The sequence below is a fragment of the Aotus nancymaae genome, unplaced genomic scaffold, assembly GCF_030222135.1.
Source record: "Aotus nancymaae isolate 86718 unplaced genomic scaffold, 86718_ANA_hifiasm-v0.15.2.pri h1tg000014l, whole genome shotgun sequence".
NCBI lineage: Eukaryota > Metazoa > Chordata > Mammalia > Primates > Aotidae > Aotus > Aotus nancymaae.
The window spans coordinates 43,165,298-43,309,476 of NW_026988425.1; the positions used below are offsets into that span (position 1 = coordinate 43,165,298).

The 144,179-nt window shown below is 35.6% G+C and overlaps 1 protein-coding gene and 1 pseudogene across 2 annotated transcripts; one reads left to right on the plus strand and one right to left on the minus strand.

Moving 5' to 3' along the window:
- Positions 1 to 29,247: 29,247 nt before the first annotated feature.
- On the minus strand, positions 29,248 to 115,130 carry FGF10 (fibroblast growth factor 10). Of its 2 annotated transcripts, XM_012449551.2 has the most exons (4): positions 114,868 to 115,107; positions 114,084 to 114,776; positions 39,084 to 39,187; positions 29,248 to 34,173 (listed from the first exon to the last, which is right to left on the minus strand). In XM_012449551.2, exons 2-4 carry the CDS (start codon positions 114,403 to 114,405, stop codon positions 33,976 to 33,978), a joined length of 624 nt encoding a protein of 207 aa, XP_012304974.2. In that variant the 5' UTR covers positions 114,406 to 114,776; positions 114,868 to 115,107; the 3' UTR covers positions 29,248 to 33,975. The 2 variants fall into 2 exon arrangements, with proteins under 2 accessions (XP_012304974.2, XP_064232031.1); XM_064375961.1 differs by having other exon boundaries at positions 114,084 to 115,130.
- On the plus strand, positions 42,181 to 42,922 carry LOC110568127 (small ribosomal subunit protein eS6-like; annotated as a pseudogene).
- Positions 115,131 to 144,179: the final 29,049 nt, after the last annotated feature.

Genomic DNA, 144,179 nt, shown 5'->3' on the forward strand with positions numbered 1-144,179 from the left:
GAGTACTTGCTTGTTCACAAAGGATTTTATTTTTCCTTCACTTATGAAGCTTAGTTTGGCTGGATATGAAATTCTGGGTTGAAAGTTCTTTTCTTTAGGGATGTTGAATATCGGCCCCCACTCTCTTCTGACCTGTAGGGTGGGGTTTCTGCTGAGAGATCTGCTGTGAGTCTAATGGGCTTCCCTTTGTGGGTAACCCGACCTTTCTCTCTGGCTGCCCTTAGTATTTTCTCCTTCATTTCAACCCTGGTGAATCTGATGATTATGTGACTTGGGGTTGCTCTTCTAGAGGAATATCTTTGTGGTGTTCTCTGTATTTCCTGGACTTGAATATTGGCCTGCCTTGCTAGGATGGGGAAGTTTCCCTGGATAATATCCTGGAGAGTATTTTCCAGCTTGGATGCATTCTCTTCGTCACATTCAGGTACCCCTATCAAACGTAGATTAGGTCTTTTCACATAGTCCCATATTTCTTGTTGACTTTGTTCATTCCTTTTTACCCTGTTTTCTCTAATCTTGCCTTCTCTTTTTATTTCATTGAGTTGATCTTCGACCTCTGATATCCTTTCTTCTGCATAGTCAATTCAGCTGTTGAAACTTGTGCATGCTTCGCGAAGTTCTCGTGTTGTGTTTTACAGCTCCATCAATTTACTCATATTCCTCTCTAAGTTGTCCATTCTCGTTAGCATTTCGTCAAGTCTTTTTTCAAGGTTCTTAGTTTCTTTGCATTGGTTTAGAACATGTTCTTTTAGCTCACGAAAGTTTCTTATTATCCACTTTCTGAAAGCTGATTCTGTCATTTCATCACACTCATTCTCCATCCAGTCTTGTTTCCTTGCTGGTGGGGCGTTGTGCTCCCTTGTAGGAGGAGAAGTGTTCTCATTTTGGGTGTTTTCATCCTTTTTGCACTGGTTTCTTCCCATCTTTGTGGATTTATCTGCCTATCGACTTTGTAGTTGCTGTCTTTCTGATTTTGGTAATTTTAAGTCTGCAGCAGCAGAACTCATAAACCCCCTTTTCTTCCCCCCAGGTGTTCTGTCCCAGGGAGTTCGGGCTTTATGATTTTCCGCTGTCTTGCTGTTGTTTTCCCTGCCCACAAGGTGGCAGCCTAGTCACACTCAGCCTGCAGAGGCTTCGCTGAGCTGCTGTGGGCTCTGCCCAGCTTCCTTGTGAACTTCCCTGCAGTCCTGTTTATATGGGTGTAATTAGAACTGCTTCCGCTATGTTGGTCCGCCCCTGTAGTGACGGAGTGTCTGTAGTGGCGGGTTGCCTTGGTTACGGCAAATTGCCCTGGGAACTGCAGGGTGTGTCCTAATGCAGGACACCCCTCCTCCACAGGGCTGGACCGACCCGGGTTCAGTTGTGTTTCCTGTGGCGCTTTCTTGCCCAGGAATCTCCTGGCTTGACTCCCTGTTTCAGCTCCCCTTGCTGGCTTACAGGAAACTCAATCTCACTCACTCTGCAGAAGGAGCCGCTGCCCCCTGCCTCAAGGCGCAGGCCAAGCGGCCGCGCCGGTCAAACCAGCGGCACTGGTGACCCATGGGGCTCTTCCACCTGTGAATCTCCTGTTCTGTGGGCAGTAAAAATCCGCTGCCCTGTGAGCCGTTGCGTCAGCTGAAGCGGTGGCTCTGAGATTCATGGCGTGTTTTTGCCTGGGAATCTCCTGGCTTGACTCCCTGTTTCAGCTCCCATTGCTGGCTTACAGGGGACTCAGTCTCACTCACTCTGCATAAGGAGCCGCTGCCCCCTGCCTCAGGGCGCAGGCCGAGTGGCCGCGCCGATCAAACCAGCGGCGCTGGCGACCTGTGGTGCTCTTCCGCCTGTGAATCTCCTGGTCTGTGGGCAGTAAAAATCCGTCTGGAAATGCGGCGTCCACTCACCCTCTGCACTTTCTCTTGGAGCTGCAATACCGAGTTCCTCCTAACCGGCCATCTTGGATCTGAGTCCTCTGGTTCTTTATTTCAACTGTATAAATCTTGTCTCCACTTTTTCAAATTCCCAACAAAAAAATAGCTCCATGAAAATAGAAAATTGTCATATCCTTCTTCCATAGCATGAACCCTTTTTAGGAATAAATGCTAAAAAACAAGCAAAATAAAAAAACCGAGCAGCTGGAAAGACACACTAAGGTCTCAATTTGCTGCTCTCAGTCCCACCATTTCACCTTGATGTCACTTGGATAGATTGATGGTTAGGCGATAGAGATGGGTTACTTAGGCATATTCCTAAATAGGAATGGTTGAAGAAACTTTAAAAGAGAGAAGTGGCTAAGAATCAAAATAAAATACTTAAAGTATCAAGTCCACAGTGGGTACTCAATTGACGTATCTTCCAAAATAGTGGGTTGTCTTAATTATTGGTCATACTCTTCATCACATATCACAATGTGATAGAGGTTACAAAAAAAATTTTAAATTCTAGCTTGTCAATGAAATTGATCCAGTGAAATTCCAAAACCTACGTGTTCCTTATTATTCTACAAACTATTGAGATGCAGCTGAATTCTTTTTATCCCCTTGGATCCACTGGGCATAGTTATGATGTAACATAGTTGAGAGATTTTCAAATTCATTTTACAGGGTACTCATCTATGTTATGAGTATTATCCAGTACAAAACAAAAACATAAAATTATTTAAAAGGTATTCAACACCTTGAAACAAAAAAAAATTATAAAATTTCCCTGTTCTCATTTAAGAAAAAAAAAAGTGCAGCTCACTGAAAGCACTTATTTAATTTTACATAAGCATGCTCTTTAAGGCTAAAGCAAATATGACTGATATTCAATGTGAAAATACAATATAAAAACTGTTATTGTAGTTATTTCTAAACAGAACTACCATTAGAATCCTCTATTTTGGAAAAATCAGATTCCTCAAATGAATCTTCAGTCAACACTTGTTTGAGAGTGATGCTGTTAACATCATGCATAAGAGTGCTACATTTTCTAGGATGTGACATTTTCAGTGATTGAGAATTACTATATTTTGTAAATGGAAATACCACTACTAAAAATAGAATGTTATAAATAGAATAATTTCTTTTGTTCCCAAAGTTAGTATACTAGAGCAATGCAAAAATAATAATAAAAGTGAGATGTTTCATGGCAAATTCATCTTGGGATAGATGCCGCAACCACAAGCGCTGCTGGGGAGTATACTCAGGACAAATAGGAAGGTGGTTAATGAAATAGAAAAATGATAGGAAAATAAAAATTTTAAACTCCAATAAATAATTAAAAGGTAATTAAATTACTCAAAATAGAATTATATCATTATTTAACATGCAGAGATTAGGTTATGCTAAAGCAATAGTATCTATGAGTAGTAATTTTCACACACACAAAAGGTCAAATGAAATAACAGAACACTTTGTCTAACAAAATATATTGACATAATTAAGGTAAAAAATTATAGAAAAGATTGTTCCTTCCTCAATATCTAGCTTTGTATTTCCAAACATAAAATAAAATCATGAATAATTCCACATCTAGCTTTAATTGGTAGTGCTTAATAATTTAAGGTAAAACACAAAACATCAGAAATTTTTAAAAAATCGAATCTATTAAAATATGCTAAAATTAGACTAAAAGTTTTGTTTCACTGGATTAAACCCAAGGAAGATATCAAATAGGTTAAAAGTTTGAAAGGTAATATGAGAATGGTAAACAAAGAAATCATCAATGCAGTATAGCAGCACCTCACATTAAGAACTCTGGGTAAGGCAAAATTATATCTCTCATCTCTGTTTCCTTTTAACTGTTCCGTATGATAAACTATTGCAATGTGTTTTGAAAATAACCTGAGTTAACCATTATGGAAGAAACTCAGGGTGAGGGTGAACCTTGGTATTTGTGAAACAGAGTTGAAGCCGTAGTTGCAACTTCTTACATAGAATAGGTAGTATCTTAGAAGGGGCAGTCATTATTGAAGTGATGGTAAACATGCTCTCCTAAATTAGGCAGTTGATGAAAATACCAAGATGTTTTTCAGGTTCCTGTATGGTTGAGAGCAACAGGATGAAAATGAGACATTTTTGCCTCCAGTGGGAAGAACTGATCTTTCTGTTATGCGTAGAAATGTGCTCAGAGAGTAAAGTTGAAAATAACATACAAATACAAGCAACTTCAAAACATAATTATATTGAATATTAAAATTTATAAATACTATGCAAAAACATTTCTAAAACATGGAAATAGCATGATTTCAAAGTAAGTTCAGGGAAACCAAACAAATAGGGAGGTTCTAAGAAACACTTTCACACTCTGAGTTTTATGAAGGGTAACAGCTCATTTCCCAAGAAAACCTCTTACATCTCAGAAGAAAAGTTTCATTTGCTTGTGAAAAATGACATGATCATACTTGGATAATAATTTTTTGATATGTAGAATCTAAGGAAATCATAGGCTCAAAATCTGTAAGATGTATTGGGTGGAGGAATTAATAAGAGAAGGAGTTGCACATTTAAAGACCTGGAGTCAACAAAGGTCACAGCACATTCAAAAACCTGAAGTAAATTCAGGATGGCTGGACTTATGTTTGGTTCAACGAAACACTAGGGGCATTTCTATAGTGGGTATAGAGCAGGTAATCACAATGAATCTGTGGTCATGATTTGTGAATATTCATGTGATCTTTAACTACATATATGCTAAATAATGATTAGTAAATCTAATCTTATGTTGCCTATAGAATAGTTTACAAAATTTAAGGGCTAATTCTATCTTAGCATTACTGTAATTAGAAGCAAACGTTCTTGTGTATCCAGAGCAAATAAGAAGAAAGATTACAGCTTAATAAGAAACATACCATTCTACTTTATTTTTACTGAATGAATTACAGCCCTAAAAGGTATTATACACCAACATTTTCCAAATAAGATAAGCTTGGTTCTGAAAATCCTTTGCACTCTAAGATTAGTAGGATCTTGTTATAACACTATTTGTGATTCAACAGAATTCATATAATACTGTTTGATAGTTCATTTAATTCAGGAAATAGTTATTGAAAACCTACCTTGTGCCACAAATGAACCTTAAGCATATGAAATGCTCATCTTTTTAAAACTGATATTAATACTTTATTTATTTATTATACTTTAAGTTCCGGGGTACATGTGCAGAAAGTGCAGGTTACATAAGTATACACGTTCCATGGTGGTTTGCTGAATCCATCACCCTGTCATCTACATTAGATATTTCTCATTAATGATATCCCCCCACAATCCCCTCACCCTCTGCTATCCTTCCCCAACCCTCCACCCCTCGACAGGCCCTAATGTGTGCTGTCTCCCTCCCTCTGTCCATATGTTCTCATTGTTCAACACCCACTTATGAGTGAAAACATGCAGTCTTTGGTTTTCTGTTCTTGTGTCAGTTTGCTGAGAACTATGGTTTCCAGATTCATCCATGTCCCTGCAAAGGACATGAACTCATCCTATTTATAGCTGCATGGTATTCCATGGTGTATATGTGCCACATTTTCTTTATCCAGTCTATCCTTGGTGGGCATTTGGTTGGTTCCAGGTCTTTGCTATTGTGAACAGTGCCACAGTAAACATACATGAGCATGTGTCTTTATAATAGAATGATTTATAATCCTTTGGGTATATCCAGTAATGGAATTGCTGGGTCAAATGGTATTTCTAGTTCTAGATCCTTGAGGAATTGCCACACTGTCTTCCAGAATGGTTGTACTAATTTACACTCCCACCAACCGTGTAAAAGCATTCCTGTTTCTCCACATCCTCTCCAGCATCTGTTGTCTCCGTATTTGTTAATGATCACCATTCCAACTGGCATGAGATAGTATCTCACTGTGGTTTTGATTTGCAGTTCTCTAGTGACCAGTGATTTGCATTTTTTCATATGTTTGTTGGCTATATAAATGTCTTCTTTTGAAAAGTGTCTGTTCATATCCTTTGTCCACTTTAGAATGGGGTTGATTATTTCTTGTAAATTTATTTAAGTTCTCCATAGATTCTGGATATTAGCCCTTTGTCAGATGCGTAGATTACAAAAATTTTTTCCCATTCTGTTGGTTGTCAGTTCACTCTAATGATAGTTTCCTTTGCTGTGCGGAAGCTCTTAAGTTTAATTAGATCCCATTTGTATATTTTGGCTTTTGTTGCCATTGCTTTAGGTGTTTTAGTCATGAAGTCCTTGCCTATGCCTATGTCCTGAATGGTATTGCCTAGGTTTTCTTCTAGGGTTTTTAAGGTGTTAGGTCTTCTGTTTAAATATTTAACCCACCTGGAATTAACTTTTGTATAAGGTGTAAGGAAGGGATCCAGTTTCAGCTTTCTGAATATGGCTAGCCAGTTTTCCCAACACCATTTATTAAATAGAGAATACTTTCCCCATTGCTTGTTTTTGTCAGGATTGTCAAAGATCAGATGTTTGTAGATGTGTGGCATTGCTTCTGAGACCTCTGTTCTGTTCCATTGGTCTATATCTCTGGTTTTTTTTTTTTTTAAGCTTAGGATTGTCTTGGCTATGCAGGCTCTTTTTTTGGTTCCATATGATGCTTAAGGTGGTTTTTTATAGTTCTTTGAAGAAGGTCAGTGGTAGCTTGATGGGGATAGCATTGAATCTATAAATTACTTTGGGCAGTACGACCATTTCCACAATATTAATTCTTCCTAACCATGAGCATGGAATGTTTTTCCATCTGTTTGTGTCTTCTCTCATTTCCTTGAGCAGTGTTTTGTAGTTTTCCTTAAAGAGGTCCTTCACATCCCTTGTTAGTTGTATTCCTAGGCATTTTATTCTCTTTGTAGCCATTGTGAATGGTAGTTCACTCATGATTTGTCTCTCTGTCTGTTATTGGTGTATAGGATGCTTGTGATTTTGGCACGTTGATTGTGTATCCTGAGACTTTGCTGACATTGCTTATCAGCTTAAGGAGATTTTTGGACTGAGATGATGGGGTCTTCTAAATACATAATCATGTCATCTTCAAATAGAGACAATTTGACTTCCTCTTTTCCTAATTGAATACCCTTTATTTCTTTCTCTTGCCTGATTGCCCTGGCCAGAACTTCCAATAGTATGTTGAATAGGAGTGGTGAGAGATGGCATCCTTGTCTTGTGTCAAATTTCAAAGGGAATGCTTCCAGTTTTTCCCTATGCAGTATGATATTGGCTGTGGATTTGTCATAAATAGCTCTTAATATTTTGAAATATGTTCCAATGATACTTAGTTTATTGAGAGTTTTTAGCATGAAGGGCTGTTGAATTTTGTCAATGGCCTTCTCTGCATCTATTGAGATAATCATGTAGCTTTTGTCTTTGGTTCTGTTTATGTGTTGGATTACATTTATAGATTTGCCTTGTATCCCAGGGATGAAGCCAACTTGATTGGGTTGGATAAGCTTTTTGATGAGCTGTTGGATTCAGTTTGCCAGTATTTTATTGAGGACTTTTACATCAATGTTCATCATGGTTATTGGCCTGAAATTTTCTTTTTTAGTTGTGTCTCTGCCAGGTTTTGGTATCGGGATGATGTTGGTCTCATAAAATGAGTTAGCGAGGATTCCCTCTTTTTGTATTGTTTGGAATAGTTTCAGAAGGAATGGTACGAACTCCTCTTTGCACCTCTGGTAGAATTTGGCTGTGTGAACCCGTCTTGTCTTGGACTTTTTTTGATTGGTAAGCTATTAATTGCTGCCTCATTTTCAGACCTTGTCATTGGTCTATTCAGAGATTCAACTTCATCCTGGTTTAGTCTTGGGAGGGTATAAGTGCCCAGGAATTTATCCATTTCTTCTAGATTTACTGGTTTATTTTCATGGAGGTGTTTGTAGTAATTGCTGATGGTGGTTTGTGTTTCCGTGGGATTGGTAGTGATATCCCCTTTATCATTTTTTATTGCACTATTTGATTCTTCTCTGTTTTCTTTTTTATTAGTCTGGCTAGTGGTCTATCTATTTTGTTGATCGTTTCAAAAAACCACCTTCTGGATTTATTGATTTTTTTGAAGGGTTTTTGTGTCTGTATCTCCTTCAGTTCTGCTCTGATCTTAGTTATTTCTTGTCTTCTGCTAACTGTTGAATTTGTTTGCTCTTGCTCCGCTAATTCTTTTACCATGCCATTATGGCGTCAATCTTAGATCTTTGCTCACTTCTCTTGTGGTTATTTAGTGCTATAAATTTCCCTGTAGACACTGTTTTAAATGTGTCCCAAATTCTTGTACATCGTGTCTTCGTTCTCACTGGTTTCAAAGAACATCTTTATCTCTGCCTTCATTTCATTATTTATCTAGTAGTAGTCATTTAGGAGCAGGTTGTTCAGTTTCTATGTAAATGTGTAGCTTTGAGTAAGTTTCTTAATCCTGAGTTCTACTTTGATTGCACTGTGGTCTGAGAGACTGTTTGTTATGGTTTCCTTTTTTTTTTCTTTTAACATCATATCTATATCTATAGATATAGATATAGATATATATTATTGTGTTTTAGGTTTTGGGGTACATGTGAAGAACATGCAAGATTGTTGCATAGGTACATACATGGCAATGAAGTTTGCTACCTCTATCCCCATCACCTGTATCTGGCATTTCTCCCCATGTTATCCCTCCCAAACTCCCCACCCTCCACTGTCCCTCCCCTAGTTCCCCCCGACAGACCCCAGTGTGTGATGCCCCCCTCCCTGAGTCCATGTGTTCTCATTGTTCAACACCCACCTATGAGTGAGAACATGCAGTGTTTGGTTTTCCGTTCTGTGTCAGTTTGCTGAGAATGATGGTTTCCAGGTTCATCCATGTCCCTACAAAGGACATGAACTCATCGTTTTTTATGGCTGTATAGTATTCTATGGTGTATATGTGCCACATTTTCCCTGTCCAGTCTATCATCGATGGACATTTGGGTTGGTTCCAAGTCTTTACTATTGTAAACAGTGCTGCAGTGAACATTCGTGTGCATGTGTCCTTATAACAGACCAATTTATAATCCTTTGGATATATAACCAGTAATGGGATTGCTGAGTCAAATGGAATTTCTGTTTCTAGGTTCTTGAGGAATCACCGCACTGTCTTCCACAATGGTTGAACTAATTTACACTCCCACGAACAGTGTAAAAGTGTTCCTATTTCTCCACATCCTCTCCAGTATCTGTTGTCTCCAGATTTTTTAATGATTGCCATTCAAACTGGCATGAGATGGTATTTCAATGTAGTTTTGATTTGCATTTCTCTAATGACCAGTGATGATGAGCATTTTTTCATATGTTTGTTGGCCTCATATATGTCTTTTTTTGAAAAGTGTCTGTTCATATCCTTCACCCACTTTTGAATAGGCTTGTTTGTTTTTTTCCTGTAAATCTGTTTTAGTTCTTTGTAGATTCTGGATATTAGCCCTTTGTCAGATGGGTAAGCTGCAAAAATTTTTTCCTGTTCTTTTGGTTGCTGCCTCACTCTAATGATTGTTTCTTATGCTGTGCAGAAGCTCTGGAGTTTAATTAGGTCCCATTTGTCTATTTTGTCTATTTTGTGATGCCTCCTGCTTTGTTTTTTTTTTTCTCAGAATTGACTTAGTTATGTGGGCTCTCTTTTGGTTCCATATGAAGTTTAAGGTGGTTTTTCCAGTTCTGTGAAGAAGGTCATTGGTAGCTTGATGGGGATAGCGTTGAATCTGTAAATTACTTTGGGCAGTATGGCCATTTTCACAATATTGATTCTTCCTAACCATGAACATGGAATGTTCCTCCATCTATTTGTGTCCTCTCTTATTTCGTTGAGCAGTGCTTTGTAGTTCTCCTTGAAGAGGTCCTTTACATTCTTTGTTAGTTGTATTCCTAGGTATTGATTTTCATTCTTTTACATTTGTTGAGGAGTGTTTTACTTTCAATTATGTGGTCAATTTTAGAATAAGTGTGATTTTATGCTGAGAAAAATGTATCTTCTGTTGGTTTGGAGTGGAAAGTTCTGTAGATGTCTATTAGGTCTGCTTGGACCAGATCTGAGTTCAAGTCCTGGATATCCTTTTTAATTTTCTGTTTCATTGATCTGTCTAATATTGACAATGGGGTGTTAAAGTCTCCCATTATGATTTTCGTGGAGTCCACATCTCTTTGTAGGTTGGTAAGAACTTGGTTTATGTGTCTGTGTGCTCCTGTATTGGGTGCATGTATATTTAGGATGGTTAGCTCTTCTTGTTGCATCGATCCCTTTACCATTATGTAATGCCTTTATTTGTCTCTTGATCTTTACTGGTTTAAAGTCTGTTTTATCAGAGACTAGGATTGCAACTCCTGCTTTATTTTATTTTATTTTTTTTTTGCTCTCTGTTTGCTTGAGAAATCTTCCTCCATCCCTTTATTTTGAGCCTACATGTGTCTTTGCATGTGAGATGGGTCTCCTGAATACAGCACACTGATGAGTCTTGACTCTTTATTCAGTTTGCCAGTCTGTGTCTTTTGATTGAGACATTTAACCCATTTACATTCAAGGTTAATATTGTTATGTGTGAATTTGATCGTTCCATTTTGATGCTAGCTAGTTGTTTTGCCTATTCATTGATGCAGTTTCTTCATAGTGTTGATGGTCTTTACAATTTGGTATGATTTTGCAGTGGTTGGCACTGGTTGTTTCTTTCCATGTTTAGTGCTTCCTTCGGGAGCTCTGGTAAGGCAGGCCTGGTGGTGATGAAATTTCTCAGCAGTTGCTTGTTTGTAAAGGATTTTATTTCTCCTTCACTTATGAAGCTTAGTTTGGCTGGATATGAAATTCTGGGTTGAATGTTCTTTTCTTTAAGGATGTTTAATATTGGCCCCACTCTCTTCTGGTTTATAGCATTTTGGCCAAGAGATTCACTGTGAGTCTGATGGGATCCTTTTTGTGGGTAACATGACGTTTCTCTCTGGCTGTCTTTAGCATTTTTTCCTTCATTTCAACCCTGGTGAATCAGATGATTATGTGCCTTGCGGTTGCTCTTCTTGAGGAATATCTTTATGATGTTCTCTGTATTTCCTGAATTTGAATGTTGGCCTGCCTTGCTAGGTTGGGGAAGTTCTCCTGGATAATATCCTGAAGAGTGTTTTCCACCTTGGTTTCTTTCTCCGCATCACTCTCAGGTACACCTATCAAATGTAGATTTGTTCTTTTCATATAATCCCGTATTTCTTGAAGGCTTTGTTTATTTCTTTTCACTTTTTTTCTCTAATATTGCCTTCTGGCTTTATTTCATTGAATTGATCTTCAATCTCTGATATCCTTTATTCGGTTTGATTGATTCGGCTATTGAAACTTGTGTATGCTTCACAAAGTTCTCAGGCTGTGTTTTTCAGCTCCATCAAGTTGTGTATGTTCTTTTCTATGCTGGTTATTCTACTTAGCATTTCGTCTAACCCGTTTTCAAGGTTCTTAGTTTCCTTGCCTTGAGTTAGAACATGCTCCTTTAGCTTGGAGAAGATTGTTATTACCCACCTTCTGAACTGTGCTTCTGTCAATTCATCAAACTAATTCTCCATCCAGTTTTGTTCCCTTGCTGGTGAGAAGTTGTGATACCTTAGAGGAGAAGAGACATTCTGGTTTCTGGCAATTTCAGCCTTTTTGCACTGGATTCTTTCCATCTTCATGGATTTATCTACCTTTGGTCTTTGAAGTTGGTGACTTTCGGATGGGGTCTCTGAGTGGACGTCCTTTCTGTTCATGTAGAAGCTGTTTCTTTCTGTTCATTAGTTTTCCTTCCAGCACTCAGGCCCCTCTGCTTCGGGTCTGCTGGAGTTTGCTGGAGGTCCATTCCAGACCCTGCTTGCCTGAAAATCACCCACAGGGGCTGCAAAACAGCAAAAACTGCTTCCTGTTCCTTCCTCTGGTAGCTTTGTCCCAGACAGTACCTGCCAGACATCAGCCAGAGCTCTCCTGTATGAGGTGTCTCCCAGTCAGGATACATGAGGGTGATGGAGCCACTTGAGGAGGCAGTCTGTCCCTTATCAGAGCTCAAGTGCTGTGCTGGGAGATCCATTGCTCCCTTCAGAGCTGCCAGGCAGGGATGTTTAAGTCTGCTGAAGCAGAAGTCACAACTGCATCTTTTTCCATGTGCTCAGTCTGTCCTAGGAAGGTGAGAGCTTTATTTATAAGTTCCTGACAGGCTGCTGCCTTTTTTCAGAGATGCCCTGCCCAGAAAGAAGGGAGTCTAGTTGACAATCTGCCTGCAGAGACCTTGTTGAGCTACTGTGGGCTCCACCCAGGTGACTTTGTTTACACAGCAAGATTAAAACCACCTACCCGAGCCTTAGCAATGGCATACGCCCCTCTTCCCACCAAGCTTGAATGCCCCAGGTTGAGCTCAGACTGCTGTGCTGGCTGCAAGAATTTCAAGCCAGTGGATTATAGCTTGCTGGTGTTCTTCCCACCAAGCCAGATCACTTGGCTCCCTGGCTTCAGCCCCCTTTTTCAGTGAAATGAGTGGTTCTGTCTCACTGGCATTCCAGGCACCACTGGGGTATGAGAACAAAAAAATACTGTTGTGGCTAAAACAGCTACCCAGTTTTGTGCTGGAAACCTGAGGTGCTGGTATTGTAGGCACTGGAGGGAATCTTTTGGTCTGCGAGTTGTAAAGACCATGGGAAAAGTACAGCGTCTGAGCTAGAGTGCGGGAGTGTCGGAAATGTCCCTAATGGCTTCTCTTGGCTAGGAGAGGGAGTTCTCTGGCCCCTTGCTCTTCCTGGGTGAGATGACTCCCCACCCTGCTTTGGATTGCCGTCCTTGGGCTGCATCCACTGTCTAACGAGTCCCAGTGAGATGAACCTGGTACCTAGGTTGGAACTGCAAATGCAGAGATCACTTGCGTTCTGGATCACTCTCACTGGCAACTGTAGACCAGAGGTGTTCCTGTTTGGCCGTCTTCTCATCTTTATTAATACTCATGGAAATAAAAGGTAAAACATGAAGACAGGTTGATGAATGGGTACAAATAGACAGCTAATATAGAAGAAATAAGACCTAGTATTTTATTGATCAGTAGGGTGACTATAGTTAACAATAATCTACTATAATTTTTTAAAAGTGCTAAAAGAGAGTAATTCAAATGTTCTTAGCATAAATAAAAAATATTTAAGGTAATAAATATCTTAATTATCCTGATTTGATCTTTCTGCATGATATTTATCAATCAAATTGTCATGTGCACATTTATGGGTCAATTTTAAAATCTGGAAAGAAAACACTATCAATTGTAGAACGAAATAGTTAAAGTAAAACCGAGTTATCTGTTCACATTATTATGTTGCTAAAAATATTTTTTTTTAGTTCTGAAAATACATTGTTGGTGAAGATGTGTTGTAATAGGAACACCATAGGAATATAGCTATTATCGCTATGAAAACTCATTTTATATCATCTTGTAAGTAGAAAATGCATACACCCCAACAGTTCTACTCCTAAATGTATGAGTACTAGATGTGTTCACAATAGCAAAATGAAAAACAAAACAAAACAAAAGTAAGCAAACAAACAAAATTTAGCTTCATAAGTAATTTTTCATATTACTTATCACATTATATCTTTACAAGATTATCTACTTGTCTGTTATTAATTTTATATTGCAACCATCTCAAAGACAGAGATTATAGGCCTTTATTTTTACAGTCTTACAACTTTTAGCAGTGTTTAGCATATACTACAAACACATACACGTTTGTCTGAATTCTATTTAGACTTAAAGTCAGTTTGTTGTAAAAACCTTTAGCAAGCTTCATAATGAGATTTTAGGGTAGAGGAACAGTTTGCTGAGTGTTTGTAAGGTCTAAATCAAAAGTAAAGTGAGAAATCATTTTAGATGGAAAGCTATGCAAGTAAACATAGTGAAAATGGAATTAGGAAAAAAGGATTCACTGTATGGATATGTATGTGTGCATAAGTAACAAATGTATATCATTTTCAGCATAAAATCATATAACAATATAAGCATTTCCAAACACTTTATTTTCAAATTATTCTCACTACAAAATTAATATATATATATTTAAAAGCTTTACTTTCAACCTTATTGATAAAACTACTTTGAAGAAATAGTGTTACTTTTTCAAAACTTTTGTAAAATTATTTTTATTGTTTTCAACCTTGTAGTACAGCTAAGAACTTATTCTAGGAGTAAAAGTGCCAGTTCTACAACTTTTTTGATGTTTTCTTTTGCTTCTATTAGTAATGTAATTTTTTATTGTGGCTATTAATAGAAATCTTTTAAAGCCATCTTGTTAGGATTTGTTTAATTAAAAATAGATATTATAACTTATAAATCTACTTAATTGGCTATATGTAAACTCCACCATATAGTAATCTGCTAAAAGCAAAGAAATCTGAAAACAGTCACCCTCCTCTTCCCTTGAGATGCCTCACCTACTACGATTGCTCTTGACGATCAGACAAAAGTTGACAATGTCTATGTGTTTGTTAGATATTAGGAAAACTTAGTTTCTGTATTGTGTTTTCATTAAAATATATAACAAAATTTTTCTTGTGGCACACAAATTATGTGGCTTTGTACACCCCACTTTTGAGCCCCTATGAATTTATCTCGTGACTGTCAATGGAGGGTGGGGAAATGAAGGCTCAACAAGAAATTTTTTGCCTCTTCACTACCCCTGGTTAAGGACCATCATATTAGGTTATAGCGGTCTTTTACTCTAATTAAAGAAAAAGAAAATTCCAGTGAAATGAGCATAAATGTGAAGACAAATGACTGGCCAGAGTTTAAGGCTATCAAACAACAGTAGTTCCCCAAACAGGATTTTTTAAATGTGTTTTCTTCTACTCCATCTCTCCTTCCCTCATGTCTTAATTCATAGTGTTAAAAAAGAAATATTATAAAATTATGTGTAGGCTATAATCCCAACACATGGGAAAAAGTATCAAGTGAGAAGAGATGGGAGGGAAAACACCAGGAAAATGAAAGCTATTGATCATAGAACTATGAATTTCATTTTAATGAACTTTTGATTATTACTGTTAATTTAAAAAAATTAGAAACTACAGTGTATCAAATTAAACATGAGTTTATGCTTAACTCCCTGTAGGAAATAGAAAAATTCATAAGAAACTTTCATAAAAATCTATTTCATCAGATTTTATATTAAAACAAGAGTAAATATACTCATGCAGGTGTATATAACACACCAGTGGAGGAGAAAGGAGAATTTCTGGGCTTTCTGCAAGAGCGGAACATTTGAAGCCAGGCTGTCCAAGACATGTCCTTTCCATCACTTAACTTCTCAGGACCTCGGTTTCATTGTGTCTAAAATGAGTGAGTTGAAGTAGTTAATCTCTAAAATCTCTTCCAATGCTAACATTATATGAGGTGTATGTGTCTGGAAGATTTGCAGGGCAATTCAATTTTTCATTTGAAACAATTATTAGTAGGAAACTTTTTATATTTTTCTTCTTCAAGTACAAATGGTTTCACAGTTATTGAACATTTTCCACAGGCCAGAAACTGTGATAGGAACTTTACATGTATCATTTCAAATTTTTATAAAAACCTTCAAGGATGAATTATAATCTCTATTTTGTCATAAGTAAACTGACCATCAATGCAGCTAACAAATGACAGCGACGATTTGAATGTAGGTATGTCTGACCCCAGTGTTTATATTCTGTTTACCACAGTGAGATTTCTTGTTGAAATAAATTATGAAAAAAAAAGTATTAATATTATTTTACCTTGGAGGTGAGGACAATAATTAAAAGAAATGAGAACTGCTAATGATTTTCATTATTGGAAGGTATACTCTTATATTACTGGAAGGAATGGAGAACAGCCCTCTTTCTCAAACTCAGCCACAAAGTTTGGTTTGGTTTATAAAATATTTTCTACATGTGTTTATTTTTTATTTTCCTGGATGTTTGAAAACTGTCATGTGTGTAGATACAGCATCATGTATATTTATTGTTGAATCTGAAATTCCATCTAGGTGGCAACAAATCTGTTACATATTTTATGCTCAATTAAAAAGAAATCTTACGAGATTTTTATGTATTACAGAAAGATCACCATCTGTCCCCTATTTAATTAGGTCCATCCTGATTATGTTAAATGTATTCTGGCTCCCTTTAAGAAAATTTTCTACATATACATGAAGGAGAAGCTTGTTAAAAATGAATTATCAGCAAGAAACAGAAGATATTTAATCAAAGAAACTCCAAGAAAACCTTAGCAAAGAGAAATATCTCAAACCTGAATGTTTAGATTCAATAAAATAATAACCCTTCGCCTTCACCTCTCATGACTTCCACACCAAAACACAAGTGCAACTTGAAACCAATCATTTCAGAAGATTCAGGAGTTTAGTTAATTTTTCCTTCCTGTTACTTTTCACTTTGGAACACCTTTAGGCTTTTAAAACACTTTTAGCCAGGAGGGGAAATGCCAAAATACTATAGGGAAGGCTTGTTCTTAGGGTAATTTAGACTTGATTTGAGGAAGCAAATGTTGCTATAAATTTTATGTTAAAAAACAAACAAACAAAAAAAACTCTGCCCCTGAAATTTCCAGTGGGTTTAACAAATGCAAGAATTTCAGTTAATAAACAAAATATAGATTATCATGCGAAAGTAGGGAATTGTTAGAGGCTTCAAGGGGATAAAGGATAACGTATTAAGCTCTGGGTCCTGAGGCTTGGGTCTTCTCCTTTGCTTTGTCATTAATTCTCCGATGTTTTCAAACATTTACTCTGAGTTTTCCTACTTTAAAAATATGTAGCAACAAAATCTCACCATGCCCAGTCACTAGAAATATATAAGCATTGTAAGGATGTGAAAATTCCCTTTTTCATTCATTTACTCATTTATTTGCCAACTACACTCCAGGAGTCTAAGTTCTAGAGGTATAACAATAAACAAAAAATGTCTTCTCTTATGGATCTTAAATTCATTCATTTATACATTTGCTTGCCAAGTATACTCCAGGAGTCTAAGTTCTAGAGATATAACAATACATAAAAGGTATCTGCTCTTGTGGATCAACAAATAAATATGTAGTATGTTAGATTGTATTAAGTAACATACAGAAAACTGAATCCATGTAAGAAATATTTTTATAGAATGTTTAGGAAAAGCCTTTCTGAAAAGTGTTATTGAAGTAGGTACCTGATGAATGAGTGAGCCATACAGATGTCCTGGGGAAGAGTGCTCTAAAGTAGGAACAGCATGTATGAAAATCCTGAGGTGCCCCACATACGTGGGTTTTGGAAGCAGTCAGTGTATTGGAGAGGAGTGAGCGTGGTAAAGTGAATGGGAAAGGAACTATTCAGAGTATTAGCAAGAAACAAACAGAATTCCTAAGTCTAGAGTACATGCTTGTGAAAGAAACAGTAAACAGCAAATTCACTAAAAAGTTGCTATTCTATTACAACACAGGACCATAGCTGAAAGGACTTTGATACTTGATTTTAGAGCTGCTGAGTTTACTCTACACCAAATTGGTCAAGGCAATTGTTAGGAATGTAATGAAAATGGAGGAAATGTGATGAGGCAACTGGCAAAAATTTCCCCTAATTACACTCCGCATTTTGAATAATTAAATCTACCTCCCCAAATGGTGCGGTGTATTCCTCTTCTTTCTTTTCCAAGCCTTGTGTCGCCTTCCCTTCCTTTTCATCCTCTTTTCTTGGTTCTCCTTCCCACCCATCCTCTTGCTTTTCTTTGCATCCCTTTGCTTCCCCTCCCAAAAGGTAGCGTGCTGTATGATTTCATTTATATAACGTCTTTGACATGTAAAAATTATAGAAATGGAGAACAGATTAGTGGTTGCAGTTGTTAAGGAGGGGGAGGAAATGGGCAAGAAACAAGTGCTATAAAAGGGCAAAGTGGAGGATTCTAGGGCAATGAAAACATTCCCGTACCTTTATTAATTCTAATACCCTGTTCTGATGTCATACTGCAGTTTTTCAAGATGTCACCATTGGGGAGAATTAGATAAATTCTGTATTATTTCTCTTGTGAATTTACAAATATCTTAGAATAAAAGTTTAATTTTAAATAATGAGCATCATGATACTAGAAGACATTTTGAGGCACCTGAACTCCCTCACTCACAACATACTTCCCCTATCATATTCTGCTAATGCTGCCTTGGCACCAAATATTTTCTGGTATGTTTATCCCTAGTGTAGTAAACTATCATTGCCAATAATTTAAATTGATGAATCTACTCTCCTAAGCAAGCAAGCTCTGAACTGTGATGGATGATTTTTATATATTGAGGCTTATGAGTATAGCCAGTTGAAAGCAGAAAAAACACTCAGATGAACAAAAAAGTTTTTAAAGGAGCCAGATAAGCTGATCCAAAACTCTTATAGGATAGTAAAGAATGAAACATTTGGAACATTTTGGTGAAGAAGAAGAAGAAATTAATTTGACTGTCCTCTTCACCTCTTTCTACCAAGACAATGGCAGTGCATGAGTTTTTCCACTTCACCAAATCTTCTCCAATACTTGATGTTATCAGAATTTCTGATTTTTTTCTAACGTGTTGGGTAAAAAGTAGTCTTTGATGTTGTTTTATTTTTTAGGAATTTGTAGAACTTCTTGGTATATTCTGAATACTAATCTTTCTCACTGAAATGTGCTGCAAATACTATTTCCCATTCTAAAATGTATATGAGTTTCTATACTATGTGGTTTTGTCTTTTTTAGAAAATGTTTTGCTAAAGCTTATCTGTAACTATTAAAACCTTTAGTCGCTCAAACTGTGTGTACAGCAGTAGAAATAGACAAAAATTTTAATAGAAGAGGCTAAAGTTTCAAAAAATAGACTCATATATATGTATATGTATGTATATCTATATCTATCTATCTATCTATATGAATCTGATTTATAAGTAAAATGGCTATATGTCCCAGCTTGCTGGTGATACTTCCCACTTATGCCAGCTGTCCAACCATAATTATTAATAATGTCCCCATTCAATTTCAGAAACTTCAGTTTGTATGAAATAATATATATGGTCATTCTATGTATGACAGAAGTAGTCTTTAAAATAAATAGGGGTACTATGGTTATCCATATCAAAAAGAATAAAATTTTATCCATAACTTACACTGTAACAAAAATAAATTGCACATGAATTGAAAATATAAATGTGAAAATATAGCTTCAAACTTCCAAAAATGATTATGAGAAAACATTTACAACTTTAAGATGGGGAAGAATTTTTCTTTATTTATAGGAAAACACAAACCATGTAAAATTTAACATTTAAATCTTCCCTTTTGGAGACACTTTGGAGAGCAATGTGACAACCTGTGTACAAGCTCAAATATACTCAAACCCTTGAGTCCACCTTTTGTTACACACTAAAGAGGCTTTCTGCCCTTGTACACAAAGGGCCTTCTGCAAGACAGTTTACTACATCAATGTTTATAAATATTTAGAAATGACCTATATATGTATCAGTTTGAAGAAAGATAAATACATTATGGTATCTCATAAATTGGAATGCATTGCATCAGATAAAGCAAATGAACCAAAGAAAAATTTGCACAAAATCATAGGGGCAGGTCTTGACCCTTTACTCTCCAAACTGACTGGGTCACCTGTTTGCTGTCTTCTGTATACAGGGAGTGGTGAAGGCAAATGCACTTTTTATCAAAGGCTATTTCTGTAAAAGTGGGGAAAAAAGGAACAGCAGATTTGTTTTTTTATAGCTTATAATTTCTTAGCAAACAGATTTTTTTTTGTAAAGCCTGTCTATAGAACATTGTGTGTTAGCCACCAAGTGATGTCTTAGATATAATGAAAAGTGTGATCTTAGAAAAAAGTTCAAGGATACATTTTAGAACTTAAAACACTTCCAAAATTGCTGTCCTATCCTATATTAAACAAATGAATATCTCATATTAGTTCATACAAAACTTTGGAGCTCCCAGAAAAAAAATACACATGGAAGATAAATTAAATATATATTATTTTCACTTTTCTTGGGTCATTCTGTTTTTACACCATATGATTACCTCTAAAACTTATTTTAATCTAAGATTATTTTTACTTTAAAGAGGCTTTTTAATTTCTATCTATATTTCTGACTTTTGGCTGTTGAAGTGTTTTCTCTAATCCATTAAACTAATATTTGCCATTGCCTCATGGAGCTTTGGTTATCTCCATTGGGGTTGAAGAGTATTTCTGTTTTTCAACTTTGGTTTCACTACTGGCCATCAGCTTAGCATGGTGTTAAAACTGAATATCAGGATGCAATAGAGGTATCAGTCCTGAAAAAAGTCATCTGCTCTCTGAGATTGGCGATTTGTCATTGACGATAAGGAACCCCTCCATGAACTAAGACTCAGATCTATGTCATAAATAGTATTGAAGGTGCAGGGTGGTGGTGCAATAGTTCCTTTGTCAGTTTTAATTTTGCTTCTTCATCTCTAAGCTGAAAATCTCTCATATTTCTCATTTTTCTTCTAAAAAGCCTTGTCAGATGTATCACAGATGACAAAGTTGTTAATGTGAGTATTTGGGGCAGGAACAATGACAAGGAGGTTTTAGTAGAATAATCAAAAACCTGTTTTTCTCTACTTCGTATTTTGATTAGAAGTTGGGTTATATTGTTGATAATATGAATTATCCCATTTAGGAACTATTAAAATATACTTTAAAAACCATCTTTCATAAAAATAACCATACTTTGCATTTTATTCTGTGTTTCTTCAGCAACATCCAGGGTACGCTCATCAGAACATAAACTGGCAAATACCAACATGCTTAATGACAATGTTGCATGCCATTTGACTTGTGAGAAATGCTGTATCTCATTTCTTTGACTGGCTTTGGCTGTTTGGTAATTGTTAGGGAAACATCTGGTTATTGTCACATACTTTAGCATCCAATCTCATTGCATGCATTTTGTTCTGTGATGTTTAGGTCCCACTTGGGACTAGGAATTGGAAACCTAAAATTAAGTTCCATTTCCAACATAATAATAGGGAATTGTCCTGAATAATGATGTTTGAGGTTCCCAGTAATGAAATTTCAACACAGCACATTGGAAACATTGGGAAAAAAATTAGTAAATTGTTATCAGTAATTTTCTTTACAAAAATACAAATATATAATTAGGTCTCAGAAACTGTTTGAAGAGGCTACTCTGGAACTTTTCTTAGTTTTGAAAATATTACCTTTTGGTTTTTGGACTCACGATAAATTCTGATGAACTCTCTTACAGTGAAGTTGTATACCTACATACCTTTCATTTTCCCTTTGTAGAACTTTTTATTTTCTGTAAAGAAACATTTAGGAATGTTCCTTTTAGAATATCTGAGTATATTTTTCTAACCTTTAGGTTTTCTGCACCATAACTTACATATTCATAGGTTCTCTTTGCTGTTTCTCCAGTAAAATAAAGTAGGAAAGAACTTAGAGAATTACCATTTTGCCTCTGCCTAACTTGGCACATAGCTCAGTGCCCATCAGCCTCTAATTCATATTCTGGAACCGGATTGTAAATGCACTTTTACTATCCAATACTGTTGCATCTGTCCAAGCTAGTCCTAAAACTTGCTGCTTTCCTCATCTGTTTGCTCCTAGAAAGAGTTGTGTGATTTCACATTTCTCCAGGAGACTTATTAAATTCACATGCTATTAAGCTAAAACTGAGGCAACCATGATTCAGAGGAAGAGGTAAGCTATTTGCTACAGTTTTCTCAAATAACCCTTTTGCTAAAAACAAAATACACTTATAGAATGTCTTAGAACTAATTCTAGAGGAAGTTGATTTTTGTGAAGATTTTCATGTAGGAAGTTTATTGAGGAGTGTCTTGGGAGTATGTGAGAGGGAGTGAAAAAATAGGATTAAGAAAAGGAAAGATCTGACATGAGACCAAGACACAACAAATGTCTTAGCTGATCACTCGGGGGATGACTTTATAGAATCATCCCCAACTGAGCAAGGGGGGCACGATTTACGAGCCTTCAATGGATGTCACTGTCCTGCTGGGGACACGCAACTTGCTTTTAGCAGTCGGTGAATAATGCCTCGTGTCTAGGATCTGGGTAGTGCTCTACCCATGTACCACCCAGGATTCTAAAATTTGAATTGTTTACTTAGAGATGATAGGCATGCTTGTCCTCATTTCCCAATTTATTTATGTAAGGATTAAAAATGTAACAGAAGACAGGTGGCTATACAGAGCATAATATTCAAGGTAGATTTGTCCATTTTCTTGTGCCCCTTATTCCCTGAGGGTTAGACAGTTATTATATAGGGTTAGATTAGTTATCACTTTCACTTTCTATAAAAGTGATGCTTTGTGTTGGGGTAAAAAACTGCATTATTGTTAACCCATTGTTTTACTAAGACATGTAACTTTTCTAGAACCATTCATGCGAGTAGGGCTCATCCTTCCTTTGAAAAGAACATTATGAAATACCAGTTTCTCTTGATCTTTAGACCAATCATCTAACAGACATTGTCCCTTCCTTGCCACCTCCTGTGGTAAGAAAGCCTTGTTCATGCTTTGGTTCTTTTCACGTTATCTTTGCTTCTTGTATTCTGTTGCTTTAGAAAGGCCATCTTCCCAAGAGGAAAAATTGTGATTCAGGAACAAACTACCACCTCATCAGCTGGCCCTGTGCCCAATAATCCACAGTGCTGAGAGAGACATGATTTTAAATATAAAATGATGATCTAGTCAATAGTCAGAAAAAGATTTTCTGAAAAAGAAATACTACACAAATCAAACTTGAAATCTGTGAATAAAGTAATCCCTTGAGAAAATGTGGAGCGTTGAGGGTGACCCAGTCATTACTTTAGCACATAAGGAAACTTTAATAAATGTTCACAATTGACCAGAAAAGGGAGAAAATCAACATGTGCTAAGCACTTAATTCTGGCCAGGTGTTATATAAAACAATTAACAAATAGGATAATATTCAGTCTATATGACTGTCCCAAGTGTTAGGAATGATTATCCAAGATCTTTGTTTATTTTTTACCTTAAATGAGGTACCTTTTCTAAGTTTACTTCTAGAAATTGGCAGAATTGGGACTAAAAGTTATGTTTTTCTAATTCAAAAGTATGTGCTATTCCTCCCTCAAAGTATCCACAATGTAAGATGTGTCATTAAAATGAAACACCTTCATTACCCTTAGAATTGCATTTCTGAAAATTGAACATTGGGCATTAAAGAATATAGTTCTTATTTGTTTTATATTTTGGAAAGTGCATACATAATGGAAAGAAGAATGATTTTAGTCGGATACCAACTTCATTATTTAGCAGTAAGCTATAGGAAATAAAATGAACGTCAGTTTTCTTATTTATAAGATTAATATATTAAAGCAAAAGGATAGGACAGGTGCAGTGGCTCATGTCTGTAATCCCAGCACTTTGGGAGGCTGAGGCGGACAGATCACAAGGTCAGGAGTTCAAGACCAGCCTGGCCAACATAGTGAAACTTCTCTCTACTAAAAACACAAAAATTAGTAAGGCATGGTGGCACACGACTGTAACCCCAGCTGCTCAGGAGGCTGAGATAGAATTGCTTGAACCTGGGAGGCAGAGGTTGCAGTGAGCCAAGACTGTGCCACTATACTCCAGCCTGGGGGACAGAGCAAGACTTAGTCTCCAAAAAAAATAATAAAATAAAATAAAATAAATAAAGTAGAAGGAGAGCGATCAACATTTCAGCTAATTTGCTGCATTTGATACAGCACCCAAATTTTAAACAAGTTTTCTGGTAATAAAACTGTGTTGTGTCTTAAAGTCTATTTACAATATTTTGAATGCTGAGTCCTCCTGTAATCATTTAGCTTTGGGTTATCCTACCATAATTTTATTTCCTTTGCAGAGGTCTAATTTGTTGAAAGTCTGATATCTCTTTGCTTATCTAACTACTAACAGTTCAATGGAGATGGAATTTCACATGGTGAAGATAGGAGAATAAGATACAAAGCACTGTCAGCATTTTAGATATTTTTGGCTTCACCAGTAGGTTATCAATGAAAGATGGATTTTTGCCCCAAATATCCACTAGACAATACATCGTCCCATGTGAACTTAAAATTACAAACTCATGGTTAGTCAAAATATGTAATGAACAAAGATCACCACCAAAACAGAAATCAAAATGGTAAAAATTATCAAATACTTAGCAATAAACCTAATGAGAAATGTGCAGATCATATAACAAGGCTTGAGGAAATGAAAAATTAAGTATGTGGTTGGTGAAAACTCAATATTGCAATGAACATTCGTGCATGTATCCTTATAGTAGAACGATTTATAATCCTTTGGATATATACCCAGTAACAGGATTGCTGGGTCAAATGGGATTTCTATTTCTAGGTCCTTGAGGAATCGCCACACTGTCTTCCACAATGGTTGAACTAATTTACACTCCCACCAACAGTGTAAAAGTGTTCCTATTTCTCCACATCCTCTTCAGCATCTGTTGTCTCCAGATTTTTTAATGATCGCCATTCTAACTGGAGTGAGATGGTATCTCAATGTAGTTTTGATTTGCATTTCTCTAATGACCAGGGATGATGAGCATTTTTTCATGTTTGTTGGCCTCATGTATGTCTTCTTTGGTAAAGTATCTGTTCATATCCTTCGCCCACTTTTTAATGGGCTTGTTTGTTTTTTCTTATAAATCTGTTTTAGTTCTTTGTAAATTCTGGATATCAGCCCTTTGTCAGATAAGGGCAAGCTGCAAAATTTTTTTCCCATTCTGTTGATTGCCGCAATAGCAAAGACCTGGAACCAACCCAAATGCCCATCGATGATAGACTGGACAGGGAAAATGTGGCACATATACACCATGGAATATTATGCAGACATCAAAAACGATGAGTTTGCATCCTTTGTAGGGACATGGATGAACCTGGAAACCATCATTCTCAGCAAACTGACACAAGAACACAATATCAAACACCGCATGTTCTCACTCATAGATGGATGTTGAACAATGGGAACACCTGGACACAGGGAGGGGAGCACTACACACTGGGGTCTGTTGAGGGGAAATAGGGGAGAGACAGCAGGGGGTGGGGAGTTGGGGAGAGATAGCATCGGGAGAAATGCCAGATATAGGTGAAGGGGAGGAAGGCAGCAAATCACACTGCCACGTATGCACCTATGCAACAATCTTGCATATTCTTCACATGTACCCCAAAACCTAAAATGCAATAAAAAAAAAAGAAAACTCAATATTATAAAAATGTTTATTTACCCCAAGTTAATGACATTTTTAGCTGTCACAACTGGTAGAGCATTACTGGCATCTAGTTAGTAGAGGCCAGGGATGCTGTTAAATGTTCTACAAGATACAGGGCAGTCCAGCATAAAATATCAATAGCACAGAGGTTGTGAAATCCTTGCCTTGAACAGTGTCTTTAACAGAGAAAATCATTAAGATAGAATCTCTCATGGGTCTAGTATAATTTGAAAACAAAGGTTCTTGGCCCAATAAGTTAGATTTTTAGTCAAAATATTAAATTCAGGAAACTGACAAAAGAACAGAAAATCAAATACCACATGTTCTCACTCATAGGCAAGTATTAAACAATGAGAACACATGGACACAGGGAGGGGAGCATCACACATCTGCTTGGGGGAGCTAGGGGAGGAACAGCGGGAGGTGGGGAGGTTGGGGAGGAATAACATGGGGAGAAATGCCAGATATAGGTGATGGGGGATGGAGGCAACAAACCACATTGCTGTGTATGTACCTATGCAACAATCCTGCATGATCTGCACATGTACCCCAGAACCTAAAGGACAATTAAAAAACCAAAAACAAAAAAAAAAAGAAAAAAGTAAAATAATAATTTTAAAAAGATATTAAATTTACTTTTACTTTCCTATAACATTAAAGGACAGTTTGAGATTTTTGTGTTTATGAAAGAGGAATGATAGATTAGAAAGTCTGTGAAACATTAGGTAGTGATTAAGGAATTATGGTGCTTAAACCTGGGTAGGTGTTAATAGATCAATAATATTTTTAAGAAATAAGATAATTGGCCACGTACGGTGGCTTATGCCTGTAATCCCCGCACTTGAGAAGGCTGAGGCGGGCAGATCACGAGGTCAGGAATTCAAGACCAGCCTGACCAACATGGTGAAACCCCATTTCTACAAAAAGTAAAAAAAATTAGTGGGGCATGGTGGCATGTTGGGAGACTGAGGTAGGAGAATTGCTTGAACTGGGACCCAGGAGGCAGAGGTTGCAGTGAGCTGAGATTACGCCACTGCACTCCAGCTGGGCTACAAAGTCCATCTCAAAAAAAAAGGAAAGAAATAAAAGAAATAAGATTATTAGGAGAGAAGGTTTGGCAAACGTAACTGTACTTACAAAAGTCCTTGTAGTTTTGGGCTACATAACACAAGCATTCCTTTGTTTTATTTATTGTTTGTTCCAGATGAATTTACTAAAGTGTTCAGAGAAGGAGACCCTTATTATTTACCTATCTTGTAGTTGCACACAGTAGGAACACAGGAAAGGAACCAGTTTAGTAATGCATTTAGACTCAGAAGTTAATTCTGCAATTCTTTTGGGAAAAGGAAGACTGAAAAAGACAGAAGCTAGGACTGTAAATGATTGTGGGACCAGGTATCTATCCCTGGTATAAACTTCCATGGATAGGATGCAAGCCACTGGGATCAAACACATGCATTGGCAGGATGTAAGAGTTGGTTAAAAGAGCATCTAATTTCTAAGATGAAGACTAATAATATCAATAGTCTTCTAATGTTCTAATCTGAAGTGGGCAGTATTTATTTGAATGTATAAATTTTGATATGTTGGCCAGTGTAATTATTTTGTAGTCATGTCTCCTTGATTGTGTAATTTCAAACATTTTTCTGTAAAAAAATCATTAAGAGATATGTTACTATGTAGAAACTATTATAAATTATCAGAAGTTAATGGAGGCTGCCATGAATAGATTTATATTGTGTATAATGGTTTGATTATATTTTTTCTTGTTTCTCTAGTAAACAGATAAGGTCAAGAATTTTAAAAAATCAGACCCGCAATAGCATATCTATTCCACACTCAATTTTCTGGCCTACACCAAACTTACCTAATTTGCATATTGAGATATAGGTCAAATGTAGTTATTCAAACCTATTATGTGTAGGGCCATTGGGACAAGCATACAAAAACTTTGAGGGAAAAGTGTACCATGGTTATATGTCATCCCCATGACTATGGGGATATTACCAAAAAAAAAAAAAAAAAAAACCAAAACTATGAGTAGATTAAAGATTTACTGAGCAGAGCTGTACCTGTATGCCTTAGGAAGTTCACATTAACAACAAAAGCATTTTTTTGTTAATATGAAGGTTAGAGCAAACAATTCCTGCACTGACTGAAAGCCTTATGATTCCAGGTGTGTCAGACCACTTCCCAACTATGAGTTCTGTGGTCCTAAGTTACAGGCCATGTATTAGTTTCCTAGGATTTCCATAACAAAGTATCACAAACTGGATGGATTGAATAATAGAAATTCATTATTTCACAATTCTGAGGGCTAGATGTCCAAAATCAAGGCATTGGCAGAGTTGTTTTTTCCTGAGGGAGAATCCGTACCACACCTCTCTCCCAGTTTCTGGTGGTTTACTGGTAAGCTTTGGTGTTTCTGGGCTTGAAGACTCACCACCCCTGTCTTTGCCTTCATGTTCATCTGTTGTTCTTGCTATAGACTGAATGCTTGTCTCCCCAAAATTTCTATGTTGAGACTGAATCCCCAATGCGATGGTAGTAAGAGGTGGATGGGGCCTTTGGGAGGTGATTAGGTAATGAGGGAGAGCCCTCTTAAATGGGATTAGTGCCTTTATAAAGGAGATCCTGGAAGCTTCTTCCTCCCTTCTGTCTTGTGAGGATACAGTGAGAAGGCAGTCATCTATGAACCAGGAAGCAGGCTCTTACTGAAGTAGATGATTGGTCCAAATAAAGTCTATCACTTTCTTGTGAGTCTAATAGAGGAATACATATCACATAGTTATTTAATATCACCTGGCACTGAAAATGAAGAGAAAGAGAAAGATAAGCTAATTGCTGCATTTGAAGTATACCAATTTGACTATTTCTTAGGAGATCTTGGAGAATGAAATGCAGAACTTTATAAGATGAGGAAAAATGATTGCTGACACTGACTTGAAAATCGCATTTAGTTTCATGGTTTGCTGCATGACAGTAAACACAAATTGTAAAATGCGTTTCATGCCCAGAATCTAATTTGTCAGGAAAGCAAATAAGATATTGTTTGTATCTTTATTTACATGCATGCCATCTTTCAGTGTTTCTCTTTTGTTTTCCTCAGTGGGAAAGCTCCCTAAAACAGATATTTTTCTCATAACATTTTATAGATATTGACTTAAATGCAATTGATATCTGAACATATTTATATGTCACTGAAAAAAATGGCTATCAAGACATTTAGCGTTTATATACCTGATGTTAAAATATTTTTAATGCTGATTTGATTTGATTAGTGACCCCAGCTTTAATACTTCTTGTAACCATAAAAAGCAGTCTTTTAAAAATTGTAATACCTCATGAAACACTGGTTTTAATTTGCTTCTCCTTGAAAGACCACACTAAGAATATTTGCATTGTCAGCAGCTTAAATTGACCACAGAGATAATAACTAAATAATTTAGAAAACTGTAAGATGATTTAGTCATTTAAGATGTGTATAAGGTAATTAAAACCAAACTTTAGGAGGGCTAAGGCCGCACTGCAATTGGTTATTCTATATCTAGGGTCACTGCCTAAGTTGTATGAAGGCATATGTTCAATTTACAGTTGTAATGAGGAACATGGGGTGTTTTGATTCTTCATTTGTTGTGCTCATCTCTAGAGGATGCAGTTGCCTGAATTAAACAATGAACATGCGCTCTTTTGTGGCGAATAATAAAAATGTGTAAGATAATACATGCCACATGCATGTATGGTTGGCATATGGCCTTTCTCTGTGTATGAAATTGTTGCCTTTAGTTGCTATCATGGAACAGGCTCATGGAAAACTGTAAGATGATTTAGGCATTTAGGATGTGTATAAGATGTGTATCATTATTAGCCACGTAGGAACAAGACCAATTCCTTTGACGTCATTAGCTAGATCATGATTAACTAATTCATTTTAACTAATACATGGTATTTATGAAGGTGTTTTTCATAGATTATTCACTTGTAAGTGTATTTTGCGGTTTAATTTTTACTCTTCTGCAAAAGGATAGATAAACTTTAGGTGATAAATTTTTCTTTTGTCACGTGTTGAATGTAGTAAAAGACATGAAGCAGGTTTTGTCTTTTTTCTTTTTTTTATTTTACAAATGAATGACATCAGGTTTTCACATTTTTTCTATATGTTCATAGACTTGAAAATACTAGCACATACTCTTGGGGTAAACTGAAAGAAACATTTATAACATCATGTTGTGATACAGGCTAAAGTAGAAGGACCAGATTTTTATTCAGTGAAAACTTGCATTCTATCCCAATATAAAGTTTGCAAAACCCCAGTGAGCCTAGTTATATCCAGGGCCCCACTCTTGGCTTAAAACAAAGCAAAGCAAATATAATCTTTCAATGGTAAAGAACATATGGAAGAGAAAGATCTTGAAACCTCTCTAATTTGGACAAATAGGTGAAGAATAATTGAGATTGGTGGGGAATAATTGGAATTGGTGGGAAATAGAAAATGTGCTTATGTTAATAGTCTCGTTTAATAAGATGTAGCAAACAACCATTTGGTTTTTCACCTGCCCAGCACTGCTGTCTCCTTGATGTACTATTCTTCACTAGTTGCAGTTGTGTGGGCTGCCAGAATCTGCACCTTGCCTCTCTGTGGTCATGTCACTGAAGATTGGCCAATCACAATGCCCAAATCTCTTATACTGATCGGTCTAGAGGTTGTTATGTTATTCAAACCTGGCCAATAAGAATTACAACTAGGATGTTTACCTTTTGGATCTTGTAATAAAGGAGTTTGGGGTTTTCAGTTTGGAGTAGGAAAGAAGTAGACTAGAAGCAATCAGTAGCCAACTAAATAAAACCAATAAAGGGTAAGTAAGAAAAAATGAAGTCTGAGAGGAAGGAGATCTTTGTTGCTTGATTTCTAAGTACTTATGAACTCAGTTCCGTTTTCTCCTGAGAATCCTTCAAAGATACTTCTTTTCCTTTTATATATATTTTTTTGTTTAAGTTGTAAAAGTCCTGCTTCATGAAATAAATAAGAACTCTTAATCAATATGGTATCTGTTTGCATGTTTATGTCCTACTTCTAATGTACTAGACAACTTCTCGTAAATATTTTGAGCTTCCTATGTATATCTTTATTTAGACAAAGTTTGGGCCAGCTAAACCCTTCACTAATATGAAAAAGTTAAATTTTACTTTGCTGAATAATTATAAGCCTTGAATTAGCAACATTGAAATTATTAGAACTGTGCAGTATTAATGCTGATCTATGTAAATTGGGTTCATAAACTTGCTTGGGTCCTGGAAACAACTTGCATTATTATGTATTTTTTCTCTCTAATTTTTAAATCAAATTCATTGGTCAATCATCCCTTGAAATCAGATTCTGCAACCACCTGGCTTTCCTCCAGAAGTCTTCCATTGTTTCACGAGCCATCCTCGTTTCCAATTCATTTTTCTTTATCCACTGTGTAAATTAGGTGGACCTGAATACTCAGAAAAGTTTGAGAGCATTTGGTTGTTATTAGAGTAAGGATAGCTAACTCACACATGTGAAACATTAAAGAAACCTTACAAATGTTTGAGTAATTTTTTTTTCTGTTATTGTTTGGGGCTGTGGGGCATTTAACCACATCCTGCCATGCACACAACAGTTGAGCTTCTCTCTTTATTACCAGGTAGAGTTTCTCACTAATAAAACAAACAAGGACAATATTTAAATTTTATTTTCCAAGCATTTTTATTGTTTTTATTTAAATGTAACATACTATACACTGTGCAGCCTTTTGGGAGGTAGGAGGAGGGAGTGATTCTATATCTTTATGAGGAGTATTCTCAGAACCAAAACTCAAATGGACACATATTTGTGGCTAATATACCTTAACTGTGTGGGCTAGGAGCCATACTCCTGCAGCGGCAGAGCTCTCAAAATCTCCCTTTTTTTTTTTTAAACCTACAACATTCAGGGCTGAAACTTTTTTTTTTCAGTAGTTGCAATAGGAACCAGAATTCTATTTCAATATCAAGCAAATATGACACTTTTTAATGCGAAATAATGTCATTACTCCTTACCAATCTTTCTTTCTCATCTCTTTTTCCTTCCTTCCTTCCTTGCTTCCTTCCTTCCTTCCTTCCTTCCTTCCTTCCCTCTCTTTCCTATCTTTCCTATCTTTCCTGTCTTTTCTCTCTTTCCTTTCTTTCTGGCTCTTTTTCACCCAGGCTGGAGTGCAGTGGCAAGATTATGACTCACTGCAGCCTCAAGCTCCTGGGCTCAAGAGATCCTTCTGCTTCAGCCTCCTGAGTAGTTGGGACCACAGGTACATGCCACCACACATGACTACATTTGTTTTATTTTAACAGAAGTATGTCTCACTAGGTTTCTCAGGCCAATCTAGAACTCCTGGTCAAGCCATCTTCCCACCTCAGCTTCCCAAACTGCTGGGATTACAGGTGTGAGCCACCGTACCAGGCCAGTTTTTTGTCTTTCTATAAGTGGGGGCGGCAAGGCAGAGGGTTGGTGTGGGAGAGACAGGGAAATGTTTTCTATTTTTGGCCTCTGCAACCTTTAATACATTTTTCAAGAAGCGTTTCAGTGTCTTGAGTACTATAATGATGACTGTTTACACATAGTCTCTTTGGTAATCTAAATGGCTATGTAAAATAAAAATCCAGTCTTTGCCCTATTTGCTGTCACTGTGGTTATCCAACGTGTATTCCTCTCACCAAACATTTAATTTTGGTTGTGGGTGGTCTATGTTCATGTGTCAGGTGCAATTATTGTTTTAAAATAAAGGAAAAAAAGATACCTAGTTTTGATAGGAATGCATTACATTATAGCTCACAGACTCAGTTACCAATTAAATATTAACATCCAGATTCCAACCACAAAAATTAAACATTTTAGAATCTCATTTGTCAAAAAGCAAGTTGGAAGCAAAGTACGATGAAATGCAATTTAAGCTATGAGCCAAAACACAGTGCCTCAAATATGTTTCTTCTGAAATACAATTTTTTTTGAAGAATAGGACAAATAACAACCTTTTATGGGATTACTTTATGCAAAAAATTTCTTAATAAAGTAATTTTTAAAATAACAGATTACCTGGAAGGACTGGTTAAGCATTAACACAAATAAGTTTGTAAGAGAATCACAGAACATCAGCCTTTCCAGAGGTTAAACTTTAGTAAAAAGACACATTTAGTGAGTCTTTTTTTGGTACCAAAATACTGTGTCCAAACAATAAAAATAAACATTTTTCAAAACAAGAAATATGAAGATAAAACTGCAGCATCAATATACTCTTATAGTTATTGCTTAAAAGTATTTAGAACAAATAACATTTTTCTACATTTTTAAAATCACTACAGACACTGCAAATAAGGCTTATGTATTTATTTAGTGGAATACAATGTGATGATGATTGGTAAACTCTTATGTACTGTTTTCTACACCTGCTCTAACAAAATGAATTTTGATATGATTACATTATAGAACCTTGTAAAGCTCTTCAAATTTATAGAAAACAAGTTTTATTTGGTTTTGTAAAGACTAGATCATACAGCTTGAACAGGTTTTTGTATATGGTTACACATATACCAGTATATATTTAATTTGCTCAGTTTAAGCCCCTGGGAGAGTTGCACGTCATACAAAATTCTTTGATAGTTTCTTTGGGAAAGAGGCATCATGTGGGACTTACAGAGATTTTTTACAAATGGGACAGCCTCTTTACCACCATGACATATGGCAAAAAATCATGAGTAAATAATGAGGTTAGGCTACTTAAATGTATTTAGCAATTAATTTTCCTTTTTTTAGTATATTCTTGGAGACAAACTGATGTATTGAAAGGGAAGAATTTGGCCTTCTGGTCTATTTCTTGAGACAGGAAGCCTCCGGAGTAATATATGCTTTCAAATGATAGCAGACATCTCTCACTCAAGCCATGGCACAGCATTGCCATATTTATTGTTGATGGTTATTACTGCAAAAGTGCAAATTAAGTCAACTGATAGCACACAGGCACTCACACTGCTTCCCTAATCTCAACTCCTATTTTTGAAGTGTTGGCCAAGTTTTAAAAACACTTTGTCATGAACATGCATATGGTGTGCTGAAGAAAAGGAAAAGATAAATCAGAATGCAGCTGCTGAGGATACTCTTTAAAACCCCAAAAGATATTTAACATCCTATTAAATAAATAACTTAGAAATAGAAAGGGATGAAGGCAGAATGCACAAGCATACCATACTATTTGTATTGTTAGAACAGTTTCACACTAACATGTTTATATTTTTAAATTCTATTCAATTCTTCCATGAGACCACATCCAAAACTCCTTTGGTTGTGCATATGATTTGACCCAAGTGCTTTCCAGTAAATGCTTGCATGTATTACTGCTCATTGATTCATTAAGCTTGAATGATCAATGAAGTCTTTGATATGAGTTCTTATTCCATAAATAACTTTCCCGAAGATCATTCATTCAACAGATTTTTCAATGTCCTTTAAGTTCTATCTCAGAGGTTTAAAAACAAAAAACTTAACTACAACAACAACAACAACAAAAACCTGGCCACAGTGTTTTTCACTTGGGAATAACTTCTATCCCATTCGATCTGCCTATATCTTGATTATAAGACATGACACAGAACTAATTAAAAGAACATCATATGTCAGCAGTGAGTACAAAAATCTTCAAAGGCTGGCTTTCTTTTAAGCAAGCAGACATCTGCAATGTGTCTTTGCCTTTCAAGCTACTGTCTTCATGAAGAATACCACTATTGCTGGCAAAAGAGCCATTGGTTCTAATGCATCCACAAACATTGCCTTCCTCTATGAGTGTACCACCATTGGAAGAAAGTGAGCAGAGGTGTTTTTCCTTCGTGTTTTCTGTCCTCTCCTTGGAGCTCCTTTTCCATTCAATGCCACATACATTTGCCTCCCATTATGCTGCCAGTTAAAGGATGCATAGGTATTGTATCCATTTTCCTCTATCCTCTCCTTCAGCTTACAGTCATTGTTAAATTCTTTCTGCAAAGAAAAAACAGACTCTTTTATTCCTATGGTGATTGTACTTGATTTCATTTGATACAAACCATCCGGAGAACTCCAGTCCAAGGGTTCTGTTTGTAGTTGCCATTTGTACCTAAGTTGTGCACTTAATACATAATGTCAACAATAGAAGAGTAAATCTCAGAACCACAAAACACATTCTGTTTGAAAGCACATGATACATTTTAATTGATCATCATAGCCACTTTTTGAAAGCCATTTTAAAAGCTGATGTACTTTGGATATGAGGTGGTTTAAGTGCGTAGAATGATTGTTAAGAAGTAGACATTCCACTAACAGTATTTGTGATGAGTCAGTAATAAAGAATAGTGTTATAGTGCTTCTTTTATAGTAATAACCAGGGGCCCCATGTGAAAAAAAATAGAACTAAAGGAAAACTGTGGGCTTATCACATTTGCAAACTTTACCTACAAATCTATAATAAATACACAGATTCATAAGAAAGCAGATCTTATAGTAAAACTACAATAGTTCTACATAACCAAAAAGGGGGGTTATCTTTCTTTCTTCCAAATATCAAATTTCTTAATTTCAGTAAATTATTTGCAATGTTCTATAGCTTGGAATTTTGACAGATTTTGCTCTGAACTCTAGGAATGATTGAAAACTAGGACATGGAATTCCTCGTTTTGTGAACTAGTATGTTAAAAAATTATGAGCATGGTGAATAGCAATGCCTAAATTGTATAAGCCTAAGGTCTTTGATCCTGGGAAGTTTCATTCTATAGCCATAAAGCTTTGGTTTTGTTCAGGTGGCCAGTTGGATTTAAGGAGATATGCCTGGATAAGTCTTCACTAACACTCACTCCACAAATCCAGGATATTACTCTGGAGTTAATAACAAAGAGGAGGTACCTCAATGATCTCAAGACTCTGGCTTTAGAAGTAACCCTCTTTTCTTATTCTCAAAGTAATTAAGAAGCTAAGGAATTGGAGTACTTGACTTCTGGTTCTACCTTCTTCATCCAAAGCAAGGGCTCCGTGGAGATAGTTCAGTTGAGGCCTCTACTTGGCAGTTTTTCTCACCTTGAGACTTTTTGAAATTTCGGCAAGATTCCAAATTCCTGAAAATGTATATGTTTATATACCTAGGTGTCTGTAGGATTGATCATAATTTTGAACATTATCAGAACCATAGAAGCAGATATATTTTATGTTAATGTTACCAGCTTAAGTTACCTATCCTGCAATGTATTAGTCTTAAATGCTTCTCTTCTATAAAGTAATATTTAAATAACCAAATGATGACTTAACTGGCTCAAAATAAGAAGGAAAGGTAAATTATTTAAGGTAGGGGTTTCGATAAAACAAAAATAATTCTGCATTTGAAAGGAATATAAATCCTTAGTATGGATTTACTTTTATTCTCTTTATTTATCTCAGTTTGTCTAAAACTATAGTTTTCAAAGCAGAGATGATTTTTAAAATATGCATAATTATATTCATTTCAATAAATGGGGTGGAGTTAGAGGCTGATGAAGGACTGAGATTATTTGAAGTGATTTCATATTTGAGATGAAACTATGTATAGAAAAGTGGGAGTATATGCTTAATTAATTTTTGTCCCCAAAATTAATTTATAGAGTAATGTTTCTTAAAGTGCACAAGTATTGGCCTTTTTATTTCAGGTATTTTTAATATGTGGGACATAGTTCAAAGGTACTAAAATCTCTAGAGAAGGGGCCTAGAAATATGTTATTTACAGGATCTAAGCAAATCATAAACAGTAATGTATAAAAAGAAAATTCAGGTCTAGAGCAAGGTTTCCAAAGCAGGGTTTGGGGAGTTTTTTAAAAGAAGTTTAGATTTTTTCCAGCTACCTGAAAAATTTCTTTGGTCCTTAAATCATGCTCTATGAAGGTGTATTCCATTTAATTCAGTTTTATAATTCATTCACAGAATCCTATCAGTCAGGAGAAAACTCAAAATACCGTAGATACATTGCTCAGAGAATGAATAATGAAAGTATAAGAAAGGTACACAGTTTCCAAAAAGGAATAGAGGAAAATAATTCAAGAGAATATATATAAAAGTGGTTTAATCAGTCAATATGCATGTTTGCCCACATCAGTTTTTAGGAGGGCTTATGGAATAGATGGATACTATATAAAAAAAAATGAAGGTAGGAATTGTAAGAGTTGTCACCTAATATACAGAAGTATATTAGATATGTACTCATAAATTTTGATGTTAGTCCTGTTGCACTCTGAGCAGAACATTGAACTTTAGTACATTTTTTGTTTAATTTGAACACATCATAATTTTTCATTATTCCTAGTAGAAATGTAAAGTCACACACACACAGAAAAAGAATGTTGTGGTTAGAGAATGAGTTTCTTTCTGAGACAGGCTGGAAGTAGAAGCATGTTCTGTAATTGGCTGAGCTACTAGGAGTGGTTAGGTTTGTGCAGTGTACAACTGTGCATAAATGCACTTATAACATGGTTCTAAGTGCTGAACAAATAGTGAGAGACAAGACTGACCTCACCCTCTCCAAGGTCACAATCTGTTGGGAAAAGACAGTGAACAACAAACACATTAATGAGAGAAATCTTACATAAGTGCCACTGCAGATAATTAAAATAGGGTGATGTGATAGAAATCAACTGGACTCTACTTTAGATAAAGAATTTGAGTGAAATAATTCACAGAGCTTAAAGCTCAAGATGAAGCATAAGCACAGTCCATGAGCTATGTTGGGACAGAAGAAAAAAGAGAAATGTAAGGAAAAGTATTAAATATTTTTGTGTCAGAGTTTATTTGAAAGTTATCTATTTCTCCTTGATGTCGGGTTTTTAAATAGGTGTATTTTATCAATTAAAATTATTTAAAATCTTTTATATCAATTAACATTTTCTTTCTTCATCTAAATTAGTGTTAGCTGGCTTTAAGACGGTGGATCTAGACTAAGTATGTGTGTTGATATCTCTTCAAAGAATATGTACCTGGTTCTCTTCCCCAGTAATTCTAATATAATAGCTCAAGGAAGAACCTGGCCATGTTTAGTGAAAACATTAAATGTGCCTCAAAAGTGATTATGATGTGAACCCCTAAATGGAACCACTTTTTATAATTGTCTGTTATTCCTCTGGGCTCATTAGGGGAGCAATGGTAATGGAAAAATTTTAGTAAAATTTCTCTGACCCTCATGCAAAAAAGTATTTATGCTAGTCCCAGGGACCAACTCAAAGCATGCCTGACTCCCCAGTTAAAAATGGACCTGATATTAGTAAAATGCAAGGCTAATCTATGTCCAGACCAGTGGTTCTCAAAGTGTGGTTACTACACCAGCAGCATCAGGAACACCTAGGACCATGTCAGAAACTGAAATTCTTGAACCCTACCACAGACTTACTGAATCAGAAATATGGCTGTGGGTCCCATTATTCTGTCTTTTTATAAGACCTTCCACTGATTCTGATGCATACTCAAGTTTGAGAGCTGCTAGCTCTAAATGGTCACTACCATCAGCCTTATGCTAATTAACACAGTATGTTTATTTACAAATTTAAAGTGAAATTGCTTTTTGATTACATAAAAGTGTAAAAATGACAGGATCTGTTTAGAAAAGATATAAAATTATTTAAGAGATTTGTGTCACAGGTTTATTTCTGGCCATATATATTATTGCATGTCTTCCAAAAAATGCAACTGAAATTTTTCCAAGTTTATAGCTGCCTTCAATATACTCCCCTGGAGTAGAATCCAGAGGAAAAAAATGAAATTCAGTTAGCATTCCCTTGATCTACCTCTGGGAGGGACATAATGAGAAGTATCCATGCACAAACTAATATACTCTTGTCATCATTCAAATGACAGCTAAGAGATTGAAACTTTGTTCCCAGCTTTATCATAAAGCTACTTTACTATACCTGATCTTTTCTTACGTGTAACAAGCAATCATGCTATAATTATTTCATATTTGTTAACATTTTCCCCTAAATATAAATTATTTGAAGTCAAGGCCCATTTCTATACTTCTTTCTTGTGCATCTTTGATATGCCAAACAGTATCTGGCATATAGTAGATTTTAATATGATTGACTGTTGTGTTTTTTTCTAAGGACCTGAACAATATAAATTGTCTCACTGCTTGTAATTTAATTATTATTACAATTGCAATTATAAAACAACTGTTTGTTATTTTAAGTGAGATCTTAAATTTCTAAGAAATTGGTTTAAATGAGCTTGATCCAAGATTTCAGAAGTGGTATTCCAAATTCTTAACACTTGTTATGGAATACAGGTGTCGATGTGTCCAAAATACTGCAGGGATACCTGCTCCACAAGGACCCTATTGCAAGGAATATTTCCACATATATATATATATATGTGATTTTGAGGCATAATTTGAATTAATGGTTATTGTCTAGGTAAATAAAATTCTAGAGTTGATTGAACAACATGCAAAATAGTGTTTCTGATACATTTCCCCATTTCAGATTTTAACAAAATGCAAAACATCTGAGCCCTTGTTTTATCTTCAGCCATAACACTCACATAATACATGGGTTTCTACTCAACTCAAGATCTTTGTTTTTATTACTTTTTTCTCCAAGTTGTCTGCAATTTCCGTGCCAATCTGACCAGATGCTTCCGTGAGAGCCTGAGTTGGTTAGCAGTTTAGAACATTCACATACAAATGCCAGGAGCAGCCTGTGTGGTAGACTAATGGGTGAACAACAGAGGAGATTACAGAATTGGAAGAGATGCTTTGCCAGCCCTTGAAACGGTGGTGATGGAACCACGGTGGGTCTATTTACTAGCTATAGAAGGATAACAAAGCTATTCAATGTCTGGAGGAAACATTCCAAAACTGTGGTAATAATGTTCTGCAGTGGATTTGAAAACAAAAGCAGAATACTTACTGAGCCATAGAGTTTCCCCTTCTTGTTCATGGCTAAGTAATAGTTGCTGTTAATGGCTTTCACGGCAACAACTCCGATTTCTACTGATGTTATCTCCAGGATGCCTAAAACATACAATTTTAAAAGGGTAAATATAAAGAACCCTAAATACATTTGGAAAAAAAATGTAAAATCAAAAGAACTATCAAGGTTTTGTTTTGTTTTTGTTTTTGTTTTTGGTGGTTCTAAAATCAAAAGGCTTAAAACATTGGGAAATAAACAAGCGAACCTTTTTTCAATGTGTCTTAAAACCCGGCAAAAGTATTTCCAGCAAATATGTGGAAAAAAGTAATAAGGCTTTAAAAGAATTCCCCTTCATTTTACTCTGAGCATACATAGAAAAATATTGTTTTAATTAAAATGCTTCCTTTGCTAACTCTGCATTTTCAACCCTATAAATATTGAAACAACTCTACTCATCTTAGCCTAGATTTCAAAATAACTTATCAGAGCCCATATCTGTACTATGGTATTAAATTAAATCTATAGCACATGTCAATAATATGCCAGATTACCTCAATCTGTAAAAAACAGTGGTAAACTATTTCTTCTTTGTAGTACATAGATGAACTAAATCTCTTGACTGCATTTAACTGATAAATTCATTTTTGGCAAATGTGTTGACATTCCGAGATACAGAGAGACTAATCCCAATATCTACACTGTCTCTGAAATAGCGGAATCACTGCTCTGTGTTAGAGGAAAATCCACCAACGTAGATTTTTAAAGTTTTTTTCCCTAGGAAAAATGAAATTCGAGGGAAGTAGTAAGAGATAGACAAGAGTTCCTTTTCCCCTTATACACAAGTTTTGACTGCTGCATCTAAAGATAATTTTCTTGGAAAAGTTTGTAGATCACTATAGGGAAGGCAGTTTATAGTCTGCTCAAAGTGCTTACTCATTTTACTTTAAGAAGACCTAAGGAACTAAAACTACTTATTTTGTAACTCTCAGCAAAGTTTGTTCAGGGTAGAGAAGTAGCACTGTGATTAGCATGTGGCCTCTGGAGCCAAAATGTCCGGTTTTAACTCCTGGCTCTACATTTATTAGTGAATTACCACAGGAGAAGTCACTGAACTCTCCCATGACTCAATTTTATTTGTAAAATGGGCAACATAATAGTACCTCCCTCATAATTTTGTTGTGAATATTAAATGATATAATACCTTTAAAATTATTAGAATTTGCCTGGTGCTTAGTATCTTCTTAATTATCATTAGAGGGGAGTTTTCTCCAACAGTTCTAGATTTTGGAAATTCTTCAGTGGGCTATGTAAATCCTGAACAATATATACAAATTCACATTGGCTTAGTACATAAAATATGAAAGTTGAGCCTGTTATCATTTGTCATGTATCATGAGAAACACCATCCTAAATGTAGTCTACAGATTATATGTTTACACTCTGCCCATAGACATAGAGTAGCTTAGCTTATTCTCAAGAGATGCATACCTTTGCGCCTATTCCTTCACAGGTTAGACTTGTGGAGGCTAAAAGAAATGCTTGAGTTTCCCTATTGCAAAGTTGACATGACCAGAGACTGCCAAGACTAAATGTCAGAGAACCTTCTGTCCATGTATCTGTAGGAAGTCTTTGTCCTAACACAGCACTCCTTTTCATCGAAAGAGATATATCTCACTCCATTTGCAAGCCAAAACCAAGGAAAGATTGTGAAGGATGAAGGAGATGTATTTATTTTTTAACATCCATTTCCCTTATGCTGGTAGTTGCCCTAAGGTGCACACACACACACACAAACACACACACACACACACATTTGCATATTCTGAGAAGTATTTTCTTAATTCACACAATAGCACTCTAAGGAGGTATTGTTAGTCTTGATTACAAATTAAAAAAAATGGAAGATACTTAGGTTATTTAACTCATATACACATACAGGTGGTAAATTGATAAAGGTCAGTGATAATGGACGTTAACACTTGAGCCTCTGACTTTTAGATGCTATTGCTCTCATCTCTGACTGCTTTGCCTCTCCATCACATCTTCCCCCTCTCCCCCATTCCTACAAGGGAATCCTGTTGCAAACCATCTGACAAAATGACTCATCAATATAATTTTCTTTAATGACTTAATGTGCTGTTCCTCCCAAGGATGATGGCATGCCACAGAGGATAATGTCTGAATTTTAGAGAACAAAATCTAATATACTTTATTTATGTCACAAGCAGAAGATACAAAGCAGAGCAGGAGGTGGAATTCGGGGGCAAAAGATTAGGCAACTGCTTACTTTGGCCAAAAGACAAGTGAGTACTGTTAGTAAACTGCAAAATATTCCCTAATGTATACTTTTAAAACTGAAAAGTAATAGAGCAAAGAGGAATGAAGGATGATTTTAGGCAAAAAATAAACCATTATTTTTGAAGGTGCATGTAACGTGGGATTAAACTATAGTAACAGACTGAGCTATAGTAATAGTATAATATCTATTCCTGAATTTTCGATCAATTATTTCTAGGAATGCACTGCATGTGGTATTATAGCTTACATTTAGCTTAGATACCCCTTGGTTTCTTTCTGCTTTATCTGAAATGGGAACTCAATATTCAAATATTAAATCAACCATTTTTTCCCACTCTGCAACTAGTTTAGGCAAGCTTAAAAAGTTTTAGTTATTATTTTTACATTATTTAGTTATCGTTGTTTTAAAATAGAAAGAGGGAAAACATAGGTGATTTAAGGTCCTTTCGAATTTTGAAAATAATTTTTTGGATGCAGCATATGGTCAAGTAAGTTATAATTTGATCATCTTGTGGGTAATGGACAATGACTACACCTATTATAAACATCTGTGAATGTGAAAGGAGAGTTCTGCCAGACTGAAGCCTAGAGGGCTTTTTTGCATTTCATGAGGAATCACTCCAGTTTTTCTGTTCTTTGGTGAGGATGATCAAGTTTGCTTATCAAATTATTTTTGGGAAGAAGCTCCAGAATTTTGTTTGGGGCTTATTGAATCAGTAGCTTATAGTTCTATATGTGTATATTTTGAAGGAAAATTAAATGCCAATTCAAAGATCCTCCTGGCAGCTGCTTCAAGATGAAGCTGTACATCTCTTTCTCAGCCACTGGCTGCCAGAAACTCATTGAAGTGGACGATGAACACAAACTTCGTACTTTTTATGAGAAGTGTATGGCCACAGAAGTTGCTGCTGACGCTCTGGGTGAAGAATGGAACGGTTATGTGGTCCAAATCAGTGGTGGGAATGACAAACAAGGTTTCCCCATGAAGCTTGACCCATGACCGTGTCCGCCTGCTACTGAGTAAGGGACATTCCTGTTACAGATCAAGGAGAACTGGAGAAAGAAAGAGAAAATCAGTTCATGGTTGCATTGTGGATGCCAATCTGAGCATTCTCAACTTGGTTATTCTAAAAAAAGGAGAGAATGATATTCTAGGACTGACCGATACCATGGTGCCTCGTCGCCTAGGGCACAAAAGAGCTAGCAGAATCCGCAAACTTTTTAAAGAAGATGATGTCTGCCAGTATGTTGTAAGAAAGCCCTTAAACAAAGAAGGTAAGAAACCTAGAACCAAAGCACCCAATATTCAGCATCTTGTTACGCCACATGCCCTGCAGCAGAAACGGTGGCGTATTGCTCTGAAGAAGCAGCATACTAAGAAAAACAAGGAAGAGGCTGCAGAATATGCTAAACTTTCATCCAAGAGAATGAAGATGGCTAAAGAGAAGTGCCAGGAACAAATTGCGAAGAGATGCAGACTTTCCTCTCTGCGAGCTTCTACTTCTAGTCTGAATCCAGTCAGAAATAACATTTTTTGAGTAACAAATAAATTAGATCAGACTCTTTTCTTAAGAGCCTCCTGAAAGAAAGTGAGTGAAGGGCATACTGGGTCTCCCTGTGTTTCTTAAAACTTTATGACTCCACTATTATCTCAGTATTAAAAGTTATTTTTAAAAAGGTGGGTTTTTTAAATTCAAACACCTGAAAATTATATTATTAATGAAAGGACACATGAATTATATTTCCCATTCATGTAAATAAGATATTTTGTAAATTTATAGGCATATTCTTGTAGTGAAATTCTATTATATATATTAAGTGGTAACTCTATTAATTTTTATGTATCTTAAATAATGAATAGCCCAAATAGTATTGTAAATCTATTTATGGGTCTTTGCACAATTTAGTTCAATCACTTAGGAAGACTTAGCAGGAAAAGGGTACTCTTTTAGAAAAACGAAAATATAAAGTCAAATACATAATGGCTTTTCTCTTGAAAGTCTATGTACTATTGGGAATAAAAGACAAATACACAGAGAATTACAATGAAACATGTTACATGACAGTAAGTGATGACTTAAGATGATGACAAGGGGACTATGGCACAAAGACAAAGGCAGGTCATACTGACTGGGGCTCCATGATCAACTTACTGCTGAAGATGAGACCTGAACTGAGTCATGAAGGTTGAGTGAGAAGTGTCCAGGGGAAGGATGAGAAGGCAAGAGCAAAATCATTAAAGTGAAACAGTGTATTTTCAATATCCTAAGAGATTTGATTTACCAACTGGAGTACAAGGAACAAGGCAGGAAGTTAGGAAAAGCAAAGCTGGGAGATAATGAGACTCAGTTTAGTAAACATCTTGTGCAGATTATAAGAATTTTGACAACTGGGAAAGATTTTGTCTACAAATGTGAAAATTCTTTAAATAATACACTAAAAAAGTAATATTTAGCAAATTTCTTCAAGTAAATAGTAGCAATCTTTAAAGCTTATTTTAGATTATATTTAAAATCTTACAAAATAAAGTTTGATGGTATATATTACAAAAGTGATTATGACAAAAATCAGTTCATGTTACTTTGCAGATGTTCCCTAATCAGCATCACCTTAGTAATGGAGAAAATTTTGCGACCTGATAATCTCTGAGTGGAATAACTTTGAGGTCACAATGTTCGTGTAAATGCATTTTTTCTTTTAATACCCATGTATGTAATTGTTTGGGCTGGTTATGTTTTGATGAGTGACTAGTTAATCTGAGAAGGTGGCCATTCACAGGCATCTTTCCCAGCTGCTGCTTCTCATTCTTCTCCAGAAGAGGAGCATTTAACCTATTGTCCCCCTAGCAATCATGTTGGTCAAAGGCTACTTCTGTTTTGGTGCTATTAGAATAGACAAGCTATTGTCTGGATGGTAACTTTCTCATTAAATATTTTTTCATAAACACAAAAGGAGAAAGTAAATGGCAAATAAAACTTTTATTTAATAGAATGGATATAGACAAGGAAAACTAGATATGAAAAATTATGCAAAATCCTCCTATCCATTCCTAGATAAATGGAACCAAATATATAATGGAATCCTATAGACTAAGTAAATTAATTTGGCTAATGTGTATTAAGCACTAATAGGCAGGGTAGGTATTAGCTCTCATACTGAAGGTTACAAAGGCAAATAAGATATGGTCTTTGCCTCAAGGAGTTTTAAAGCTCCATAAGATAAGGACATAAATAAGTAATGACAAAACAAAAAAAAAATGACAATGAAAATATATTAAGTGTGATATGAGATAAAATATGTTATACATGACTTTAAATAAGGAAGTTATCCTAAAGAAGACAGGTAGTGTTTGAGGTGACCTTTCAAGAGTAGGGTTTTAATAAGGGGGATTTAGAAAGTTGAGAGGGAACATTCCAGGGAGAGAAAGTGCATACATAAAGACAGGCATGGAGAGAGAAAGAGCTCAAGTGCTTGAGCCACATTTCTCCTCACCTCCCCCAATGGACTTTGCACTTTGAGGTGGCTGCTGGCTAAAACTTAGGGTTCTGCTTCATTGAGTGGTAGTGGTGCTTTTCTGGGTGAGGAATGTAGTTTCCGGAAACAATTATTGTGAAACGTGGAAAGTCTCATTAATCCAGGATCAGTCACATCTACTGTTTTTCTCTAAACATTTAAACTCAGAATTGATTATAATGCTATATAGTTTTATAGTTTTAGTCAATGTGCTGAAACATATCATGGTTAGCACAATGTAAGATATAAATACTAACCTCTCTAAATGAAATCTCTCTCTTTCTCTCAAGAATTCTTGTCACGATCCTAAGCTGATCTATTACATTCTAGCATAGAAGGACCTAGGGAGCTCGTTGGGGTTGTTATATTTTCACTAATACCTCTGGGATTATATGGCCATATCATCGTGTGAGTCCAAATGGCTCTAAATGTGGTTTTACCTCTCTTTAAAAATGAAACAAAGTTAAATTAAGTGAGGCCTCAAAGCATGGGAACTGCAATCTCATGGACCAATACTGGAACTGGACCACACAGCAGGAGGCAAGCCATAGGTGAGCGAGAGTGAGGTTTCATCTGTATTTAGCCACTCTCCATCACTAGCTTTACTGCCCGAGCACTGCCTTCTATGAGATCAGCAGTAGCATTAGATTCTCATAGGAGTGTGAACCCTGTTGTGAACCATGCAAGCAAGGGATCTGCGTTGCATGCTCCTTATGAGAATCTAATACCTGATGATATGAGGTGGAATAATTTCATCCACAAATAATCCCTCCCATCCCCATTCGTGGAAAAAATTGTCTTCTACAAAACCAGTTTCTGCTACCAAAAAGGTTGGGAATCACTGGCCAATAGCTCATAGGGTTGCAAAGAGTCTCAGAGAGTGGTTGCTAAATATATTTACTGTCTGCTCAATCAGAATAGTGGCAAATTAACCAATCTTCTATACCAATGATTCTCAAATATGAACCTTCATTGGAATCATTTGAAAGACTTGCTTAAAGACAGATTGCTGGGATTTTTGACTTAGTAATTCTAGATTGGAGTTAGAAAATTCGAATTTCTGGCATATTTCCAAACAACGCTGATTCTGCTTGTCCAAGGACCACACACTGTTCTATATGCTATGATTCAGGGACGGAGCGGAGCTTTGATGCAAAAAAGTATTGACAGAACATGTGCATAGAAGCAGAACCACAAACAGGAATAGACACAAGTAATAGCAGCAGCTTAACAACAATAAAAATTTCAAACAATGTGGAAAATGAGTAACCTTATTTTTGAACAGGTATGGGATTCTTAACATCTACATAACTATGATATTGTGAATTTGGAATCTGTGTAAAGATATGCTGTCTTGTTGATAGTCAGGTTTTTAAAGACTTAAACGATGATCAGAATCTTTATTTTCTTCTCCTTTTTAAAGTGTGGAAATGTTGGTGGAAACTTAAGTGCCTTCAACTAATAAGAATTTATAGGTTTTTTTCAAAGGGCTAATTGTGTTAACATCAAGAATTAAAGGACTGTATGGCCCCCTTAAAGATATGCACATGGTCAAGAAATTGTGTCAAAGCAATAGGGCTTCACTTTATCCCTCACACTACACACAGAGTTGATGACATATATTAATACTTGGTCTAGAATGATCTCATTGCCATTAAAAGGAGGGTATCAGACTGGGCTAATCAGTAATCTAGGTCTAGTCCACCTTGTACTATTATAACCTCTGGCTGCCTTTTCAGTATAATGTATTTGAGTTAGTTTCTCTATCTGTCACAATTCTGTCAATACACTTGACATGCATTTTAGAATTACAAATAGAAATGAGATCTGAATTAGCAGGAAATCCTTTCCATTTCTAGGTAACATATTATATCTTTCCCAGCATGCTAAACACCAAAATGACCTTTTACCTTCTCTCCTGATAATTCAAGTCATAGGATAAATACAGTGCTTAGCTTAGCCTTATTGATGAGCACAGTGGCAAATCCTAAAACACTTGTCAATTTAAGGCTATATTTAATTAACCTGTATTGTCATTTAAACATTGTCATTGACCTAACATTAAAAGTATCAGAAACTTTCAATGCAATATAGGGACAATATTCTGAAGTGGTAAATTAATTGTTAAAGTGAGTGAAAGATCAATTTCTTACTGCATTTTTATTACAAATGAAATGTGACTCCAGATCATTCACACTGATCATAAGTAAACAAATATTTGCAGATAGTCATCTAATACATTTCTTCACAACACTGTGCTAGATCAATAGATTTGGTAAACTTGACATTTTCCTAATTTTTTCCTCAAAATGTATTCAACATTATGGAAATACTTTAGGAAATAATAACTTATCAATATTGTAATAATGTCACGTTTTCAAACATTAGCTTCTCTGTTCTTAGGATATATTCACAGTGAGACATAAATGACATGTGTCTAGGACAGAAATGGATTTGTAATTCTTGAGAATTGTCCATAATATGTACCGATATAAATTTAACTAACTCACAAAGTGAGAAATTATTCTATAGCTAGTTTTGGGTGAAATAAAGATCTAGAAAAGCTTGTGTGCCTCTAGAGATAGAAACTCTACCCTTATTCCAAACTACCAGCAATCCAGCAAACAAACAAAAAAACATCTACTACTGGAAACACTTATATGTTTGAGTCATTTGCTATGACCCAAGATAACTGACATTTGATCCCGTTTTGCAATGGGATGAATTGCGGGAAAGGGTAAAAAACAGAAGAGTTAAGAAAGGAAGGCTGAGGGCAGGCGCGGTGGCTCAAGCCTGTAATCCCAACTACTCAGGAGACTGAGGCAGGAGAATTGCCTGAACCCAGGAGGCGGAGGTTGCGGTGAGCCGAGATTGCGCCATTGCACTCCAGCCTGGGTAACAAGAGCGAAACTCCATCTCAAAAAAAAAAAAAAAAGAAAGGAAGGCTGAAGATTGCCTTAGAAAAGCCCAGCACAATTCATCTGAATGAGAAATGTTAACAAAGCCATGAGCAAGGCCAAGAGTAATTACTGAAAATATTTCTTCCCGATAGGTAAACATTTCTGTATCAGAAAATATATTTCTATATAAAGTTTTATGTAGCAATTTTTTGGTTTTGCCTTCCCCTCATTTCCTTTAGTAGATAATTCAACCCTTCCACAATTCTGAAAAGTTAAAAGATTCTGGCTTTTTGCCCAGGCATGACGGCCACATCCCACTTTTGTCCCTATTCTTATCTCCTGCATTTCACATTTTAGGGAAAATCCCAAGGGAATCTTTGTGCGGCTTATGTCTTCTCACTGATCATTAGAAGGACAGAAAGTCTGCCATTCTGTATAGAAACAGTTTCATATACTGACCGTGCAAAAATAAGGGACAATCACTGCATGTTATCACTTCTGGAAAAATCTATACAGAATGCAAAATAATATTATTAACATTTTATGCATCAGTAGAAGCCAACCGACTGCCTAGATTAGATGTATTATGTTACAGAAGCTTTGGCAAGCATCTCAACTGTCATACCTTTCCCCAAACTACTAAGTTATTATATATATTTTGAGATATCCTCTATGTTCATTTAAAACCTCTGATCAATCTAATTTAAAGCATGGATTTCAGAGCCTCAAAATGAGCCCAAAAATGAGCTATTTACATTTAAAAATAGTAGTTATTATTTTAGTGAGAAAAGTTCAGATCGTTTAAGGCTATGTCCTAGCAAATTGTAGAGTCAGAGAAGAGTTTGAAGAAATCTAGAGATTGTCTGTTTCATACTCAATTCTCTTTCATAATAGATTACATTGGGAAATTCAGAGAGATTGAGGGACTTATCTGTAAAGGTTACTTAAAGCATTAAGTAAATACTTAGTCTGCCACACCATGAGGCTCCTGCTAACATGTAAAAACAATTGTCAGCCAGGCAGGTATCTTATGTCTTGTTCATTACACAAAAACAATTCATTCGATTTGGGCTTGACCACTGCATTTTATTTATAAAGAGAGAGAAAAAAAATAAGCCAACATAGAGGGTTAGAAGAATTACTGAAGGGCATATTTTAATAAATGATCAACCTGTTAATAGAGACATTTGCCCTAAAGACATTGCTATAAACTGTCTACCACATTTACTCAAGATTTTATGAATTTCTTTAATATAACTAATTATGATATAGAGTATCTTTTCTCCTCAATTTAAGGAAAAGAATAAAATGTGTCAGTAGAGCATATCTTGATATTGGGTTTCCTGTAAGAAAGAGTCTTACTTGATGCATTAAAGTGTTCACAAATTAGCTAATAATGAACAGCCCTAAGTAATTTAATATGGAACAAGTTTGAGGGGTTCAAGCTGTAGGCTCACTTTGAACATGTGTATTGTAAATTTGACAAGTTTCCAACATGGTATGGAATAATATATAATTGGCCTCTTTACTCCTTCAAAAATTGTTTCCATAATTACTTAGATAGTGGGTAATCATAATACTTATAAGAAATACATATTCCACTGTGTGATATGTGAATTTTGATTTGATTGTACAGAAAGACAATTTATTTATGTATACTTGACAAATGACAACATTGATTTATTTGCCATATATAACTACATATTTTTGTAACTCAGGGGTCCCCAGCCACTGGGCCATGGACTGATAGTGGTGCATGGCCTGTTTGAAACCAGGATGCACAGCAGGAAGTGGCCAGTGGTAAGTGAGCAAAGCTCCATCTGTATTTACAGCCACTCCCCAGCTATTCCCCATCACTCCTTACTGCCTGAGCTCTGCCTCCTGTCAGATCAGCAGCAGCATTAAATTCTCATAGGAGGAGCTCGAACCCTATTGTGAACTGCTTAATCGAGGGATCTGGGTTGCACGCTCCTTATGAGAATCTAATACCTGATGATCTGAGTTGAAGCTGCGGTGGTGATGCTAGTGCTGAGGAGCAGTTGCAAATATAGATGAACTGTAGCAGAGATATTTGACTGCACAAAGACAAATATCAGTTGCTTGCAGACTCATATGAAAACCCTATCAGTGAGTGGCAAGTGACAATTTAAGCTTTATAGTGGCAAGTGAGTTGCTGTACTTCGACTGTACAGCTGCATCTGGTGGCAGACTTTAAGTCAGAATCTAGCACTTAATTTAGTCCATACATGGCCCATCCATTATTGTATTTACCATTTCTGTCCATGCTTCTTTCCTGTCCTTTGCACTTGTCTCAGTCACAGTTTTGGTAAACCCACAAGCTAACCTGGCCAAAATGAGTAAAAAACAAACATCACTGGAGAGCTTCTTTGAAGGAGGGAAAGACTCAGTGATAAAACAGCAAAAGACTCTAAGAGTGCCTATAAATATAAAGCTTCATTTAAAAGAAAATAACAAGAGTTCTAGTTAAATTATGGGTTCATTGCAACAGGTGATTCACATTCTGCAAGCCCACTTTATATAATATGTGGTGACCGGCTATCCAACAAAGCCATAAAACCTTCAAAACTGCTTCACCACATGGAGATTAAGCACGCTGCATCAAAAGACTGTTACCCAGGCTGGCATGCAGTGGCACAATCTCAGCTCACTGCAACCTCAGTCTCCTCCTAGGTTCAAGCGATTCTCCTGCCTCAGCCTCCCAAGTAGCTGGGATTACAGATGCATGTGCATGCCACTGCACCCGGCTACCTTTTTATATTTTTAGTAGAGACGGGGTTTCACTGTGTTAGCCAGGATGGTTTCAATCTCCGGACCTCATGATCTGCTGCCTCGGCCTCCCAAAGTGCTGGGATTACAGGCATGAGCCACTGCACCCAGCCCAGAGATTTCTTTTAGAAAAATAATCTCCACTAGCAGCACATTTCAGTTACACAGAATGGGTCCCAAAACTTGCCTACTTGGGTGACATATTGAGTCAGTGAACTCAATCTGTCACTTCAGGGGAGAATGAGAACTGTGTTCAGGTCAGCAGATAAAGTGTCTGCATTCAAAGCCACACTAAAATTATGGGGCAGATGAGTGAACACTGGGATTTCTGATATGTTTTAAACACCAGTGATTTAGTAAGAGACTGAGCCCATACCTTCTTTCTCCCAGCTGGTGCATGATCACCTATCTCGGCTTTCAAAAGAGTTTGAGCATTATTTCCCAACCACAAAAGACCCCCAAACTGGGAAGGAATGGATCCATGACCCATCCAGGTGAACAGACTTTGTCCATGCTAGAAGAGGATCAACTGCTTGAGATCACAAATTATGGTGTTAAAAATAGTATTTCAAGAAAGTAATAAAACAAATATTAGAACTCAGAATAAAAATCTGACACTCTCGTACAGAGAACATGGGAAAAGAAACATTGGGCTAGAGATGGTCTAAGAACAGATACTATTACCTTAAGCACATGTGGGGATCCCGGGAGCATTACTCATTCTTTAGTGAGATGCAACTAAGAATTGATATTAGAATCCAACATATACCTATTACTGTTTTTTGTAATTATATATGGGAAATGGATTGTTAGGTAAGATTTTATTTCTAAAGCTCATTAAATACTTGTGTTAAGTCTTGAGTTAACAAACTATGTATAAGGAAATTCCTAGAGGATGAGTACAACCAGACACATTATGATCTGTTTCCTTATGATAGAAAAGACCAGCAATTATACTGTTATCCCATTTTGCTTTTTGGAAATGCTTACATTGTTTTAAAATAGTTAAGAAAAAATACGATCTATCTGATCCAATTTGCAAATAAAAACTGATGGGTAAAGGAAACATTTTATGTGGGAATTGGTGTCACATAATCAACAGAAAAAATTAAGAGAGTTTTAAAAATGTAAAGAGAATAATAAGTGTAGAAAAATAATGTATATCTCGATCTATCTACCTGTCTACACACAAACAAGTGTTTTTTCATACTTCTCTTGGTGTCTTAGTAAACAAGCTTCCACAGTGACAATATGTGGTTAAAACCCTTAACCACATTCCTGAATGGAATATGTTGCAATTTCATTATTTAAGACTAGAAGATAGATTAAAACTGCTATGTACTTGAGTTCTTGTGCACATAAAATATTGCTAGGATCCAGATTAAAGGACAAGGGAGATAAAGGGGAAGGTAAAATCTAAAAGTTAAGAGAAGAAATGCTTAAAAAAAGAAAATTATTGAACTGACTTGACTTTGTATATATTACATTATTAAATGCATTATTAAAATATATATCCAAGCCGTGCTAACTGTAAATGTCTAATTTTCCTCAAGTCAAATTTTATCTAAAACTGTAAAACTTTTAAAACTTAGAAGTATGATATTCAGAAAAATGTTATCTTAAACTTCTTTGTGATGTACCTGGGTTCAGCTAGATAAAAGCTCACAATATCATATCTTGAAGAAATATTTCCATTTCCATTTCCATTTATTTGTCAAAATCTGAAGGCAATCCTTCCAGAAGAAAGACTCTCTTAATATTATTTATTGCATATAATGAGTTGTAAGAAGGACTTTAAATTGATTTTCTCACATTTGACTAGCTTCTAAAGTATTGTCAGATAATTATTAAATTCAACTGAAGTAAAATAACTAATTTACAATAATGCGTGATGGTCAAAATGCTGGTACATAAAAATGGGATGGGGAAAAGAGAAGCTGGAAAAAACTGGACAAATATGAAAACAACTTTTCAAATTGCCACCAAAATGGCAAAACATAATTCTAGGTAAAGTGGTTGACTTTTTAGCAAGTCAGATTAATAAATTAATGGAAACATCTATAATTATATTATAGACAGGGGTCTCACTATTTTGCCTAAGCTGGTCTTAATCTCCTGGGATCAAGCAATCCTCCCATCTCAGCCTCCCAAAGTCTTGAGACCACCTTTAGTTTACTGAAAGAATGCTTCTTCTTTCTTCACAGGGGTCTCATCTACTCTCTTACTTGATGCTGTACTACCAGCTCCTGGCTCATATTTCATATGTGCACATATATATAAATAAATTAATAAATTTATTTGAAGACACTAATGTGAAAAGTGCTTATTTCAACTTGGCAAACTCATTTTTTTCCTAGAAAGAGGAAAGAAGAAAGAAGTGCTGGGTGTTCTTTCTGTTCACCTTGGTTCAATTCTCAAGTTGAAAAGGGACACTATAGGAAAAGGGAAGCTGCTCTTCTGTTGGCAGGTATTCCCTATTTAACTGTGTCTCAACTCTGCCCAGGGTACTCAGTGGGGTAAAGTCAGAAGTCCTTCCAGGGCAGGCAGGACTGTAGAGCAGCATTGCCTACCCCACTGCCCCAGTTTTTCTTCAGTCTTTAGTGTGGTTTCCAGCCTGAGGCTGAATCCTCACATTATTTTACATATGCATTCTCAGCTCAAAATAATGAACAAGTACCCTGAGGGACTGATTGCTAAATGTAACCCTGTGAAAATCACACTGACAGTATTTGATGTCTACTGCATGTAAAAGCCATCTACCAAGCATAAAAAGGATTTCTTGTGACTTGTATGCTACAGGAAGAGAACAAGTAAGAGTCCTAAGCCTAAATCAGAATTATCCTGCTCAGTCTTTTTCTTCTAAATTTACTTGCTTCAACCACAACAAAAGCCAAGGACCACTTTGTTCTCTTTTCTTACACAAGTTTGCAGTCATAATAACCTTTTAAAACAGTTTTTAAAAAGACTCCTTTAACCACAAAGTCCAATATCTCAGTCCACACCGTAGATATTCTTTGTCTCAGAAACTTGGTCAAGGATGTTAAGGTAATAAGGTCTGCTGCAAACATCCAAATATAAACAACGGCTTGTTGACTCTAAACCCTGATGAGTGTTTTCATCTTGAGTGTTTAACAGCTTTTTGACATTGTAGGAGATCCTATCTTCTTCCTCTAGACAATAAACAGCTTTCTCATCCCTCTTTGCCTTCTCAGTCATTCAACACTTTAACTACAGGGAGGAGGACAAATTCTTTTCTGTGTGTGGAGACTTGAAGACTACTAGGAAGCATACACCCAATTCACACCCTTCCTCTTTCATCATCACCGGCTCCTCTTTTTATTGTTTCTCCAGCTTCCCTGTTGACAAAGACAGCTGCTAACAATTGCATTTGTGGTACTAGGATAAGAAATCCAATTGCACAGGCTTGTGGCCAGAGATCTTGTCCAGTTAAGCTTGATTTCCAAAAGGAGAGCTACAGAGACTTTCCCTTAGATGTCTTTCCATTCACAAACTTCAAGGGAAGTACATACTATACTGTTAAATGGCTGCACTTGAAAATTTTTTTCATGTTTTTTTTCTTTCACCTTTATTTAACCCCTCCAAAAATACTAGCATAGATGTTGAGCGAGGAGTGTACTGCTCATTGGAATCAATAGTTTTCTTTTTTCAGTTGCCCTTGCTGGCTAACTACTGTGCAAGGTAATCACATTGTAAAGTCAGAAATATTTTTGACTTTGAAACTGAAGCAAAATAGTGGCACACAAATTCATTAGGTAGCAAATTTGCTGGCAAATTTATTACAGGCAGAAAAACCTAGAACTAGTTGTTTTCTTTACAACATACTTAATTTCTCAGATTCTGTACATTTCCCTTAACGCTTGCAATTGTCTATGGGATCTTAACCCATACTGACAATCTCATGTATATTCATAAAATACTTTTTAAAAGTCTAATGGTCAGGCATGGTGGCTCACTCTTGTAATCCCAGCACTTTGGAAAGCCAAGGCAGGAGGATAACTGAGCCTAGGAATTTGAGACCAGCCTGGGCACCATAGTGAGACCTCATCACTACAAAAAAACTGAACAATTAGCTGGGCATGGTGGTGCATGCCTGTGGTCCCAGATACTCGGGGGGGCTGAGACAGGAAAATCACTTGAGCCAAGGAGGTTGAGGCTGCAGTGAGCTGTGATTGCACTACTGCACTCGAGCCTGGGTGTCTTTTGCAGCAACATGGATGGAACAGGAAGCTGTTATTTTAAGTGAAAAAAGTCAGACGCAGAAAGACAAATAAGTATTCTCACTCATAAGTGGGGACTAATAATAATAAAAATTATCTGGGCATGGTGGCGCACACCTGTAGTACCAGCTACTCAGGAGGCTGAGTTGGGAGGATGCTTGAGCCCAGGAGTTTGAAGCTGCAGTGAGCCATGATTGTGCCATTACACTCCAGCTTGGGTGGCAGAGTGTCTCTAAATAAGTAAATAAGTCTAAGAAGAAAATCATGTAAGAAAGTGGATTACAACCTAGAATAACTACTTGACATATTTGAAGAATTACTAATGTAGATTTGCTCTTATTGTTAGTAAAGAGGTACTTTTCATTGATTTCTTTTGGTTTTATGAAGTACAGTCTTTTCTATATTGTAGAAGTAGATCTGTCATTGGCTGGCATAGACTGGTCATAGTTTCTTAACTTGGAATCACTATCTGCTACTTCATCAATGCCTCCAAGCTAAACTAAAACTCATATTCACATGAAAATTTAAATGAAAAAAATCATAAAAATGAGCATGTACCCAATATAAGAAACATTTGCTTTGAAATTGATGACTCCGACCTTTTAAGTAGTTTTGGCAAAATTACCATCTAGTCTCCAACACAAAGCAGTTGTTTTAGGTGGCAAAATCTTGTCAAGCTGAAGCACCCAACCCTTAAGAATGGGTAATTAGCAAGACCTTGTTCCAATTTATCTTTAGTGTCTACTGAATCTGGGCAAACAACTGAATTTGCGCTAAATTCCTCTTCCTATGATAGGCAGCCTGGCTTCCCATGGAGACAGAGTTTTCAGAGCCTTAGTATCTTCAGGGTATCTGCCAGTACAAAGCTGGTCTAGGATAAGCCACATTACTAGCGGTTTCCTCTTGTCATTCTTAAGCTGTCCTTTTATATTTATGAGCTCATTCTTGTGAGTTAAATATTTTGGATATATTTCTGTTACTTTAATATTTATCCAATACTTATTCAAAAACTGTAAGTTGTTTAATCCTTTAGTAGTTTTTCAACATTTCCAAAAGTACTGCATTTTGAAATGAAAGTTAAAGGAGCATTATAAACAAGGTGCAAGAAGACAGTGGCAGTCGAGACTTCTCTTTCTCAACATATGGCTTATGTTACAACTGAGCAAGCCCCCAGCTTTTATCTCTGAGAGCTGTGAAGTTGACTGCTCATAAGGTCTCAATGTCTAATTAATCCTTACTTAAAATTCACCTAAGTAAGTATAACAGGGATAGGAAGTTGGTTTCTGTTAGCAGTTCCACCTTTCACCCTACCAAACATCTGGGAAATATTCCGTTTAAGATCAGATCCAAGCCTTTTGGCATTAACTACCTTAAAACATTAAAATATCACCAGCAATTTGCCTCTGTTTCAGAAAATTAAAAGCATATTTGAGATATAAACATGAGTGTGCCACTAATATTACTGGCAATAATTGAGAGTTGTTCTTTTATTATAATGAGGGGAAAACAGAGGATATTCTCAGAAGAAATAGGTAGAGTAAGTCCAAATGGTAATATTACTCTCCTAAAATAACTGTGTATCTAATGAATGCTAAAAATAAAGCATATTAAATGCTACTGTTTTCCTTCATGGTTATTGTACTATTTGTTATGGTAGACAGCATACATAGCCTGTATACGCAATATAAAGCCTCGTCTGTCTCTTTGAAAAATATCAAAGTTAACAATTTAAACTGTTCAAAATATAAACTAAGGATTATCAGCTTAATTGATCAGACATCATTTTTTTTATGAGATTATTGACTGTTTACTTAAAAAAAACACATGGATGTTTTCTTCAGACTTTGTCTCAGAGGCAGTATTTTGCATTCATATTATTAATAATTAAAGGTGAGATCATGGGGAAAAGACATTATAAATAGTGACTCCTGGTAAAATTTTGACAGTTGGTTATGACTGCATTTATATACTAAAGTTAACGTAAAAGGAGAGATAGGTAAATGAGAAGTGCTTTTCTATGGTTTAAAGACATAGTTCTGAAAAATTTCCTTGGGAGCTAAATTTAAATTTCTGACAAGCCTCTTCCATTTGTCAGGTTACGAATTAAGCCAGACTAGATAGTCCTTAAAATTTTTGCCTACTTATTTTAGGAGCTCCTCACCAAGACTTTGCTTATTATATTTTTCATTTTGGAGCTTTCCTTAACATTTCAGACTCTTTCTTAGAAACTGCTTGCAAAACATCTATCAGTATCCAAATTCTTATGCCTATAAACTTCATGTGACTTTAGGCTTTATTAAATAATTCCATTGATAATAAGGGAAAGAGGAAAAGGAAACTGGAAATGTAACCATGCCTTTAATTGGAGGTTCCAAAATTTTTCTCAAGCAATTTTCATGTTTGGTTCAATGTTTTCTAAAAAAGCATTGACATTTAAAACATTCTTTAAAAGGTCATTTTGAAGACATGTGAGCAAGTTGTACTGAGGGTGCTGTATGTGCAATTAGGGTTCTTTTCTCTGTAAAGCCTTGCCAGTTCCTTAGATGAATGAGAATCCACCAGCTCAGTTTTCATCACCTTTTATGTCTCTGAGTCTGACACAATGTTGTTGATCCTATTTTGCATGCAAAAAACATGTGGGATTCAAAATTAAAAGCAGTTACCAGCCAGGCTGTTAATAACACATAACCAAAGATCATCGAGAGCAGAAATCATGGTAGCATCATGCTAAAAGGAATGTTGAACAGTGCCATGAATATTGTGGTTACTCAATACTTACTGATTGGTTGATATTTACATGTGGACACTTTTGGGCTTGAGATGGAGACATCCAAGCTGTGTTCTGATGGTAGTGTAGCTGAATATAAATAACTTGAAGGAAAAAAAAAAACCTACCAATTCCTCCCTCTCTCTCTACCTCTTCAGAAACAGCTAATACTATTAAACCTAATAGAAGTGTAAAGCACAAGTATGAACCCCATTTTTCCATTTAAATAATACAAAGAGGTGTTTAGCATCATGTTAAAGTCTCTCTCTCTCTCTCTCAATCTTTGGGTAGGAATTTTGTTGGTAGTAGTTCCAGCTTTGGCTTGGCAAGTTGGAAGCTATGAATTTGAAACAGCCAGTTAATGTCTAGGAGTTTCCTTCCTTATCTGTAAAATAAGTCAGTTTCCCCAGAGGTGATTATCAAAGCCTTTTCCAGCTTTATAATTCTATGATCTATGAACAAGAGCCAAAATCACGATTTAGGATTTGGCACCTGATGTTATACTATGCTAGTGCCATGGAACTGCTTATTTCATTAATCTCACATGTTGAATTTCTCTGTGTAACCTGGTTTGACTTTGTTGTTTTTTCCTTTAAAGAAACCAAGCATACTATCCATTTGGCAACTGAGAGTGGTTCTTAAAAGAGCTTTTAATTATACTTGGGAAATAAATGCAATGCCAGTGGCACATATGTACTACTGCCCTCTAGTGGGTAAAACCATATCTTCGCCGGAAAAGTTACAAGTTTGGTTAAGATAGCACTTCTCAAACTACAAATCACCTGGGGTGACCTTAGTTTGTGCATTACAAACTCCCAGTTTATTTCAGTGCTGCTGGTCCTAGGACCACACTTTGAGTAGCATGAGTTTAAGTGATTTTCTTTGGTACATAATTAAGGAAAGAAACATATTTGGCACATGATATGAAAGTTGGCACATATGATATGAAAGAAGTTTCTAGTTAGAAGATGCAGAGGAAGAAAAAGAAACAGAAAGGGAAGGAGAAGGAGGAAGAGGAGGAGGAGAGATAAGAGCAGGAGGAGAGATAAGAGCAAGAGAAGGAGAAGGGGAAGACTATGAAGAAGGAATTAAATCCACCAGATTGAAAGGGCTCATGTAGCAAAACTACATAGTTCTTCACCACTGGCAATCTCTAGAAAGTTTCTATGTCTAGGTTTAATATGACAGTATATGCATTAGGACTTACGTTGTGTCCCTCTTATATTTTATTATATTTTAGTAAATTTTAATTAAAATATAGGCCTGACCAAAAAAAAAAAAAAATTACTACTAGTTGAACTGAAGTTAAGATTTTACAATTCTATAATTGTGTAAAAATATACATTAAAATCAGTCTAGACAGAAAATACTCACTACTTCCGTGTATTTTATTACAGAAGTAAGCTGTGTTGATGGAACACTGAATATATATAACTCTTGCATATTGAGATTTCTTACCAGACAGTAGAATGCTCAAAGTTAAGCAACAAAAACTTGTATGTTCAAAGGACCGTTCTGAGTACTGAGAATATAGACCAAAGCAAGGAAGCCAACCCAGCAGTGATATTTTGTCATGAGTTCATTCCACAGAGAAGAAGAGAAAAACAACTATGTTAAAGTATAACAAAATTTATAGAAGGTTAATAATAGTCCCATTTATGGGGCATCACTATGTCCTTGACCCTGTGCTAAGCAAACATTGGTCATTATGTTGATGGCCCCATTATATTCTCCATTATAAGCATGAGGAAGCTGAAACTAAAAGAGGTTAGAGTCAAGGTCCAAACTCATGTATGACATCAAACCTTAGCCACTAGATTGTGTTGCATTTTGTTAATTTTCAAAATGTTAACTCCATCTAATCAACAGATGAATGGGAATCCTTCCCCTCTGTGTTCCATATTTTCAATAGCTACCTCATTAGTACAATGGAAGATGATGTGAGGTTGCCAGTTTGAATAATAAATAATGTGTTAGTATCTCAGCATCTCATCATTTATATTCAATGTGTGAGGAGTGTAGCTTCTAGGAAGAGACAGGAGGAGGGAAAGCAGAGACTGAAACTAGTATCTCTGTTTTAACTCTGGTTCCCTACTCTACCCCTTCATTAGCTTTCATCCTATTCCACTAAATCTTCTGGCCCACACCCTCTTTCTTTTCAGAAACAAATGGGCACGTGAGGTAAAAGGTGATTCTCTTTTGCTGCTACAACTAGGAGGAGTACCGTTTCCTTAGAATAATGGTAAATATTACTCCAAATTTACCTTCCCAGTTTTCTGTTTCCAGGCAAGCCTCAGTTACTTGTCTTAAAACTTTGTTATGCCCCCTTCTGAATAAGGATATAGTGCCCTATCCTATGTCTACAACTTTAGGCCTTGTATCTGTTCCTGTTTTACCATATTATCCTGTACTTCAGAGTGAGAATCCATTTGAAAATACTGCTTCTTCTAGTTCTTTCAGAGAATATTCTGAGTTTGTTTCTGAAATATTCTCAGGCATTGTCTACAAAGATCTCTTGAAATCCAAAACCAACATAAGGTCTCTCCCAGGTCACTTAAAAAAAGAAACACCAGCCACCTTCTTATCCCAACTACACAGGGGAATATGGTTACTTCCCACAGGAAAAATTTAACTCAGAAATGTCTTTGAAGCTTACCAATGGAAATTTCTTTAGAGGTGATATTAAAGAATGTCAGTAATTTGGATTGGACACAATGAATGTCCTAATGGTTGAATGAATTACCTAGCTTAACACAACTGGTGGTTAGGCTAGCTGAAATTCAAACTCATTTTTTTTTCAATAGCTGCCAAATGCTCTTTTCCTAGCTCTAGAAAAATGATATTATTGCAGAGTAGCTACCACCTGATATGGTAATGCCTAGCGAACAAGAAAGCTGGTTTCTGACATTGTTTAGTCAGCTGACAAATAAAGATACTTGCATAAACAAGCCCAGGAAGAGCTCATTGGAAACTGATCATGAAAGTTGGGAGGAAATCGTGAATAAGCATAAGATAAATCCCTGTATCGCAGAAGAACTTTTCCCTTTTTTTGTCTCTCTTAATCATTTTCATTTAAACATTTTTCTCTACTAATATTAGTATTTTAAAAAGATATAAAACTGTATTTGATTTAATTTAATGTTTTCCATGTACTTCCAGACTCAAAATTTAACCTCATTGTGAAAGACTGATGAATAATTGCAAGATATGAACATATAAATCTGAATAGATCGTCTTTTTCTAATCATCAGTTATAAATGAAATTTGGTTTTAAAACTAGGTTTACAGGTAGGAATATGTGGATCATAACATAGCAATAATCATTCATAACAATGACCATGCACCAAGAGGCATTCTTGCATCGTTTCTTAATGATGAGAGGAAATGGCCTACTCTCCCTTCCCTTCCCTTAAGCGTGCCCAAGTAGACTGAAGAGCTCCAGATTTTCCTTTTTGTATCAGGTTAAACTCTAGTGGCTGTATTTTCCATCCTATTCATAGCTAGTGTTCTACTTAGTATGTATCTTATATATAACAAAAAAAATCCTTTCATTATTGAGGGCACTTTATAAAAATAAAATAAAATTTAAACAAAAGTTCTCTTGAGAATTCTACTGGTAAGAATCATTTAGATTTTATGTTCCCAATTCTAGGTGACAAATATAATTTTTCTCATGATAAACATATTCATTGATTTACAACCTGAGCATTATTAAGCATTATTACATTCTGTTTATTTAGATTAAATTATTTTTTAGCACATGAACGCTAATTATGGAAAACAAATCCTTTGTATCAATTCATAGAGCAGTTAAGCCATATGATTAGAGTTGCCTGTCTAGCTTTAATTTACTGCTTTCCACTCTATTGACTATACATGTTGGAAAAGTACAGATTGTGAAAATGAAAAATAATCTGTAAACAAATGTTATAGAATATGCTACTTACCTAGGCATACCCATTTTAGTAACTCATATAACCATTCATATTACTGAATATTTAAAATATCAGAATATAATTAGTGAATATTAATAAAAGTAATAACTTCAACAGAAGTCTAAAATATAGGACAATTCTATGGATTCAAATACTTGACAGACTAGAAAGTAAAAGAAAAGAAAACTGAAACAAGATAACATAAAATATGTACCATTTCTATGTGGATATTGGACCACAAATTTGTGGATGAATAAGATATAATTGTTTTATCCTTATCATTGTATATTAATGAACCTGCATGTTTTTTATCGTATTTTAAAACCAAATCTTCATCAGCATTTCATTAATGTTTTGGAGAGATGTGGTTCTTATAACTGCCAATTATCAAGTTCTTTGTGTGTGAGTTTGATTCTCTTTCATTTTTTATTTCTAATTCATTTTATCTCTTCAATGAAAGTTTCTTAAAATATGTAAATTTTTTCTGAAAAGTGATTTTAAATAGTCTAAGAAATACTGGTGTTTTTCAAAATTTCTTTCATAGTATTTAAATGCATAATTTTGTGCTAGTTTATGTATTTTATTCTCATCTTTTTGTGGTTTGGTTTCATAATATTGAGAGATAATCACTTTCAAATACTGTGATCAGAATTACTGATTGTCACATTCTATGTTTGTCTGCTTTGTTTTGTTGTAATCATATCAATTCATTTGTGGAGGACAACTGTCTCAAGGAAAGGTTTCTCTAATGAGTATCATAAGTGACAGAAAGACTATATAGAGCAATGCTTATACATTTGAACTTTGGAAACCTGGAGTTCAGATCCTGGCTCCACCACTTATTATTTTTGTAACCTTGGATAAATAAATTTAAGCTTGCTAAGCCCAGTTTTTTCATCTATAATACGAGATGGAAATAGAATTTAGAACTGTGGTGAGGATTAAATGAGATGATGCCTTAAAAGTATGTAGAAGAATGATAAAAGGATATGGTAAAATTACAGTTATTATTCTTGTTTTGCATATTTCAGAAGTCAGCAACTTTTCATCTGAGTTATGTTCCATCTAAAGTGAAGTCTAGATAGAGGAAGTGACATGGAAGAGTGCTTACTAACCAATTTAAGAAGTGGCAAGGCAGAATGGTAAACCAGAAAATAACCAAACATGAACCTCAAATTTTCTTAGATCCTCCCCAACAGCTGACTCAAACTGAGAATGAGAGCTATCTTGTTTAAGATAGAGTACCACTTACTACCACTACTATTATAACAAATTTCAATCCCCAAAATAGGCTTTAAAATCTAATGGTTTTACTTGCGAATATTATTAAATGTTCTAAAATAGGTAAGCTTATGTTATATTAGTGATCCCAATTTATTTTGCAAAAGAGTGGCATAACTCTGATACTGAAATATAATTAAGATAACACAAAAAGAAAGATACTATCGAATCCTAAATAACACTAAGAATTGCATAGTCTATTATAGAATATGTCATTATGATCAATTGAGATATATCCCAGGAATTCAAATGACGTTTACTCTTAGTAAACTATACCCACTGACACAACTAGTATTTAACATTAACTCACTAGTCCAGGTCAATGCAATGTAACATTAAACAAAAATTAGAAAGGTAAGAGGAAACCATACCATCATTACCTTTTGATGATAGAATTGCCTAAAACACAAAACAATCTACTGAAAACCTTCATTTAATTTTGTTCAATTAAAAGTACTTTAAATCATTATTTTTCTATGTGCCAACCACTATTAGAAAATAAAATGGTCAGAGATGCCAAGAACAGATTTAAATATTAAAAAGCATATTAGGGCCCAGCACAGCGGCTCACACCGGTAATCTCAGCACTTTGGGAGGCCAAGGTGGATCATGAGGTCAGGAGATCGAGACTATACTGGCTAACATGGTGAAACCCTATTGCTACTAAAAATACAAAAAATTAGCCAGGCGTGGTAGCACGTACCTACACTCCCAGCTACTCAGGAGGCTAAGGGAGGAGAATCACTTGAACCTGGGAGGCGCAGGTTGCAGTGAGCCAAGATTGCATCACTGCACTCCAGCCTGGGTGACAGAGTGAGACTCCATCTCAGAAAAAAAAAAAAAAAAGTGTATTAGAATTATTATGTGTAATAATGACAAACTGAAAAAAATCTAAATGTCCAGCTAAATGTATGTGTTACATAAATTATTATTCTAGCATTAAAAATAGCATTAATGAGTTGAGGAATTGCTTATAATGTAAACTTTAAATATGACATTTTATGCTTGCAATTCTATAAAAGCTGCAATTTAACATATTATCTTAAATAACACAGTTTTTACATATCAGAAAGAAGAAAGATAATCTAAAATAACAATGATTGCTTCTATGTGATGACATTATTGGTTATTTTTATTTTCTTTGTACTCTCCTGTATTTTCTACAACCAGTATTTCGTACTTGTTTTTCAGAGTACAAAACTGATTTTCAGAAAATATGACAATAATCAAATTTGAAGGATACCAAAATAAATTATATGTAGACCTACTGGTTTAGAGTTCCTGCAGTGACCGGAGGTCTTCTGCCATTTAGAGGAGATAAATACCATATCCACATTGAAAGATGTGGCACAGATACCATTCAGGTTGACAAAAGTATCTGTCCAGCATGTTTAGCTTCCTAAGGCTTTGATGTGTTTAAAAGATCAGCAGAGCTTTTCCCTTGTCTTCCCTCATCACAACACAAGTTCAAAGAAACATTTATTATGAAAAGGCTAAATTGTAACATACATTTCTCCCCAGATTTGAATTACAATTTAAAGTTTCTCTATAACTTATCAGAAATTCCCCAACAGCTGAGTACTCTATTAATTTTCATTAGCTGTTTGTGATTAATATGTTCTGTTTTAAGTATCAAAGACAAAAGAATGAGACATATTATTGTTATTGAGCGAGGAATGTAAGAAGATAACATAGAGAATTAATGTAGAAAAGCAAACTATATCTAGATTGAGATTGTCTATCCAGCTACTTAATAATGAATTTAAAGCATGTTAAGAACGTCAGTTAAAATGTGGATAAATGGTCATGTAAAGCCAAATCAATGAATCTAATTTCCTGTTCATTTAAAACCAACTATATTTAATTTTAAACAGCTTCTTTCCTTTTACTGTTTTTTTTTTCTAAAAGTGATCAAAGCACACAAGGAATATGATTTAGAGGGTACTTTATGAAAATTTCCAAAATATCTCATCTATCTATCTAATCTATCTTTAAATAGAGATTAAAATCTAAGCACAAAGAACATTTTAAACTTATTTTTATTTGAAGTCTTCATATCTCGGGTTCTAAATGTTATACAGATATGACTAGAATAGTTAAATTATCTTAGAGTTCAGTAGTCCTAGTAAGTATACATTAACCCACCATTCAAAAAATGTCACACGTATTATAATTTAATTGGTTATTAACTTTTGAATGTAGAAATGATAACTGTCTTCACAGTATATTAAAGAAATTTAGAGTTGAGGACAAGAGAAAAGCCTCACAAATTTAAAAACCTTTAGTATAAGGTATTCTATTGGGGATATTAGCTTTCTTTATGTAAGTGGGTTTTGTTCTGGTATAGAAGACAATTTTCCTTGTGTATTTGCAAATTATCTAAAATGCAGTGATAACCTCCTATCAACACTCTATTTGTGAAACAGTAACCTATTAGGCCCATACTGAGAAATTTCCACTTCTTTTTCCACTTTGCGATTCTTTGAATGATGTCTTCTTATCTTCAAGGTTTCCTCTGGCCATTTGACCCCATCTTTAATGTCATGCTTTCTGCTCTTTGCTGTTCAGCTCCTTGCCTTCCCATTTTTGGTTAAATTCTTCCCTTCTTTCACAGTCCTTATTATCTCAGACAAAGGACTGGCACTTCAGGCCTTCTGCCCTTATTCTTTTCATGTTCCTATCAACATCCATCTCTTGCATCTGAAGATTCAGGTCTTCATTCTTATATATTGTTTTAAATTAAGGTAGAGCTTTGCTCATTTCTCTTGACTAACTTTCTTTCTCTACTATTTGGTTAGTTAATAGGACAGAGAAAGGGAAGAAATCAAGATTTATGAGAGACCAGAGTGAAGAACTTTAGAATGTAGCCTTGTCTTTGCCCCAGTGACCACTTGCCACTACTGCCAAAGTGGCCATGAAATTTTCCATTTCACACACATCTACCACTTTGGACAGTTAAGGAGAAATGAAGTTAAAGAAGAGAGGAGTCTATAAAAATGACAGGAGCAGATGAGACTGAGATAGTGGTGGAGGGAAAAAGCAGGAGTTGGTATCAACACAGAATTTGGAAAATGAAAGGAAAGTAGCCCAAATGATAGGAATAACATTCCTTGGGCTTGCTTCTTTCCCTGTCCCTTCAAGAATTTCCCAAAAGTTATACATTCGAGTGAGGTTTATAAGCCTTTGAAATCTACCCTTGTATCCATAAAGTGCCAACTTTTTAGCTCTTGGTGTACTTTCCTTTAGCTCTTTAAAAAAACATACAGCACCAACCTAATAGCAAAATAATATGAGATATAATAAAATTTTGAAAGTTCAATGACATTATATGCAGCGTGAGAGGAAGTGTTTAGTAACAGGACACAGATAAATGTTTATTTACCATGATGGCTACAGATACTGTCTTTTTTCAGTGTGATAATTTTAATTTTCATTATTCTGACAATATTGACATAAATGATTGATAGTTCCTGGCTCTCACTTTAGGACAGCAGAGTGTTACTAGACATGAAATTCTTAAAGAAAATGCCTTTGAGAATTTAGACTCCGGTGGAATAAATTTCTTGATACATAGTTAACCTTTTTCTTTCTAGAAATTTAAAATCTATCACCTTGGGTTAACTCAGAAACGTCATGAAGAAAAGAGAATTAGGAGTGTATTTGTTGTCCTTTACCCAAAAGGGGAAAAAAAAAAAGAAATGACAGTCAAAGGAAGAATAAACCCAAGGTGAAAGGGGAGACACCAAACAAAACAAAGAAAAACCATGTCCATGTATAAACCTTAGAAGTTAACATGAGAACCAGTCCCCAGTTAAGGATTGGTTTACATGATGACTTGAAATATACTTTTCATTTAATATGAGAAAAATATATTCTAATCAAGTCTTCCTTTGTTCTTATTTTTTAGCATTTCTGGAGTCTATCTGATTTCTTGGTTCTAGAGTAAAAGTTTGCACATTAATTCTAGGTGAAATAAATGGAAATAAATGCCTGTTAATCTAATAACTATTATAGCATAATGTTTTATAATGGAGTTTCCTTCTTTCCTACAGATATTATGCAGATTCGTTGAACATGTCTTCTTCTTGAAAATGTGGTATACACAAGGGATGCTGCATTGGATAAAAATTGGTAAAATTTAGCTTGTAGGGAATTCTTAGCAGCAAGAATGTAAAAAAATCAAACTACACCCCTCACTTCTACTTTATTAGGTCATGTATCTGGTTTACTGAATACAGTGAAGAAGAAATATAATATGGTTTATTATCTTATATATTCAGATGGATAATAGTCTGAGCTCTTTCCATAACTCACCACCTTGTTATTAAAAAAAAATTAGTGTTTTCAAGTAGGTAAATTATTTTAGTCTATTCTTTGAAGCAGAGCAATGAAAGCTCTATAATGTCCACATTATAGACCAATCTAACATAATGTAATCATCTTGAAAGAGATTTAACACCCATTATCTGAAGACCTAAAATCACTAGGGAACTGTTTGGTTGCTCAGTACTGCTCTAAGACCTAAATTAATAACAGAAACATTTCTGAATAAGATCCAAAGTGACTGGGGAGAAATCATGGGATAGTGGGTTCATCATGGAATTTGAAATCAGAGAAACCTGAACCAGGTCTGCATTATACTGACCTGATTTTGAGTGATTTTGAACAACCCTACTTCATAGGATCTATATAAGTAATATATTATTTAACATATGGAAAGTATTCAACAAATAGTGGCTATTTCTGAATCCCACCTAATCCTATATGCTTTGCAGAAAGACCATGTGGTGATGATCGAAGATAGACATGGGAAATCAAAATTGTCTTTTCTATAATATTCTTTAAAAAGAATGTATGTATATCTTAATAACCTCACTGTAGCAATATCATTTGTGAATTTAAAACTATCTGGAAGTTAATAAATGTATATTTTCCATCCATGCTACCATATATTCCTTAGTTAGCTGTCTCCTGTATAAAATTATATTATTTTAGTCTTAAATTTGATCTTCATGAATATCACAGACAAATCAATGGCCACTTGTGAAGTAGCCCGTATGTATCATTAACTATAGGACACAAAAAAGTAGAAGTCACATGCCAGCATCTAGACTTTACTTGAACTTCAGTCATTGAAATTCAGTGCACATTGTGTTAAGCACATCTGTCAAGGGACAAAACAATTTGTGAAAGTTAATAAATATTAGATATAGATGTCACAAGTCATTTTATAATATATGAGTTTCTGAATAAACTGTATAAAAGATAACTCAATTGGAGTTAAAGGGAACAAGGATTTTGGATTAAGAAGTTTATAGAACGTTTTAGGGGGAAAAAAAACTAACCAGAATTCATTTTTCAAAGTGTAGTATTTATTGACTGCCAGCTATAGGTTAAGCACTCTAGTAAACCATAGACAGGAGGAAGCCAGTGTGCCCTTACATAAAGGGATTGAAAATAGGAAGTTCGTAACCTTGCCCACACTAACGTTCATCTACATTAAAAAAAATAATAAGTTTCTTGCTTTGAGATATTTCAGTAATTTAAATTAGAGAATGTTGCTCTCTAAAGGAGATCCATGATGTCTCCAAATTTGGGGATGTCAATCTCTCTGTTTTACATGAGTTAACAGAATCTAGAATAGCAAGCCAATTCTTGTGGAGTAAAGTTAGTCTCTAGCTTTTATGGCATTGTCTACTAGTTCCAAAGCACGAATATTCTTCCCCAGATGCATCACATAATTTGGTAGGATCTCATTAGTTTTATAATAATTTCCTCACCATTACATCAAAGTTTTCAAACTTCAGGAAAGAAACATCTCCAGAGATGGGTGCAGAGTCAAATAGAGGTGGGTGTGTGTGTGGTACCCTTACATGAACAAATAAAAATAACTAGTCTAGAGTTTACAGGTAATGATAGGCATTTTGTTTAAAAAAATAATTTTTCATTTAAAAGCCCTAATTAAAAACAATTTTTTGCACGTAAAAACTTTATATACAAGTTAGGTACAATTACTCATTCCCCACTGAAATCTGTGCTATGAAGTCTAAAGTCTTATGAAATGACAAGAAAAAGAAAAATTGTTGCAATCCTAACTTATCTTGGAGACCTTAAGTCTAAAGATCCTTAAAGTCTATTTCTAATGAGGGAATGTATTCTCTTTCTGGGTCCATGAGGGGGTGTAGTTTTAAGGGCAAGAATTTCCCAGCACCATGCCCCACTCCCCTCTCTCTCCATCCAGGAAATTTAAGGGTTTGTGTTTAAATTTCCTGGGCACAGGAAGAAACTAAGAGTCAATCACTCCAGTGGAAGTTCTAAGGAACTCCTTTCATTGGCCTGGGGTCTTAGAGAAGGTGGGGGTTCCTCCCAGGTTAAAAGTCCCCTTCTTCCACACCCTTTCAGACTCCAAGTTTGGATCCCCTTCCACAAACACTCTCATGCTTGTGGAAGCTGTTTTTCTCTATCCTGGATTTTCCCTCTGGAGTCCACTTCCACACACTCTTGTGGAAGCCTGTCTTCTTCTCCTAAACTCCATCTCTCTCTATTCCCTAACACTGTCGTGGAAGCTGCTTTCCTCTCCTGGATTCCATCTTTCTGGATTCTCTCACTCAGTGTGAGAGTTAGCTGTTTCTTTTTCTCTCCTTCTCCTGTTTTTCTCTCTCTTTAAATAAATCACTTTCTACAAACACTTTTGAGTCCAGCATTTACTGCGCACTGCACTGTGGTCCCCTCTCTCATTCTTGAGAGGGCAGGAAACCAAGAACCTGGAGAAATGTCCTCTCAGGGGAGCTGAGGGCACCCTGAACCCCTGAACCCCAATATTACACTAATATAGTTCAACCATAGGAAATATGACTGAAGATCATATATTAGCTGATGGTATTATCCAGTTTTATTCATGTTTAGCAAAAACCTCTCTGATAACTAATTTTACATTAAAATTCTATCTTCTAAAATGTGGGACACGTAACATTCTAGATGTTACATGATATGTTGAGGGCAAATAAGATGCTTCTGAAGTGGCACATACACATAGTATGAAATAACATTAAATCATAAAACGAAGCACTTCCTTTTTTTTGATTCTTTTGATTATGTCAAGGAAGATCTCAGTTTATTTCTAATATGTCCTTAACACTGCTGGAAAGCTTGCTTATCTGCCTTTCTAACAAATCTGAGGCCTCAGACTTAGATTCTTTTGCCAAAACATAGCATATAGCTAGAATTTAACCATGGTGTCTTGTTTTTAATTACATTTAATGCTGTGATCATTTTCTATTTATGGCAACAGATATGGGCTTTCCCTTTATTAGAGTGATATAATTTCTTTTTAAAAATAAAATTAATTTTAGTATACAAAATTTTTTTCCATTTAAAGGAAAAAAATTAAGGAAATAATAGGATGGGGTCCTGACAAATATGGCAACATTTGTTGTAGTAGTATGTGAATGACTGGTGTTGAGAAAATGCTTCTAATGATCGTTTAACAATCCAGGAAAGTAAAAGCTCTTGCTGAATGCAGACAGATCACTGCACAATTCTGATTAAGCAACTAGAGGTGAGCAAATGTGAATTCAGACATAGGGGCCAACAGAACAAGCCAAGCTGGACGGTCAGAGATCTGGTCAGAGTGCAAACAAAGAGTCATCCATAGAGAACAGTGAGACAGGTGAGACTGAAAACACAGAAAAGCTGTCCGCTCCAAGGCTGAGGCAAGCTGCTAGTCCAGCCCAAGTACTGTAATGCATCCCATTGCCACAGTCTAATTTTATGGCTTCATGCTTGAATAGGGATACATTCAGGCAGATGATAATACCATGTCTGATTAAAGACAACTGTTAGAAAAATAGCATTTGAAGCAATTGTATTTGTTACTAGGGTACTATAAAACCATATGATGTGTTACTTGAAAGTTGTTAAAAAGATTAAATGAATGTTTTTTTATTACAAAATTTCAAACAGTAAAAATATCAGATTTGAGATGAATTGTAGTTGGGGCAAAAGTTAAACTCTTTTTTTTTTTCCTTTACCAAAATTAGAGTTTTACTGTTTTGTTTTCTGTGTTTGTGTGTGTTTTTTAAACCAACTCCCTGACCCACTTCTGCTTCCAGGGTCAAATATTTTGTATTTCCAATACTTAGGATTGAGAGAGTACAAGTTTTCCTTCATGATGATTTTCTGTGGAACATTTGCTAATAATAACAGTAAGTTTCAGTATTGTTCTGATTTTATGGTATGTACTGGGTCAGTGGTTTCTAGGGGTCAGTAACAGAAAGGAAGTTTTGGAACTTTCAAAAGATTTCATTTGAAAAAATAACTTTTTGAATTTGGATAATAGCACTTGTGTCTTATAATTTCCCTGATTCAGGTTATATACAGTATATACAATTACTTGTTAGCTCCCTTCTTTTCATACTGCATACAGACCACCAATCTGTGGCCTTGGATCCCTAAAAAACTTGAGTTATTACAATTGGGAGTCATGTTAGACATAGTCTGTAACTTAAGTCAGCATATCTTATGTATATACACTATTTTCAAATATATATGAATATTTTTAGTGACAAAATGATAAAATTTATTTTAAAGCATCCACACTAGCTTTTCATAAAAATGTAGGTATAATAACTCCATGTGGAAGTCTGCAAAATATCTTCAACTTAAAAATTGTCTTCAAATTCCAAAACGAACAATATACTGTTGGAAAAAAATGAATAATAGAATGAGAAAATGGGAAGACCTGATTTGAAGATACCTTGAAGAAAAAATCAGTAAACTAAAACTGAACAAATAGAATTTAACCAAGAATATCATATTTCAGCTAGGTTTTATATTCTTCTGTTGACCAGAATATTAATACCTTATAATTTTCCATTATCATTGAACTTCCATTCATCTTAGCCTAAGTGAATGACCATTACCATCATCAATATCTGACGGTATACAGGATCATTCTCTGTAACATGCTTGAGGATCTCTTCGCAAAAACAATCTTATTTTGATCTCAAGCTTTCCTCCACATTTCTCTCCTTTTTTTTCTTTGCTTCCCTTCTCAGAAAAAGAAAGTTTTTCCCCATTGTTTACTGTTCATTCTCTTTCTCAGCTCCAAAAAAAAAAAAAAAAAAAAAAAACAAAAAAGTGAAGATCTACTTGCCTTTCATCAGGCACCAACAATGCTGCTCAATTCCAGCAGTCATCTCATCTTACTCCTCCTTGCACAGCATTCAATGTAGCTGACCCTCTATGTTTGGAAACGGTTTTCTCATCTATCTTCTGAGATATCACTCTCCTGATTTTTCTCTCATCCCTTTAGTACTTGTAAGTCATTTTTCTGTTTTCTTCTCTTGCTTTACTCCGTATGAAAATATTGGGTTGACATTAAACTCAGGCTCAAGTGTTCTATGCTGCCTCCCAGGCACTTCTGTTCCTTGACTTTAAATTCCATACATATGTTGGTGATGCCCAGACATCCATCTCCAGCCCTGACCTCTTCTCTAACCTCACAAACATCTAATCACTTAATGGCTGCCCTTGAAATTCTAATAGCGATCTTATCTCCAAAATTAACTGATTTGTCCTCCTAAAGCTGTTCCTTGTCCCACAGCCTTCATCTCAGCACAAAGCAACCCCACTTAATCTTTTTCTCTTACCTATGTACCTCCTACCCCTATTTACGGTCAAACATGAACACTTATCTGTTCTACCTCCAAAATGTCTTGACTCTTTTATTTTTCTACAGCTCCACTGTCAGTGCTGTCCAAAACCATCATTTTTTCTCATTTGCATAATTCCTTCATTTTTTCCAGTCCCCAAAATAGTCAAAGTGATTTTAAAAAACAAACAAAATTTTATCCAGTTATTCACTTACATTAATCCATTCACTAGCTTCCCAAATTAACTCATCAGTTAATTCTGGAGACAAGATCACTATTTAGTTAAAATAAATGTCAGACTTCCTAGCATGGCCTACATGGCCACAATCTACTTTCCAAACGTCTTCTCCCTCTGCTCTCTCCTTCACCGAATATTCTCCAGCCTACATGGCCTTCTTTCTTTTTCTTAGACACATTGATTTCATTCTTCAGAACTCATGCACTCTGCTTGAGCTTTAGTTTCTTGATTTTGTATAGCTTACTCTACTTTATCATTCAGGTCTCAGTGCAGATATCATCTCATAAGTAAATAATCTGATAGAAATAATCTGTCTCAAAGTAGCTCCATCTTGAACTTTTTGCAATAATAGAAATGTTTGATAATTTATGCTCTTCAGTATGTGAGTGTTGAGCACTTAAAATGTGGCTAATAATATTAAGAAACAGAATATTTTATTTAGTTTTCATTTACTGTGTCAACTAATTTAAATTAAAATAGCTATGCTTGGCTAGTGACTACTAAATTGAATATTGCAGTTCTAGCACAACATCTTATTTTATTTTTTTAAAAATAAAACTTAAAATTATAAATTTTAAAAAATGAATGTACTTTTGAAAAATTTATTTCTCCTCTCTACAGTATAACACAACCATGAGAGTGGGGATATCTTTGTCTATTTGCTTTCATATAATCAGTACCTAGAAGAACTAGGTACTGCACATAGTAAATAATAAATATTTGTAGGAAAAAATAGACAAATGAATGAATGGATGAAGCCCTCCTTCATGAAGTTAAGCATGAGTCATAATATCTCCAGTTCAGACTAGTATAACTGCATCCTCCCTGTGCTCCCTGGGACGACGACTCCTGCCTCACTCGAATCTCTCCTTCAGGTCACTGTCAAAGTGATCACTCTGAATTATATATGGGATCAAGTCACACTCTTCTGCCTAAAACACTTTGGTTTTTATGTCACCATCATGAAGAAGTGTGAGCAAACCTTTATAATATGGCGACTTCTGCCTAGTCTGGCTCTGTCCACCTCATGTTTTACTCAAGCAATACTGATGTACTTACATTTTTCACACATCATAGGGTAGTATGAATCAACTTCTTTTTGTTTGGCAAATCTCTATCCATCCTTCAAAAACCCTGAAGACTGTTCTTTGTGATGCTTCTTCCCTGGAAAATCTTTCTTCTCTTGCTAAGAATCGCTCTTTTTTTTTTTTTTTTTTTGGACACCTTTTATACTTTGCCCAAATATTGATTGCCACATGAATAAATCATACATGACAGCATGGACTGTGACGTACTTTGTAACTTTAGCACAGAGCAAAATGTCTAGCTACAGCACAAAATAAGTGCTCAATCAATAATTGCTAATTAAACTCATTTCATGCCCTTATAATAGGATTCCCCTGTGCTGGTGAAGGGGACCAAATGGCCCTGTCTCAAGGTTTTTCCTGTTAGAAAAACGATTTATTTTCTTTTCTACCAATTGTCTTATATAGAACAACTGTTTTTAGTGTCTGGATACTATGATTTTATTTATGTTGGGAACATGATATATTTTTATTTAATTTAGAAAGTCAATATAGGAGCCTTCCATACAATTGTTCTGGAATATGCTTTTTCCTAAGACTGCCACAGTTTGGTATAAAATGTAAATATAATGTAGGCAAAAATATTTGACAAATATGTGGACGGTTAACAGAAGCTCCTGAGGATTCTACCTGTCTTCTTTCTATACCATGGATGAAGTAGTTCATAAGACACAAGTAGACTTGCAACTTTTTTTTAAAAAGAAATGTCTCAACTATTCTGAAGAGTTGTGCATATAAAGGTGGGTTAGCAGTGAATTATTAAAAATATAATATGCTTTTGTGAAACCACTGGCAAAAATAGGATGAAATATTCCGTAAGTATTAAACAAAGTTAACACTAATACAACTTACTAATGGGATAGTCTTACCTAGTTCTGAGAACAGAACTAGGAACAGAAGAAAGGGCACTTAACATGGGATCTGGATTTTATAATCATTCTGACACTAATTGTGCATATTTGTGTTCACCAGATCCTCTGAGTTGTAAAGAAAGTTCAGTGCTAGTTTCTATCACTCCCATCCCAGATAAGGCGGAACTGTCCAGCTTTCCCATTATCTCTAGAGTTTCTTAGGAGCAGGTTGCCAGACTTAGCAAATAAAAATACAGAATTCCCAATTAAATTTGAATTTAAGATATATAATGAATGGCTTTTTATTTTAAGTGTATGCAATATTTTGGACATATTTATAAAAAGAAAATTTGTTATTTATTTGAAGTCCATATTTAATTGGAAACCATTTAATAGAAATCCATGTTTAATTTTTATCTGGCAATTCTACATGGGGAGAATTCTGGGCAGTAGTGACTTATGCTTCCGTTCATCACCTATGATTCTAAATTCTGGCTTACCCTAAATGCTCAACCTTAAGTGTCCACTAAAATTCTAATCTCATTTTCTATGATTTCTTCTTTATGCTCTGAACTACTTGCATTGTGAACCAGGGTTTCTCTTCTGTAACGTTTCCCTCCAAAACTTGATCAAGAAATTGTACATAGCAGACTTTGCTTAACATTTGCAGCTAAAGAGGGGCCATAGAGCTGGCCAGTTTAAGTACTTTAAGATTAAATGAAAGATGTGCTTATTTTCCAGGATATTTTGGTTACACTCCCTGCCCCTCTCCCACTTTCTACTTTGAGAAAATTTCCCATAGACACTTGTTCTATAATCTTTTGCCTCATTCTATTTTGTTTCACCTCTTGTTTCTTTCTTCAGCCATTGCCTCTATCTTGCTGCTTACCCCAGCAGCCAGGTCTTTATTAAGTTTATATACAAATCAATTTAGCTATCTTTTCTTTTTTACCATCACTTTACAAATTAAGGTCTTTAGGGTCTTAATACTTTTAACAATGGTAATTCTTGCCTAAGAAAAAGGGAAAGCATTATATATATATACACACACACACACACACACACATATATATATAATATATATATTTATATGCATATGTATATATATATATCTCAGCATATACAGATGTGTGTGTATATATATCAGAATATACAGATATATGCATATATCTATATATATATATATCATTTTATTTGCTCTGCTAGACTTTAGTCTCTTTAGGGTTTGGCCAAGATGTACATGTCATATCAGTTTGATTCATACATCATTTTGAAAATAGCTTGATATTCTACTTTTGCTAAGGCTAAGTATCTTTATAGAAAACTAAAAAGCTCTTTAGGAATATCTATCAATAACTTAAAAAAATTGAATACTCTTAGACCTAAAAAGTTGGTTTCTAGACAAGTATTTGAGAGCATTGAAATTGAGTGGTTAAGGTCATAGTCTTTGGATTCCTACAGATCCGGTTCAAATCCTAGTTTTGCCACCTACAACCTATAAAAAGTCTAAGTCTCATTAGTTTGTTATTTGAAGGTACTGTATTGAATCATGTGAGTTTCTATTTTTCTAGAATATATTTGGAAAAGTATACTCAATAGCGTATGGCTCAATGTAATAATGTGTAGAAAAAGATGAACAACAGGTTCATTCCTTTTTTAAAATTACACACATACACAAACATGTACACAATCTAGAGTTCGAATTGTTTACTTTGAAAAATGAGATAATCAATATCAATCTAACAGGATTATGAACATTATAACTATTGATATATGTATCTTCTAAATATATAATAAATATATATTATATATTATATACATAAATGGTTAAGCAAATTCTGACATAACTAGAAGTCAGAATAAGAATTTTAAACTAATACATATGAATATTTTTAATGATATGAAAAAGTATCCATGAGAAAAGACTATACCCAGGATAAAATGTACTGTATATAGTATAATATCTCCTCAGATTATCAATTTAATATATAATTATATAATCATAGATACAGGGAAAGAAATAAAAAAAACTCACCAAAATAGAACAACAGGTTCTTCTAGGTAGTACAATTATGAGAAGTTATTTTAATACCTCTTTATCTACATATTTCTAACAGTGGGCATGCAATACTATTAGTGATAAAAAAGTATATGTGTGTACGTGTATAAGCATAAGTATGCATAACATATACACACATACAACACATAGGTGTGTGTATATATATATAATATACATATATGTCCTTAAGTTGTATATATTGTTAGTGTGTATTATTTTAAATAAATGTGTCCAATTTAAAATGTATAAAATTTTTTTAAATAAAAACATTTTATTCTATCCATAATTCATTTAGTAAAAAGAAAATCAGTATCTAGGTTTAGCAAAGAACTTATCAAATTACTATGGGTTTTTTTTTTTTTTTCCATGTATTAGATGGCACTTTGGTTATTTTTGTTCTGTTTTGAGATGGAGTCTTGATCTGTTGCCCAGGCTGAAGTGAGTGTCGCAATCTCGACTCACTGCAACCTCCACCTCCCAGGTTCAAGTGATTCTCTTGCCTCAGCCTCCTGAGTAGCTGGGATTACAGGCATGTGCCACCATGCCTGGCTAATTTTTGCATTTTTAGTAGAGACAAGGTTTCACTATGTTAGCCAGAATGGTTTCCATCTCCTAATCTTGTGATCTGTGCTGGAATTACAGGCGTTAGCCACCCCGCCCAGCCCTGGTGATTTCTGTAAAAGAATGTGATTTTAGTAACTTCCAGATTGAAAGTTTCCAAGTTCAGAAAATTTGTTTTTGTTTGTATTATTTGATAGCTTAATAAATAATGCCCAGTGAAAATAATGATATATATTATATTTCACATGGCTAAGAATTTTAAAAGTACTTAAAGTAGGTAAATATTTATTAATTAAAATTAACCTTCTTGGGTAAGATTGCTTACTCTGGCATTGTTAAATGAAGAAAAATGAACATTAAAATTTGAATTCTCTTGCATCTAAAAATACTCTTATTCTCTTATCTTTTTTCTTTAGGAAGAAAATGCTAACCTATGGTAGAATGTCTTACTCATTTCATTCAAAATATACTAATCAGATACACAAGACATGTCTTAAACACATGACAGTATGTATCCATTTTCCTATATAAAGAAATAGTTTAATTTCTCACCCAACAATAAACAGATAATAAAATAGATACATAACTAGCAAAATGAATCAGCAGTTCACTCTCACATTCTTGATAATTAGAGATTATACTGAGAGGTCCTATAGCAATAAAATATGTCACATTCTCTGATTTATTCCATTTGATAGAATCTTTTTTTAAGCAGTTACGTTGTTTTTCAAAGACTTAGAAATATCTCTGAGGATTTGTGAACTATAAGTAAAACTTCAGTTAGATGTTTGATCTCAAATACCGTTTAATTAAACAGAGAAACATGCTACTTTGTAAACTTTTCCTTTGAAAACTAAAAGTCAGTGCTTTTCATGGCAGTCCCATCATTGGAATCTTATCTGGTTAAGGAAGAAAACTTCCAGATTACCTATGACTCCTTTCTATGCTAACATTCCTATTAATATTTTACTACCATTATTAGTTTGAACTCTATTAATTTCCTTTCTTGCAGGATAAATTTGGAGAAATGGAGTCAATAGTTTATGATTCAATCTAATAATTTGTGCCAAAAGATAAACAGGTACATTCCTTTCTTTAAATTAAACACACACACACACACACACACACACACACACACCCCCCTATAATTAAATATTTACTGATTTATCTCTTGATTTTTAAGTACTGGGTTTTCCAACAAGTGTTAACTATATTTTCATTTCAATTCAATAGTAAAAGAAACTAATAAATATTTATAGAGTCAATCAGTTATTCCATTATCAGTAATTCTATCTCAGACTAAGTAGAGCCAAAAATTAATTAGAAGCATAGTCCATGAAAGAGGAGCACATTTGGGGATGCATTGCATGGGTGACTATCATTCAGCATTGGGCTCAACATGGGACTAATAAACAAAGATAACACCGTGCCACTTACCCAGTTAGCAGGAGGAGGATTTGAGGAACTTTTGATGCAATTCTTTGAACTTTTGTGCTCTGACAATAGATTTCAATGGTTTAGTCAAAGAGTTGCTTTTATACAATGCAAAAGCCGCCACAGAGGGAACTCATGCCTAGCCCTTCATACTTCTAGAAGGGAACACCAATACAGAGATAGTATGATCCTTACCTGGACCAGGGTACAAGCCTGGCTCTTACGTTTTGGGAACAGATATCAACTGTGCATATCAGGAACTCCACCTGACTCCTACTCAGCTGCTGACAGAACTCTGCTTGAAACAGCTGATTTTTGAGATCAACAGTCTAAAGCTCAAAAACATCCATCAAAGTATCTTAAAACCCACCCCTGTGCTAGTTTAGATCAGTGGGAGTACATGATTTGGACATTCTCTTGGGAAATTTCTAAGTTCTATAATAACGGGTACCCAGGCTTCTTATGCTAAGAAAAAAATTTCCAGATACATTTTGATTCTACCAAGAGAACCTTCCAATTTAGAAGCTATCTGAGAAGCTCTCATTACAGTAGTTGAAAGTGCCCCCAGGATTCTTCTTTCTGTGACTCTTTTTTCTCATCAGTAAAATATTATTTGTACCTAACAAAATGATTTTTCTGAGATTTGAATGAGTTATAGTATGTCCTCAATAAATGCTAACAGAAGTTGTTTTTGACACTATTAAAAATAAAAACTTTCAGTCTTCCTTATATTATATCCTAGGCTTGTCACAAGAATTGTTGAGATACTTTCTTAGAGAAAATGCTTTCTAATTAAAAAGATTTCTTCGTATGACATAGTGCCATCTGTAGGTGCAATGAAACCAAATAGTCTCTGTTATCATTTTTCTTACAGAGATGCAACTTATTTCATAGCAATCTTCTGATGATCATGAATGAAATTATGCAGGTAAATTTCCTAGAACAATGTCTAGTGAACACTTTCTTCTAAGTTAATACTAGTTTCCTAATGCGTAGTCCACACCCCTCCTCAGTTTCTACGTAAGGATCCAATGCCAGGATATATTTGTTTATTGTCTAAATGACCTATTTATGGTTATTGTTGTTCGTTTTCCTGCTTTGCTTACTATGCTTTGTGTTTTGTTAAGAACTATATGGTTTGTTCTGCTTTTTCTTTTTTCTTTTTCTTTACATTTCAATAAGTTTAGAGCTAAATGTTGATTTATAGCAACCTCCCTCACAGTTTCCAATAAAACTATCGCAACTAAACCCTCGTTAGTCAGCTTTTATTCTCATTTTCCCATTTTATTCGTTTTGCTTTGCATTTGTACTTTTAAATTGCCTCAAACCCCTTGGTAATTATGTAGAAATAATAAATTTTAGAAAGTAAATCCTGAGAGTACATTTCAAACATTATAATAAGAGTTCAGATACCTTCTAATTTAAAAGAGCCTCTTAATAAAATTAGAATGTATCTAGAAAATTTTTCCTCAGCACAAGTAGCTGGTAAGTAAGGAAGGTGGTAGAAGTTCTACCATCTCTCCCTATTTGCTTTGAGACTAAGTGAACTATCTGCTAAGCCATCAATGCGAAGAGAAACTCAATAATTTAACATGAAAGAAAAGGGGCTCTTGTTTTCTCTGCTAGAATACAGCCAGACTTGATCGAGTACTTCAAGTTTATCCAGCTAGCTAACATGCTTCCATTTCTGAAATAAAATATATTCGTAAAAAGTGTACTTATTATGTCATAAGCAATTTGAGGATTTTTTCCCTCCATTTTTGTCTTTCTTATTGGTAATGCATACAACCAAGTAATAATGCAAAGATAGAGTAAGATAGTGAATAATAAGCTATAACTCTCTGGAGTTCTTAGTTTAGGCGAATTAAAATATGTTGGCTCTACTTTACCCTTTGAATATTAAAATATTCCCTTTTCTTAAGAGGATACAACAGACCCCTTAGCAAAGAATATACTAGATCCTTAGGTTGCCTCTCTAGTAACACCTTTGTAAGTAAAATTCTTAAATAGAAAGTAGAGAGTAGATGGCTTGTTGAACACTCCTGTGTTAGTTCTTACTAAAACGCTTTTGTCTAGCAGATATGCTGCCTTAAATTATTATTAATGGCATTTCTCACATGGACTAAGAGGAAGGTATATTTTTAATTAAAAGTACTTATTAAATCATTATAATATAATCAGTACTATATTATAGTTAATACTCTGTTACATCTTCCTTGTCTCTACAACTATCTCATACTAAAGGACAGTTATGTGAGCTTTTTTAGGTCAAATAATCACTTTACACTTAAATCTAATTGCATCTGAAAATCTTCAGAGCCACTAATTTTATTCATTGTCAGAAAGTATCCAAATAGAACCTGTCCTCACATCGGTGTTAAAATCTCTAAAAGTAGTGGTAGGTGTGTTTGGCTGTAGCAGTAAGACGTGTGTTGGAATTTGCTCCATAAGGAAGGTTACAATGCAGCTGAAGTTTTAATACTAAATTTGTGATGGATAAAACCCAGTGCTACTGGGTCAGCTACTGCCTACCCTGAGTCACGCTATCTCCCCTCCAAGACACATGTAATATATTAACAATCCAACAATTAGTGCACAGTCCTGCCTGCTTCTTAAAACCTCACTCCCAGATGCAGCTTTGGTCAGATCTTGGTTTTATTAGCTTTCATAATTCACTACCATTGTGATACCAGTTTCCTTTTTCATTCATTAGGCTTTCTATCTAGCTGGGCAGTGTTGATGTGAACACAGAGCTTTAAAAGGCAGTGACGTTTTCCTCTTCGCATGTACCTGGTTTCTAAATTATGTGTTCACATAGTATGTACAACTATGGTCTAAAAGGCATAAAAAGAAAATAAAATTTATAAAAACATTCATTTCACTTGTATTTAGGTTGGAAAAATGGGATAGGAAAGAAGATAATTTGATTCACCAAGCATAACCATTGTCTCCTGGACTTTTCAAGATGTGTAAAATGTCACCGTACCAAACCACTTTGATGTATGTGGCACCAAACTAATATTTAAAATGATCTTCTAAAGGGGGTATGTAAAGTCAAATTGTATTCCCTTTGTACATAGATTAAACATCTTTGTTGTAGACATGATAAAAGAACAGATCAAACACAAGGAGAAAACAGATTATAGTGATCTGATATGAAAAGTCTCAAGTAGAACAGAGAGCTTATACAGGACTCTGAGTATGCATATATATATATATATATTTGTAATATATATTTAAATATACATGCAATATATATATTTATAATCTATATTTAAATAATATCATTTACTAAGAAAGTAGGTAACAAACATCTCAGACTCATAGTGAAAAACAAAGGAAGACTAATTGATTGTTAGTGTACAGAAGGTATAATACAGGGAGAATATAATGGTCCATATTTTTATGCAATATGTAAACAAAACTAAAATAACAGCAAAGCACAATGCAGCGTGGAAGAGAGGACCTCTTTCATATGACTCCACATGACTATGCTGAGAGCAGAGTGTATTTATATTTAAAGCATCATGATTCAGTTTTTCTATGCTGCATCTTATAAATAAAAAATTCAGATAAATTATCCTGAGTGATACTGTGGGCTAAATATTCAAACCACATTGCAGCTTTTCCCAAAAGACTTGATCTACTAATACTTTAATAAGAGAATGCTGGTCATACAATTCTCAGTGTCAGGAAAAAGAGGGAAGTTAAATTATTACAATTTCCCTTAGGAAATAAGTGATGGGAATCTAAGCATTTAATTTCAGCCCCATTCCTAAACTTTCACCAACTCCATTCCAGTTCATAGTCCATAGGTCAGCCAACAGGGACAATAAAAAATATTCCTTGCCAACTGCATTTTAACAAATTTGAGAATCAAAATCAATTAAATAGATGACGATCAGCAATTCAGTTGAGACTGGCCAGCTTTTACCCCTGAAAGGGAGTGGTTCCCATGGGTAATATCTAAAGGCTCTTACACTCTATTATCAACAAAAAGTTGGGTATGTTTCAGTTTATCAGAAAATCAACTCCCTTTGTCCCCACTGGGTAGTGAATTAAACCCAAATTCAGGTTTAAGTCTAAAGTAAGTAATTTTATTAGCTGATCTACCTAACACTTTATTACACAATGCATTCAGTGTTGTAAACATGGTTTTTGGCAATCTCTTACTTTAGCTCAGGAACTTAGTTGGAAAACACTAGACAACATTTGGATAATGACAATTTCATCTTGTCTTCGTTGGAGAGTAATAATGTAAACAAAATGAGCTCTTTACTGGCAGCCAAATGCAATGGAGTTTGTGTCTGTTCCTTTTCTAATATCGGTGTCCCAAGGCTATTTTCTAACAATGTTTCTCAAGGCAGACTCCATGCCTTTATTCAATATAAGAATATCATACAGCATTATCAACTGTGTTTCTCAGACTCTTCTAGTGAAAAGTATTACTCAAGAAAATCATTAATTTGTCTGCTATTTTTAAAAGCAGTTATAAAGTTCTGGTGCTTTAATGGAGGAAGTGTCCATGAAAAGGTGTCTAGGATGGTTTTAGTTGTTAGGAAGGGCAAGGGAGCCTTATCAAACTCATGCAGTATTACCCAACTGCCATTCTGAAGAAGCCAGAATGAGGTGAGAGAGAAAAGAATTACATACTGAAAACTAACCAGGTGACCTTACATCCCTTTCCCCTGGTACACTTGGCTTTCAAAAATCTAATGTTTCACTTCTTCCTGCTTCAACTACCAAAACAGTTTGGAAAAAAAAAAAGATTATTACAAAGAAAATATATGTATGTGTAGGTAAGAGATGCCATTTAGATCACCAACACTACCTGTAATTTCCTAAGATTTTTATGAAAAAAAACATTCTAATGTAATTTGGAAATATAATGAGTTATTTTGGCTTAGCAATAACAAAACCCTAAAGTTGGAAAAACTGAATGTTAAACCTGAAAGGGGCCATACCAGTGATCTACTTCAACCTCTTTCTTTTGCAAAGCTGAGGAATTTTAAACCCCCCAAAAGCATATTATTGCACAAATCACAACTTGCCAGTGCTGGGCTAAGAGCAAGAAGTTATCTTGTAGTTTCCCAGGTTTTTTTCTAGTTAGTTTATAGATATAAAAGTTGACCTATACATAAGTGACTAATAATGAACTTTCTATCAGAGAAATGGATGGAATTGAGAATTCACAGTTAAAACTGTCTGACACTTACCAGGTGACAAATACCAAGTAATTTAACCATCACGCTAGCCTTGAGTGAGGTACTATGAGTACCCGTTTTACATTTTACTGAGAGGTAATAGGCACATGAGGTTCAATAACTTGCCCAAGGTCACACCTCCTAAGTGGTGAAGCCAGGATTCAAACTCAGCATCTGATCCAGTGTCCTTGCTCTTTAACCATTATGCTATATTGCCTCTCTTTGTGAGGTGCTTAGGTAGTTTGGAGACAAAGATGCCAATTGGGGGCAAAATTCTCCTGCTTTTTCAACATCTTGGTGAATATAGAATTTTTCCTTATAGTTAAGTATAGTCAAGTAAGTGCCTTTTCACTTAAAAGGCCCTTAGGACCCTCAAGCTTTCTAATCTTTTCTGCCATGAAGGTTCTTAGGAAGACCTGTTGGAATAATGTATTTCTGTCTGTTTCCTCCAGAACTTACCAAACCTACCACATTATAAGATTATGCAGAGTTCATGTCAGGTAAAGTAGAACTGGTGTACCCAAGAGGCTGAGTGACTTCAAAGTCAGGAATCTTGAAGCGGGCAAAGGCATTCCTGGATTAGCTTAGACTAGTCTTTTTCTACCCTTCTTTTGTTTAAGAATAGAAAGAATATTATAGATAAGAACATTATGGTTCATTGACAATTAAGTTTCTACATGGCAGAAGTTCCAACAGATAACATATGACATACGCAAGGGAGAAGATCTTTAGCGTATGTTCATTGGCTAATTTCTTCATAGCACTTCTGCAGGTTAGGATGGCTCCCAGTGCCAGCATGGACTTTGAAATTCTGGGTAAACACTGGCGTGCTTTCCCCTAGATTCAATGGGCTGTTGTCCTGGGGCACATAATCTTAAATTAAGAATTGTTCTTAGATATAGAGAATTCATATTCAAGATTTGAATCTCTTGATTCTTCACTATTTGGCTTAATAAGTATGTAAGTGCACATTTGGTTAAGAATACATTAAATAAAACAGAAGGGCTATGTGAGTCAGAAGCTCTAAAAAACAAAAGGACATTATAGAACACAGACAGCTAGTTGCTTTCTTGTTCTGCTAATAAAGGTCTCCCTCCAGACTGTTTATGTAGTATGCACAGTGTCAACTGATGTGGAATTGTACTGGAAACTTTCAGACATAATTAACCCCAGTAGCCTCGTAATGCAGTTTCACCAATAATCCACAGCCCAGGCTGTACCCCAGAAGAATCTAACAGCTAGCTCACCCCAGGATTGCAACATTTCATGAAGAATCTGTGATTAAAGCCAGACATATAGACAGTAAGAAACCATGTGGTGCATATTATCTCCACACATCAGTTTTAATGGTACATGCTCTACTCATGACAACACAAAAAGTCAGTACATTGTATCTAAAATTGATATGTCTACTTTAAAAGCCAAGAGAAATATGTAAATTAGATAATGAATAGGATTACCCTCCTAAAATAAAAATCTCAGAGTAACATTTTCCAAGAAAGACTCTGCTTTTGTGGTACATTTGTTCTCTATGTGATGCAATACATACATGCTTATCCTTGGCATACACAAAAGCTCAAACCTTTTAGCAGTTGATTATGTGCAGTGTTATACCCCAGTGAGAGCCTCCTAACAAGACCTGAAGTCCAGCAAAGTCAAGTTATCATCTTGTATTTTTTTTCTGCCATCTATAGCACCTTGCAGAGTGCTTATATTTAGTTTATGTGCCAGTGAAATTTTGAGGATTGCTACTAGGTATGCTCTAAACTTGCACATTTTTGCATAAAAGATTTTCTAAGAAAAAGTTATATTGGCACACACAGAATGCATTACAAAAATCACATGCATATTCAAAGATAGTGACATATGATATTCTGAATCCCATAGGGAAAACAATTATTCTTCCTGAGATTTGTCATCACATAGCTTTCCAGTAAAATCACTGAATCACAAAAACTTCCACACTACCTGGAAGAAGGAAAATGTGAATTAGATAAATCTTTTCTGAACCAATCCTGCAGATTAAATCTAAGTGAGGGTGTGGTACAGTGGACTTTTCAGTCTAACAGACTGGGCTAAGTCTTAAATTTATTAGTGGGGTAACTTCAGTAAATTGGCTTAATGTCTTAAAATCTTATTTTTTCCTCATTATAAAATGGTGATAATGGCACTTTCTTCAATGGCTTACTGTAGGGACCTGACTGGACTGGAAAAATCTCTTTTTAAAAAATTTATATATATTTATGGGGTACAAGTGCAATTTTGTTACATGTGCAGTCAATTGAGGGTTTTTATGTTACCTATCACCTAAATAACATACATCATACCCACTGTGTAATTTCTTATCATCCACCACAACTTTCACCCCCTAACTCTTTCAAGTCTCCACTCTCCATCTTTCTACTTTCTACTGGACTAGAAAACCTAATTACAGCTTGAAAATATGTGATCCAGGGTTACTCCTGTGATTGTTTAGAAAATGCCACCTTCCTTAACTTCCTGAATCACCTTAGAATACCTATATCCTTTTCAGAACCCTAAGAGTTGTCCTTCAGTTCATTCCAATCCTCATAGTGCTGAAAAACAGAAACAAATTTGCATTGACCAGTATTCATTCAATGCTTTGGTTCTTGATGACAGATTGTGACTTCATGGGATAGATTTTGCCAAAATGCACTTGGAGAATTTTGAAGTCCAAGTGTTACAATTCATTATGCCACTGTAAAATAACAGCTTAATCACATCAGAAGCATCTTTAATTAAAACAGGTTTCACTTAATTGTTTGATATATACTTCATCAAGAAAAGTAGTTTTAAAGGGCGAGACATTTAATGTGTTAATGAGTTTTCCTACTTATCCTGACATTTGATATCTTCTGATGGCTTTTGATATTCCCATTTAGCTTTCCCTGCTAATCTTTAACACTCCCTTCCCTAGGGCAATCATTCATTCAACCATAAGCATCTGGTCCTTGATCCCTGAACATAACAGCCACATTTGTAATATAAGTCAAGGCCAACAATTTGAATTCCCTGCAGCCACTTCTTTAGACTAAAGGCTTCCTTCAAAGAATACCTCTTGTCTATCTCATGGCTTCTCGTGCCTACCTCTGTATTAATTTTATATGCGATTTCATTTGCACTTAACAATTAGGAATTTATATAGGTATTTATCAGAATACTACCTGCCTTGTTTTCTAACTTTAATTGCAAGACTTTTAAGCATTGGAGCTGAAATCTTGTGTCTCTTTATATGATGCCTGCAAGGATGTAGTGAATATTTGCAAGGCATGATGACAATCATTAACACTACTACTAAGAAAAGCAAGTTACCTCTAGCAACATGATCACCAACTGAATAATTGGTAAAGAGCATTAATGGCATGACTTCTTTATCGAGAAAATATTCTGTCTTAATGATATTTCAAAATGTGGGTCATCTAAAGAGGCCTGCTGCTGCAGAAAGCATAGGTAAATTCTCTAATTTTCCTAAGTTCAACTTCTAACTTTTCTGAATGAATGTCCTCCTAGTTATCTCATTGACCCAATACAGAATTCAAACCAAAGTGCCCAAAAATGTCTGTCTTAAAAGGTACTCTGTATACTTAAAAGCAATAGTGAACATTTTATACGATAACAGTTGCCTTGCAGCAGCAACTCTGTGTCAAGATTATTCTTCAGTGCTGAAATCTTAACTGGAATGATGACAATCAGAGGGTTTGCTAGTTCAGATAAAAGCAGCTTCTGCTGCCCCACAGAAGCTCCCTTGGTCTTCTTAGCTTGTAGTTTATTGCTTTCTGAGTTCAAACATTTTTAAGCTGGAGAAATAACAGCTGAGATTTTTCAGGCACTCATGAGAGCCTTCTGTTTTAATGCTGAGGCATTTGAAGGCCACTCAAGGGGTCCAACCCATCCCTCTCCTCCCCAGAGGCAATGTCATAGATATGAGTCTGACAGTCCAGCCTCTAAGAACTACTGGGTGCATGGGGATGACCCACAGTGTTAATTAGGAGAGCAAAGTTTGGTGCATCACTCTGAAACCTCAATAGGGAGTAAGAGTTCCACTCCAGATGATTGATCATCAAATAAGAATTTGGAAGGGGTCAGAGCATCTGGAATTATCTCTGCAGATAATAGCTGTGTTTAGGAGCTGAGCCAGGGAGGAGAGAGAAGTCTGTCTTGCATAGTCTGGCAAGATTTGGAAACATTGGGCTTCTACAGATTCTTTGTGCCTTACAAACTCATTATTATATTTCACTTAATAAATCTGCATTTGCTATTTTCTGTAAGTTTACTTGAAAATTTTCCCTGATTTTGGTTTGTCTATTCAGCAGTTTTGTAGTCCTCATTTTCTAAGCACCTAGATACCATTCTCATTTCCCTTTGTCTGCATTTGCAAAATGTCTGTCTCTCAAATACATGTGCACACAGAGTTACCTCCTACCACTCTCTCAACTGCTCCCTTTACCAGAAAGCTGATCCGTATTTATTTTTCCCAAACAAATCTCATGCCTTTATGGTTCCTGCTTCAATTCCTGAAGATCTGTGAAGAGACTATACTCTTCAAAAAGCCTTGTCAAACCAGATAAAACACATAGAAGAGAGATGATATTTCATAATAATCAGAGTCAAGCACACCTAGCTTGGCATCATGGCTCTGCTACTTACCATCTTTATGAGCTTGGACTAGTTACTCCTCAATTCTTCTGAAAAATGAAAATAACATCATCTGCTCCATTATGTGTGCTATTTTCCATCCTCTATTCACAATGTTCCCAGTGTCTTGGAGGTATTCTATATATCCTTGATCCTTTGCTAAAGAGATTCCCTCTTGAAACTTGAATTGACACCATTCCTTTCTGAGTGTTCTTGCTCTAAACACGCAGACCTAGGTAGGGTTAACTCTTCTCTCTCTTTTTTTTTTGGACCTCTGCTGCCCTGTTATTCTAACATTTACTGTAATGTTATCATTTTTGATAAAATTAACTAGGACATAGGAACAACTCCTATAACCTAGTGAACAGCACAAAACACCATATTATATTTCCTCATATTTGACAATACTAGTGTTATTCACAGGAACTGGTCTTGTATTCCTTTTGTCCTCTTATCCTCTGTATATATCACAGCGTATCAATGGATACTATATGTTAGAGAACAAATACTCCCCTAGCATAACAAATTGTTGTCATCTTATCTGCCCTTATAGATGCCGCTTTCCGTCCTCTATTCACAATGTCCCTAATGTCTTGGAAGAATCCTATATATCCTTTACCCTCTGCTAAAGAGATTCCCTCTTGGAGAAACTTGAATTGACACTATTTACCTCTGAGTGTTCCTGCCCCACTCAGGCCTAGGCAGGGTTGTATCTTCCCCTCTCTTTTTGTGCCTCTGCTGCCCTGTTATTCCACCACTTACTGTACTGTATAATTATGTGTTTATGTGTCTGTCTCTGGTTTCAGTGGGAGACAGCAATTATTAATTATGTTGTCCCCAAAATATTTCACAGGGCCTGGCATGTAGTAAATACTCAAGTAGTTGTTGAATAATGAATGTAATTCTAAATAGTGCCCTCTAACTTTTCCAGTGTTCCACAACAATATCAACTTTCCTGGAGTTAATTTTTGTGAAAAACAACAGATGAATATGATTTCCTAAGTATTACATGTCATTAAAAAGTTTTGTTTCGCTAGCCTCAGATCTCTGAATTTCCTTCATTGAATTCACTGTTAATACAGTTTTTAACTTGCAATATAAAACATAATGTTCTTTAAGTGAAAACTTGTGGTAAATCTCAATTAAACACAATCATCTTTAATGGCTAATTGTGAATGTCACCTGGAAACTTAGATAAATAGAAGGAATGAAATGGGAATTTTAACCTTTCATAAGGAAGTTCAATTATACTTAGAGTTAAGCAACAGGACTTGGCCATTAGGCATTCTTGAAATCAACAGTAATTTGAAAAATATAGATTGGAAAATTTAAACACACTTCAAAGCTTGATGCTCTAAATTTTCTGAGTTATTTGTACAAGCAAATTTCACAGAGTTTGGGACTTCACATGAAATGTCTTGTACACTCAAGGAGCACCAAAAAAAAAAAAAAAAAAAAAAAAAAATTCACTATATATTTCAGAAACTCACAACCTCAGGGAGCACCATAAAAAAGAAAGAAAATCTCAGGGCTCAGACCCTGGCTATCCACCAAGGCTAAGGTGACTAAGAGACTTTCAAAGTTCATCTGAGTTACATTTTCTTCTTCTGAAAAGTGAACTTCTAAGAAAAAAAGAAATAGCATTTCTTACGGTGACTCTTTTTAAAGCAAAAGTGGAAAATTACTTTTTGATGGAGAACTAAAGGCCTTAGAAGTATTAAGAAAAGGTACTGGATTATATCCTCTGTGAGGTAACAGGCATTGTCAAAATAAAAAAAAAATGATAACTCAACAATCTTATGTACATTAAGAGGAAGATGCACATCTTATATTTAGAGAATCTTACGATACTTAATCGAAATTAAATGCAGTTATTCTGCAAAGATAGCCAGATTGTCAATTCCTCAGCCTATGACAGTTTTTGGTTGTCACAACTAGGAGGGAAGTGTTACTGGCATCCAATAGGTAGAGACCAGGGATGCTGCTAAACATCCCACAAAACCCAGGGCAGGCTCCTACCACAAAGAATTGCCTTGTTCAAAATAGTACTGTGGCCAAGAAAATCCTTATCTAAGATGAATATGATAGTGCAGTGTAAAGATTACTAATTAGAAATCGAAGAAAGAGAATTCTAGTTTAAGTGAAGTATGATGAGGTTTCTCACATACATAATGAAGACATTACCATATACACTGCCTAATTGACAGTGTTATTCTGAAAACTAAATAAGATCATACATGTAAAATTATCTTGTAAACCAAATAAAGTATCCAAATGAATTGAAACACAATGTGAATCCTTTGAGTTTAAGGAAACCAAGGTGGAAATTTGATATTATCATCTCTGTAGGTGGTTTTTCCATAGAATATGTAAAGCTTTTAAGTAGGTTATTTAGACCCAATTATTTCTCATGCTTACTGAGGAGAAACGAAGGCAAAATGAGCTAAAATGAGAGAATAAGGGATTTGAGTTTAAAAATATATAGATAAAATGGGTATAGCCAAACACTAGAATTGGAAATTAATGGATGCTGTCAATTTTCCAATTATAACTAAGATCGTCAAATGTCAGCATGGGCGGGAGCTGTCTAAAATAACAAAGAGTGTGGTTTGTGGAGAGAGACTGAAATGACCTAAATGACCTGTGAAAGCTCCTTCCATATCTAAGACTTCCACTCAGACTTTATACCCCAAGATTAGCTGTCAACAGGCTTTGGCAGGTTGTCTTGTAGGATTCCAGACTTTGCCACATTCAGGAGCTCACTCTTTAATCAATCAGCTCCTTTGGTCGTCTCATGTATCTTTCCTGGTGGTCAATTTGATTCTCAAATAATTTGCAAAGAAAAAAAAGAAAGAAACAAAAAGCTTCCTTTTTGTTATTGTTTCTTTCTTCATAAATCCTGATGCTGTAATGCTATTTAAAAATACATTTGGAAGGAAACTCAAAACCTTATTCTTGCACCTCCCCTTTCTTGCTCCATAAAATTCCTGTTCCGCTGTGAGCCATGACTAACATGTACAGTATGCTTGAAATGAAAATGGTTCTTCCCCCTAATGCCCTAACTCCAGATTTTCAATCTTATGACTCTAAGCTTTGATTAAGACTTATGTTGAAAGTATGACTCTGTTGTCATCCCAGTCTCAGGTCTTTTGCCACTGAAGTCCTTGATTGGAAGATCTAACCTTACTGCATATTACAGGACATTTCAGTGTGGAGAACCACAAATAACTAATGCTACTAAAAGGGGGACATGCACATGGTTAGAGGGGGAGAATTAACTACAAATAAGTTAGCCACATATGTGATTGTGTGTATCTGGGCAATAAGATTCAGAGAACATTTGGCTCTTCCTTCAAAGTACAAAAATAAATGTAAACATGAGAAGTGTTAAAAATAATATAGCTTGTGCACAGTTGGCCACAGTTGAACAATTTCTGGGTGCATAAAATTAAGATAAATTATTTCTTCCCCATTTATTAGTATTTTATTAATCACCTTGGATTTGATCTTTTGAAATTGCTCTTCTGTCATTCTGATTATAATATTCCCAGACTTTAGCCAATCCAATGTTAAAAGTTTACTCACCTCTATATCAATTATTTCCTTTTTTTTTTTTTTCTATTTTATTTTTCCCTCCCTCCTCCTAATGGAAACCAATTAGAATAATGAGGGCAAAAGGTTATATATACATCTGGTCCCTGCATTTAACGTCCTGGTTTATCTTTTATGCTTTGTTGAGAACAATGGTGAAAGGTGGGCAGGGATACCCTTGTATATGTTGTTGATGCAAATAAAAAAAAAAGACATCCTGCATTTTCACAATTTTCACATATGTGACATCTGAAATAACTCAGACATGGCAACATTAAGGAAATCATTGCTTCTTAGTTTCATGTTTAATTGTCAGAGCCAGGAAAGAAGGAGGTGAAGAAAGAAGGCAGGACTTGCATGGGCTGACGCTTTGAGGGACTAGGCTGGAGAAGGCATGGCTTTCATTATATTTAAGTGAATTAGTCTGTTTCCTTTAAACAGGAGAGATTAACAAGCCACCAAGGGCCTGCTGTGGGGTTCTGACACTTTTAGTGGCTTGTGACATATGATTTGTGAATATCAATTTGCCTTCAAAAGCAAAAAGCAAATCTACCATTAGTACAAGGTATACCAAAAGTTGATTCGAGGTTAGTTTGGTTGAAATTCATTGGGAAAAGTATTTGCCAAGATGGGGCTTTTATTTGATAGTGTCTGGATAATTTTTAATTTATACTTTAGACTTAAAAATGGCTAAATATAGATGTGAGAGTTTAATATGTATGACTTTCTTTAATAAAGATAATATTTCAAGTCCTGAACTTAGGAACTATGGGAAGATTAAATAAAGAGGAAAATAAATATCAGCAATCCTAAGTTAACTTCTCTTAAAATTTTGCTTTCTTTGTAAAAGAGTATGTCTTCAGGCAGTTTGGCATCAAGACAAATATTTCTCAAACTGCAAGAAAACAAATAGTTTTCCTCATATGTGAGAAGGTTAAAAATCTTTGATATTAAATAAATGACATAAGAAATTTTGAACTGAAAGAACTGATAGAAAATGAATTCATACTATAAAAGTATTTCCTAAATGTTTTCATTTGTTATTCTTTGAAAAGATAACTACTGAAAAAAGTCCATTTTTTTCATCTGTTTCTTTTTTAGCAATCATGAGTTTCAAAATAAAAGTGGTCAGGAGCCAGACATTTTTCACTGCAGGTAAACATTTGTAGATGGCAAGAGATCGTTTTTTTGTTCTTTATGTAGGCAAAGTTTGTTAAGAAAGCACAAAATACACTCCAGAAGTTTCCTCTAGCTATAAAGTTTAATTTGCTGATGTAGCATAGTGACTAATTTGCCTCTGTCTAATTGAAGGATTTCAAATTAGACTAGTTGCATCTTATTGAAGGGCACAATAGCCTAGTGATTAAGTGTACAGAAACTGAAGCTGCACTACCTGGGGTCCAATCCTAGTCTCATCACTTATTAACTAAAAGCCTTTGGTGAAGTTACTCAGCTTCTCAGTAGCTTCAAAATTTCCCATCAGTACAATAGGATAACCTAGTATCCACACCCTAGGGTTGTTTTGCACACTAAATGAATATACATATAAAGTACATAGGCCTAAGCATTCAATATCATTAGTTATTAATATTTTATCCTATTCTAAAAACAGAACTGAAACAATATCTAAAACCAGGAGCTAGATATCAGTAAAGACCATTCACCCAGTTTGCATTAATCATCCAATGCTGCCTAACATAATTTTTTTTAAAAAAAAGTCTACCTGTTTTTTAAATGTAATGTGCTGATACACAAAGTATTTTTATTTTAAAAAAAACACCCAATGGCTTATATAAGAACACATATGTTGATTAAAACTGAACTTCCCTACAACCTTTCCTAAGTAAGATCAACATAGAGAAACAAGGATTTTTTGTAGTCAATGTAACATATTATAAGAATATAACTTTAATAACAACCTATTCCAAGTTCTCATTTTTCTCTTTCTAGTCCCTAGTCTACTTCTTCACAAAATGTCAATATTATTAATTTAAAAGTTTATTAATTCAATCAAAGTACCACTCACTGAATAAGGACATGATAAGGATGGTCTAGGACAGAGGCAATATGTTTCTGTTCTATAATCATAGTCACTAAAAGGGGAAGGGAAAAATATAAGACAATTGATGGATGGCATTTTCCAATGTCTAAAATTGAAAGTTTGCAATCCAGATTCTTTAAAGTAGAAATAATTTGATGCCTTCTTTGGAGCACAAAACATTAGGGCAAAGATATCTTTGGCTAAGTGCCTCATACAACATAGCACAGCAGGATGTAACAAATAATTTCAGCCTCCCCCAGTTGAAGTCTTTTGGGATTGTGAAAAACCCAACCACACTGGTTTAGGTTGTTCAATACAATAATGATCTCAGACTAATAAGTTATGGCCATTGTCAGTGGCTACAAACTGCTAAATTCAGCGGAAACTGTTCTGGTTAAATTTATTAAATGACTTTGAAGCCTTCAGTACGAAGAAAGAATATTTTTTAAAGATTCATAGAAAAAAATAATTCAATGTGCTATGTGTTGTCAATTTTTTTGTTGTTTCATTTTTTTGAGACAGAGTCTCACTCTTGCCCAGGCTAGGGTGCAGTGGCACAATTGCGGCTCACTGCAGCCTTATCCTAAGCACAAGGGATCCTCCGGCCTTGGCCTCTCAAGTAGCTAGGACTACCAGCAAGCACAATCACATGTGGCTAATTTTTTTTTTTAAGAGATGAGGTTTCCTTATGTTGTCCAGGCTGGTCTCAAATTCCTGGGCTGAAGCAATCCTCCTGTCTCAGTCTTCCAAAGTGTTGAGATTACAGGTATGAGCCATTTTTTCCATCCCATGTTGTCAATTCTTTATTAATGTTTTCATATTCATATTTCCTATAACTTTACAGAAGACATTCCATGAATTATATGGAATACGAATCTGGCATTAGGTGTCTTTTGTAGGTATAAAGAAATATCACTTACATAGACATGAGCCTATAATTTGCATACTCATGAAACATCCAAGGTGGACAGAGTCACAGCTTTGACTGTAGTCCGAGTTTTAGTCACCTGAGAAAAAGGCCATTTACAGGAACTGAAACTCAAATAATCTCCACAGCTGAAAGAAAGAATTCCTCACAATAGAGGACTTTTTCTCAGTAAACCATAAGACATTAAAGAACTGTTTGAATTCAAAAGATGGTTCTTGAGGAAACTATAGAATCTTGTCAATATTCCTTCATGTTTCCAGTTTTGGAGGCTGGGCTGCAAATTCAAGTGATCATTTTGAGGACTAGGTTCCTGCCAACACTCCTGGGGTTAGAGGCACATATGCACAAATTCCTGTGGCTTAGAAGAAGAAGAAAGGAAGAGCTCTAGATCTCTAAAAGTTTGTTTATAGGATTGTCATTTGGTGTAGCATCCTCAGCTCTTCCTCATAAATAGCAGTGGCGGAGCACTCTGACATGGTAAGAAAACAACCAGTTTTTGACGAGTATCATATCTTCTCTTCCCTTCCTCCAGCTTTATCACACATGCACTCAGACACTTATGAGAGTAAGCTGAAAACAGACCTAATCTCAGATTTATCAGAAAATCTCTTTCACCAAACAGGGAGCATTTACACTTAAGCATATATTTTAACTTACTTTAAAAATTACTTCCTTTTCATTGAATATATTGGTACTTTCTCCCTTTCGAGAATATGTGCAAAAACAGAAAATGTATAAACCTGGAATATGTGCGTGAAATTCATTCTGCCAAAATTTTCAGATTATCTGAAGCTCAAAAGACCTTTGGCCTTTCCTCCCATCACCTCAACACTTATTAAGTGTCACTTTTGATTTTATTGTTTTTTAGAGATTATCAAAGTTCAGATTTCTATGTGTGAACATATTTGCCTCCTCTCTTCCACTGTCAACTTTCACAGTACATCTAGAATGAGACTTTTTATAACTTACATTTTGAGCAAGCATACCAGTTCATTCTGAGCATGTGGTCCATAGACCCAGGTTTGAGAAATATCTATTGTTGCCTGTTATTACTACCTATTTCCAATCTGGCTTTCCTCTTCTGCTCCAAGCCTCTTTTCTAAGTGCTCATTGGAAAGAATCTTCTTATAAAGAGAAATAGGTAGGGGATAGATCTCAAATCAGAATGTACAACTCTTGTGGGCATTCTATCTCTAAGAAAGTTTCAGAAACCTCCTGGGGATTGGAATGAACATATGCATTTATTTGCCTAGTCTTAGAGAATATAAGTAAAAATCCTGAATGGCACCAGGGTTGGTAGAATTGATTCTCATGCTAGTGTGCTCTCTGTGCTCAAGGTAATCCTGAGTCACATCTCTTATCTAGCTCTCTTGCGCTAGAGCCCCATTCCTAATTGCACCACCTTTTCCAATATCACAACCATCACCTCTCTTCTCAAATTACTGTAGTCCCAGCACTCAATAGACAATGAGTGTTGAGGAGAAAAAGAAGTAACTCCATAACACTCTAAACTAGCAGCTGTTTCGTCAGCCTCAGCTCCATAAAAGACCCATTACCCCAAGACTTGACAACAAAACATGTATCTGCTGTCTGCAACTTCATAGTCCCTATTACTGTGAGAGAAACAAATTTTCTGTAAGAGGAAATGCCAGTTTTAGAATCCTGTTTTTTCCCAGGCCATAAAAATTCAAGTGATATAAACAAAGATGCTAATAAATTTTAGGAGAGTTGTACTATGTATTATGGAAACATTTTGAGATATGAGAGGCTTAAATGTAGAATTCTATACATAGTGAGAGAAGATAGATGATAAAAGATGTTAGTTTCAAAGAGTAAATACACAGTAACTTCAACATGTTTAAATGTTGAAAAATCCTTCAGAAAGTACCAGTTACTAAAATTTGATTACATCTGCTATGGTTTGAATATTTGTCCCCTTCAGAATTCATTTTGAAATTTAATCCCCAGTGTGGCAGCACTGAGAGGTGGGGCTTTTAAAAAGTGATTGGGTCATGAAGGCAGAGCCTTCAGGAATTCATTAATGGATTAATTGATTAATGGATTATCATGGGAGTAGGACTGTTGGCTTTATAAGAAGAGAAAGAGGAACCTGAGCTACCACACTGAGCTCCTTTGATGTGTGATGTTCTCTGCTGCCACGGTACCCTGCAGAAAGTCCCCAATAGCAACAAGACCCTCAGCAGATGTGGACCCATGACTTTGGACTTCTCAGACTTCATAACTAGAAGAAATAAACTTTGTTTCTTATACGTTACCCACTTTCAGGTAGTCTATTTTAAGCAACAGAAAATTAAGCATTAATTAGCCATTTTTAAAAATTGGTTTTCTCTCACCCTTAACTATAAAAGGGCTTCTTTAAATAGGAAAGGTTCCTATTGGTTTAGCACCCATCTTCAGAAAAGGGGCTCTTGGGCCAGGTTAATACAAACCCTTAAATCAAGCCAGACTGAATTTATAGCCCAAAGGAAAAACAGATCACTTTTATGGACAGGTTCTGTATCAAACAATAAGCCCCTTGCTTTTGTAGTGCCTAGAAGTCAAGGTATTGTAAGCAAATAAACTATATTTTAAGATAACGTTTTACAAATATATAGTCAATTAAACTTGTTATCCCTTTAGATTCAACTAAAATTTGAGGTTCCATTATAAGCCTGACACTTTGCTAGATACTTTTCATAGGTTATTTCATTTAATCTTCATAGATGGAATGAGGAAACAAAAGTTTAGTGACTTTTCTCACTCACACAATTCAGAAGGGGTAAAGTGTTGGAACTTACATCTACTTGAGTCCATGCTTAATGCTATCTACCATAAGATACTGCTTTGTTTTTGTCAAATTATCCTTAATTTGGGCTGCACAAAGTTGTTATAGATTCCATATTACTTTTCTAGGGCTGATATGACAAATTACTACAAAGTCGATGGCTTAAAGCAATAGAAATTTATTCTCTCAGAGTTATGGAGGTCAGAACTCTAATATCTGTTTTCCTGGGCTGAAATTAAGATGTTGGCAGGGCTGCATTCCCTCTAGAAGCTCTCCCGGGAAGCATCCAATGCCTGCCTCTTTCAGCTTCTGGTGCCACATTCCTTGGCTCATGACCTTACCACTGTTCAAAGCCAGCAGTGTAGCATCTTCAGATCTCTGCATCTAACCTCAAATCACTTTCTGCCCTCTGTGTGTACATCTAATCTCCCTTTGCTTCTTTTTTATAAGGACCTTTGTCATGGTATTTGGGGCTCACTGGAATAATCCAGGATAATCTCACCTCAAAATTCTTAATCACATCTACAAAACTTTACCTTATAAGATAATAGTCACAGATTCCTGGAATTACAGCTGGATATTTTTGTGTGGCCATTATTCAGTCTTCTATATCCTACCTAAATTAAAGTCCAAAATCTCATTTAAATGACAGCAGCTCAAAAATCTCAAATAATATAATGTAAATGATAGAATTCAGGTATGGATGAGACTCTGAGTATGATCCATCCTGGCAAAATTATTCTCCATTACTGAATCCATAAACCTAGAAAACAAGTTATCAGTTCCTGAAATGCCATGGTAGAACAAGCATAGTATAACAGTTATAAACATTCCTATTCTAACAGGAGAAAAATGTAAAAAAGAAAGAAGTCATTGGTCCCAAGCAATTTCAAAATCCAGCAGGGTAAATTCCACTAGGTTTCAAGGCCTGGGAATCATCCTCTGTGACTTGAGGGTCCTGCCTCTGTGCACATGGCTAGAGTCTCTGCCTCTATGCCTCTGCACTTCCTTTGTATCCAAGGCTCTGCACTCACGGTAATCCTTTTTCTTTAAAGCTATCATGTGTTTGCAGCTGAATAGTTTTACCAGCCTATTTCTTGCCTGTAGAATTTTGGGAGTCTGACAGCCTTCCTTCAACTTTCTCTGTCTTTGTCTTTTTTAGTGCAAGCTGGCAGTGTTTCTGCTAATACAACATTCTCAAAACCTCTGTGGTCCTCCTACGTGTGTCACAGGGATTCATGCCTTGAGAGGGTTCTCAATAGATCTTTCCTAGATAACCTCATCTCTATTCCTGGCTTCTGCTGAGATAGCTGAGGGAATCCATCCAGCACATGTTTCATTTCTTCAGCACTATCTTAAGGTTATCTAGTCGTACCCTGAGCCTTCTCTTCAGAGCATGCTTTCCTAACAGTGAATCTCCTAACTCAGCATCTTTTGCAATCTGGATAGGCTGAGAATTTCTCAAATCATCAAGTGCTGTTTTGATTTTGCTTAATTGTTCTTTTTTTACTTTATCTTCTTCCTTTTGTATTTTACTACAAACAGGAAGAAGAAACCAGACTGATCCTTCAATACTTTGCTTAGAAATTTCCTCAGCTAAATATCCAAATTCATCACTTACATGTTCTGTTTTTCAAACAACATAGAACACACTTCAGCTACATTTCTGCCACTATATAACAAGGACTGCCTTTCTTCTATTTTTCAATAACATACTCTAAATTTCCTTCTGAGTCCTCACTAAAAGCACTGTTAATATTAATATTTGTTTATGATGTTATATGTATTCTCTAAATGAGGTAGTCATTTCTACTGTGCCTCACACCTCCTGCTAAATCTTCACCTTAGCACCTTTTATCTTCATATTTCTAACAGAAGTCTGTTTAAGGAAATCTGAGCTATTTATCATGTGCTTTAAAATCCATCCAGCTTATGTCCACTACCCAATTCCCAAGCTACTTTCACATTTTTAGGTTGAGTTACAGCAGCACCCTGCTTTAAGTACCATATCTGTATTGGTTTCTTATGGCTTCTGCAATAAATTACCACAAAGTTGGTGTCTCAGACTAACATAAATCTATTCTCTCAATGTTCTGGGGACTAGGTGCCCAATATCAATTTTTTCTGGTCCTAGAACAAGGTATCAGCAGGGCCAAACTCCTCTGTAATTTCTAAGGAAGCACTCTGTTCCTTTCCTCTTCCAGCTTCCTTGGCTCATGACTCCTTTGTCCATCTTCAAAGACAACCACATTGTATTTTTAAATCTGTCTGTTTCCATAGTCAAAATGCCTTCTGTCTTCTGTTCTTCTGTGTATGTCTAATTTTCTTGCCTCTCTCTTATAAGGGCACTTGTTATGGCATTAAGGGCCTACCTGGACAATGACGGTAATCTCCTCATCTCAAGATCCTTAACTTGATTTGCAAGAACTTTACTAAATATAGTAACATTCACAGGTTCCAGGGATTAGAACCTGATGTCTTTGGGTGGCCATTATTCAGAATCATTTAGCTATATTTCCTAATATAGGTACAGTCAAGGAATTTGGTCCTTAGTCTATGAAATAAATATGCTAAACTAAAATATTTTAATAATAATTTAGTTCGGTACACTCATATTATAGATTAGGTCTGTGAGGCTAAGATAAAGTAAATGACCTACTTAAGATCAACAGTAAATGTTTTGACACATACAAGACCACTCCCTTTCCTCTCTTTGCAGCACTTTATTCTTCCTCTCTAAAATAATTACTAAGAATTGCTAATTTTTTAGTAGCCACCAAATTATCCAGGAATCCAGAAACACAACTCTGAAACTAGAAATAACCATGTCATAGCAGGAATTTTAAAGGGGATAAAGTAATTTTTAATCTCTACTGAACATTATCAGTAGTAACTTTAGATAGGAAAATTAGAGAAACATGAAAAATGATTCATGATTACACATTTTTATTCAGAAAGTTGAATGAATCTAAGTATTTAACAATCTCTTAAATAATGACTGCCCTACTAACTTATTTTTCAAGTTCTCAGAATTGTAGAACTTAAAACATTTTTTCTAAATTTCATTTAGAAATTTTAAGAGCTAATTTATTTCAACCATCATTTTTAGGTAGGTAGCATATTAATCACATTTTCCAGACCAGGTGACCAAACTTTTAGAGTCCGAGTAAGTTGATAAAGACCATGCAGTTAAAAGGAGTAATTTACTTAATAATATATAGAAAGAGGACTTATTATTATGCCAAATACTATATTAAGTGCCTGCATGTAAAGGTCAATGAGGTATGGTTCTCACTCTAAACAAGTTTTCTGTTTATGAGGAAATGAGATGGGTAAACAGTTAACTAACCAAGTGTAGTATTGTGTTATAATACTAGGTATATGGTTTTTGGAAGCATGGGTTTTGAGAGGACAGCAGGAAGGGTTCCCAGAGAGGACATCTAAGTGAAATCTGAAAAGAAGATCATCTGGGAAAGAAGGCAGGGACATCATTCCAGGCAGACCTAGCAGTGGCTGGCAAGGCTGAACATGAAGGGACAAGGCAGGTTCTAGAACTGAAATCAATATAAAACAGCTATAATGGGCACCATAGTAAGAAAAGAGGTGAGGGAGTTGGTAGAGAGTAAATCATGAGGGTCTTACATGACATATGAAGGAGTGTAGAGATTACATGATATTATATGACATAACATGTGATTTAGTGGAATGTACTAGTATCTGAGAGGGAACTAGCTTATGTAGATTTATTCCTTACATAGACTATATTGACTAAGACTAGGATGGTCTTGTGATACTACACTGAGACTGAACAGGTATTAATAATAAAATGCCAGAACAAGAGACATTTACTGGGACTGTCGCAGGCAAACAAAGATAGAAGATTACTGTCGCTAAGACTGGCCTTGGTTTTAATCCTCAGTTATACTAACTATATAATGTCAGTCAGGCACAATAACTTTTAGGCCTCATTTTCTCATCTAAACATAGTATGGGTGTAACAATTATTATCTTACCCATATTACAAACTTTTTCGAGAGTCAATTGATGAAAGCATTAATCTGCCTAATTTTTTATTATTCCATTATTTAGGGATCTTTTCACATAATGGAATAATTAGTAACAAGTAGTCATGGCAAAAAAGAGTAATGAGAACTAACATTAAATGGTGTTAGGTCCTATATTTAATATGACTTTACATTTATCATCTCGTTTATAAATATATGACTTATTCTTCCAACAGTGGTGAGATGGGTGATATTACTGTCTAAACTTAAAAGATGCAAAGCCCAAGACCCAGAGATTAACTTGGCCAAGATCACACAGCTATGAAGTTTTATAAATAACCCAGATTCTACACCAAGAAGTCTGACTCAAGAGCTCATGGTCTCAATAGGGGGTGTAGTTGTACATATACTGTCTGTATGCTTCTCCTAGTTTGCTTAAAAGATATTTTACATGTACTCTTTTATAAAAAAAAAAAAAAATTTAGTGTACTTTGTTTCTTTTTCTGATCATCTAAACCAGGCGAATCTAAGACAATTTAGAATACAAATGACAAAAATAAAAACCACAACTAGAGCAAGAAATACTGATGCTTCAGGTGTGCCTTTTGGGAATTTGCTGGAAATTACAAAACCTCTTCACAGTGAAATATACATATTAAGAACTTTTGAAGTTCTGAGTATTTTAAATATTAAAATAATGATCATTTGGCAAATCAGAAATACAAAGAGTAATGTCATTTTAGTGAAGAGCAGAACTGCTTTTCTATGTCCCTAGTATAAAATTAGTTCTTTTTTCTTTTGATTAAGCTACAATTCCTTGCGATTTACTATTTAAGTTGAGGTTGTCAATTTTAATATAGATAATACTACTTTCAAATATTCTTCTGCTTTCTTTTTCTTTTACTTCAAAAAGTAAAAATGAAAAAAAAGTAAAGACCGAGTTTAAATATAATTCATGTAAATGTAATATTTTGCTAGAAAGTTTAGATCCTCAAATATAAGGATAAATTTACATACTTCCATCTCACATTATAGCACCTTCTACTGTACTTTTCTTTGTCTGTCAGAAAATGGCTACCTGCATGCAAACTTTCTGTTCCCTGTGGTTTCCTGAAAACTTCATGTTTGATTCTGCACCCACATACTTCTGTGCCTTCTTTTAGAATATTCTTCTTCCTCTCATTTTATCTCTGTCTAGCTGGAGTCCATTATCCTTAGTGTGACCCTCTGATGTCGTGCATCCCTCCTTCAGTTAGAGACTGCTGTTTACTCAAATTCTGCCCCTCTTCTTAGCATTGAGTATAAACTGCCTTATATGCTCTTCCAACTCCCTGTGATGATCTCCTCTTTCTAGTTCTAGATTGCAAATGCTTTAAGGATACAAGGTCACAGTAACAGGAAGAGAAACAAGAAACAACCACCAAGTTTACTAAGAACTAAGTATCTGTGATCATCTTGGTTCAAAACTATAAGTTGAAATAAAAGATTTATTCTGAAATATTTAAAAATTAAGAATTACTTTTCTTTGTTGCCTTCTATTCAGTAATCATCAAATCTTTATGGTTATCTGTTTTGCTATTCTTTCATTTCTTTCTTTTAGCCTTTTACAGATTGTGTCCTTGAAAATATTCATCTTATATTCCTTATTTTCAGCACCTTGCTCTCTCCTCAAGTTACCTTCAGTTTTCAAATACAGGTTGAATATCCTTTATCTGAAATGCTTGGGAGCAGAAGGGTTTCAGATTTTGGATTTTTTCAGATTTTGAAATATTTGCATATACATAATATGATATCTTGGGGATGGAAACCAAAGTCTAAACACAAAACTAATTCGTGGTTTATATACATACAGCCTGGAAATAACTTTTTAAAAATATTTTAAATAATTTTGTGCATGAAACAAAGATCATATACATTAAACCATCAGAAAGCAAAGGTGTCACTATCTTAGCCACTGATATAGATAATCTGTGGGTGTTTGGTATCGCTATCATTCCTGACTCTGAATTTAAATGCTACTGATGAGCAATCATTTTCTTACACTTATTCAAACATAAGTACTTTAGAGCAAACAACATGACATACCACTATTAGAGTGAAAAAATAATGTGTTTGGGGTAACTAGGCAGCAAAGCAGCATCACCAGAATACCTGTATCAGCTGTTAAGCAACAGCAGCTGAAGAGGGACGGGAGGGTCTTTTTTCTCTTTGGGATGCTGAATAAACTGTGCCCCTTGTTTGGACTGTGATCTATCATATGAGGGCAGGTTTAGAATTTTCCACTTGTGGCATCATGTCAGCACTCAAAAGTTTTGGATTTTGGATCATTTTGGATATGAGATTTTTGGATTAGGAGTACTTGATCTGTTTCTTCTACCAATGTCTTAAAGAATCAAGCCTCCACTCTTTCCCCAAAACTTCAGAACATTATGAGTATTACAATTCCAAATCAAATTTCAGGTTGTTTTAATATTTTCCTTTTTAAACAAGAGCCAGATATATTTCTCCTTCCTGCCTCTTTCCTTAATTCCAGCATTGTTAATTCCCACTTCATCAAATAATATAGTTTTTGCTTTCCTGATGTTTTCCCCTGAAATAAGAGGAAACATATTTACTTTTACTTTATATAGTACCCTTTTGATTAAGGCTTATGATGTGTCAGGCACCATTAAGCTGTGTGTATGTGTCAATTCAGATGTCTTCAAACTTCTGCCATGTCCAGCCTCAATGTGCCTTCTCTGTACTTGAATGAGGCACCAAACTCTCCCTTTGCATTTCCCTTCTCACCTCTTCAAAAGGCTTCTCTAACAGCGCTGTTTGGAGTAGTTTCCAGTTGTTTTCTATTGAAACATCGTACTTGTTTCATTGATAGCACTCACCTCAATTTTTTATCATATCATCTCTTGGTTTACTTGGCTTTTGACACTGTCTGTGGAGAGTGTAAGCTCTATGAGAGCAGAATGACCAACTGTTTTCAACAGTGCATTTACTCAGGGCCTCACACACTATCTAACACAAAGCAAGCACTCAAATTTCAGTTGAATGAATCAATGAGTGAGTATATGGTCTCATTTAATCCTTACCTTGTAGGAAAAAGGTAGGTATTGTTAATATCCTTGTTTTACCGATGACAACTTGCCTAAAGTTATCCACTCTTATCTGGCAATTTGACTACAGGTCTGTGGCTTCAAAGCCTGCTTTTTTTCCAGGCCTACATTTTTTAATACTTTGAATCAAAGCACATACTTTTAATCACTCTATCATACCTCTTTAGCAGGAACTGGGACTTAGCTTTCCTTACTTTGATAGCCTGGCTGCGATGACTTCCGTGGAACTCCTCTTAGATCATAGGTTCTCATTTCAGTTAATTTAACATCCAGTCGAATGCCAGGGCTTGGGTTATATTTCCCTCACACCTTTCTTGTCATGTCAGCCCTTTTGCAGTGCTACTCATTAGCTTGATCTCTTTCCTGGGAGTTCAAAACCCTTGTCTTCATCACTCCAGCAAAGCATCTCCTCCTCCTCTCGCAGTATGTGTCTAAACACTCTAGGACCTCTTCTCCCTTTCTACTTTTCCCTCTGGCTTCTAAAAATTTCATTATGTAATCTTTACCATCTCTCTTGCTTCCTGGACATCAGCACATTTGAGCTCTAAAACACTATTTTTGTTTATCAAGTTTTTATAATATAATGTGATTAACATCACTAGCACTTTTCTCTCATATTTATGGAATCATATCCTTCTGCAGAGATATTCCCAAAAAATGCTGCCCCAAATCTGGTAATTACTGCTATGAATACCATTATGAATGTATCTTACTTTAGATCATAAATAGTATGCAAATCAGTGTCATATGTTACCATTTACTCCATGTTACAGAATATTAATTCTTCTTTTAATAATTCTATCAATAAATTAAAGTTACTTAAAATTTGAAAACAATTGCCAAAACAAGCTTGAATTTTACAGTAACAGATAATTTAAGATATGCCAGTAGTCAGATTCTGCACATGACAAACATAAATCTAATTCATCATTCAGTGCCAAAAAATTATTTCTTAGGAGACATATATGAAAACACAGAATTATTTCAGATCCTAACTCCTGCTGGTGTTTCAAAAATTCCTAGTAGAGGCATATGCATTTCTATTTTTGTTTTACCCGACATACATATATATAAATATTTTACATTGTTTCCTGATTGAAAAACAGTTTTATTGAGAACCTATGCTTTATTTTTAAAAGCTACATATATTTGATAGGGGTACATTGAAAAGCTTGATAATCTAAGTGACATTCTGGAAGTTGGGAATATCAAAGACCTCCAAATCAGCATTCATCTTCTTTAAAATAAATGACTAAAGTAGGAAAAAAAATAAGTGTTCAGGCTGGGTGTGGTGGATCACACCTGTAATCCCAGCACTTCAGGTGGCCGAGGCTGGAGGATCCCTTGAGCCCAGGAATCTGAGACAAGCCTCAGCAACATAGTGAGACACTGTTTCTATAAACAAACAAACAAAAGAACAATTAGCAAATTACCCAGGCAGGGTGGTGCATGCCTGCAGTCCCAACTGCTTGGGAGGATCACTTGAGCCCAGGAGGTTGAGGCTTCAGTGAGCTGTGATCATGAGTGAGACCCTGTCTCCAAAATAATCTTCACTTTCTTTCTTTTATGGTAATCCAGACAAAGACAAAAATGTAGGAAAAATGACAAAGTAGCTAGTAAGTGTTGTGTATGCAAAAATTTTTAAAAACAATAATAGGAAAAGCAGGAAGGGTTATTGGGAGCAAAAATTTAACTTAGGAAAAATGCAGAATGATGATCAAGTAATGGGATAATCGGCACTCTGAAGGGTGCTTATCTGTGGTTTATACACTTCACTTACAGCAGAGCTTAAAAGAAATTGACCTGAAATGCTGGGATAAGAAAGAATTCACTGCAGAATCAAAATGAGGATACGGTCCTGATGGAGTACATTGCATTTATGCCATTGAAGATTTTTATGCAAAATTAAAATAAAACTATCAGTTTTAGATGACACGCATCTGAAAATGTCTAGGCCTCTGGCCCTGAATGTTACCTTGGGTGCCAAGTAATACTAATGTATGACTTTTCCTAGCCTGAAAAGTATAGAGCCAGTTCAGCAACCAGAGAAAAGAAATAAAAAACAAACAAAAAACCCAAGGAGGTGAAAATGATGGAACAAAGAAGAGATGATAAACTATTAGGGATTTACAATGCCTCAGAATTAGGGTTGTCACAGACTGACTCAAAACAAAACTGTTAGGAAGATGTCAATGAGCCTTGAATTGTAAAGACTCTATGAATATGTCAAGTTGTCCTCAACACAGGAGCAAAAAAGGTTAAGGATGAAATAACATGTTTGTTTATCAGTAAAGCATGTTAACACAAGGTCCTCTTAAGTAATAATAATTATGGAAAAACATTAAAAATACCTTCTTAAAAAAGTTCTAAATCTTGCAGCAATCCCACACTAATCAGAATTAGATGGCATTTAACTCACCCTATTCAGAATTGGATTCCAGTTGTATTGAAATTGTTAGGTTTGTTTAGTTGACAATTCTTTGAAATTTGGGGTATATCAACTTAATACTTTGCCTTCTGTTAGGCTTAGATCATTCATTAATAACTCAATGACATCATTCATTGCAGGAAGCATGCCAAAACTTTGAAAATTATTCATTAATAATGCACATACTGACAGAATGTATATAGGTAAAGGTGGACAGGTTTAGGTTGAAGAATTATTAGGTGAACTATAAAATAAGGCAATGCTTTACTGCCAACACTATGAATCTATCAGATAGTAATTGGATGCACGTGTTAACAGCAGTAAAAAGTCACTGTCCAGTTGTCCACCTTACATGGGAATCTACTCTGAGTGTCTTCTTTGATTTATTGTGCCAATTAGAACACAGCGTTCAAAGAAAGAACACAACTGATCTGATTTAAAAGCAAGGGAGCCTTTAAGTCCATTATTTTGTGGGTGACCTGGCTCCCTTTTAGATATCTTGAAACTTTCTATTTGTGTAAAGTCTATGCAAATCAAGTACTGGGTTTTAAACTGATTCTGTAAAACATCAACATTTTGTATTTATTAATTCAGTATCAGAGTGTCACTGGTAGCTTCCCAAGATACATATATATTTCCTTTCACTAATTTTAAAGGCACATTTCTAAGTTATTCTTTGTTATACTGACTGACTGGCACAGATAAAGGTAACATGCACTGAGAAGAAAGAGTGGCGATTACAAAATAAATGTTTCAAATCTGCCAAACAAAGTAATAAACACCCATGGTCAAATGTCAAATGTAAATTATCTTAGATCATTGCAATATACCATGAAATATATGAAAACTTCTGCATAAATGACTTGAACAAAATGAAGTTGATTACATGTCTAGATTGTGATAAAATGGTATTAAAATTACATAAATATGAATTGTATGTCCCATCTTACTGTAAAATAAAAGAGATCTGTAATTTCTGGAAGGAAAATTCTAATATTTTACTTATATTAAGCAAACATCAACTATTAATGTTGACAAATGTTGGAACAGTAATACTAAAAATGTCATCTGAATTACTCTTCATTGCAAAGTTCACAGAATTAATGTTAAGATAGATTAAAATCACTTTGAACTAATATACATGTATCACTCTTCTTTCTGAAGCATAATAAAGAAATATTATTTGTACGACAATGTCAGATAAGCATACAGACATTTAAGGCTTAGGAAAGATGTAGTTATTCATAGGCAGCTCATAAATGGGAGGAACATTAGTTCCATTTCAAATGAGCTGTCAGCTTTTTTTTTTAACATTTTGGCCTGTGCAAAGTTAGACATTTGGATAATAAATGGGGTTTGCTTCTGAACATTAAAGTAATTGTATGGGAATTTAAAGTGCTCATTCATGTTCTACTATAAGTTCTTTAAATTCTGAAGAAATGCACTGGAATAAAGCTTTTCAGTCTAAACTGGATAGTATAAATGTAGAAGAAGCTATGAAGACAATGGAGTTTATTTGATCCTATAAGACACGATTCTTCTACTTCTTTTCCCTTTGTTAAAATTCTGTGTCTAAACATCATTTTGAAAACACCTGCTTTTAAAGAGTCATCCACACCTTTAGGTAATAGGTTCCTGAAATATCCAAGACCTAGAACTTGGTGTCTGAATTCTCATGCTCCAATACAGGCATGTGATTCTTGACAACTGTTTCCTTAGGTTTCTCCTCATAGGTGGTTATAAATCAGGTTTATGAAGAGGAAATTCTCTTGAATTGTGCATTTTTAATAGATTTATGATAAAGCCATCAAAGTGGAGGGTCCATATGGTAGGAATGCAGTAAAGGTAATAGGACAATGTCATGTAAACATTAAATACAGTGCTTTCCGCCTTCATAAATCCTCAATGTTCATGATTAAATGCTGCCGGTTATAAATTATGCAACCAAATTCTAGAAACAACCACAACTGAAATAAGACACCAGTGGAAGCCATAAATTGTCTATAGTTTTTCTTCCCAGAAAACTTGTGTCTTTATTAGGAGATAATTTTCGAGTTCCTATTTTCCTTAACAATTATTTTTTCTCACTTCATTTAGCTTCCTATAGTAAGCTCTAGTCCTGGTTAAAAAATAATAGTCCAAACCTTTAATCCCAGACAATAATCTGTCATTTTATATGGTAAATTACCTTTTTGATTTGCAGGTATCTTTTAAAGTTTTCTTAATATAGCTTAAGTCATATTATGACATATTATGTCACCCTTTTTAGAGTCATGTCAGAAGTTTCTGCAACAGTCCAATTTCTCACAGGTATTTACAATCAAATTATTTTATTACACATGGGAACAATTAAACATTTAGCCCTCAGCTGTAAACAATTACTATATAAAATGATATTCATGGATTTTTTTCTTAAATACTCATGTATTCCTAATGACCTCTGTTAACATAAGTGAGATTGATGTACGTGTATTTTATGTGTCTCCATAAACAATTATATTCCCAAACAGTATCAAAAGAGAGAGTTTACCTAGAGAATGCACTAATCTTGTCTGATACCATGTGGTCACCTGCAATGATACCTTTCCTGTATTTGTTTTTCTTCAATTGTCATTTTCTTTCTGTTCCAATTTAATTCTAAAGAACTGCTGGTGTTCACAGCAAGAAGCAAGTAAGGATTTGGATAATTTGTCTTTTTAAAGATTTGGGGTGTCAAATTCTAATAAATTGATATCCATGTTGGAAGTAGCAGACAGGTACAGTAAATAAGGAGAGATACAACCAATAGGCTGGGGCTTGAATCTTGGTTCTACCCATTTCTAGTTGAATGACCTTGGACAATTTACTTTTTTCAATATTAGTTTGGATAGTTATAGGGCTATTGTGATTGTTAAATGAAGTATGTGTTTAAAGAGATTAAGCATATACTACATACTCATTACATATTAATTTCTCTGTTGCCTCCCATACTTCTTTCCCAGAAAGGCCTATGTGCCTTTTTTTGTGACTTTCCCTTTTGGGAATATCTATCCTTAGTTGTCTCATGTTTAGGGGTACATTTTCCATTCACTAGATCCCTCTTATCTACAAATGATAACCATGGAAGAAGCTCACAGATTTCTCTATTGCCTCCCATACTTCTTTCCCAGAAAGGCCCATGAGCCTTTTTTTATGACTTTCCCTTTTGGGAATATCTATCCTTAGTTGTCTCATGTTTAGGGATACATTTTCCTTTCACTATAGATCCCTCTTATCTACAAATGACAACCATGGGAGAAGCCCACAGCTGTTTTCCTCACATCCAGAAATAAGTCAACTGGTCCCAGTTGCAAGGATACCTAACAGCTGTATCCAGCCTAAGAGGTCAGAACTAAAGCCGAGTGGTAAGGTTTCAAGGGCAAAGCTCTAGATGTAAAGAAGGATAAAACAAAACCTAAATGAGCCTGCACATATCTAGTGACAGATACACCACAGCTATTCTAAATTATTCAAGCTTTCTCAGACTTCTAGCAGGAGAAACATAATTCATCTCTGCTCTCTTTATTCTACTCTCATATCATGGCAAAGAAGCAAACAGAAAGTATAGCCCCCCTCAAAAAACATTATAATACCCATAGAGAGAAGAGCTTCTTTAGTACATGTGGTATTTTTAGAACCATCGAATTTCTGGGAACTAGCTTTGGAAGTAGAAGTTAAAAATGATTTTGCAATACTTAAGGGTGATTGTCTTACTTCCCTTTTGTTAGCATTCTGCTGGCAAAATGCCAGTAAAACAGTTATTTAATTACCCAGGACATCAAAAACATAACCTCTCAGATAAGCTGTTACTGTATTTTAGCAGCAATAATACTAAGGTCAAAAGTAACAAAGAAAATTAACCTTCAAATAAGCAAACCTCAAAAGAACAGTTTTGTATATTGAGAATAATTAATAACTTGTTTAGGAAAATGTTACTGAAATGTGGTTTTTGGAAAAGGAACTGACACTCTTCAGAGGTTAGCTATCCGAGTATTTAACAGGCTACCATTTGGTGGACGGGCTGGCTGGCTACCCTGTAGGCATGGCAAAAGTTTGTTCACATGTTATTATGCAACATTTAGACAATATCTTAATGATACTATGTAGTTCAGCTGAATCAGTCCAGCTGGAAATTGTAGCAGCATTTAGATTACCCGGCCACATGTGAAATTAAGGCTTTTTCAATCTCTCATTTTTACTTGCTATGTTTTGATACAGATATTCTTGGAAAGCCTAAATTATTTACCGTTTGACAAGATTTAGTGAAATGAACCCCTCCCCTTTCACTTTTAACCATTAAGATTGCATTACCATATAAGATATTTAGCTTGTCATTATAAGAAATGCTTAATATATTTTATTACATAGAAAATAAAATATTAGTATATTTTGGACAGTTAAGATGGAACTTTTCTACACCCCTTTTATACAATATATATTGTATACTTTCCTTCTATGCAAATAGTTCCTATTGTAAAGATGAAATTCAGTGGGTACTGTGGAAATCATTTTACTATGCAGCTAATCACACATGATTATTATTCTAGAAAATAGCAATTTAAGTTTACTTAAAACAGAGCAAATTTGTCCTTAAGTCACATCATAAAGACATTTAAAGTATAGCACAAACATTTTTTAAGAAGAAAAAGGATTGCTCAAGGATAACACACTGAAATTTTATCATATTCTCTTGAGTTTTCTCCATGAAAAATAAGAAATCAGTCCATGGGAATTTTTTTTTTTTAATTCCCAGCTCACTCTGTCCAGCCTAGTGTTTGGACAGCTTCTTTCCCATCCTCCTAACTTAATGAGACCACACCATTTTATGTCAGAAGTAAATGAAGGTTTAAAATTTTTAATTGAAAAACCTTAAAGGTTATACATAGGATCTAATGAATTCAAGTAACAAATTACTTTTAAGCAAAAACAATTGTCATCATTATAACATGATTTCAGCTACTTTCTATGAATCAGGTATGGAATAGTTAATATCTGTAGTATGAAACATAAAATGAAACACTTTAAAAACATTTCTACACATATTTTTATTTACTCGTAAGCATATTGTGAATTTCAGTAAATAAAAGCAGTGGCTGAGGAGGAATAGAAGTCAATGTTGAATGTGTATGCATCCCCACAGAAGAAAACTAAATCTTACTTCTTGTAAATTTGTATTCAAAAATAAAATGCTAAATTCTGTTCAACTGTTGTTCCCATTAGTACCTGGTACTTTCTAAACCAAGGAATCTTGAAATATGTGACTCGTGTATTTAAGTTAGCTGACAATTTACGCTTAGAATTCCTGAACAACTAACACAAAAAAGTCCCCGTTAAAGGTGACTTGGAATTTACCATTGAGATAATGCTAAATGGTCACTAAAGATGTTTAAACATCATTGTCCACTGTCTTCAGTGTGCTATTACAGAGCCTTGGGTTCCTTTCAAATAACAATCAATAGGGGATGAATAAGTCTCACCACTTGAAAGTAACTGAGAAAGGAAGTCAATAGAGTAATCTGGCTTTGCAGAGTTGATTCAAGAAGAGACACAATATCCACCCCTCCTCTTCTGGTTCTCTCTACCCCAACCAGCCCACACCCCTGCAAGAAAGAAACAAGGGAAAGAGAGAAAGAAGGAAAGAGAGAGGGCAAAGGCAAGAACAAAATCTAGGGATCCCAGGCATAATTTGTGCTGAGGAGGAAACGTCACGCTGTGGGATAAACTATAGCCATGGAAACGGACTTATGACTTTTACTTTGAAAATAAAAGAATGACAATGAAATTTGTGTGAGGTCTGTGTGAATCCAGTCCCAGATGTTTACAATGCTGTAGTAGTATGGCTCTGCAATATGAGAGGTTTCAGAAGAAACAGTACAACAGGACACCACAAAGCAGCGCATACGCTATTGACAATGCAGACGAGCATCATGTTACCAACAGAGAAGGCAGGCAGAAGACAAATAGCAGCGGTGGTGCCTGAAAAGCTAACTTCGTGGACTGCAATCACTCAAACTAAAATAAGGGACCCAAAACAAAACAAAACAAAAATCCAAACCAGAAAAATGCTTTTCGCTGATATCTAGAGGTGGTGGGGCAAAGGGATGGGGGCGGGGAGAGAGTGGAATTGACTTTTTTTTTTCCTTAAATAAAGTTCACACAAAGCCCCTATAATTGACAGTGGATAATTATTTTCAGCTTGAGGAGCCTGCCCCAAAACTCTTAACAAGAAAGAGAAAAGGGGGAAAAAATGTGTTTACTTGAGCCATTTCCAGAAGGAAGGAAGAAGAGCTCTTTGGATGAGGTGGGAAGGGCGGTGGAGAGAAAGAGGCATCTTTGCACTGCAGCAACTCTCTTGGCCGCCCTGCGTGGTCTGGCTAGTGACAGGCTGGAGGGAAGGGGTGGATGGGGCGGCAAGGGGTGGGGGGTGTGGAGGGAGCGCACTTAGGGGAGGGGATGCGGCAGCACAATGTATACACGGGAGGGGGGGTGAATTAGTGTGAAAGTATTCCACTTAATCATTTTACAGGGGTTGGGGACGTAAATATTTAGCTGGCCACATCTGGAACAGATTTTTCCCCCCCGTGTGGGCTGGGGGTGGATAATTGGAAGGAAGGGAGCGCGCATTTGTTACTTACTGTACGGGCAGTTCTCCTTTTTGGTCCCGCTGACCTTCCCGTTCTTCTCTATCTTGAGAAAGTACTTGGTGAAAGAGAATAGCTTTCTCCAGCGGACATCTCCTTGAAGGTGATTGTAGCTCCGCACATGCCTTCCCGCGCTGGAAGGAGAGGAGGAGGAGGAAGAAGAGTTGGTGGCCTCTGGTGACACCATGTCCTGACCAAGGGCTTGGCAGGTGACAGGGATGGAAGACACCAAGAACAGCAACAAGAAGCAGCAGCAGCAGCCGCCGGGCAGGTGGGGAAAGGCTGAGGCACAATGTGTCAGTATCCATTTCCACATTGTACTGAAACTCTCGGCACTGGAAATTGTCGCATCAGAAGGAACATACTGGAAGTGTAAGACCTGGTGCAAAGCAAGGAGAGAGCTGGAGGTGGTGGCTGCTGGTTAGCTCCCTCTGGGCACGGATCTGGCCAGAAGTGAATGCACCAACATCCATAACTCCTCGGAAAAGCCGACTGCCTCCCCTCGTTCCTTTCTCGGATCCGCTGCCTGAGCCTCTGGAGTCTCCCAGTGAATGGTGGATGTGGGTGGCCGCAGCAGCAGGAGCTGGTAGTGGCGGTCGTGGTGTTGGTCACCAGCGCTCTTCGCTCCCCCAGGAGTTACTTTGTTCTCTTCTTTACTCCTTTCTTCATGTTAGATGCCAAAAAGGTCTGAAAAACAGATGACAGCACGGTGAACAAAACCCAAGGGAGGTGGGGTGAGGGACAGGGGGAGATATCTGCACCCCTCTGCGGCTGGCACCTTCTGGTCTCTCTCTGCGGAGCCCCAGCCTGCGAGCCACTTCTAAAAGTGTATCCCTTTGGAGTTGTCAGAACTGGAGGCAGCTGCCCAGTCGCCGTTGTTTTCTTCCCTTTCTTCCTTTCTCTTTTTAGTGGTGCCTGCCGATTTGAAAGTCACTTTTTGTTTTGGGGGACGGCGGCTGGTGTTTTGTTTGGCCCTATCCCCCACCCCCTTTCTTTGGAGAGTCCACTTGTAAACAGGTTGAAGCCTGGAGTCGAAATGTCAGTGATTCTAAGCCAGAGGTGGGCTCTGCCTCTGCTGGTCAAACCTCATTTGCAGGGGTGGAGAAGAGGGGGGAGGGGGTCAAACTACGGTGGGACATCTGAAACCCTAGGCTGCTGGGAAAGCCAGGGAGAGGGAGGGTGAAAGGGGCAGAGAAGGGGGTGGGGGAGTAGGGGAGCGAGGAGAGAGCGGTGCCTTTACTCCGAGCTCGGGGGCTGCCAGGTCCCTTCCACGGCTTGGCTGTCGCAGCCGCAACCTCCACCGGCGCCCCCAACCCTGGCTAATTCGCGGCTAAAGCGTCCTGTGCTAGCAGTATCCTCCTGCTTTCCGAATTTTACTGTCTCTCAGCCTGAACCAATCCCCTCTGGGGAGCCCCTTTCTCACTTGTTTTCCAGCGTTAGGATCTCCTCCCCCCACCCCCATTTCTTTTGGCAGTGAAGTACTTGAGAGCCACCTGGAGCCTGGTGCTTGGCTGACTTTTTCCCCCTTCTCACTCCCAGAAGAGGAGAGGGCTGGGAGAAAGCAGAAGATGCTGAGGATTTTAAACCCTCCAGAGCAGCAGATTATAAACTGGTCGGAGCGAGCACAGAAAAGGAAGACATAATTAGCGTCCTTTCCTCCTCTGCTGCCAGCTTCCAAGGAGGTCTCCGCTTTAATGAATCACTGATTTCTCGCTTCCGTTGCTGAAGTAAAAAGTTCACACTTTGGCCCTCTCTGCCTTTTAAGCTCAGGGAGATTTATCGCCACCCTTAAAAGTTGCCTCTCTCTTGGCGCAAATGAAATCAGGGACCCAAATAACCGATTTCTAATTGCTAGCATGGGCCCTTCACTGAATCACGCGTGCACTTCAAAGCGAACGCACTTTATTGAGATCGCAAAGATTTTTACCATACAATTTGGCTGAATATCCCGCTGTCTGTTTTCTTTTCTATGCAATTTCCTTTGTACTTTGTCATAAAGAGGAGGGTTTTTTTTCTGTCGTCACATTTAACGTTTAAAAGGCCCTGTTTTACAGTATCAATGCACTACCAGTCTTCCTCTCTTCTCACACTCTTTCACACTACCCCAACTCCTCCCTTGCTCACAGAAACTAGCTCACAACCCAGGTATTGACAGAACTAAGTCCAAGGCTAGGAAGGCTTTGCCAAGAATTAAGAGGCTCAAAAAAGGAAATACTGTGATAATCCATTCCAATCTGAATAAGAAACAGCTCCTAGAGGACCACTTCTTTAAGAATGACTCTAAACTAGGGAAAGTGTAACTGGAAGGAATGCCTAAACATGTACTGGAATAAAGTCTCTATGTCACAGAGGACAGCTGGACATTTGTATTTTGTTGAAGCCCATAAAATTGCCAATAGTTTGAGGTTTTGCACCTACAAAAGTGGTAATTTCATATGGTTCAACCTAAATTTAAGTTGCCAATATAAGACAGAGAAACACTTCAAGGTGAACTGGGAGTTTAACAACAGCAACTATAATTTGGAGGAAACTAATTAGAAGAGCCTGTGTTTACACAAGCCAGGATCCCTATAATGTGTGTTTGACCTCCATGTTGGTTGTGAACCAGAGGAAATGCAAAGAAATAAAAAAATGGCTTTAGAGATGAGCATTAGGAATGATTGCTCAATTAAGTATTTAGTGACTTGAAAAATGGGTTTACATGAATGTTCCTAAATTTTTCTGTGCATTCAAAGCCTTTGAAATAGAATCATTTGACCCACTTGGGCAACATGGTGAAACCCCATCTCTACTAAAATACAAAAAATTAGCTGAGTGTGGCAGCTTGTGCTGGTAATTCCAGCTACCAGGGAGACTGAGGCAGGAGAATCACTTGAAACCAGGAGGGAGAGGTTGAAGTAAGCTGAGATCGTGCCACTGCACTCTAGCCTGGGCTGCAGAGCGAGACACCATTAAAAAAAATTGAATCATTTAATACTAGAATCAGGATTTTAATTACATTAGTTATAACTCTGTTAGATTTCAACAATGTGGTGAACATTACAATAGGTTTTTAAGTTTAATATAATTAGCTCTAATTTCTGTCGATGTTAATTGGAAAGTTAAGCAAATAAAGAGCATATGTCAAACAAGTCTTTTTCTTTAGGATTTTGAAAAATGAACCAACACTGCTAATTTCAATTTTTTAGTTCACAGTTTTATACCTGAGAGGACAAACGCCTGAAAGTAAGTGTAGTGTTTCCAGGGGATTTGGGTTTCAGCTCAGTGGTCCAGAAGAATCCAAATGTTTGAATTGACAACTAATTAAAACTACATTTTTTTAAAAATTATGTTTGATGAAACCATACAATAAAGATTCTGCTGTGAAAAGTTACAAAACACAGGAAGTTATTATTTTGGGGTTTCTCTACAATAGGAACCAACACTATTGAGGCCAGCTTGGGATTTTAACATTTTTCTTAAACTCACTCTAGACATGCGCCCCTCCAATCCAAAGCTAGTCTCTTTCCCTCTGTCTCTCACACACATCTACCAACTTTACGTTCCAGTCGAAGAAGCTATTCAGATCTTTTAGCTATGAGTTTCTTTTTTTTTCTATCTGAAATGAGGTAAAAGACATCTTTAAACTTTCATATTAAAATCAGGTTGTAGCAGGTGCAGTGTTTGAAAGTTCTAGAGCCCCTTTGCCGCTCTTCTGTACAGCTTGATGACAAGAGGGCATTTACAAAACAGCCCAAAGGAAAAGCTGACATAGCTTTTTAGATTATATCTCATTCTTCTTTTTCTTTTCTGTGCAGCCTTTCTTTTACAGCACAGTTGAATCCCTAAATACCCTACTGCTTTGCATTGTTAGGTCACCTCTTAGGTTAGCCCGAGAAAGCCTGAGAAAAGTTCCACAGGAAAGATGCACTATTTAACGGAATTCAATCTCTCCCAATAGATTTGAATCACTAACATAAATGTATGAATGTAGATTATATCTCTGTAATGAGGCCTGAATCATTCTCAGTTACTTCAAAGGACTGAAATTCTACCTTCCTTTTTTAGCTGCAATAATCAGGTCTTAATGGGTTCCTTTATTAATTGTTTCTTTGCTAGGATTGAAAAGGACAGTACAAGCTTCAGATTAGAGTGGTACCTACTAATTCTCAAAGGCTGTTTTTCTCTTTTATCCAACTTCTGGAAGGCATACTTTATTTCTATGCCCTAAACATATCTACTACTACTAGATTAGCTCTGCATTGAGGAAAATAGATGCAGCCTTTTGTTACACATAATGTCTTGAGAAATGATTTAGGCTTTTTAAAGCAAGACCATTGAAGAATCCTAAAACCTGGCTCTTGAACCTCAGAGAAGCAATCAGTGTATGTACTAGCAGTTCCTTCAGTAGCTATTCTGTTTGAGCAGTTTACAGTTTACATATGTATTGCCTGGATTCTTTATGTTGCTCAGCACTATCTGTGGTTCACTTACAAGATGTGTGCCCTAATATGTGTGATGTTATTGGCAGTGTCAGTAAGCTGCTTCAAATAATGCTAAGTCAGGTCAAAAGTCAGCCAGGCCGTTCAACAATTTAGACATGTGCAGGCCTCATTTTTTCAGCCTGTGGTGCAGCCCTTATGAGTATGTGTTCCAGCCCATTTTTCCGTTTTGGACATAGGATATGCCAGTTTTAAGGCATTGTTAAGACTTGTGCACTTCTCAGGCTGCAGCTAGAAATGATGCTGAGAATCACTCACATTTGGGCGAATGAAGCAGTGATATCTATTGTTTTTAAACCAGGATCTTCAACTGAACAGAACAGAGGTGTTATCCCATGGAGAGTAGTATGCAATGCTTCAGAGCCAGTGAGAATCTTAGCTATAACTGGATCCGACACATGCATTTTATAGATGAATAAGCTGATACCCAGGTCACTCCGTGGTAGACCAGAATTTGGAACTCCTGTGATAGATGGTAGACTACTACCCTAATTTTTGCAACATATGTCCTGTTATTTTCTTTATCTCCTTCTTACCATTGACCACTCATCACTCTAATATGTCTAAGATGCCAGAGTAGAAATGATAAAAAGGATCAGGGGCTTTAGTTATGGAAAACCAATTATATCTTTGCTGCAATAAATTAACCAGAGAAAAGTAAAAAATAGTTTAGTGTTGAATTGTTAAGTACCAGCTGTTTAGCCAAAATAAATATTGATATATGCTTGGCAAGGGGGGATATTTTATCAATGCTTCCGAGGTGAACACAAAAAGCAATGAATACCTCATATTTTCAGGAGAGCCAAAATTTTTTTTATAGAACCTGAATTTATAAGTTCCCCTCCAGGAAATTGATGACACTTTCTAGAAAAGTAGATTTATAATTTGATCCAGGTTTCCATGTTCTAATATTAATTTTCCACAAAGTAGCATGATATTTCAAAGCATAGATTGCTTAAACAATTTTTTTTTCAAAGTTGGACACTAAGGTTAATTTTCTGTTCTCTCACTTTCAAGCAGACTTAATGATCTGTTATTGGGAAGGAAATTTGGCCAAAGATGATAAAAAGGATCTTTTGAAACAAAAAAAAAAATTCTATATAAGAATGTTTAAAACATACAATAAATCACCACAAATTCCTGGAAACTGAACTTCGAATCATGGCCCTAAACACAACAAATGTATTTTCACAAAGCTGCTATTTGTCTCCTCCCAGCTGATGGTAAACATAACCTTCCCTGGATAAAACTGAAGTTTCTGAAGAGTTTTGTTTGTTTTCTGCGTTCCCAGCTGTGCTGCCTCCTTCTACTTCAAGCCCTCTAGGCATCTTAGTCCTGTTGCCTATGGCAAAATTGTAAACATTCTGATATTAGTCATTTATGTTTGTGAATTAGTTGGCAGATTATAATATTTTCTTTAAAGTTTTGATATCATGACAACAGACATGTAACTGGTTTTTATTTAACTAACATTAATTGAGTGCCTACTATATGCTAGGTAGGCATTGTGAATGCTGTCAGGTTTTTCCAATAAATAAGACAGAGAAACTTACCCTGTAAAGATTGTGTATATAGGATTGAATGCATGACTTGAGGCAGTTTAATTAATGCCTAATTAAATTAATGGGCAGTTTAATTTTGCCCAGTAACGATGGGCAAAAAATGGTTATCTTAGGATTCGGGAAGCAGATATTGGAAAGAAAGATATTGGAGAAGAAAGAAGAGCCCCCAAAAATTCTTTCTCATTATCCTTTTCTCTACAACAAGAGCTAAGGGAAACTGTGATTTCTATTTATGGCTTCATGAAGGATTTAGACTTGACTTTTTTCCTGTTTTATGTCCCTGGCACAGTCCTTTTTTCTGGATTTTCCCTGCAGTGTGGAGATGTTGGTTCCATCCTTTCTGTCAACTCAACCTGACCTCCTCTCCTTTACTTCTGCTCCGTGACTCCTAGAAACATATGTCTTGTTTTCTAGCTTATTATTATTAGTTACTTCCTGATAAAAATTTCCTAATCCATTTGCTGTCCTCTGTGCCTCCTATTATGAAATATAATTTGACTTGATATTCATACTATTCGAAAAGTTTTGCCTCTGTTAAGTGAATTATGACAAAAAGGATGTATTTTCTATGAATTAGTATTAACAGAAAAATTATTGTGTTGGGGGCAATGCAATATTTGCTGTATTAGATTTCCTTGGATTGGCCCGCAGACCCATTCTTTCCCCTTCTCTGCTTAGCTCGGTACTGACATCTTTGAATCACCAGTGCTTTTTAATATAAGACCTGGAGCTAGTTTTGTCAGTGGGAGAATGTAATCTTTAGATCAGCACACAGAAGGTGAGAGAACTCCGGTTATTTCTTCCTCTCCTCCTCCTCTATGTTTTAGTGACACTTTTCTGGCAGTGGCTGTATCCCTTCAGATTTACATTTCCCACTGGGTGACCCCTCCTCTAGGACTCTGGCTGTCACTGACATCCCTGAAATATTTCTTCCCCATCTTCCTTAAGCTCAAGCACTGGTAGCAGTTCCTGTCTATTGCTGGCCTATCATCATCATCCTTTGTTTCTTTCACCTTACCTTTACCTTTGTAACTGGTTACTTTATTAAAGCCTCTTTATTTAAATCAACTGGGAAGAATTCTGTCCTAGTCAGGACACTAACTTCAAACTGCAATACATACCCTCAGAGTAAGTAACTGGTTCATAAAATGTGGTTTATTGGATATATAAGATAACAGGAAGGTGCACCTTATTACAAAGCAGGTTATAAAGCATCTAATGCTTGCTTGGTGATGTACAGGATTCTTTGAACCATACAAGAGGTAATGCTGCATGACATTTGCCCTCTAGAAATTTATAATCTAATATTGAATTTTGATTGATTATTGTAGAGCTTTTTATTTAGCTAATGATTTTGAGGTCTAAAATCAAAGAGTAAATTTTTTTGATTGCTGACTGTTCAATAAAATACATTTATATAAATGACCTCAGAAAAGGAATCCAGTAAAGTAGAAATTATGTTCATTAAATGACATACATTTGTGGAAAACTCTAAAGTTCTAAATTAAAATCAGCTTTTTTCTTTTTAAATATGTCCTAATATTAATCTTTACTAATATTTAAAATTATTAATGTTTTCATAAGCAAACATGTTATACTGACATTTGCTAATAATCTGATGTAGAAAAGAATGGGGGAAATTATTATTATTATTTTGTAGCCTACTGAGAGGTATTATTCAAGCATTTTCTTTTCAACTAAAAACAGTTCTTTAAAAATGAAGAAATATGCAGCCCTCAATTGTACAGTTAGGTGCAAAGGCTAGGTATAGCACCAAAAACTCCAAGATGAAATACATTTGCAGATAATTTTGTGTATTGCTTACTATCTGGACAGTGCCACACATTTCATAAGCAAGTGACTTCTTATAGAAATCAGTATAGCCTAGAGTCTATGAAGCCCAGGTCAGGGCTTAGTCTTTCATCCTCTCATCTTATAACCCTGAGAAATTATATAATTTTGTACCTTTATAGCTGGAAAATACTTTAACTCTCTTAGTTCTACTGCCCTTACTTTACAGGTGAAAATATATATATATATATCTGGGAACACAAAGTGAGTTAGCTGTCTAGGATGACAGGGCCGATAGTGACAAGCTGCTCCCTGTGCACTAAATTAGTGAATAGCAAACACTTCAACCTTACATACTTATGGATATAATGCACTTCCAAGAATAACAGTGGCCCCTTCTGAGGCTGTGAGGCAGGAAGGGAGAGAGGGAACATTTCAGAATCTCTGGGGCATTTGTCACATGATGTTTGAAAAATTCTCAAGGTGTAATGCAGTGTGTGTCTTTGGAAGATTCTGTCCTTCTGGTTGAAAACATTCTGAGCTATCCCTTTAGGATAGCATCTTGATATATCTCTTGAATCTTAGCTAGGGGTGAAGGAGACTGCTTTCAGGTTAATGGTTCAACAGTAGGCACTTTTCAAATTCATTTCTCCTCAAAAATCTATAATGTCTCCTTCTTACCGATATGTTAAGTATAAATTTTGGCTTTCATATTCCTATTGCAGTGATATGGTCTGCCTGTATCCCCACCCAAATCTCATCTTGAATTCCCACATATGGGAGGGACCCAGTGGGAGGTAATTGGATCACAGGGGCAAGTCTTTCCTATGCTGTTCTGATGATAGTGAATAAGTCTTATGAGATGTGATAGTTTTAAAAAGAGGAATTCCCCTGCACAAGCTCTCTCTTTCCTATGCCTGACGCCCTCCATATAAGACATGACTTGCCCGCTGCCATGATTGTGAGGCCTCCCCAGCCATATGAAACTGTAAGTCTGATTAAACCTCTTTCTTTTGTAAATTGCCCAGTCTCAGGTATGTCTTTATCAGCAGCATGAAAACAGACTGACACATTCAGTTATTAGCAGAGGTTTGGCTGTTTTGATATTTGAATTATATTGGCAGAGGAAGAAAGAACTTAGAAATATTTATTTGGCCAACTTGTGAGAAAGAAACATTCTTTTGCGTTACACCACTGAAGCCATGTTCATTTGTTGGTGAAATAAGGTAGATTCTTCCTACTTTATAGCACTAAATAGTAATGTTTATTTATTTAGCTGGTATGTTTTTAGTGTTTCACCTATACTTGCTGTTTCATATATATATTTGTCCTAAAAATAGGAACATATATATATAAATGTATAATTTCCTAAAATATGTGTGAGAAATATTTTAATCATGTGTTTTTTACAATTTGAAACTTAGTTGTGGGAAATCACCCAACTCACTCCTGTCATTTTACACACACACACACACACACACACACACACACACACACCTTCAAGGAACTCTTGTTAGACATCTAGTCTTGTTTTGAATTTGAAAAATAAAGCTTGTCAGATCATTAGGAATAGATTGAAAAAAAATAGTGAAAAAGCTTAAAGACCTACATATATAATTTTGGCACAGTTAAATATCTACCTATAACAGATAAATGTTATTTATATGAATTATTGCTAGATTCTGTGTTTTAGAGGTCAACTTCTAGACTGACAGAAATAATGCTAGTAAAAGAATTGCTTAGTAGGACAGTAAAAGTAGCCCATTGTAATTGGAAGGCAATTATAAGCATTTGATTTATCGAAGAAATTTAAGTGTTTTATGAATAGATGTGTAAGTTATTTGCCTCTAGTCTGACAAGATGGAGGAGAAAGTAGAAAGGAAAATGGACCTTAGGTACGTAAGCCCATGTCCAGGCAAGTGAAGTAACTTGCCCAAGTGGCCGACCCAGCATTTATTTCCATCTTATGACACAATCCTCTGCTTAGAAAAGCCCTGGGCACCCAAATTCAAAGTCTTTGGGATTCCATGTTGGGAGAGTCTAAAAAATAAGGACAGTGATACTTCACATTGTGTCTTTTTACATTTTTCTCTTTCAGGTGCCTGATTTTGTTTATTATAGAAAGTTCTGGGTTCTGAATGTATACTTAAATGAAAGCAATTCCTCTGCTTCTCTGTTTCATTCACAAATGTAGAGGTTTGTTCTGCAGAACCACCTGCTCTGTTTGATTATTGATACTACAACAGTAGCAGTAAAGAGAGCCCTTGTCCCAGACTGGGGACTCTGCTCTGTGTCAAGTTAACCCTTCTTCTTCTTTCCTTTGGAGTCAGAGACCTAATTCCTGGGCTTTTGCACCAAGATGAAAAAAACCAATTGATTATTTTGCTTAGAAACCTAAGGCTAGATAGTGCACATACATTCTACATAATTAGTGGAGAAAAACTTTTCAAGCTAGTTGATGATATTCCCTGAGAGCATCTGAAGTTTACTTTAGTGAAGATTCTTAAAATGATATCAAGGGGGCTACGAGAAAAAAAATCCCTATTTACTCTTTCCTTAAGAGTTAGAATTTAGCTAATAAACTCTGCTGCCATTCTCACCTCTGTTTGGTACTTTGAATGTGTCAGTTGAATTTTAGCTACTGCATTTTTAAACTATGTAAAATATTCAAGTAGTAAAACAAGTGTCAACCTAAAGACAGAATCTCCTATTATCAAAGTCCAAAATGAAATTGTTTGTAAGGTTAAAAAAATTAAAACTAAGCACAGCCGGAGGAAAAAGTGACTAGTTTATCTTTTGGTAAATAAGCAAAGGAAATGAAATACAGACAGCAAGGAAACCACATTTTTGGTAAAGTTAGAAACCTCAACCTCAGAGGTTTTTTTTTAAATAAAGCAACTTTTAGATTTAGCAATATAAAGTATAATTAGTTTTGGTACTTAGGAACGTTTTATTGATAAACACTATCCTTTTAGGCCTACTAAAAATACACACAGTTGTATCACATGAAAGCAGATAAAGGTTTTAGGAAGAAATTAACTGTTTAAAGATTTGGGAGCCAGTCTAATCTTCATTTTTCTGTCTCAAAAATATTTGCTTCTGTCCTTTGGAGGAAAGCTTTTCTTCTAGTTGAATTGTCTTTCTTACAAAATGAATTTTTCAAAGCTGTCCAACTGAGGAAAGGTGAATGACTATTAGAAAAAATTAAACATTTATGGCTGATATGATGTTGGTGAAAAGGAAAGAGAAAGCTGTGTACCCCAATTTCCATTAGGAAAGAGCAGAAGCTGGAAACAGAACATTACGTTCAGAGAGAAGGAGGGGAAGATGGAATGTTTTGTCACAGGGCTGCTCCCTATGATGGTCTAGTGAAGGGAGGGATGCAGAGAGCCCTCCAGCGGCATGCAGATGGAAGGGACTCTGATCCAAATCCCTGCCTTTGGTCAAAGCATCTCAAGACCAAGAGCCAGGGCCCAAGCACTTTCCTCTGTGATAAAGAGAAGTGGATGAGGCACTCTCCTCAATTTCAGGAGTGTGTGAGGTTCCTGTAAATAAGTTGTATGCTTAAGTGAGATCCTGACAGAAGGGAGTGGGTACCTTTGAACACATTTTCCAAAAGTGACATTATTTAAGACCCTGATATGGTTTGACTGTGTACCCACCCAAATCTTGAATTGTGCCATAATTCCCATTGTCATGAGAGGGACCTGGTGGGAGGTGATTGAATCATGAGAGCAGGTTTTTCCTGTACTGTTCTTGTAATAAGTCTCATGAGATCTGATGGTTTTATAAAGGGGTGTTCCTCTGTACATGCTCTCTCTTGCCATACGAGACATGAATTTGCTCCTCCTTTGCCTTCTGCCATAACTGTAAGGCTTTCCAGCCATGTTGAACTGTGAGTCCATTAAACTGCTTTCCTTTATAAATAAATTAGTCCATCTCAGGCATGTCTTTATAAGCAGTACGAGAACAGACTAATACAGACCCTTTACCTAAATTAACCTTTTTAAAATAATATTTTATTTCTAGCACTGTTGTATAAATATTAAAGTTAGTACAAGTAACATGATTTTATTTGGGAATGAGTCTTGAATTAGTAGATTTTTAAATGATTTTCCATGATGAAATGACCTAAAATACATAGCGTATGGAAGTAATGTGTTTTTAACTGGACAAAATTTGGAAACAAATCAGTGTTTTCCTCAGTAGACGTGTGTGCTGTGTGCTGTGTGCTGTTGAATGTTATTCTGGATTTATTCTCCAAAATGTATTTCCTGGAATTATTTGTGATAAGAAAATATACAGTTTCTTAGTTTTTACTTGTAGACTTTTCACATTGCTGAAGAATGCCAAGTCTATTGAGGATGAAAGGGAGTTATGGAATGACTAATGCCTGATAACCCGTGCTTTAATAAACTCTGCTACTAGTGTCTTCTGTCACATGGGAAGGAAAGAATAATTCAAATACTTGTCAGGCTTACATAGTTTATTATATTTTCAGATGAATGGGAAAAGAGGAAAAGGGTGCTAAATCAAAAAATTAAGGAATCTAGATTATATTTCTGGTTCTGATACTCATAATTTTGTGTCTTAGGGATAATATTTAGGCAAAGGGATAGAGACTTTTTGGCTATCTAAAATTTTCTAACCTATGAGACCCAGAATAATAATGTATGTATTGTAGTAGCACCACTTAATGGCAACAGTAAAAATAGACAGGTCATTAACATGGAAAACACAATCTAGTTACTTGGTTATTTCACAGAATCATGGAATTATGGAACTGAAAGCCTGTCTAAAATGAAGCTCTATTTTCATATCTTTTATACAGTTGCACATGAAACAACTGTGGTTCATAGAGGAAAAATTACTTTCCTAAGATTATCTAGTTAATTAACGACAGAATCTTTAGAAGCCATGTGCCCCAACTTTCGAGTATTCTTTTTACAAATACCAGTATTTTATAACAGCAAACAGTAAAATTTTGTTGTTTTTTGAAAAAAAGATAATGAGTAATATAGTGAGAAAATGCAAAGATTGATAAAAGGGAACTCTGACTAAATGGATTTTGTAAGTTTTATGCAAGTTTCTGTAAAAAGGTATTGCATAAATGTAGGTATTTTATGATGAGAAGGGATTGGAAGTCAAACCCATGGTACTTGCATAAAGATAAGAAACTGAGTAATAGGAGTTAACCCTGATGAGATGTTACTACCCTGTTTGTTTGTTTACATTTTAATATTTGAAAGTTCTTAATGGCACTGGTGTTTTAGGCAATTGGAAGTTTATAGTCAAAAGGAATTAACTACCAAGAAACTACCAAAAACTGCATTAATGAACAGAAAAGTATAATTTCTAGGAATTTATCCCAAGGAAAACGTCCTTGGCCTTCACTTCATCTGAAAAGATGACTTAATTTTTAATGTGAATGACACTCTTGAACTAACTGGATCTAATTACTGCCTATTTTGGTCCTGTCCTTTTCTAGGAATACTTCTATAAACAGAGAAGTTTATCATTAAATAATTGCTTTTATTACCACCCAATGAAATACTTTTGTGATAGTTAATTTGTATCAAATTGACTAGGCCATGAAGCACTCAGATATTTTGGTCAAACATTATTCTGAGTGTGCCTTCGACGGTGTTTGCAGATGAGATTAGTATTTAAATCAAGACTGAGTAAAGCAGATTTCCCTCTCTAACGTGGGTGGGCCTCATCTAATCAAGTCCTGAATAGAATAAAATAGCTCCCATAAATAAGAGGAAAGTCCTCCTTCCTGACTGGGTAAACTAAGACATCAATCTTTTCCTGGCCAAGCATGGTGGCTCATGCCTGTAATTCTGTAACTTTGAGAGGCTGAGGCAGGTGGATCACTTGAGGTCAGGAGTTCGAGATCAGCCTGGCCAACGTGGCAAAACACTGTCTCTACTAAAATACAAAAACTAGCCAGGTGTGGTGGTGCACACCTGTAATTACAGCTTCTCAGGAGGCTGAGGCACGAGAATCACTTGAACCCAGGAGGCAGAGGCTGCAGTGAGCGGAGATCACGGCCACTGCACTCCACCTTGGGTGATAAAGTGAGCCTCTGTCTAAAAAAAAAAAAAATTCTTGCCTTCAGATTGAAGCTAGAAAAGCAATTATTCTTGGGTCTCAAGCCATGGCTTTTCAGACTGAGACAAACACCATCAGCTCTATGAGTTCTCAGGACTTCAAACTCTGATTTAAACCACACCATTGGCTTCTGGGTCTTAAGCTTTCTAACTATAGATCTTGGAACTTCTCAGCCTCCATAATCCTGTGAGCCAATATATAGATGTATTATAAGATAATAAATACATTTATAGCTATGTGTAGATAGATAGATAGATAGATAGATAGATAGATAGATAGATAGATAGAGATCATATTCATGCTATTTCTCTGGAAAACTCTGACTAATATAACTTTATTTGCTTTTCTCCTCTGTGAGAAAACTTACTGTAGACTTTTTACAAAATCTTAGTCTGATAATTTCTTTTTCCATATTTTTGTCAGTAATGATTATATGCTAATCTATATACCTTAGAATACTCTCCTTGTTCTTTTTAAACCATGCTTAGAGGGTCTATATCATCAACTTTAACCAATACTGATCTCATTCCTATTTAAATGGCTTTGCAGTTAGATGGAAATAAAACTGGTTTTCATTTTTTTAATTTCCCAATTCTATTTTTAAAATATTATCTAGTAATTAATCTTAACAGTTCCAAATGATACAATTCTGGAGCCCATGATTCTTGTGTTAGTCTATATGAAAATTGTCTTTTGGAATTTTGTAATCCAGAGCTTTATGTGGAAGATACTGTTGGCTGCCTATCCAACCAGCTGTTTCCTTTGTGACAGTCTCTAGTTTATTTGTTGAACCAATCTCCTCCTCAAGGCCATATAACTCACTAAACCAAAAGTAACATACCATTGTTTTTTCTGGCTATTGGACTTAGGATGGACATGTGACATAGTTCTGGCATAGGGGAAGGCTTCTGGCAACCTTACTGATGAATAAAAAGACATGTCGCCAGGCATTGTCCTATGTAGATACAGCTCCTGGAAGTATGACAGAGTTTGTGACTATGAAGGGAGAAGTGGAACTGGGCATAAGTCATTGCAATTAGATATCTGAAGAATAGGGTGAAAAAGATTTTTAAAACATAAAAAGAAACTCTGGGATCCATACCACAATGGTGTCTCAAAAGAGAGAAAGGAAAACATGTGACACAAAACAAGAATAAATAGTGACCAAAACTTCCTCAAGTAGGTGAAAGATCCAAATTTATAGATTTAGTGAAGTTCAGTGACTCCCAGCTTATATGAATAACTGCTCCATATGTCTTAAATAAATTTAATTTGTTAAGAGTATTTTATCACAAAAGAAAACAGGCCTAGACAATGTCACTGATGAAGCCTAAGAAGTATTGATGAAGAAATAACAATATTACACAAAATATTTTCATTAAAAGAAGACAACCTGCTACCCAACTTGTTATGAGACTAACAGTAGGTCTAACAAAGACATTGCAAAAAAAATTAAAGACAGCCCTCATAGACACAAAATAACTAATAAAATGTTACCATATGGAATCAAGCAATGTAAAAGCACTTTAAATCTTGAATAAGCAGAGTTTATTTCAAGAATGTCCATTGGTTTTAACATTTAGAAAAAAATCTACATAAATCACCAAATCATTACAGTAAACAGGACAAGCCAATTTCAAGAAATTCAGAGAAAATATTTGGGAAAATTGAGCCTCTATTTATAATTAAATTATCAGTAAGTAAGAATATAAGGGGATTTTCTTAATCTCATAATGGACATATACAAAAATTTACAGGTAACCTTTTATAGTGGTAAAATAGTTAATATTTCCTCCTGCTATTGGGAATAATGCAAAGATGCACACAGTCACCACCATTTGTATTCAACATTGTATTGAAGGTCCTAATTATTGAAATAATTACAATCTCTTACATAACATAGAGGCACAGGAAATTCTTCCTAATTCATTATATCAGGTCAGCATTACTCAGTCAAAACCAGATAAAGACATTACAATGGCCAGCCATGGTGGCTCATGCCTGTAATCCCAACACTTTGAGAGGCTGAGGCGGATGGATAACTTGAAGTCAAGAGTTCAAGACCAGCCTCGTCAACACAGTGAAATCCCATCTCCACTAAAAATACAGAAATTATCTGGGTGTGGTGGAAGGCACCTGTAATCCCAGCTACTTGTGAGGCTAAGTCAGAAGAATCACTTGAACCCAGGAGGCAGAAGTTGCAGTGACCTGAGATCCTGCCACTGCAAGCCTGGGCAACAGAGCAAAATTCCATTTCAAAAGAAAAAGAAAAGGCAATACAAAAAATGAAACTACAGACCAATACCACTCATGAACATGGAAACAAAAATCTTCCAAAAATTTTAGCAAATTGAATTCAACAATGTATAAAAAGAATTATTCACAATAACCAAGTGGGATTTATCTCGGGTATTCAAGTCTGAGTGACATTCATTGTAATACATCAAATCAACAGGGTCAAGAAGAAAAATCACACGATCATATCAATAGATACAGAAAAATCATTTGACAAAATTCGACACCTATTTATGTTCAAAACTATCACAAAATTAGGAATAGAGAGAAACTTTTACAACTTGATGAACACACACACACACACACACACACACACAAATCCACAGTGATGTAATAATTATGAGAAACTCGAAGTTTTCCCACTAAGATGAGGATTAAGGTAAGATTGTCCCCTCTCACTACTGCTATTAAACGTCATACTGGAAGTCCCAACTAATACATAAAGACAAAAAAAGGAAATAAAACATATAGAAATTGGGCAAGAAAATATAAAACTGTCTTTGTAGATGACATGATGCAGATAATATGAACAAAATAAACAAAAATACTCTTAAAACCATTAAGTGATTATAGCAAGGTTGAAGGAAACAAAGTTAGTATACAAAAGTCAATCACTTTTTAATATACCAGCAATGAATAAGTAGAATTTCAATTAAAATACAATTTTGCTTACATTGGCACCCCAAAAATGAAATACTTAGTTGTAAATTTAACAAAATATATATAAGATCTGTATGAGGAAAAACTATACAACTCTAATGAAAAATAGAAGATAAGAAATAAATTAAGAGATAGTCTGTGTTCATAGATAGGAAGACTCAATATTGTCAAGGTGGCAGTTATTTCCAACTTGATCTGTATATTCAAGGCAATCCCAATACAAATCTTAGCCAGTTAATTTGTGGATATTCACAAACTGATTACCATGTTTATATGGAGAAGCAAAAGACTAAGAATAGCCAACAAATTATTAAAGGAGAGTATCAGAGGACTGATATTACCTAAATTCAATACTTACAATAATTAAGATAGTTTGGTATTGCTGAAAGAATAGACACATATGTCAGTGAAACAGAATAGTGTGTATAGAAGTAAACTCATATAAATATAGTCTGACAGAGGAATGAATAAAGGCATTACAGTGGGAAAAAATGTAGTCTTTCACTTGCTGGTGGGAATGGGAAATGGTACAGTCACTTTGGAAGACAGTTTGGCAGTTTTTTATAAAACTAAACATATCGTTAGCATACAGTCCAGCAATTATGCTCATTGATATTTACCCAAATTAATTGCAAAGTTATGCCCACACAAACACTTCCACATGAATGTTTATAGCAGCTTTATTCATCATTGCCAAAACTTGGAAGCAACCAAGATATACTTCAGTAGATGAATGAATAAATAAACTCTGCTACATTCAGATGAAGAAATATTCTTCAAGACTAAAAAGAAATGAGCTACCGAGCCATGAAAACACATGGAGGAAACTTAAATGGATATTACTAATTAAGTGAACCCAATCTGAAAGAGCTACATACTGTATGATTCCAACTATATGACATTCCAGAGAAGGCAAAACTGGAAACAGTAAAAAATTAGTGGTTGCTGAGGGTTCAAGAGAAGGAAATGATGAATAGGCAGAGGATTAGATAGAGGACAGAAGATTTTTAGGACAGTGAAACTATCCTATACAATAGTACAATGGGGGCTACATGTCAATATACATTCATCCAAATCTATAGAATGTACAACACTAAGAGTGAGCCATTATGTAAACTATTGAATTTAGGTGATAATAATGTGTCATTCTTGGATTGTAACAAATGTCCTACTCTGGTTCAGGATGTTGAGAGTGGGGGTGGTAGCTGTGTTGGGGGTGGTGGGCAAAGTGTGTATGGGAACTCTCTGTAGTTTCTGCTTAATTTTGCCATGAACATAAAACTTTTCCAACAGATAAAATTTATTAATTAAAAATTCCCTGACACCATACACAAAAATTAACTCGAGGGACTATTGACATAAATATAAAATCTCACATCATCAAACTTTTAGAAAAAATGTAATTTTCATGGTATTCATGTAAGCAAAGTTTTCTTAGGTTATAGAAACAATACTATAACAATTGATGAATTATACTTATCAAAAATTAAAATATGCTTATCCAAAATACACAGTTAAGAAAATGAATAGGCAAACCACAGGTGGGAAGAAAATTGTATACGTACTGCTGGCAAAGAACAGGTATATGGGATATACAAAGATGTCCTATAATTCAATAAGCAAAAGGCAACCCAAATAAAATGGGCAAAAAGTTGTATAAACATTTTACAACACAAGATATATAAAAGGACAATAAGTCTATAAAAAGGTGTTTAGCATTATCTGGCATCAGGAAAATGTGAATTAAACCTGATATGTGCAATTTATTTAGAAATGCATATAAAGTGAAGTGGCTGGATGGCTAAATGGGACAGTGATGATGTAGAGATACATGCAGCAAAGCAAGTACAGTAAAATGTAAATGGTCAAATATGGGTGATGAGTATTCAGATGTTTATTACAAAATTTATTCCACTAAGTTGTATGTTAAACTTTTTTCATAAGAAAATCTTGGACAATATAAAGACAAGTGAATACAATAATAATTAAACAGTAATAAAAATGATTTACAATTATGAAATATCTAAACTGATCTAGAATGTGTAAATTATACATTTTATTTAAAATCAGTAAATGCTGCATAATAATAACACAGAGAAGACGAGATGGATTGGGATGTGGGAGGTGCTTACAATTTTAAATAGGGTTGCTACAGAGTCTTCACTCTGAAAATTACATCCAAGTTCAGAATTAAAGTAGGTGAGGAAATTAAGTAAGCAGAAATTTGGAGGAAGGTTGCTATAGTCAAGGGTGACAAGTGCAGAGACCCTAAGGGGGAAGCATATCTAGCACGTTCAAGAGAGAACATGGAGGTCAGTTAGCTGGAACAGAATGAGTGAGGGGTAGAGTAACAGGAGATCAGATCAAAGATCTGGTAAAGAGCTGCAGGTGGACCTGTGGGTTTATGTGTGTAAAGACTTTGGTTTTTACTCTGACAGAAGCAGAGAACTGTTGAGATTTTTGAAGAGAATAGTGGCATCATGTGTCGTAAAAAGAATTACTCTGACCACTGAGTTGGGAGTAGATTGTAAAAGAACAAAGGTAGAAGCAGAGAGACCATTTTGACGACTATATCTGTAATCCAAGAAAGTGAGATAGCTACACTAAAGGTTACAACATTAAAAGTGGTGAAAAGTGATTGTATCTTGGACACATATTAGAGTAAAATCAACCTGATTTGCTGATATATTGTACGTGCAGCACAAAAGAAAGAATAGTAAAGATTTTTTTGTCTTGAGAAAATGGAAATACTGAGTTTGTGTAAAAGAAGAAAAGGGGAGAAGTGCTGGAGTGAAACTGGCTTTTTGAGTAGGCAAGAGAGAATGAGATATAGTGTGTAGATGAAGGGATTCGATTTAGGAGAATAAACACTTAATTTTACAATGAGAGAACATGGTATACGATATAGATCCCGTCAAGTGGTAAACTTGTCTCAGGTAGCTTGTGAGAGTTCCATTTTGATTGCTTTTTATGTTTTTCGTGAAATAAAAAAAATTTGGTCATCAACTGAATTTTATTTTTACCTTGTACATTAAAAAATATACATACTCTTTGACCCAGAAATTCCACTTCTGGGAAACTATCCTTTGGAAATAAAACACTGATGTACAAGGACATCAGTACAAAATTTATTAGTGTATCAATGTTTACAATGACATAGAAAAAGCATCATGTTTAATATTCCTCATTCATAGAGAAATAATTTTATACATTTTGGGTCATCTCTATTATTGAATATTTTTCTCTTATTTGAAAATGCGGTAAACGTATGTGTATCTATCTGGAAGGATGGTCATGTAATATTGTTAAGTGGGCAAAGGAAAGTAAAAAGTATTGTGTATACTGTCCCTGTTTTAAATGAGCAAAACTAAATCTTACATTCATGTTCGCATGTATGTATAAATATGGGTAGAGATGTTAAGAATAAACAACTAACAACTTAAAATTGGTTAGCTGAGGAAATAAAAATGGAGGATTTGTGCTTTAGATTTTTTCTTTATATATATTTGCATTGCTTCAGTTATGGTAGAAAACACATATTGCTTTTGAATAGTTACCAGAGAAAATTTGTTTTTTAATAAAGCCGTGTTCAATTTTTTTTTTGTAAAAAATTTTGCCTATATATCTGATAATTTTGTGTTGGGGTATTATTTAATGTCATTATGTTCATATTTAGTTTTTGTTTAGCTAACCATCAACAGCCACATTTGAGTTTAGCTCCCACTCTATAACTCATCTGTCAAATGTTTTCTGAATGTCTTAAAGATTTTACATCACATTTTAAAAGCTTTTTTATTTCAAATGTCAAATCGTATTTATGCCATATCTTCATTAAAAATATATTTTATCTTAATGCAATTACCATCCCAGTATACCTTATATTTTTTTCTTTCAATTTACCTTTCAATCTAATTTATGCTATTATGTCTTATGGTAATGCATGAATTTACACTCTGTTCAGTCATTATAAAATTAGTTACTAGGTCAACTTATCATCATCCCAGATCACTTTCATTACATTTCCTATTTGTATTTTTTTTATATCTCTAGGTTTATGAGTTTATTTTGCTTATGATTGAGAAGTAAACTGATCTCCAATTTTTGTTGTCATTGACTTAAATATTCTCTTATAACTGTTTTAATAAAATACTATTTTCCTGTGAAAGAATACTTAATCATATGATGATATAAAACATATTTTAATGGAACAGAGTTTATATACTGCTATGGTTTGAATATTGGTGTCCTCCAAAATTCATATATTGGGACTTAATACCCAATGTGATAGTAGTAAGAAGTTGAGCATTTAGGAAGCGATTAAGGCCCGAGGGCTTGATCCTCATGAATGGGTTAGTATCCTAACTAAAAAGAGATTCAAGGGAAGTTCCTTGTGCCTTTTGCTGTGTAAGGACTTAGCAACAAGGCCCTATCTATAATTAATGAGTGAGCCCTTACCAAATAGCAGATCTACTGGAATCTTGATTTTGGACTTCCCAGGCTCCAGATATGTGAGCAATAAATTTCTGCTGTTTATAAGTTACTCAGCCTAAAGTATTTCATTATAGCAGCCAGAAAGGACTGAGACACATATGTAAATTAAAATCACCTGTAACACCACCAGAGTTATCAATCTTCTGTCCAGCTTCCCTCTGATGCCTTTTACTATTTCACGGAGCTCTGACCCTAAGTTTGTTGCACTTTTGATTCGAGCAACCTGTATCTATGACTGCTCAAAAGAGGGCATCCACACAGGGTAACTTAACTAATGAAGGTCTGCTGCAATGCAAGAGTGTGAAAGCCAGCTCTCTTGCACTGGGGCAGAATGACTCTGACATACCTCCTAGACTGAAGAGAACCCTGGTGGAATCAAGTTGCAGCTATCCTCAAGGCAGGAGGCTTTGCCTGAAATTGCATTCTTGTTTGGGTTGTTCCCCTCCCTTTCCTGCTTGTCTCACTCCCTTACCCTGGGAGCTGTTTCTTCATAAATCACTTGCACATGGATTCTTGTATCTGAATTTGTTTCAGGGACACCCAATCTAAGTTCCACTCAAATTATATGGCTATTAAATTCCTGTCTAATCAAACTTTCACCTTTAGGCCTCTGCTTTTTATTTTTTCTGGGTGATAAGTAATTAAACTGTTTCAAAAGGAGATTACCGAATGGAAAATGCATCCTTTTAGGTTCTAATATTTTATACAAATCTTTTGCCAATAATTTCTTAGTCTACATCAATGGCTTGATTGGTTAAAATTGTAAACTCTATTTGAAAATTGAGTCAATAAAGAATATGTTTAGGAAGAGCCCGATCTATCAGCTTTTTTAAAATCAAGTTACATTTGTTACCACTTATTTCACATTCCTAGAAATCTGTGGTAGAATTAATTTCTATCCTAGCTATTTTTTAGAAATCAATTTTCTTACTGTCTGCCCTGTCCTATGTCCTTTATATATGCTGGCTTACCTTACTTTATACGCCACCTAGAACAATGATTGCCCAAGTCATATGATCTTGGTAATTGCCCAGTTCTGACCCATTGTTTCTTGGTGTTGACTTCCCTGGATTATTGGCTGTCTTGGCTTTGACTTTCAGGCTTCTTCGGTTTGACAGCACATTTGGACACATTTCTGCAAATTGACCCTTGGCATCTCTTCTTGGAACACAATTATGCATTTGGACTCCAGCACCATACACCACAGATGCAAGCAAGAAGCACTTCTACCTTCTGAGGCGGCCCCTCAAACTCAAGCCAGCTAGGCTAGGCCTGTCCAGCTGTCCTTCAGAAAGAAGGATTGGAGAGTTGCCGCGTACTGACTTTCCCAAATGTCATTACTTAGCCAGTCTTCTGAAGACTGAGATTCATGAACATTGGACTCTTGCCTGTAATTATAATTCTTAAGTATATTAACCTTATTTTCAGCTGTATTTTTAGTTGCTTTCTGACTTCATCTTGAAAATACCCATGCTTTATGCATTTATTCTAATCTTATTTCTGATCTTGATTTTAGAAGATCTTTATCAATAAAATCATATATAAAAAACCTCCAAGAACTATTTTTGAACTTTAAGATATATTCTTAAATTTTTAGTGAAATAGGATTTATAATCAACTTCGTGAAGAATTCTAACGGAATAACAAATAGCTCCTACCATAAGGTAGTTTATGGTTAATATTAAGAATATTATACTTGTTTGTAGATAGAAAAGTCATTTTCTTTCTCTGAACTTCAGAGAGCTATATATATTTAATGAATGAATGAATGTATGATAAATGAATTCCTGTCAGTCTTTACTGAAGTCTTATCTCTTATCTGGAATTCTTTCTCTAGCCCCTATGGCCCCACAAATTCTAACCAATATCAAGGCTTAATTCAAATTCCTTCCAAGGATCTCAGAAGGGTTGGAGTTGCAGTATGGGTATGACTGGTAAATAGTTTTGAGTAACACTATCACCAGAAAAATCTCTGTTTTTCTCCCAGTGATTTTTTGTTGGGTTTGAAGAGTTTCCTTAAAGGTTTAAAAAAACAAAAACAAAAAACTGTGCTCATCCAAAGTGTTACAGATGTAACTTATGGTTCAATAGAAGCCCCTGCAAGCCAGGATACAGAAAGAATCTTGAGCCCTTGCAGAAGTTTTCCGATTCAGCAACAGAGGCTGAGATAAGAGTGAAATGGTAATTCTAGCTATGGTGTGGTGGCAAGTCCTGAAACCAGCCCCAATATACCTACCCTAGAAGCATGTGGAGATCCTGGGGACATGAAGGGCTCTGTGTGTGATCTGGAAAAGGTGTTCCACTATATTCCGAAATACTTATGGGGTGTGGCAGACAGAGCCAATTATGCAGCAAAAATTCATGAATTGTTACTGGAAAGTGACTTCTCAGGTAAGTACTACATTTCTCAGCTCTCCTTGCCATTAGATATTACCATGGTGACTCAGCTCTATCCAGTGAAATATTGTAAGAAGTGATGTTGCTATTCAAGATCTGGCTCATGGAAGTGCTCCTCTGTGATCTTTTCTCTATTTTTGGCTGCCTATAATACAAACTTCTCCCAGGGAACTTTGGAAGCTTCATGCTGAAGACAGCAGAAACTTCACCAGTTTGCATCTCTGTATGATTGACAGTATGAGAGATGGCAGACCTGTTCTCTCACCTCTTACTGTTGCATGATCAAGAAATACATTTCTGTTGTTGTTGAGCCATATATGCTTTTGTGTCTACTTGTACTTTAAGTCTACTCTAGTTCAGATGCTCAAGCTCTCCTGCTATGGAACCCTACCCATTTCAGTTGAGCTTAATATGGTGGGATGAAACATTGCAAAAACTCCTGACATACTGTTTGAGCACTGAGAACATTAATGTTGCAAATGAAAAGGTCGGAATATGTACCTTAATGAAATAAGAGTGCCGTGTGAAGCAACCAGACAGCAATGATGGTGAAGATAGTGCTTGGAGTAGCAGACAACAGTGGGAAATTACAGTTCAAACTGATAATGAAGTGCATATAAGATCGCTTTTGTTGCTGAAGGGGTGGGAAGTGTCAAGGCATTTGAGTTCTTGAATGAGAAAATGAGAAGTTGCAAATAGCAATATTCAAGTACTACTAATAATGTGACCTTAGATGTGTCAGATTGGTGAGGAATTGTATTATGCTCTTCTACAATGGAGAACAATGACAAATGCTTAAATCAAAGATGAATGAGAACTGTGCTGATACAACCGAAAGTATTTTTTTCATATTACATTGTTTTATTATTGTTTGTTATGTTTATATAAGCTCTATAAGAGCATTGATTACAGTTTTGTTCCTTTATATATCGTAAGTTTCTAGAACAGTGTCTGGCCTATGACTGAACAAATGAATATCCATTTTTCAAAGAGAACACTGATAGAGAAAGAAAGAAACTTACTTCCTTCAAATCTCATAGGGATTAGAAGAATTGAACCCAGGTCTTTGGACTCCACTCTCATGTTCTTTTTCACTATCTTATGCTTCTTCCTAGACATGTTGACAGAATCCTCAAGGTGAATATCAAGATTTTCTTGAGGAAGGGTGTTAAAGTTACTTGGAGAAGTCTGTGTTCAAGTCATGATTCTGCCCCTCAACAGGCAGAATCTAAATACTATAATTTTTCACTTGCAAAAGTCAGTTGAACTAATATGATGTCTAAGATTCTTCGTGCAGCCAAATATCAGTAATTCCAGTGACACTACCCAGACATTTCCCAAGTCTTCAATAGTAGCATAAATAACTGTCATTTGGAGGCATCAGCAGGACAAGAAAGCCTACCAAATATGCTAATTGTTTCTTAGATTCCCTTGTATAGCCAGATCTAGGAACCTTGTAAAGTGGGGCAAGGTTTCCCAAGGCTAGTTGCTAACTGGTGACATTTGGTGCAGCTGGCGCCCTCACTGGTGATATATGCAAATGTGGTTGTTTGGGTAAAACAGTGTGACATCTAGTTACTTATGCCTTTGCTTTGTGGAATCAAACTCACATCCAAATTAGGGGTGTGATGCCTTAGGGTTTATAACAAATCTTTCTGTGGTTTTTCTTGCCTTAGACTAGAGCTCACTTTGTGTATATATTTGTGTAAGTATTTGTGTTTAATCTTCTACTTCGAATACGATGGATTTTTATCTAAAATGCACTATTCCAATCCCAACTGGCTCTTTATTCCGGCCAAGCCAGTTTTATGATGGTTCCTCTTAATCTCCCTTTTATTTTTCTTGATCCCTTTTTCTTCTTTTCTTCTATTTTTGCCTTCCTTCTTTTTTTCCCTTCTTTTTTTTAAAATGTATTTTATTGCATTTTAGGTTTTGGGGTACATGTGAAGAACATGCAGGATTGTTGCATAGGTACATACATGGCAATGTGGTTTGCTGCCTTCCTCCCCATCACCTATATCTGGCATTTCTCCCCTATCCCTCCCCAATTCCCCACCCTGCTGCTGTCCCTCCCCTTGTTCCCCACCACAGACCCCAGTGTGTGATGCTCCCCTCCCTGTGTCCATGTGTTCTGACTGTTCAACACCTGCCTATGAGTGAGAACATGTGGTGTTTGGTTTTCTGTTCTTGTGTCAGGTTGCTGAGAATGATGGTTTCCAGATTCATCCATGTCCCTACAAAGGACACAAACTCATTGTTTTTTATGGCTGCATAGTATTCCATGGTGTATATGTGCCATATTTTCCCTGTCCAGTCTATCATCCATGGGCATTTGGGATGGTTCTAAGTCTTTGCTATTGTAAACAGTGCTGCAGTGAACATTTGTGTGCATGCGTCCTTATAATAGAATGATTTATAATCCTTTGGATATATGCCCAGTAATGGGATTGCTGGGTCAAATGGAATTTCTATTTCTAGATCCTTGAGGAATCGCCACACTGTCTTCCACAGTGGTTGAACTAATTTACACTCCCACCAACAGTGTAAAAGTGTTCCTCTTTCTCTACATCCTCTCCAGCATCTGTTGTCTCTGGATTTTTTAATGACTGCCATTCTAACTGGTGTGACATGTTATCTCAATGTGGTTTTGATTTGCATTTCTCTAATGACCAGTGATGATGAGCATTTTTTCATATGTTTGTTGGCCTCATGTATGTCTTCTTTTGAAAAGTGTCTGTTCATGTCCTTCACCCACTTTTGAATGGGTGTGTTTGTTTTTTTCTTGTAAATCTGTTTTAGTTCTTTGTAGATTCTGGATATTAGCCCTTTGTCAGATGGGTAGATTGCAAAAATTTTTCCCATTCTGTTGATTACCAGTTCAGTCTAATGATTGTTTCTTTTGCTGTGCAGAAGCTCTGGAGTTTAATTAGATCCCATTTGTCTATTTTGGCTTTTGTTGCCAGTGCTTTTGGTGTTTTAGTCACGAAGTCCTTGCCTATGCCTATGTCCTGAATGGTTTTGCCTATGTTTTCTTCTAGGGTTTTTATGGTGTTGGGTCTTATGTTTAAGTCTTTAATCCATCTGGAGTTAATTTTAGTGTAAGGTGTTAGGAAGGGGTCCAGTTTCTGCTTTCTGCATGTGGTTAGCCAGTTTTCCCAACACCATTTATTAAACAGGGAATCCTTTCCCCATTGCTTGTTTTTGTGAGGTTTGTCAAAGATCAGATGGTTGTAGATATGTGGTGTTGCCTCTGAGGCCTCTGTTCTGTTCCATTGGTCTATATCTCTGTTTTGATACCAGTACCATGCTGTTTTGATTACTGTAGCCTTGTAGTACAGTTTGAAGTCAGGTAATGTGATGCCTCCAGCTTTGTTCTTTTTGCTTAGAAATGACTTGGCTATGCAGGCTCTCTTTTGGTTCCATATAAGTTTAAGGTGGTTTCTTCCAGTTTTGTGAAGAAGGTCATTGGTAGCTTGATGGGGATAGCGCTGAATCTATAAATTACTTTGGGCAGCATGGCCATTTTCATGATATTGATTCTTCCTAACCATGAGCATGGAAGGTGTCTCCATCTGTTTGTGTCCTCTCTTATTTCATTGAGCAGTGCTTTATAGTTCTTGAAGAGGTCCTTTACATCCTTTGTTAGTTGTATTCCTAGGTATTTTATTCTCTTTGTAGCAATTGTCAATGGCAGTTCATTCTTGATTTGGCTCTCTTTAAGTCTGTTATTGGTGTATAGGAATGCTTGTGATTTTTGCACATTGATTTTTTATTCTGAGACTTTGCTGAAGTTGCTTATCAGTTTCAGGAGATTTTGGGCTGAGATGATGGGGTCTTCTATATATACAATCATAATTTATTGAGAGTACTCTAATTAAATAGATCAGCACTTTGCAATATAATCTATGCTTTTAGCCAAATTTAGGCATTCAGATCACTCAATTATTTATAGAGGCATTAAAATGTCAAAATTGCAGTACTGGTTCAATCACTTGGGCATTCAGAAATATTCATTGGGCATCTGTTATGTCTTTGGCATGATACTAGGCAATGGTGACGAAATGGTGGATTAGGACCCGTAAGATCTCTGTTTCTTCCTGGGGCTTATTTGCTGGTAGAGAAAACAGACAGCATAAAATTAATAAATAAGATGATAAATCTTGAAATTGGTATTGTGAGAAAAGTAAAAAGTGTTTTTTAATAGAAAATATTAAGAAACATGAAAATGAGAAGGAGCCAGACATGTGAGGAGTGTTCTAGACAATGAGTGCAGTAAGCACAAAAACACTGGCAGGAAAGAGTTTGGGAAGTTCAAGGCACTTGGAAAAGACCAATGTGGCTGGAACATGGTATGTAAACAGTGGAGCTGCTTTATATAAGATTGCAGATGCTGATAGAGACTAAATCAATCATGACCTAATAAGTCATGGTGAGGACATTGAGTTTTTACCTAAAGGTAATCAGAAAAAAGGAAGAAATTTTTGTTTGTTTTTTATTTGGGTTTTTTTAAAATTATTTTTAGTAGTGACAAAAATAATTGTGTTATTTTTCACTGTGTTACCCAGGCTAGTCTCAAATTCCTGAGTTCAAGTGATCCTCCTGCTTCAGTCTCTTAAAGTGCTGGACTTACAGATGTGAGCCACCACACCTGGCCAAAGGAAAGTTTTAAGCAGAGCAGTGAAATAATTTGAGAGTAAAAGAGGTAACCAGTTAGGAGGCTATTACCATAAACCAAGCAAGGAGTAATAGTGACCTGGAAAGGCAATGGTAGAGATGCAGAGTAGCAAATGAATTTGAGGAATATTTTGGAGGTAGACTCAACAGGATTTACTGTGCTGATTACTCTAAATTTCTTTCTTTCTTTTTCTTTTAAAGACACAGGATTTCACTATGTTGTCCAGTTTGGGGTGCAGTGGCTAATCACAGGCACAATCATTGTGCACTATAACCTAGAATTTCTAGGCTCAAGTGATCCTCTTCCTCAGAATTTTGAGTGCTCTCTATTTCTTGCATTGCAAATGGATGAATACAGGATGACTGGAGATTAATCAGGTTTAAGATTTAAAATCAAGAGGTCTTCAATAGACATACTTTTGAAGTGCCTTCCTTATATCATGGCTATTAAGTAGGCATCAGAACACAATGATACATCATCAGCCTCGTGCTAGCCTTTCCAGAAAAGATTTAGCTTTTTGACAGTCTACATTGTGTATCAGCTTCATTCATGTTTTCATTAACTGAAGAGAAAAGATAGATGAATGTCTTAGCTCTTAGTTTCTAGTTGTCTGTCCTGACTGGTAGTTGTCCAATTTTATTTCTGTGTAACAACTATTCCCATACTGAGTGGTTTAAAACAACCACCATCTTATTATATTGCCTTAATTTTGTGGCTAATTTAGGTAGAACTTGAATCTGTTCCTTATGGTATCAAATGAGGGCACTCATGATATTCACTTAATAGGCTTGTCTGTAGAGTTGAAGATAACTTTATTCAATTGTTTGGTACCTTGGCAAGAATGGCTGGGATGGCTGGGCTCAGCTGGGACTGCCTACTTCAATGCCTTCAGGTAGCCACTCTAGCATGGCAATTTCAGAATAGCCACACTTCTTATATGGAGGTTAGCCTCCCCCAGAGTGATCATCTCAAGAAAACTGGCAGAGGCTGCAATACCTTTTATGGCCTCATCTTGGAAGTCATATAGCATCACTTTTTCTGCCTCTGCTAGTTGAAACGGTCACAAGGAATCTTAGATTCAGAAAAAGGGACATAGACTCTACCTCTAGATGCAAGGAGATACAAAGAAATTGTAACCATTTTTAAAAACTGCCACACTATTATAAACACACTTCTTAGTTGATTCTGTGCTACTATAACAGAATACTTGAGACTGGGTAATTTCTAAAGAACACAGATTTATTTCTTACAATTCTGGGGGCTGGGAAGTTCAAGGTTGAGGGGCTGCATCTCCATACAGTCTTGGATGTTCTAGTACAACAATTATTTAAGTTGTTTTTAGTTTCTGAGTTTCTTAGAAAAAGGCAAGTTCATCACTTTGAAGTTTACATTAACTCAGGAAGTAGGGCCTCCTCGCTACATCGTTCAGTGGCAGAAAGTGGAAGGACAAGTGAGCATGGGCAAGAGAGGGTGCAAGACATCAAACGTACGATCTCAATCCCTTTTGTGATCAACATTAATTTATTCAAATAGACAACTCCCATTAGGACCCATCTCCCAAAACTGTTGAATTGGGGATTAAGTTTCCAACACATGCTTTCTGGGACACCTTCAAACCATAGTA

Bases quoted from the DNA above. Each gene is read 5' to 3' on its own strand.
- FGF10 (XM_064375961.1), bottom strand. From the start codon at position 114,405: ATGTGGAAATGGATACTGACACATTGTGCCTCAGCCTTTCCCCACCTG. The intron at 39,188-114,083 runs GTAAGTAACAAA...TGTATGTTTTAG, and splicing joins AAAGGAGAACTGCCCGTACA to GCATCCTGGAGATAACATCA. The intron at 34,174-39,083 runs GTAAGTATTCTG...TTTTCTTTGCAG, and splicing joins AGGGGAAACTCTATGGCTCA to AAAGAATTTAACAATGACTG.